General features: G+C 41.6%; 3 protein-coding genes and 1 pseudogene across 3 annotated transcripts; 2 read left to right on the forward strand and 2 right to left on the reverse strand.

Annotated features, from left to right (window-relative positions):
• Positions 1-3401: 3401 nt before the first annotated feature.
• Positions 3402-71613, reverse strand: nectin3a (nectin cell adhesion molecule 3a). Its single transcript, XM_020501967.2, has 7 exons — positions 71487-71613; positions 36108-36455; positions 29047-29231; positions 20884-20998; positions 17973-18090; positions 17448-17599; positions 3402-6870 (listed from the first exon to the last, which is right to left on the reverse strand). Exons 1-7 carry the CDS (start codon positions 71578-71580, stop codon positions 6206-6208), a joined length of 1677 nt encoding a protein of 558 aa, XP_020357556.2. The 5' UTR covers positions 71581-71613; the 3' UTR covers positions 3402-6205.
• Positions 71614-100161: 28548 nt separating this feature from the next.
• diabloa (diablo, IAP-binding mitochondrial protein a) lies at positions 100162-103039 on the reverse strand. Its single transcript, XM_020503217.2, has 6 exons — positions 102685-103039; positions 102397-102529; positions 102146-102271; positions 101862-101972; positions 101457-101553; positions 100162-100806 (listed from the first exon to the last, which is right to left on the reverse strand). Exons 1-6 carry the CDS (start codon positions 102810-102812, stop codon positions 100604-100606), a joined length of 798 nt encoding a protein of 265 aa, XP_020358806.1. The 5' UTR covers positions 102813-103039; the 3' UTR covers positions 100162-100603.
• Positions 103040-123469: 20430 nt separating this feature from the next.
• On the forward strand, positions 123470-123982 carry LOC116353710 (odorant receptor 131-2-like; annotated as a pseudogene).
• A 3861-nt stretch (positions 123983-127843) lies between these two features.
• Positions 127844-129620, forward strand: LOC109904844 (odorant receptor 131-2-like). Its single transcript, XM_020501968.2, has 2 exons — positions 127844-127924; positions 128178-129620. Exon 2 carries the CDS (start codon positions 128186-128188, stop codon positions 129206-129208), a length of 1023 nt encoding a protein of 340 aa, XP_020357557.1. The 5' UTR covers positions 127844-127924; positions 128178-128185; the 3' UTR covers positions 129209-129620.
• The last annotated feature ends 3885 nt before the right edge of the window (positions 129621-133505 follow it).

Consider the following 133505-nt stretch of genomic DNA (forward strand, 5'->3'; position numbering starts at 1 on the left):
ATGGCTGCCCACCCATTCTGATCACAGCCCCTTGCATGCCATGAGCCCAATTAGAAGTTGCTTAATCCCTCCTATGTGAAAGCATGCAGCTCTCTGCCCCTGCCTGCCTTCATTGTAGCATGTCAATGTTTTTGTGTTGAAGTAGATTTTTCATAGCCTGGTCCCAGATATTTTGTTCTCTTGCCAACTCCATTGTTGTCATTGGCATGACAATGAGTTGGCATGATAGCGCAAACAAACTGGTACTCAGGCTAGCTATTGCAGGCATGGGATGTAGAGATGCATAGTGGTGGATTTTATCAAAGGGGCATTTGGCCCATGGCTGTCATAAGACCCTAATCTACAGACCTATGGTTTCCAAAGACAGTTCTGACCATCCTGCACGTCCTCTGGACTCTGAGAATAGAGTAGACACAACATGCCTGAGGTAAATTATTGTAGTACTGTCCTCTGAGAGATACTGTAAGCTCCAATCACTCTCCACCATCTCTTTACAACTTTGTGACTCAGTGGGAAAGAGACAAACACAGCTTCTGATCCAGCAGAGAGCGAGAGCAGGCTGGGAACTGCACAGCTACGGTAGCGTATAATCTGTAAAAGGCCCTCAGTCTGAACTGATCTCAAGGAACAATGTAGTTCATCAATGAAACCTTCATTGTCCTTGCTCCCAGTCTCAGAGGAGGTGCTCAGTACAAAGGGGCTTTTGTTTTGCTGTCCTTACTCAGTCTTTTCCAAAATACAAGCCTTTATCCAAAAACAATTCATATCCACCAATTCATTTAAACAAAAAAGGCTACTTCCTTCTTTCCTAAATTGCCCTGTTCATTTCGCGGTAATTGTCAAATGAACGCAATGAGTTTCACTCATGCAAATTACTTAATGTACTCCACATCTAGCCACGTCTGATTTCAAAAGGTAAAAAGGAACTAAGGGAGGATAGAAACTTATGGGCAAAGAGTCATACAGTAGACTGCATGTTTCCAGGTTGACATAATGTCTGCCAAACACGTAAAGGAGAGATGTCAGTTTTATAGAGGAGAGGAAAATGGTGAAAAACAAACGCTTCAGAAGTATACCCTAAACCATCTTCATGGCCTTGCCTGCTTTATGGAATGCACTGAACCGAGTCGCCGTGGAGACAGCACTCCATTGCTGATGTAAGGAGAACCCCGTCTGTCGCCCCGCTTCTCTCAGAGGTGGAGTGTGTTAATCTGGGACTGTGAGGCTCCTCTTTCCAAACTGGGCAGTATGATCAGATCACGACACCCATCTGACAGACAGCAGAGTTGTTTCTTAGTCTGCCATGACATAGCATCTCTAATGTTGGTGTTCTGCAGTCCGCAGTTCACATTACAGCACACCAATGAGAGCTGGCCCGGCCGGCGATGGCCACGTGACAAAATGTTTGTTGTAACTGCACTCTCCCACCGTCTGCAGCATTTTCTTATTTCGGTATTTGTCAGCTTTGGCCTTTGATGTTCTCTCCTTTGTGCTCGGGTCGTGTTCATTAGCTAATAATTGTTGGGTTGTTTATTTGAAGGCAGGGGAGGGATAGACTCAGAGACTGGAAGTGGCCTTCTCTCTACTGTTATCTAAATGATTGGGAGCCAAATCCAGTCAAAAAAACCTGGAAACCTGGCCTTTGATCTGCTTTCATTATTGGCTACTGGTAAATTTCAAGATATCCTGCAGCATGACAAAATAACACACAGCACATCTAAGCAAACAAACAGCTTTTTTTCTACCAGCATAGTTGCAATGGACTATTAGATACCACCGCATGGCAAGACTCAAACATTGGGTGGGGTCTACCAAGAATGTTGAAAGTGTTGACTGCTGTTTTACAAGGTAACAAAAGCAAAACACATTTGCCGACACATTTGCCGATGATTCATTAAGTGTAAAAAAAACACAAACCAAGACAGCTGCGGAGATGCAAGAGAGAGAGAGAGACAAAGAGCAACTGAAGCCCACCAACAGAGCTATTTACTCCTGCAGCCTGCACAAACACGCAGATAGTAACAATGATGAATTAGGCCGAGGTTATCCCAGTTAGGCAATGTGACGGTAATAGAGAGTGGTACCGGGTGTGTTTGGGCCACTGTTGCCAGTCAAGTGATGAAAGCAGAGAAAGGCTGTGGACCAAATGGCTCCTTATTCCGTATGTAGTGGGCCCTGGTAAAAAGCAGTGTACTATATAGGGAATAGGGTGCCATTTGGGGGACACACCAAGACTGTAAGAGGGAAGATTTCAGCCTGACATGCCAGAGAAGATTAGGGATCTGGTTTCTCGCCTCTCTCTCTCTTTATCTGGGATGGAGGGAAGTGAGTGTCACTCTGGCTTCATTGAATAACAGACAATGATACTCTTCATGCCACCTCCAGAAGCAGGTTAACACAGAGGATTAGATACCAACACTTAGAGGAAGAAGAGGCCAAACTGGGGAGTATAGAAACTTATGGCCGATTAAGTAACAAAGGGGCCCTTTTGTGAACATCACGCAGTTTGATAGGATACATTTATTTTTTCAACTCAAGTCTAACCAGTCATTTAATATGGTAAATAAAAGTGGGATATAAACACATTATACAATTTCCTATTGGTGCAGAGGAAAAGCCCGCCCTGAAACATCATGCAATAAGACTTTATTTTTACACCAAATCAAGGCCAACAAAAGAATGCGACAGCAATCACTCAAGACCTCATTGGTGACAAATGGGCTTGGAGACAGGTTAATGTCAATAGATACAAGAGGAAAACCTGCTAGGACTGTGGGTGGTCAGCAAACAAACTCAACCACCTATCCCAGTACAGGTGTGATCCATTTGTCCATCACAAAGGCAGCGGGTGGGTCTATTCTCAATGTCAGTGATGGAGAGGGTGCTGACTGGGACAGGAGAGAGGTGATGGGTCAGTAACTGATCACCACAGGTGTGGAGGCTGCTGAGGGTGACAGAGATAGATGGGTTAAGGTCTGAGTGAGGGGAACACCTTTGTCCCTAGTTGTTTTCTTGGCCCATAAAGTGTCATCTGATTGCATTGGAAGAGGCTGAACTGTGTCCCCCAAATGGCACCCTATTCCCTATATAGTGCATTACTTTTGACCCGAGCCCATTGGGCCCTCCACCCTTATCTTCTGTCCCATAGGGCACTGGTCAAAAGTAGTGGACTATATAGGGATTAGGGTGCCATTTGGGACACAAAATTCAGCCTCTTCCAATGCAATCAGATGACACGTTATGGGCCAAGAAACAAAAAGATTAGTAGGAAAACAAAACACCTGTTCTTATACCCATAAAGCTTATTTGTTCCTGATATGTGATTTGAGGTTAAAGGAGATATTGCAGACTATCACTGCAAAAGAGTTATGGATATAAACCTATGGGACCACACAGTTCAGTATGATTCAGATAAGATGCTCTTTTATTACAAACAGAGAACAATTATCTATCCCTTGTTTCCAATGTGATTTTTGACAAACCAATTAATAGCACAATGGCAACAAAATAATTAGTCAAACCTTTGAGAACTAATATCTTGTAAAATGAAGTGAAAGAGGAAAACTCCCTAGTACTAACAGACTAGTGCTCGTATTTTAAATTATCTTCAAATAATCGAAATGCTCGGTGACAATTTCAGACAAAAAAACATAAAAAATAAAAAAAGACTAAAAAAAACAGCCAGCATATTTACAAAACAATAATATTGACTATGATTCTGGCCTGCTTAGTACTAACAAAGTACTACCCACATAATTTTCCAGTGAAATACAATTTTTAGGTACATTGCAACTTGAGCTGCTCCAAGAGCTGCTACAAGAGTCTGTGTGTATAAGGCTAAACAATTCACCTTAAGTCAACTACGCTGGTTTAAAAACAAGCAACAAAATCATAAATATTACAAAGAAAGACATAAGGCACCAACCTTTCTCTCCCAAGGCATTCAGTACTTAAAATCAACACATGAATCAAATGTCTTCCCGACAATCAGGCTGATATCATCACACATAAAAACCATGAACATATATACACACATATGTACATAAGCAGAAGAATAAACAATAAATGATTCAAACAAAAGGAAGGCAGTATAGGCACAACAATAACTTAATCTCTTTCCATTCCAAACATGGTCAACTTGAAAACAAAAGCTTTGCCAAAGAAAAAAAAAAGTGAAAAAGAGAATTTCAGTAAACATTCAATCACTTTCTTCTACTACAAATGAAATGACATGTCAAAGACCAGCCTGTATTTGAACAAATGTTCAAAACAGGGAGTAAGACCAAGCTAACCTCATATTGTGTGTACAGACAGACAGTAAAAGACATGAGAATGTATCCCTGCATTGTATTTAGCCTATGTGCCCACAACCCCTGGGTGGATGTCTGAGCAGTAGCCAAGCTAAGAAAAGTTTTCAGAGGGGCTCGGTCCATTTTAGTCAGGCACACGCTGGAAGCCTTGAAACATGAGTGTGCCTGCATACACAGATGCTCTACACATCCATCACTGAGGTCAAACATTTGCGATGTCCATCCAGGCAAGAGAAGTTAATTAAAAAGCTAAAACTTTGAGGTGAGGGCTTTGAACATGGCAGGGTTGGAGTGTTCTAGGCAGTAGGCAGCATGTGGAGTGTGTGTGTGTGATATCCAAGTGTTTTATAAACCACCAAAAAAATAATAAGGATCAAATGAAAAAGAGTGTGTCCTCAATCTGCAAACTCCCACAAGGAGAAACAAACCAAGCCCCACCAAGCCCCATCTGGAAATACCACAGGGAGATTACCACCTCTTTAACCCCCTCCTCCAACAGTCACGCTCCCCTCCCCCCGACCCGTTGACTGAAGAGATCGCTTTCCTTTAATGGCAAGGCTTTAGAGAGGCCACTTTGATCCTTTAGTTTCTCAGGTAGAATGAAGCAGCCGGCTAAGAAGGAACAGGAAATGCTAGGTCAATACAAGCTAATGGAGATGAGACCACTGGTGATGTCAACCCTTTAGTAGCATTAACATCCTGGTCAGTTTCCCAAATAGCACCATATTCCCTATATAGTGCACTACTTATGACCAGAGCTCATAGGGCTCTGTTCAAAAGTACTGCACTACGTAAGGAATAGGGTGCCATGTGGGACACAGACCATGTCATGGTGCCTGGTTGTGTACTGGAAAAACTCTATCACAGATCACACTGACACATACTGTACCAGGTTCCAGTCCTATCAGCTAAAAACAAGAAGAAGTGGTCACCAACATCTGGACAATTGAGGAGTAGAAAAACATTGCCTGGGCCGATGAATCCCAGGTTCCTATTGCGCCATGCTGATAGCGGAGTCAGGACTAGATGGGTGTACCTAATAAACTGGGTAGGGTGCCAGTTGGGACACAAATGCTAAAGAACATGTCCAATAAACTGTCCTAAATAGATGCTAAGCTTGAGATTTGTTCCTCCGATGTGCCTCATGGAGTCCTATCACGACTCATAGTCCTGACAACATCACTGTACAATCCTGCTCACATCAATGGATATGTGGATATGTTCTATCGTCATCTAGAACCATAAACTTGTCATATTGTTGAATCCTTTTTCCCTTTCACATAACAGTTTCAGCACTCAAATATAACAATCTGATTTAGGTGTTCTCAACAGCAAGAAGCAACCAGAATTGTACCTATATGAAAAAGTCATATGATTACAGGCAAGCAATAAAGAGTACATTTTGGGGGAAATGTCATTGAATATGAGGGGTTTGAATTGATGCAACATAGTTCAGAATGTTTAAAAGGGACAGAAATATTTCACTAATGAAGGCTAAAATGCCAGACTCATGAGTCATGTTTACATACATAAAAGCAGAAAGACACAATGTGAACCGCTCACATCTGTTGAAACAACCTAGTACAGAGAAACCCTTGCCAAATGAACCCTAGTTCTAAAGTTAAGCCGATAATGACAGCAGATTACTGCCATTCCCAGCCTGCGATCATCTGTTGAGATGCCACGACGTTATAACACACTCCATATGGAAGTCATATGGAAGTCCTTGGGGTCAGAGCACACAAATGAGCCGGGAATGTTCATTCTTGTCAAGAAGAGTCTGTTTATTGAACTGATATAAATTCTCTATAATATATCTATTTCAATGCTTGTTAAATTATTGTCTCACCAAGTCATTTTGAGCCAAAAGGTATTTTCCAGCTCCCCTGGAGCTCTCAGACATACCACTCCCTGCGTGAGATCACAGACCCATCCATGTGGGACACATATTCGCTGTCTGTGCCGTTGTCAAAGCAGTCCTCCGGCAGGTAGGGAGAGCCGTTGGTCACTGTGGGGGTGTGAACGGGCAGCCCTCTGGGGTGGTGGATGGTGTTTTGGTTCTCAGCAGGGAAGTAGCTGCCCTCCCGGAGGCCCCTGTGGCCGTCGCCCCAATCATCCCTGTCCTGGATGTCGTTGGGGTAAATTATGTCCCCTCCCAGTCCCGGCTTGGGTTTCAGCTCCTGGCTGCCCTTGTAGGTAGAGTTCGGCCCGTCCCCGTAGACCTCCTGCAGCTCGTGGGGCTGGAGCACGTCCAGCTGGGACTCCTTCTGCATGTCGGAGGGGCCCAGGTACTGCTTGGTGTAGTAGTCCCCCCTGAAGGTCCTCCGCTGGCGCATGAAGCAGGCTCCGCCCAGGATCAGCAGCAGCACCAGGAACAGAACCCCACCCACAGCCCCGCCCACTATGGTACCCAGGCTGCTGTCTGACAGGGAGGCCAGAGTGGGTGAGGTGGAGTGGCCGCTCGCTCCTCGACGCTTGTTGGGGGCCGTGCTGGTGTCACTAGTGTCCAGGAAGAGGGGAGTAGAGGTTGTGGGGACTGGTGCCGTTGTGGGGGGAGGATCTGATGGATGGATAGAGGATGGGTGTGTGAGGGGGTGGGGGGGGGCAGAGATGAGGGTTTATGGAGGGAGGGAATGGCATGACAGAGAAGAAAAAAACAATTGTCAGTTAATAATGTCTTTAGTATGAATCTGACTGGTGACACAGTATAATCATTGAATACAGAACAAGTAGAATACACAAATGTTTATATCCTGTGAAAATAACATTTAGAAAATTACAGTTCACAAAAAAGCTTTAGTCTTAATTGAAATTCTAACACGGAACCCAAACTGGCTGCGCGCGTGTGCCATTGTTTGCCATCATGCATAAATGTATTTTGTCCCCCCACACCAAACGCGATCACGACACGCAGGTTAAAATATCAAAACAAACTCTGAACCAATTATATTAATTTGGGGACAGGTCGAAAAGCATGAAACATTTATGGCAATTTAGCTAGTTAGCTTGCTGTTGCTAGCTAATTTGTCCAGGAATATAAACATTGAGTTGTTAGTTTACCTGAAATGCACAAGATCCTTTACTCCACCAATTAATCCACACATAAAACGGTAAACCGAGTTGTTTCTAGTCATCTCTCCTCCTTCCAGGCCCTTTCTTCTCTTGACTTTATATTGCGATTGGCAACTTTCATTGGCGCGCGTGAGCAGTGTGGGTGCAATAATTGAATAATATAGATTTCTACATTTATTTTGCAACTCTGTAACACTGTTGTTTTGAAAGAGCATATTAAATTAAATAAGTAAAGTGTCTGGACAAATACCAAAGGCTCTGTAAAGGAGTGAGAGGCTCTGGTAGAAAGTGAAGAGAAAAAGGAGATTTAAGAGGGTTAAATAAGGTTGTGTGTGTGCGTGTGTGTGCGTGTGTGTATGTGTGCGATTAGTTATTCCCCTCTCTCTGGGAAGTCATGTGAGAAGATGAAACAGTGTGTGATCGATGTGAGGTTCGGCCTCTGATTTGTCCTTCAGTGGTTAGTTACTGTGATGACACCCAGAGCTAGACAGGACAGACAGAGACAGAGAGAGAGAAACAAGGACAGAGACAGAGACATCATTACAACACTGTATATAGACATAATGACATTTGAAATGCCTTTATTGTTTTGGAACTTTTGTGAGTGTAATGTTTACTATTAATTTGTCATTGTTTATTTCATTTTTGTTTATTATCTATTTCACTTGCTTTGGCAATGTAAACATATGTTTCCCATGCCAATAAACCCCCTTGAATCGAAATGAGAGACAGAGAGAGAGAGGGGGGATTACTATGTCTGAATATTGACCTCTCTTCAGGACAAAAAGCAGCCTGACCCTGTTTCTCTAGAAACATCAAGAGCCTGACTACAAAGAAGCAATAAAAGCTGCACTAGGACTGCTTTGTAAATCCACTTAACACTGGAGTCTAAGCTGCACTAGGACTGCTTTGTAAATCCACTTAACACTGGAGTCTAAGCTGCACTAGGACTGCTTTGTAAATCCACTTAACACTGGAGTCTAAGCTGCACTAGGACTGCTTTGTATCTCCACTTAACACTGGAGTCTAAGCTGCACTAGGACTGCTTTGTAAATCCACTTAACCCTGGAGTCTAAGCTGCACTAGGACTGCTTTGTATCTCCACTTAACACTGGAGTCTAAGCTGCACTAGGACTGCTTTGTAAATCCACTTAACACTGGAGTCTAAGCTGCACTAGGACTGCTTTGTATCTCCACTTAACACTGGAGTCTAAGCTGCACTAGGACTGCTTTGTAAATCCACTTAACACTGGAGTCTAAGCTGCACTAGGACTGCTTTGTAAATCCACTTAACACTGGAGTCTAAGCTGCACTAGGACTGCTTTGTAAAACCACTTAACACTGGAGTCTAAGCTGCACCAGGACTGCTTTGTAAATCCACGTAACACTGGAGTCTAAGCTGCACTAGGACTGCTTTGTAAATCCACTTAACACTGGAGTCTAAGCTGCACTAGGACTGCTTTGTAAATCCACTTAACACTGGAGTCTAAGCTGCACTAGGACTGCTTTGTAAATCCACGTAACACTGGAGTCTAAGCTGCACTAGGACTGCTTTGTAAATCCACTTACCACTGGAGTCTAAGCTGCACTAGGACTGCTTTGTAAATCCACTTAACACTGGAGTCTAAGCTGCACTAGGACTGCTTTGTAAATCCACGTAACACTGGAGTCTAAGCTGCACTAGGACTGCTTTGTAAATCCACTTAACCCTGGAGTCTAAGCTGCACTAGGACTGCTTTGTAAATCCACTTAACACTGGAGTCTAAGCTGCACTAGGACTGCTTTGTAAATCCACTTAACACTGGAGTCTAAGCTGCACTAGGACTGCTTTGTATCTCCACTTAACACTGGAGTCTAAGCTGCACTAGGACTGCTTTGTATCTCCACTTAACACTGGAGTCTAAGCTGCACTAGGACTGCTTTGTAAATCCACTTAACACTGGAGTCTAAGCTGCACTAGGACTGCTTTGTATCTCCACTTAACACTGGAGTCTAAGCTGCACTAGGACTGCTTTGTAAATCCACTTAACACTGGAGTCTAAGCTGCACTAGGACTGGTTTGTAAATCCACTTAACACTGGAGTCTAAGCTGCACTAGGACTGCTTTGTATCTCCACTTAACACTGGAGTCTAAGCTGCACTAGGACTGCTTTGTATCTCCACTTAACACTGGAGTCTAAGCTGCACTAGGACTGCTTTGTATCTCCACTTAACACTGGAGTCTAAGCTGCACTAGGACTGCTTTGTATCTCCACTTAACACTTACACACTCCTTCCAGTTCTCTGCTGCCAATGACTGGAACGAACTGCAAAAATCTCTGAAGCTGGAGACTCTTACTTCCCTCACTAGCTTTAAGCACCAGCTGTCAGAGCAGCTCACAGATCACTGCACCTGTACATAGCTCATCTGTAAATAGCCCATCCAATCTACCTCATCCCCATACTGTATTTATTTACTTATCTTGCTCCTTTGCACCCCAGGATCTCAACTTGCACATTCATCTTTTGCACATCCTACCATTCCAGTGTTTAATTGCTATATTGTAATTACTTTGCCACCATGGCCTATTTATTGCCTTACCTCTCTTATCCTACCTCATTTGCACATGCTGTATATAGATATTTCTACTGTATTATTGATTGTATGTTTGTTTATTCCATGTGTAACTCTGTGTTGTTGTATGTGTCGAACTGCTTTGCTTTATCTTGGCCAGGTCGCAGTTGCAAATGAGAACTTGTTCTCAACTAGCCTACCTGGTTAAATAAAGGTGAAATAAAAAATAAATAAACTAGAGTCTAAGCTGCACTAGGACTGCTTTGTATCTCCACCTAACACTAGAGTCTAAGCTACAACTGATCAAATGCAACCAGGATGGCAGCAAGCATAGCCTTCAGCTAATTACATATTGGCTGCAATTTACCTGACTTAGCAAGAATCTAACTAACCTGCAATTGTAAAGCAGTGACTAAGAGACCAGTGATAATGTAAAGGGGGAGAAGGGGGAGGGGAGAGGCAGCTCAAGGTCAGTGAGCTGATCTATAACACCTCCTCCTTAGCCTTAAGACAACCACCTCCAAGCTCCCCAGCTAGATCTCCTCATATAAAATCACATTTTATTTGTCACATGCTTCATAAACAACAGATGTAGACTAACTGTGAAATGCCTACTTACGGGTTCTTCCCAACAATCCAAATAAAAAAATAGAAACACAAGGAATAAATACACAATGAGTAACGAGTACAGAGTCAATGTGCAGGGGTACGAAGTTATAGGAAATGATGGCGGAAATATTATGTACAAAAAATGGCTAAGCCATCTCATCCTGGTAGCTAGAGAGGGACATGGTGTATGATGGGGAGCACTGAGCACCAGGGGACAATATAGGCACAATATACACCCTCCATGGTCAAAGGTAATGCACTGTATAGGGGATAGGGTGCCATTTGGGACACATTTCCTGCAGCGCACCATGTAGGACACTGTGGAAACACCACTGTGTATCTGAGACAGCCACGAAGGAGAAGGGCGGGGATGAAACATGCTCTGCCTGCCTGCTACTGTGGCTTAGGTCTGGATACATCCAGGTCCACATGGGCTCAGAGTGAGAGAAGTGGCGGCATATGCCTGACTCCTCCATGTTGAGGCCAAATTGCTCAATGCAAGTCCTTCTTGGACAGGGTGTCAACCAAGCTTTAGACTTTGTCCCAAATGGCACTCTATTCCCTGGAGTCCTGCTTGCTGGAAAACTATGTGTGCGCCCCTATGGGCCTTGGTCAAAAGTAGTGCACTATATAGGGAACAGGGTATAATTTGGGGCGCACACATAGTTTTCGAACGAGTGAGACCCGTCTAAACCCGGCCTACTCACAGATGAAGACTGACCACCTGCTTTAGTTTGAGACTCCTCCAGTCTGTTCTCCCTCTCAGTGAGAAATCAGAGAGATTGTGTGCCAGGGGAGAATGTGTCCAAGAGTAGGAGTCCTTATGTTTGGATATAGATTAGAAGGAAAGGGGAAATTAAAATACAAGAGCAGCACATTTGTCATGCTCCATACATAAAGAATAATAGAGAAGCCAAACATGAAAAGAAAGGAGGGAGATGAGAGGAGGATCATTTTTATTTTTTTTACCTTTATTTAACTAGGCAAGTCAGTTTAGAACACATTCTAATTTACAATGACAGCCTACCAAAAGGCAGAAGGCATCCTGCGGGGATGGGGTGTCACGCTCGTCGTTGTAAGAATGGTCGGACCAAGATGCAGCGTGGGGTAGGTTAATCATATTTATTAATGATAACCAGCAACAAAACAAGAAAGAGAAAACCAACGAAACATACAGCCTTGTAGGGATCAACAGCAACAATACAAAAACAAGATCCTACACAAAACAGGTGGAAAAAGGCTGCCTAAAAATTATCCCCAATCAGAGACAACGATAGACAGCTGCCTCTGATTGGGAACCATACCAGGCCAACATAGAAATGCAAAAACTAGAGTACCCACCCTAGTCACACCTTGACCTAACCAAAATAGAGAATAAAAAGGATCTCTAAGGTCAGGGCGTGACATGGGGGCTGGGATTAAACATTTACAATAAATAAAATATAAATATAGGACAAAACACACATCATGACGAGACAACACAACAGTACATAAAGAGAGACCTAAGACAACACAGCAAGGCAGCAACACATGATAACACAACATGGTAGCAACACAACATGGTAGTAGCACAAAACACGCTACAAACATTATTGGGCACAGACAACAGCACAAAGGACAAGAAGGTAGAGACAACAATACATCACACAAAGCAGCCACAACTGTCAGTAAGAGTGTCCATGACTGAGTCTTTGAATGACGAGATTGAGATAAAACTGATAAACCCCCCCCCCCCCCCCCCCAAATTCAGTTTTTTCAATTTCCCTGAATTCTGTGTTTTACGATTTACGCTAATTTTATCATCAGATAATAATCTATCTAATAATAATGTGAATGAATAAAACGTCAACAATTTAATAAGATATAACAGTACATTTTTAATGATGCAACACAAAATTGCAATATTTTTTTATCAAGAAAAATGCTTCAATTTAGTGTTTCATTATAAATGAAAAGAGTAATGCAAGAATCTAGGCAACAATGCAGCAACCTTCTCCTCCATTTCCAGCTGGCTGAGGATGTTTGTGACTGCCTGGGATGATGACTTTTCTGCCAACAAAAACTCTGTACAGATGAACATGCTCTGCATGGTACTTCACTGCCTCAAACCAGCTATTCCATCTGGAGCTCACTGCTTCAGAAGGAGCCTTGACCTGCACAAACTCCTTCACAATGAGGAAGCTCACCTATTTTCTGACAGGCTTCTTGAAGAAGACAGATCTCATCCATGTCACAAGTGATGCAACTTCAGAGAACTATTTATAGCGCTGCCAGGTCTCATCCACTAGCTTGATAACATGGCAGAGACAGGTTACATGGACACTGTTGGGCAACACTCCTTTCAGAACCTCCTTATATGCCTTCAGGCAGTAGGAGGCATTATCTGTGACCACTGCCCAGGCATCATTCAGGATCAGATTGTTGCTGTGGAGGGAGGCTAGTGCCTTGCAAAAGTATTCATCCCCCTTGGCGCTTTTCCTATGTTGTTGCATTTACAACCTTTAATTTAAATGGATTTTATTTGGATTCTAAGTGTCACATGATCTGCCACATGATCTCAGTATATATATACACACCTGTTCTGAAAGGCCCCAGAGTCTGCAACACCACTAAGCAAGAGGCACCACCAAGCAAGCGGCACCATGAAGACCAAGGAGTTCTCCAAACAGGTCAGGGACGAAGTTGTGGAGAAGTACAGATCAGGGTTGGGTTATAAAAAAATATCTGAAACCTTGAACATCCCACGGAGTACTGTTAAATCCATTATTAAAACATGGAAAGAATACAATAAACCTGCCAAGAGAGGGCCTGGTCCAGGCAATGAGGGCATTAATCAGAGAGGCAACAAAGAGACCAAAGATAACCCTGAAGGAGCTACAAAGCTCCACAGCAGAGATTGGATTATTTGTCCATAGAACCACTTTAAGCCATACACTCCACAGAGCTGGGTTTTACAGAAGAGTGTCCAGAAAAAAGCCATTGCTAAAAGAAAAAAATAAGCAAACATTTGGTGTTTGCCAAAAGGCATGTGGGAGACTCCCCAAACATATAGAAGAAGGTCCTCTGGTCAGATGAAACTAAAATTGAGCATTTTGGCCATCAAGGAAAATGCTATGTCGGGCGCAAACCCAACACCTCTCATCACCTCCAAAAACACCATCGCCACTATGAAACATGGTTGTGGCAGCATCATGCTGTGGGGATGTTTTTCATCGGCAGGGACTGGTAAACTGGTCACAATTGAAGGAATGATGGATGGTGCTAAATACAGGGAAATTCTTGAGAGAAACCTGTTTCAGTCTTCCAGAGATATGAGACTGGGACGGAGGTTCACCTTCCAGCAGGACAACCCTAAGCATACTGCTATAGCAACACTCGAGTGGTTTAAGGGGAAACATTTAAATGTCTTGGAAGCCCAGACCAAAATCGAATTGAGAATCTGTGATATGACTTAAAGATTGCTGTACACCAGCGGAACCCATCCAACTTGAAGGAGCTGGAGCAGTTTTGCCTTGAAGAATGGGCAGAAATCCCAGTGGCTAGATGTGCCAAGCTTATAGAGACATACCCCAAGAAACTTGCAGCTGTAATTGCTGCATAAAGTGGCTCTACAAAGTATTGACTTAGGGAGGGGTGAATAGTTATGCACACTCAAGTTCTGTTTTTTTTGTCTTGTTTGTTTCACACCAAAAAATATTTTGCATCTTCAAAGTGGTAGGCATGTTGTTTAAATCAAATGATACAAACCCCCACAAAAGTTTAATTCCAGGTTGTAACAAAATAGGAAAAATTCCAAGGGGGGTGAATACTTTCGCAAGTCACTGTATAGCTTGGGAAAACGTTCAGTAGTTGCATCTGTCCATGAAAATGACATCCACCAGAAAGTACTGGTTTTCAGCGCCTGCAATGAAATATAAGGAACAACTTTAATTATGTTTTAACCTAAAATAATATTGTGACAAAATAAGTGTTATTTAAATTAAGTGTAAGCACAATATAGATACTGCGATAGTTAGCTAGATGGAGAGGCAGACGGCTGCTGACATTATGCATCGCTATATTTCACCACGATAGCTTGTGGTTTGGAATATCACAATTTGCATGTGGACAATTAACATTGCAGAATGTAAATGTAGTATATTGCAACGGTATATTAATAGACTGTCAAGTTAAGTTAACTCACCAATGACAATGTTAGAACACTGCAATCCCTTGTATCTGTTGTTTCGTCAACAACCACCGTAAACCTCTTCCCACGGATCTTCAGTAGAACGGCAGTCATATGTTGGTTGAACACACGGGGCAGGTGAGTTTGACGGAGGCTGCTCTCATTTTCTGGTAACTCCCCTCCCTGTTTGCAATGCTTCACTAGAAACGGCCATAGCTTTCTTAGCTTTTCTAAGGGGATGTCAGACTCGGCGCACACAGCCACAAAGTCCTGAATAAATTATCGTATTGAATCTGCTGATGCGCTTGCACAAGTAATTGTTGTTTGAAAAGGCATGCTGAAAAGGCAGGCTGACCACACCGCTTGCGTCACATGCGTTGCAAAATAAATGTAGAAATCTATGTTATTCAATTATTGCACCCACACTGCTCGCACGTTTCATCTTCTCACATGACTCCCCAGAGAATAACTCATCTCACACACACATACACACATATACACATATACACGCACACACACACACACACTGGTCTGACCCTCTTAAATCTCCTTTTTCTCTTGACTTTCTACCAGAGCCTCTCACTCCTTTACAGAGCCTTTGCTATTTGTCCAGACACTTTACTTATTTAATTCATTTAATTCTTATTTAATTCATATGCTCTTTCAAAACAACAGTGTTTCAGAGTTGCAAAATAAATGTAGAAATCTATATTATTCATTTATTGCACCCACACTACTCGTGCCCGCCAACGAGCGTCTGCGTTGCCAAGTCAGTTCTATTTCTGACGCAGATCGAGCTGCAAGTACTGCCTCTCCCATCTCCTCATTGGTTTATAGAAGCAGGTGCCATCTCCTCATTGGTTATACCCACGTGGGTGACTGAAAGACAAATGAGGTCAGTGGCGGTAATGCACCTAATTTATGAAAGTTGCCAATCGCAATATAAAGTCAAGAGAAGAAAAGGCCTGGAAGGAGGAGAGATGACTAGAAATGATTCGGTTGACTGTTTTATGTGTGGATTAATTGGAGGAGTAAAGGGCCTTGTGCATTCAGGTAAAATAATGGTTTGGTTCCGTGTAACACGGTGCTTTTCCCTGTTCTTCACATGGGCTTCAGACTTTAAAAGGCTGTCACACATATTTTTACGGGTCCAATCAATAGTATGTTGACAGAATTCGCAAAACAGCTTATCGCCTGACTCATAATAGTCCATTGGGTATTGCTCTGCTCTGAATTTAGGGGTTAGGGTCGAATTCTTTAGTTTTTTTTACGAATTGGCGCCTCTTCGACATGTGACAGCCAAGTTGTGAGGTGACGTAAGGTTCCTACGCATGATCGACCAACCCCCTCCCCCCCAAAACACCCCAATCGAAAATGGAATTATTTCTCTAGGCCTACTGGTCTGTAATTTTACAATTATGAAATAATTTAAGTTACTACAATAATCAGCCAAATTATGGAAAATTCTGCAATATACCAAGTTTTACAGTTGATTGCATTTTTATTACCAAATTCCGTGATTTCGTTCGCATTATCCTAATCGAGGAAATCATAGGGCCCTACAGTTTGAGTGTTTGTTGCAGCTCGTTCCAGTCGCTAGCTGCAGCGAACTGAAAAGAGGAGCGACCCATGGATGTGTGTGCTTTGGGGATCTATAACAGAATGTGACTGGCAGAACAGGTGTTATATGTGGAGGATGTGGGCTGCAGTAGATATCTCAGATAGGGGGAAGTGAGGCCTAAGAAGGTTTTATAAATAAGCATCAACCAGTGGGTCTTGCGACAGGTATACAGAGATGACCAGTTTACAGAGGAGTATAGAGTGCAGTGATGTGTCCTATAAGGATCATTGGTGGCAAATCTGATGGCCGAATGGTGAAGAACATCTAGCCGCTCGAGTGCACCCTTACATGCCAATCTATAAATTATGTCTCTGTAATCTAGCATGGGTAGGATGGTCATCTGAATCAGGGTTAGTTTGGCATCTGGGGTGAAAGAGGAGCGATTACGATAGAGGAAACCAAGTCTAGATTTAACCTTAGCCTGCAGCTTTGATATGTGCTGAGAGGTAGAGGAGGGAGACGAGAGGACAGGGAGCGGGGATGGGGAAGCTGCTGGCTGTGTGTTCTACAAGCAGTGCTCGCTTGCATCAGAACAGCCTGGTATTGTTGTGAGGACAAATTTAGAAAAACAATGTTTATAGAGCTTTTTGTGGGGGGGGGGTGTCCTCTGTCTGTTTTGCAAGTCAGTCATGAATTAATGTGTATTCAATTAAAGTAAATATCATTAGTCATCTCTTGATGAGTGAACGGAAACAACATGCAGCTCTTACAGCAGAGCATGGAGCACACATCCCCTTTTACGGGGAGCGTCTGTTACTGTATCTGTGTGTTATTCATCGTGTCCAACCCTGAAAAATTTCCGTTGACAACAAACAAGAGAAACAAAAAAGGGCAAATTGCTGCACACTGTGCTCCCATTGACAAGTAGGCATATAGTTGCATATTAGTGCACACTGTGTTCCTAAAAACAAACAGGGTGAAACACCCACTCTCTAATGATATCACAGATATCTAATGTTGCCAAAACCACAACAATTTTAACCTTTGGTGCCAATACTGTTTGTTTATGTTACTCTTTTCTCCTCTGGTGTCTGGAATGTGTGCAAATGGAGACAGGCCCTGTTTTATCTCATGGTGGGCCTGAAGGGTTTAACCAAGGCCGTACTTTCTCACCTTGTATCCAGACATGAACGTCCTGACCGCGTGGACCGATGTCATTGGACACCTCACACCTGTACAGTCCAGAGTCATTTCTCTCCAGAGGACGAGTGAAAGTAAAAGTGTTGTTCACTATATCCACCCCGTCAGGCATCGGCCCATCCAACCTGTTAAGAAAGGAGATCATATATAAACACAGGGATACACAAACATTGCTGGATATTACTAGCCAGCAATGATCACAGTAGTGGTACGTCCGAAATGACACCCTATTCTCATTATCAAATCAAATGTATTTATATAGCCCTTCGTACATCAGCTGATATCTCAAAGTGCTGTACAGAAACCCAGCCTAAAACCCCAAACAGCAAGCAATGCAGGTGTAGAAGCACGGCATTATAGCATTTTAGTGCACTACTATGTGCCCTGGTCAAAAGTAGCAAACTACATAGGGAATGGGGTGCTATTTGTGACGCGGACAGTGTATGGCATGTTGTGGGGTGTAGTGGGTGGGTAAGCTGCTAGCTAGAGGACCCTGACCTGGTCCAGGAGAAGTGGTGGGCAGGTGGGTTGGCTTTGGCTCCACAGTCCAGCTTCACATTGTCCTGACCAACAAACCAGTTCTGGTCATATCCTACCACCGTCACCTCAGGAGCAACTGGAAAAAGAAGCACAATCTTATTATAATTATTATTTGTTACTTAGCTACTTTGTAATAAAGTAGACTAGGGTACATACCATGTAGGCCTATTGTATAAGATACACTATGATCAGGATCCTTTAATAACACAACTGACCAAGAATATTTGTTCTATACAAAACAAGAGATTCATAAAAAATATAAAATAATAATAAAGCATTGTACACAATGGCCAATGTGCTCCCTTGTAGTACAGCGATGACAAATTAGCTTTCGCCCCAGGGGGAAAAAAGCAAGCAATATAAGAACAAAAAAACTGATAATCAAAATGAAAAAGCAGAGGCAAAGGATTCTACAGCACAGGGGTTGAGAGAAAGAGAGAGAGAGAGAGAGAGAGAGAGAGAGAGGGGAGATGTAGGGCTACATCAGACAGGTCAGAGTGAGGAGATGTAGGGGTAATAATCAATCCACTCTCTCCAGCAGCTCACCACCAGAAACAAACAGAACAGAGAGAAGCCTACCAGAGGTATTACAGATGCCACTGACTGTACTGTAATACATGTAGTAAACAATGACTCTGGTATCCAATTTCCCCCTTTTGACTTTTGAAGAGTGAGCAGGCAGAATGTATTACAGTACAAAGCCGGGCAGGGAACAAGACGTTATGAATGCGTCATGTTGACCTTTGCACTTTGTTTGTGGAGAAATTGTGCTTCTTTGGCACTTAAAATCCCCTGCCTCTGCATTTGACATGATTTATTGAGTTCCAAAGCCTTTCTCTTCCTGTATTAACCTCGCCTTTCTGCATCTCCCCCCTTCTGCACCCACCTCCCCCCACCTCTCTTCCCCCTGCTGCTGCTGCTGAGGCTTGATCAATATTTCATAAAACACCTTCATTAACCTGCACTCACATAGTCCAAACAGATACTATACACTATTCATCAGTTCAGGTTGCCAAGGAAGCATGCATCAATGATTATAAAATTAAGATTACTCTTTAATGGCCCTTTTATGAGGAAACGAGGGAAGATGGGGAGTCGGTCTGGTCTCTGAGCATACTGCACTGTAAAACAGGCTATCGACATGACAGATTATAGATCAGATACAGACAGCAGCCCTTCACTGATACATGTGGCAGTTGTCTAAATCTTTATGTAGTCAGAGAGCGCTTGCTGAAATATGAGCAGCAGCTGTATCTGAGACAAGACAAACCATCTACCATAAAGCCCACCTATCAGCACAGCAACCCCTCTCAAACAGAACAAGCTACCCCTCTCCTTGTCATAGTGGCACACAGCTCTATATACAGTGCATTCAGAAAGAATTCAGACCCCTTGACTTTTTCCACATTAAGATACGTTATAGCCTTGTATTAAAAATGTTTTTATTATTTTTTATCCTCATCGACACAAAATACCCCATAATGACAAGGGAAAAACACGTTCAGACATTTTTGTAAATGTATATAAAAAAAATAATAATGAAATAACACATTTACTTAAGCACCTTTGGCGGCGATTACAGACTTGAGTCTTCTTGGGTATGACGCTACAAGCTTGGCACACCTGTTATTTGGGGAGTTTCTCCCATTCTGCTCTGCAGATCCTCTCAAGAGTGTCGCTGCACAGTTATTTTCAGGTCTCTCCAGAGATGTGAGATCGGGTTCAAGTCCGGGCTCTGGCTGGGCCACTCAAGGACCTTCAGAGGCTTTTCCCGAAGCCACTCCTGCATTGTCTTGGCTGTGTGCTTAGGTTTGTTGTCCTGTTGGAAGGTGAACCTTCGCCACAGTCTGAGGTCCTGGAGCAGGTTTTCATCAAAGATCTCTCTGTACTTTACTCTGTTCATCTTTTCCTCAATCCTGACCAATCTCCCAGTCCCTGCCACTGAAAAGAGTTCAATCCTGGTTTCAACAGACCAGAGAATCTTGTTTCTCATAGTCTGAGTCCTTTAGGCGCCTTTTGGCAAACTGCAAGCTGGCTGTCATGTGCCTCATCTGTCAGAGTGACCATCGGGTTCTTGGTCACATCCCTGACCAAGGCCCTTCTCCCCCCGATTGCTCAGTTTGGCCAAGCAGCCAGCCCTAAGAAGAGTCTTGGTGGTTCCAAACTTCATCCATTTAAGAATGATGGAGGCCACTGTCTTCTTTGGGACCTTCAACACTGCAGAAATGTTTTGGTATACTACCCCAGATCTGTGCCTCGACACAATCTTGTCTCGGATCTACAGACAATTCCTTCGACCTCATGGCTTAGTTTTTGCTCTGACATGCACTATGAACTGTGGGACCTTATATAGACAGGTGTGTGCCTTTCCAAATCATGTCCAGTAAATTGAATTTAGCACAGGTGAACTCCAATTAAGTTGTAGAAACATATCAAGGATGATCAACGGAAACAAGATGCACCTGAGCTCACTTTCGAGTCTCATTGCAAAGGGTCTGATAATACTTATGTAAATAAGGTAGTTCTGTTTTTGATTTTTAATACATTTGCTAAAATTTCTAAAAACATGTTTTCACTTTGTCATTATGGGGTATTGTGTGTAGATTGATGAGGAACATTTTTTAATCAATTTTAGAATAAGGCTGTAACGGTAACAAAATGTGGAAAAAGTCAAGGGGTCTGAATACTTTCCGAATGCACTGTACTAATCACGTAAAAGATTATCTAATTGTTCCATTTCAATGACCCTACTGCTCTGCTGCCCTGTCCGCCTGGTCCCCCCAAACACTGTCATTGTAAATACAAATTTGTTCTCAACTGACTTGCCTAGTTAAATAAAGGTTAAATAAAAGAAATGTAAAACACTCACACTGCACATTGAGCACGTAGGGTATCCTGAACTCAGTCTGCAGGGCCGGGTGGCGCACCACGCAGGTGAGCGTGTGGCCCTGGGAGTGTCTCCGTGGCTCCAACACGTAGCGCACCTGGGTGGTGGAGGCGACATGTTGTTTGTTAGACGTGTAAATATTTAAGCATGTTTAAAGAGTGTTTGTGTGAGCTTTGCATGCCTGCTTCATGATCTATATACAGTACCAGTCAAAAGTTTGGACACACTTACTCATTCAAGGGTTTTTCTTTATTTTCACTATTTTCTACATTGTAGAATAATAGTGAAGACGTCAAAACTATGAAATAATACATATGGAATCATGTAGTAACCAAAAAAGTGTTAAACAAATCAAAATATATTTTAGATTCTTCAAAGTAGCCACCCTGTCACCAGGGAAGCAACATCACACCTCCTCCTCCATGTTCCATGGTGGGAATCACACAAGGGGAGATCATCCGTTCACCTACTCTGCGTCTCAGAAAGACATGGCGATTGGGACCAAAAATCTCAGATTTGGACTCTTCAGACCAATGGAAGGATTTCCACTGGTCTAATGTCCATTGTTGGTGTTTCTTGGCCCAAGCAAGTCTCCTCTTCATATTGGTGTCCTTTATTAGTTGTTTCTTTGTAGCAATTTGACCATGAAGCTCCTGACTTATGCAGTCTCCTCTGAACAGTTGATGTTGAGATGTGTATTTTACTTGAACTCTGTGAAGCATTTATTTTGACTGCAATTTCTGAGGCTGGTAACTCATGAACATATCCTCTGCAGCAGAGGTAACTCTGGATCTTCCTTTCCTGTGGCGGTCCTCATGAGAGCCAATTTCATCATAGAGCTTGATGATTTTTGCGACGGCACTTGAAACTTTTAAAGTTCTTGAAATGTTCCGCATTGACTGACCTTCATGTCTTAACCCTTGTGTTGTCTAAAGGGTCTTAAGAGAAAACCCCTTTTAAATGATAATTTTTCTACTTAAAAGTTGATGTTTCCTAGAGTGTTCATTTTTTTTTGTCCAGGTGGAACAAGAGAACAATGATTTAGAAGAGGAGGAGGTATCTAAAGAGGAAGATAAGGAAGAATACAACCCAGAGCACGATGCATTATCTTCAGAAGAAGAAAAATCCCCCAAGCTGAAAGAGAGACATTTTGTCAAAGAACAGCAAAATAACATGGTCCTTGTCATCATATGACAACTAGGGCAGGATGGCGGCACAACATGTCATAAGAATGACCCCAAGGCCCACAAGACATGCAGTTGCCCATGCCCAGGACATCGCCTCAACATTCTACATGTTCATCACACCAGCCATTGAAAAATTCATCCTGGAGACAACTGGAAAAGGATGGATGAGATTGACCTGCGTGCCTACATAGGGCTGCTAATCTTGGCGGGTGTGCATAGGTCCCGAGGTTACATGTAGCCTCTGGGATGCAGAGAGTGGAAGGGCAATTTTCCATTCCACGATGCCACTGAAAGTCTACCACACTTTCTCAAGAATGCTATGATTTGATACCCGTGAGTCAAGACCTGCAAGACATGTGAGAGACAAACTGGTGGCCATAAGAGAGGTCTGGGAGAAGTGGGTGGAGCATCGGCCATACCTCTACAACCCTGGGCCTGAAGTAACAGTGGATGAGCAACTGGTTCCATTCAGAGGTAAAACATTTTTTCATATCTGCTATGTAAGTGATTTTCACTGTTAATTGTATTATGTATTGCTGTAATATCATTTATTTATGTGATTGTTTTCTGTGACACTGACACTAATTACTGATAGTAATCTCTTTTGTCAAAAGGTCGCTGTCTTTTCCGGCAGTATATGCCCAGAAAGCCAGCAAAGTATGGCATCAAGATATGGGTGGCCTGTGATGCACAATCCAGCTACCCTTGGAAGATGCAAGTCTACACAGGGAAGCTGACCAGTGGAGGCCCGGAGAAGAACCAGGGGATGCGGGTTGTGCTTGATGTGACAGATGAACTGAGGGGGCACAATGTCACGTGTAACAATTTCTTCACCTCTTATGAGCTCAGCCAGCAGCTCCTGAAGGGGAAGATCACCATGGTTGGCACAGTTAGAAAGAACAATCCTGAGCTCCCCCCTGCACTCCTAGCAACAAGGGGGAGAGAGGCCTTCTCATCAAAGATTGCCTTCAACCCCACCACCACTCTAGTTTCTTACCTCCCAATGTGGTCCTCCTGAGCACACTGCACAAAACGGCTGAGATCAGTGATCGTGAGGAAAGGAAGCCAGCCATCATCCTGGACTACAACCACAACAAAGGAGGCGTGGACAATCTGGACAAGGTGATTGGAACTTACAGCTGCAGGAGGATGACTGCCATCATCTGACTGGTCATCTTCCATAACATCATTGATGTGTAAATACCTTCGTGATATTGAACAAGATTAACCCTACCTGGATGCCTGATAAGCGGAACAAGAGGAGAGTGTTCCTGGAGCAGCTGGGAAAGTCACTTGAAACCCCACACATTCAAAGGGAGCGCCTCCCCCGCACAGCAGCCTCTGCAGCGCTTGTGAAAGCTGTTCAGGGGGCTGACTCTTGTCCTGATCCACCTGAGGCTGCAGTTGGGGCAGGCAAGAGGAGGAGATGCCAATTCTTCCCCCCCAAAGAATGACGGTGTCATGACGTTGCCCTCTTTGGGTACAGCACGCCCCATCCCCCTCTCCCTGTCTCCTACACCCAGGCTGCTGTGGTCAGAGAGATGTCGTAAATTCCTGGAGGAGATGATATCTCCTCATGGCCACAGTATAGAGACAGAGTGAATTTTCAAAGAGAACAAAGGAATTTCTTCCACATCACAGAACTTGAGGTCCGAACAACATTTGTGTTCTGGAGAAGGTATAAAAGATTTGTGAAGAATCCAGCTACGAACTGGTCCGTTTGGTACAATTTTGTGACACTCATGGGAGACAATACGGCCACATTACCATAACACTGTTTATATAATAGCCTCAGATATGAGGTTTACATCTAATTGTTGTATAAGATGAATGAGTGAAGATGATACTGTTTGTAAAATTGTGTAATGTGATTTTGGACTGTTAAATGAAGGAAACTCCAATTCCCTTTTGAGTTTAACTAAATCAGAGGACCGCCCATGAGCCCAGTTCGGACCTGGCGTCATGAGACAGCCCTTTTCTGTTCTCCCGAATAAATCCCAGACTTTGAGAATTTCTCAACAGACCATGCTTCCCTCAATTACTAGAGGACAAAGGTTGCAGACCAGCTTACCTCGATAACGAGAGGGCCAATGTTTGAGTAGATGGCTGAATCTTTTAACCATACCACGCGGTTAAACTCTTAGACTATCGATACCGACAGAATAAGATCAAGTCTTTGATATGAATTACTAGTCTGCAGCTAGGAATTCGGTATCATTGAACGCGAAGACCGACAACCACTGAAACATCTATCCATAACGACATGAATGACTGTCACTCCATTCTAACCACGACAGTGAGGGCGGACAAACTCTCCAACAGAAACAAACTTTTCAACATCATTTCTTGTAACCATATTTACTTAGTTTGTTTGTGTGTGCACTTCTGTGATTGTTTAGTTAGTTAATAAATAAATTATTTAAGACAATTGATGTATGGATGACTCATAGTGAAGACTGGGTTCGTGCAGATAACCAACAATTTATGACGTTTGGAATGAGACTAACATGAGGTAAAGAATAATTAATTAATCAGAAGACTATTGATCAGATATGAAAATATCTGAAAAGTTATATTAGGAAAATTCTAACTTTGTAATCTGAATATTTTCCTTGATGCCCCAACTTCCGAGTCAATTACAGTTACATGATTAATCAGTTTAATCGCGTAATAATAATTACAGAGAGTCATTTGATAAAGATTCATCTTCAGTTTAATGATGCCAAAGACACGACAACTGTAAAACAAATACTATGTCCTGCACATGTGAGAAATACACCGGCAAAGTCCATGCACACACACTTGCATACTGTCCTACATGTGCTAATTAGAGTTTATTGATTTATGTTCTTCACGTTTTTGTTTTGTATCTATTATCTTATTTTATTCTTATTTATTGTTGTTGTTTATCCACTTTGTGGGTGGGGGTAATGGTTAAAAAAATGGGAGAAGACTAGTATTTTGTAGTTGAATTCCTCATTGTACAGTATAAGAATATATCACTATGTTGACAAAAAAAGTTCAAGACTGTTATTATTTCCCTTCAATAAAATGCATTCAAAACTACTTTCTGCACATTTCTGCTACTTTCTTAGGCTATACAAGTGCTATCTCTTGCTAAAAAAAAGAGTGTTTACACCTACGCAGTACCTTTAGCAATAATAATAATAAACCTCTACTTTAGTAAAGAAAACAATTATGACAGGTGTGTTGTAATAAAACGAGTGGCGTCCACTGATTAAATGCAGTCTTTCTGCCTTGTGGAGAGGGAAAACCCAGATATTCACAAAGTTTGTGATTAATGACAGGTTGTGTCTTCATGCAAAATAGATTTGGGGTTTAAAATTCAATTAAGCTGTTTTTCTTTGGTTGTAGGGGAGTATCCAGATTGTTAAGACTATACAATGTTAAAGTAATGATAGACTGTTGTTTTGCTTTGCTTATTTGAGCAGTTCTTGCCATAATATGGACTTGGTCTTTTACCAAATAGGGCTATCTTCTGTATACCACCCCTACCTTGTCACAAGTAGGGCTGCTGCGGTGACCGTATTACCGCCACACCGGCAGTCACAAGTCATGAAGGCAGTCAAATTCCACATGACCGTTTAGTCATAGTAATTAGGCTTCTCCAAGCTCTGATGCTGCTGCTGCTGGTCATTAGTAGTCTACCAAACGTACTAACTGCCTGGTACTCAGCACTCTTTTGTCCCTCGAATTACTCTGACATCAAATGTATTTGAAAATCTAATCAAACCCTTCATGAGAGCACATGAACTCATGTTGCTTAACAGTTCTTTAGGCTATGCAATTGCGGGAGATGGCCGCTATTAAAAAGAGGAGGATTCCCTCAGCTTTCTATAGGCTAGGCCTACTATATTTACTTCTCAACTTTCCTAATATTAAGCACATTGCTTATATTTACAACAGGAGTATAGACTACCTGTCTGGCAAGAAAATAAACCAAGGGGAAAAGTGTCCTCCATTCGCTATTTAGTGCATAAATTACATTTCTTTTTTCCTGGGTGCCCCTGTTTTGGTACAGGTGCATAATAATGGTCCATTCTAAATCAAAACAAATGTCACACGTATATTATTTAGTATATGTAAAGACAATAATAAATCAAGAATAGTCTGATATTAATATTAGCCTATCATTTGTGAATTATATATTATCACTTGTGAATGATGCCCAGCATAAGAAACAATGCCTTTTTTTGCAGACTTGTTCGAATGGTAGTCGCACACCTCATGTAGCCTAGCCCATAGGCCAATATGTTTTAATAAGGATTGTATCACAACTAAAGTGGCCAAATAACTTCTTAAAATTAAGCACATTAATCTGCTTTACAACTGGCATATATCCAGCGCGTGAGTTTCAAATTTGGGTAAGATCATTTTCACAATAAAGATTGCATAATACATAATTGCATTTGCGGTCACTTTTGATAATGGTGTTTTCCGCTAATGAAACATTTGCGCTTATAGCCTTCTATAATGTGCGCATTGCTGAGCTTATAATGTGAAGAAATAGCCTAATAGTTTATCAACATTTTAAGCTAAACATTCTGATCTGTTTTGCGTCAGCCACACTGCATAAAAAAGTTTTGGGGATGCTATTTGGAATCTATCGCATCCCACTGTCCCAGACTATGAATGGAATATTTATTTCTCGCACAGAATAGAATAGGTCGACTTTTGTATTATGGGGGAGAGTAGACTGACATAGGCTAGTGCTTTAGCTGTTCGTTAGGCCTACTCATCTTGTGGACACTTCTTCCAATATCTTCAATATGCACCTCGGAATTGGATAAGGAAGCAAGCAGATGCGTCCTACCTATGTGAGAGACGCAAACACGGTCTCAACCTTTAAGTATTTACTGAAGACTCATCTCTTCAGTGGGTCATATGATTGAGTGTAGTCTGGCCCAGGAGTGTGAAGGTGAACGGAAAGGCTCTGGAGCAACGAACCGCCCTTGCTGTCTCTGCCTGGCCGGTTCCCTCTTTCCACTGGGATTCTCTGCCTCTAATCCTATTACAGGGGCTGAGTCACTGGCTTACTGGTGCTCTTTCATGCCGTCCCTAGGAGGGGTGCGTCACTTGAGTGGGTTGAGTCACTGATGTGATCTTCCTGTCTGGGTTGGCGCCCCCCCTTGGGTTGTGCCGTGGTGGAGATCTTTGTGGGCTATATTCGGCCTTGTCTCAGGATGGTAAGTTGGTGGTTGAAGATATCCCTCTAGTGGTGTGGGGGCTGTGCTTTGGCAAAGTGGGTGGGGTTATATCCTTCCTGTTTGGCCCTGTCCGGGGGTGTCATCGGATGGGGCCACAGTGTCTCCTGACCCCTCTTGTCTCAGCCGCCAGTATTTATGCTGCAGTAGTTTATGTGTCGGGGGGCAAGGGTCAGTTTGTTATATCTGGAGTACGTCTCCTGTCCTATCCGGTGTCCTGTGTGAATTTAAGTATGTTCTCTCTAATTCTCTCTTTCTTTCTCAGGAGGACCTGAGCCCTAGGACCATGCCTCAGGACTACCTGACATGATGACTCCTTGCTGTCGCCAGTCCACCTGGCCGTGCTGCTGCTCCAGACCCAATCAAGTGATTGAGAGCTGTGTGAGTGATAGACGCTTTGGATTGCGCAGCACACTCAGGGAGAAAGGCACAACGCAGCACTCCGGGCCGCAAAAGGCATTAATTCTTTTAGGGTGCATTACGGCAACAAAGGGGATGCTGCCGTAAAATTCGAGGCATTATCAAGTGTTTGTCAAATTATTGGAGTGTGTACATTGGAGTGTGGAGTGTGTACAGCCTGCGCAAAAAAACAAAGTAGAGCTCATGCCTTTCAAGCAACGTTTTTCAAATCACCATTGGTCTCATCATGCAGCTTTACAATGTATAAAAAATCTACACATATAGCCCAACCTTCGTAGAATAACTAAAGTTACATGAATAACTCTAAATTAAGCATATAGGAGTGCCTTTGTTAACGGCTTAACACAGAATAGCCGCACGAGCACACTCCCTCAAATCACTTGGAAAAAATATTTCTTGCAATTGTATTCATACTATAAAATAATGCCACGGAATTATAAGCCAATCTTGTCTGCTAAATGAACTAGTGTAGCCCACAGCCATTTGGCATAGCCACATCAGGACCTAACATAAGGACAACTCAGAGTATGCTATCTTTTCTTCTGAAATATACTACATTTTCTTCATATCATGCTTCTTTAGACCTGTCTAAAATAAATCATGGATTTATTGTGAAGGTGTATGCTATACTACATGGATGTATTAGACTTTTAAAAATGGCTTGTAGGCGTGGAAGCCAGGAGAAGCTAAATGTGTTTATGTTAATTACGCTCAATTACAGTGAGGCCGACAGTTATTTGCTTGACAATCACCGACTGAGAATTTCGCGACCGTCACAGCCCTAGTCACAACACAACTGATTGGCTCAAACGCATTAAGAAGGAAAGAAATTCCACAAATGAACTTTTCACAAGGCACACCTGTTAATTGAAATGCATTCCAGATGACTACCTTGTGAATCTGGTTGAGAGAATGCCAAGAGTGTGCAAAGCTGTCATCAAGGCAAAGGGTTGCTACTTTGAATAATCTTAACACTTTTTTGATTACTACATGATTCCATAAGTGTTATTTCATAGTTATGATGTCTTCACTATTATTCTACAATGTAGCAAAAACTCTGGAAAGAGTAGGTTTGTCCAAACCTTTGACTGGTACTGTACATACACCCCATGAGGAGGTTGATTGTGTGTGAGACCATGCCTGTGTCCCAAATGGCACCCTATTCCCTTTATATTTTGCACTACTTTTGACCAGGGCAAAACTGACAAAAACTGGCCTTCGTCAAAAGTAGTGCACTATGTAGGGAATAAGTTGCCGTTTGAAACACGGTACTGTGGTGTAATGTCAAAGCAGTAGCTCTGTTCTGTTTGTACCTGCGTGGTGGAGGTGCCGTTGGGCTCATCCTGCGTCTGGACCTCAGAGCGGCCAAAGAGCTCAGTCTCCCAGGACACCTCGGCTGCAGGCCGGCCGCGCTCTGCTATGCAGGTGGCCGCCACTGATTCATTACCACCATCCACCAGGGCCGTAGAGCCGGCGGAGACATAGACCTTGGGCTCCACTAGGGGAGAGAGAGATAAGATTATAAAACTATAATGTTCCCAATGAGGCAATTCATTTAGCGGCATAGAAAATATACTGTACATACAGACAAAAAACATTGAGAGAGAGAGAAAGAGAGAGAGATGGAGTGGGAGAGAGAGGAAAAGGGGCTCGCGGAGAGATGACAAAACAGAATAGATTACAAAATGAGTATTGATATTTTGTATATGGAAGATGAATAAATAATGTGCATCATAAAACAGGGATGGGGATATGGACAGAGAGGAGGAAGTGGCCACGGGACACTCATACACTCTGCTGCCAGACACAGTAGATTGATTTCCTGCATTTCACAGATATCTATTAAAAATTGATGAGCCAAGCAATCTGATACTATAGGAGCACTTTGGAGGGAACTCAACTCTTTTTATTGTTATTTTGCTGGAGATGGAGACGTCTGTGAGACATGTTTCTGTGTTTATGAAAGGAAAATTACTGTGCAGCATCGACCAAGACATTTATATTAGAGTGACTTTTGGAGCATCTCCATGAAGCTGTTTGAACTCCATTCCCTTCCTCCTAAACCAAAACAATGGATTTTGTGTTGTAAATGCTGTACTTTCAAACTGCTCCTACTACTCATGGCTTGCTAATACGGTTCATAATGACTAAGAAAAACAGTTTAACACAGAGCAATGTCAGACATAATACTCTGTGCTGTTGTGTGTGTCTGTGTTTCATTGTGTGGTGTCCAGTCCTGAACTGGGGAGTTGGGTTGCTGTTAATGTGTGCTGCTATTCAGTGCTTTAGAGCTAGGGTTATGTTACACCGGCTTCCTGTGAGGATGCTGAGTTACTGTGGGTTGAGACATCAGTCGTGACACAGATTTCTCTCAATAGAGAAGCATAAACAGATCCATGTGAACGGACAGTGACCGCTGTAACATAACACTCTACCTGTTTCACAGACCACTACTCTCACTGTTCTAGTGCAACGACAGACATAATACTAAAGATAAGAATAATTCATATTTATCCCGAGAGTCCAAGGAAATACCGCAAAGAAATACCGCAAAAATCAGAAGTGCCCATTTATTAAAGGGTTTAAAACCAAGATATGGTCAGTACGCCCAGGTTCTCCTCAAATAAGAGAAAATGAAACTGATATTTAGTAACTGTCTTTGATCAGCAATGACATTGTTGTGAATTGCAAAACAGGCCGTCCATAAATTCAGAGCGTTTTCATGTTCCTCAATTAATTCAGCGCATTTCACAGAGCACACCCAGAGTATAGCGTTGTTGAATCATACAAACTTTGTGACAGTAGTCAAAAAAATGTAAAATGACCAAAGTTGCTAAACTTGCTAGATAACCTCCTTTTAACGAATGATGGAATATCTCCTATATTTGGCAAAATCTAGTTGATGATTATACAGATAGCAGATCAGCTCATGAATAACGGGGAGATGAAGAGTGGAAATATTTTCAATATCAAGGTACGTATCTTAACAGGGACCAACTCTTGTTCTAAAATATCGATATCTACTCTCATATCGTTTGTTGATAACACATTCTCTACCGAAGCGCTCACTTGGCTAGCAAGTACGAGACTGCGCAGAGAAGAGGGGGAAACATTATAGCGGTATTTTGACATGCATAGGAGAAAGAAGTGCTTTGATAATGCAACCTACAGAATAAAGTTATGAATTTTCATGCGAGACAGGAGTCAGGATTTCTCCGCAGGATTGGGACTGGATAGGAAAATAGCCTAGGCTCTAGGACAGGAGAAGATAGAAATTTCCCTCATGCCTCTGAATTGTTAACAGGCTTCATGTCTGTGACAGAGATGCCTATGTAGTGAATTGTGCCTAGGCCTACTAAATTTGTGACTGTCTGAAGAGTCACAATGACTGCTCAAAGAGACACAAATTATTTTATAGGATAATAAATAGGCGTATAATAATAGGCGTTCCCTATAGGGTTTATTAACTGCGTTCGCGTCTGCAGTCCAGCAATGCCAATTATGCGTGTGCTTTGAATTTATGGCAACTTTGTGTGAAGTAAACACGCTAGGCTAAAGACTTTCATGCGTCAACCTGTTTGGATAATGTGCAATTCAATTTTTTTGCTAATCTGATGCTGTGCATGTTGTGTATTTTGTGGAATTTCATTAGCACAATTCCACAGGTTCAGGAGAGGGAGAGAGGATAGAAAGCACTACTCCACTTCACAAATTGGCTCTAGTGTTTAGATCTATGATTCAAGGAGCTGTCAGGCTGCCTTTCTTTTCCATCATTACTCATCTGAATCTCTTGCCTGGCTACCCAGATTCCTTGCTCCGGCCAACCGCTACGCCACACCCAATGATGTTAGTTTGTTCTCTGCAAGGAGTCTGGATCTGAGCACCTCCCCGACCTTTCACCGAACGCAAACACGTTTGGGACAGTCTGATTGGTCCAGAAACCAATGGGTTGGGCCAGAGCCAGAACACACGTGGGTAAAGCAGTGGTTTGAAAATTTGGCATTGGCTTTGATACTCCGATTGGTTAGAGACAACTTTATTTTGTACAACGCCCCTTGTCACCACAAACAACTTCAATGACGGTAGTCTCAGACTAAAGTTTGCAGCGAATGACAGAGCAGCAGAAACATTTAGTGTCAGTTGTCAGGCTACTGAATCTCCCCTACCCTGCTCTCTCTCTCTTTGCCATGTCCATTTCTCCTTCCCCCTCTCTTTCTCTCTGTCCATGGTCTCCTTCTCTCCTTGCAGAGGGCACGGCACTAACAGCTGCTGGACTTCATTTCACAGTGACAGTGTGGCATGTGGGGCACACATACAGATCCTCCAGACAAGGCCATCGCCCCCAGACATCTGCCGTACCCCTCCTCGCAGTGGAACGACACCCCAGAGACTCCCTCTTCTAAAAATATACCTGTTTCCTACGCCCAAGCATCATGCAGCCATCTCAATCAACCTGCTCACATTGTGCCCCACACCCTCATCTAATTAACACTCCCCCCTCCCCACCCCACTGACTGTGCACAGTAGCTCTGTTGTGTTAAGGGGGCATCATGGCACCCCATAGCCCATAGCCCACCCCCTTATCCCCTTCCCGCCAGTGTAACCAAATCAGAGGTACGTGCTAATTTGGAGAGGCTGTCAGGAGGGGGTGGTTCAGATCTATCTTGTTGAGTGCAGAGGGTAATGATTTTCCGTCAGACAGGCAGAGAGTGGGCATTAGGAGCCGTGTTGGCCCTGTCTCACGCACTGCCCAGTACCGCTATGCTCCCATGAACGCGTAGGGCTGGGCGGTATACCTTATTTTACGATATACTGGCGTCACGACTTCGGCCGGAGTTGATGCCTCTCCTTGTTCGGGTGGTGTTCGGCGGTCGACGTCACCGGTCTTCTAGCCATCGCCGATCCATTTGTCATTTTTCCATTTGTTTTGTCTCGTTTTTCCACACACCTGGTTTTCATTTCCCAATTACTGGTCATGTATTTAACCCTCTGTTTCCCCCATGTCTTTGTGTGTGATTGTTATTTTGTTCAGGTCGGTATGTTCCGGCTGGTTTGTACCGGGTGCTGTTTATCACCCATGTTTTTGTGGTAACCGTTCTTTTAGCACTTTGTAAATGGTTTACTTTGTGCTGTTGAGTAAAGTGCGTTGTTTCACTCATCTCTGCTCTCCTGCGCCTGACTTTCTACACCAGTTACACCTACCAGCCTGACAACTGGTATTGATGCACGATCCAGTTTGGGTTTTTACTTTACCTTCTATAACGGTATTTGAATGTTTTGGTTTGTTAAATGTGATACAGTGTATAACATCGATTTTTATAGTTTACTTCGCTTCTTGAGTCATCTCTCTCCACTCTCTCTCCATGCCGCTTTTCACACAGACTTAGCCCCGCCCCGTCACTCAAGGAGCGCATTTGTTGTTCCTGGAACACGAGACAGATACTTGCATTCAGTCTGAATGGTCAATGCAGCACATGCAACAAAGTTGAAGAAAACATTGCAGTTTTCACTTTGCTTCTTAATATAAATCCACTAGCGTTATATAATTATACTATTCGTTTGTGTTTCTTACATATGCAAACAGCTAGATTGTAGTTGGGCCGAAATCTTGTTAGCCACTAATGCTAATCGCTAGTTAGTTGTTTAGCTAGCTAATAAATGTAATGAGTCAGAGCAAACATAAGTAGTGATACAGGCTGATAATACCAGTGATGGTGTAGACCTAAATCAGCTTGTTGTTTGTGCAGCAAATGGTCCACCAACACAGTGTGGTAAAGAAGGCTCCTTCTTCACCACCTGCTAACCATGTGTAACCATGTGTATGTGACCAATAACATTTGATTTGATTTTATAAATCAAAGAGGAATACGCAAAGCATGAATATTGTAATGAAACAGCAGGGAGCAGGTCTTGAACCCTTGACCTTCGAGCCCGAGATCGACTGTGCCGCAAAAGCATGCTCGTGTGGCAGCGTCGATTTCCGCGCTTATAAACACAGGTTCGTTACAATATGTTAGCTACATGAAGTTGCTGTAACCAAATCAGGGGGATGTGCAATTAAATTTTCTTTACATTGAGTTTACCACCCACTTTGGGCTGCATGGAGAAGCTAAGAGAAAACATTAAATGTAGGTTTCTACCCTGTCACAATAACTCCTCCCTGGCATTTTCGTTCATTATCATGTCAAACAACACTATTCAAAGTACTCACTAATATATTATAACTATAGAATTAGAATAATCCATTCTATTTTCATGATTTCAACAGTTCACTGAAAATTAAGGACTAGATTGTTTGCCCATATCGTGGAGCCCTACATGGAAGTGTGGAAATTATGTCAAATTAGTGCAGGAAATGCAGAAATTAAATGAAAATGCTGCTAATTATTTTTGGTTGAACTGAATAGTAAAGGCTGACAAAGCCAGCCAACCAGGACTACAGTTCAACTGTAAGGCCAGTGGTCAAACCATGCAGTATCTCCACAGTTTTGACATATCAATCAGTACACTTAAAAATAATTACAATTATCACCAATCTCTGCATTTATGGGGCTCATTGGATGATCAAGTAAATCATAGAGAATGGATATTTTGATTATCTAATGAAACAACTTCTAACAATAAAACATACAAATTTAATTTGACCCGCAACAATTGAACAAGTCTTGCCATGGCACTGTACTGCTGCGAGGTTATGTTCTTTTTAGTTTTTATGACTCAGCTGAAAAGAGAAGATGTTATTGCTCCACATCAAATGCATGTCATGGACAGTAAAACATGGCTATCAGTGAGTCATACAGAGAGATCTGTGCCTGAGTAGAAGACCGCTTATGGTTTGATGATACAATAACTCAGAAAGTTAAAGTGGGACTGGGCCAGACTGTGGAGTTTGCCGCAATGTCAGGCCTAGTATCATCACTTGACATCTTCGTTAATGCAGCTTTTTTAAGTGTTGTCTTGTTTTCTCTTTTAAGTCTTAGCAGAAACTCAGTCTCTTAGAAAACTGCATAAGGTTTCTCACTTCCTTGTCAGCAATAACAATCCCAAACAAAAGGTCATTCTAATTCTCAGAGTTTCGGTGGTGGTGTATTATTCCTTTGCCATTGTTTACAGGTGGGGGCTTGAGGCTCAAGTAGCAAAGCTCCTCCTACCATTAAAATGTAACCCTTTGCCTTTTGTAAGGTTAGGAGGAAGGGGGTGGGAGAGAGAGACAGAACGAGAAAGAGAGAATGGGGGGTGGGGGGGGGGGTTCATTACCTGAATGTACACTGCACTCCTCTTATAAGATTCAAATCTGTCCCAGACTATTACATTCTTACAACCGTTGTTGAAAGGGAAGCTATGAGCTTTTTGTTTTTATATCAGTGATTATTCTCAGAAGAGGAGTGTACCCACTCACAGTGGTAAGAAATAAAACACCCCCAATAAACAACAACACAGAGTAAAGGAAGGCAGGTGGAAGCCAAGGTTGCGTCCCAAATGACACTATTCCCCATGGCCCCTGGTCAAAAGCAGTGCACTAGAGAAGACCATGCCATTTGGGAGACAGAAAGACTAAAGGTAAATGTGGGCTAATGGAAGGCTGTGGAGGCCCAGACACTGAGTCGAGGCAGGCAGCATCCTGTCACAGCAGCACTTAATGTAGCCCTCATTAGTCATCAGAGCCTGCCTGAGGCTGAGTGTCAAATGGCACCCTATTCCCTATATTGTGCACTACTTTCACCAGTCAAAGGTAGTGCACTACATAGGGCATAGGGTGCTATTTGGGACTCCGTCTCAGGAGAGATACACATGAAGCCTGGCTGGCTGCAGCTTTCATCACCGTCCACAATCCAATCAACCATTATAGAGGTGGAAACACATGCTGACCGCACAACAATCCTTAAAGTTCACTCTCAGTAAGGTGCTACTTTATAATGTGTCCATACGAGTTGGAACCTTTACGTGTGGATTTGTTTATATTAAGTCAGTAAATCTATGTGGCATTTGGCTCCTACAGTAATAAGGCTAGCTGTATGAATATTTATCAAGTCTGAACTGACCTCCTATAATTCATGGGGACAATGAGAACATTTTCTGAGAAAGGACATCCAGGTAAAATGGAGCTGGTGCTATATGCTTCTACAGTACAAAAAGTAACTGTTTCTTTATGGCGGACGCCGAGTGTCTGTATCCCAAATGACAGCCTATTCCCCATTTAGAGCACTGCTTTTGACTAGGGCCCATTGGTGTAGCATCCAAAATGGCACCCTATTTCATCTATAGTGCACTACTTTTGACTAGAGCCCAATGCAGGTCCTGGTCAATAGTAGTGCACTATAAAGGGAATAAGGTCAATTGACCAGGTCTGAAGCAGTCTAAGAGTTCCACATACCTAGTATATTGACGGTGGTGGATGCCTGCGTGTTGCCCAGTGGGAACGTCGCCACTTTACACGTGTAAGACCCGATGTCCTGAAATCCCACGCCTTCCAGGACGATTGTGGCATCGTGTACGGAGGGGTTCAGGAAGGACAGGCGTCTGGCGTAGTCTGGGGAGATGGAGATGCCAAACTGGGGGTTGAAGACGGCCAGGGTGATAGTGCCTGAGGGCAGGCGACGCTCCCAGGAGCTCTGGGTGAGGCTGAGGTTGGTGCCCACCTCCACCCTGCAGCCCAGAGTAATGTTCTTCCCCAGCACAGCACTCACCCTCTCTGGGACCAGCACCTCATTACTGCACACACCTATAGACAGGGGGAAGGGGAGAGACAGTTACTTAGATATAGACATAGTTACAGGAGAGATCCATGTTGAGAACAGTCATAAAAAGAAAAACTGTAATCAGGACTGAACCTCAGTCAAAAAGGAGAACAACAAGGGCTTCTTTTCAACTTTTATTCAACTTTTTTTTTATTCCTCTTTCATACTTTTATTCAGAAACGACAGCCCCTTCCAAACCATAGAAACCAAACTGCCTTGACGAGGTAGGCCTACATTATGAAACCTACTATATCACGTCACTTCCCTCTCATGTTACTCTTCCCATGGGAATGGGCTGACCGGACTTCTTTCTGGAACAACTAGTCATGCCGTGTGTTTGTGATATTAAGGTGGTATTTCAACAGTGTAACAACGGATGGGCTTTTAGCTTTATGATGGGGTTTATCAGGGAAATGTGTCTGAGTCTGGAACCCCTCAATGTGTGTTCACTCCTAATGAGCAACACACTCCGCAACACACAGCAACAGACATTCAGCCTCCCTTTTCACCACAGGACGTCCTCACTGTCACTGCTGCTAATTGTTAGAGCCCCTTGCCATATAAAGTCAAAGCATTATAAAGGAAAAAAAACTTTCTGGAAGGAGATGAAATAAAAAGCAATTTTATGTTTTTTTTATACTGTTTTTAAAAGGCCCTTTCATGTCAATGCATGTTGGGAGTTATTTTCAGCTTGCTGTAACATGTAAAATGTGGGTTTTTCATGGGGGCTGGCTAGTTCAGATGCCATGATTGAGTAAAGGCGCAGAAAGCCAATGGGGAGAGAGGATGAGCAGTGAGCACATTATTAAGGCAGGCTGTATCACAACTGGCCGTGATTGGGAGTCCCATAGACCGGTGCACAATTGGCCCAGCGTCGTCCGGGTTTGGCCGGTGTAGGTCGTCATTGTTAATAAGAATTTGTTCTGAACTGACTTGCCTAGTCAAATAAAGGTTAAATACATATTTATTTTTCAAAACAGTGGGAATCAGCTGCTTCAATGGACGGAAAAGAGGCAATGAAGCCGAACATGATTCAGCAGTATTGTGTTCCTCTACTTTTTGTTTTCCTTTGCTTGGAAAGTAGAAGCTGCATGATACAAGCCTAGTAAGCTAATTTGATTTATAGTAGATAGGAAGCTAGTCTGTCTAGGGGTTGTACTTATACATCAAGCTGCCTCCCGCTACAGAAACAGGAGATACCGGTAGGCGCCTCCTGCCCTATGGACTATTCTGGCTCGGACGAGGCTTATACAGTGGACCTACTTCCTACTAGATAGTTCTAACACCTCGTGCTGGATGTTTGCAATAACTAGCTAGTCTAACCATTTAAGAAATTGAGCAATACATCTTAAATTACAGGTTAGTCCAATCCCTAGAATCATGGGCAAAATATATTCCAACCAAGAAAGACCAGAGTCAAATGTCTCTAAACATAATAACACAAATGAGTAATTGATACCCACATACTGTATACATTTAAACATTAAGTTCATATGAACTTTTACAACCCTGTCGTCTATATTGAATTGTTGGGGGCACACCTCATTGTAAATCTTGCACTAGCCTTCATGAATACCATTCAAAACATTCAGTGTAAGGTCTGAGTTTTCTTAACGCAATTTAAAGTTATATTTGGGAGATCTAAATTTCCACCTACTAATGTGTGTGGAGTAAGCTAATAAAAGCGGCCTCCTGGCTGGTGCTTGAATATGAGAGGGAAACCACAGCTACGCTATCCTGGCTAAGAGGGAATATAGGCTCTCCCTGCTCCCTTGCCTCCCCTGTAATTTCAGGGATCACATGTATACGTGCGCGCACACACACACACACACACCCATACTAGGGCTGTCCCAGACAAAAACAAATCTTGGTCAACCAAGAGTCGTCTGTTCTTTCGACCAATGTCGAAAGTGAACCAATGTTCGACCAATGTCGAAAGTAAAATGTTTATTTTTCCATGTATAGACAAATCCTATGTGTTTTAATCAAATCAATGAAATGCACTGAGATTGTCTGATGCTTTAAGCATACTGTTTGATGAAATAATTAAGACACACAAATGACTAGAGGGACTCAGACCGCAATTGATTTGAATGTGCCGGGCCCGACTCAGACCGACTCAGTGTTTAAAAAAAAAAATACAGCGAGTGACTGTGACTAGAACCCTTTGGCTCTCTCTCCACCCTTCTGCAATGACCACCACAGAACACCAACAGTGTGTATTGTGTGATATCCAACTGTGTTGCTGAAGCTGCAACACATAGTGCATTCAGAAAATATCAGACCCCTTCTCTTTTCCACACTTTGTTAGGTTACAGCCTTATTCTAAAATGGATCTCACACATTATTTTTCTCATAAATCTACACACAATTTACAAATTGAAATATCACACTTACATAAGTATTCAGGCCCTTTACTCAGTACTTTGTTGAAGCATCCTTTGCAAAGATTGCAGCATCAAGTCTTCTTTGGTACACCTGTATTTGGGGAGTTTCTCCCATTCTTCTCTGCACTTCCTTTCAAGCTCTGTCAGGTTAGACAGGGAGCATCGCTGCACAGCTATTTTCAGGTCTCTCCAGAGATGTTCGATCAGGTTCAAGTCCGGGCTCTGGCTGGGCCACTCAAGGACATTCAGAGACCTGTCCCTAAGCCAGTCATGCATTATATTGGCTGTGTGCTTAGGGTCATTGTCCTGTTGGAAGGTGAACTCTTGCCCTAGACTGAGGTCCTGAGCACTCTGGAGCAGGTTTTCATCACGGATCTCTCTGTACTTTGCTCCGTTCATATTTACCTCAATCCTGCCTAGTCTCCCAGTCCATGCCGCTGAAAAACATTCCCACAGCATGATGCTGCTACCACCATGCTTCAGGTTTCCTCCAGACGTGAGGCATGGCATTCAGGCTACAGAGTTCAATCTTGATTTCATCAGATCAGAGAATTTTGTTTCACATAGTCTGATAGTCTTTTAGGTGCCTTTTGCAAACTCTAAGCGGGCTGTCGTGTGCTTTTTACTGAGGAGTGGCTTCCGTCTGGCCACTCTACCACAATGGACTGGTTGGTGGAGTGCTGCAGAGATGGTTGTCCATCTCCACAGAGGTTCTCCCAACTCCACAGAGGAACTCTGGAGATATGTCAGAGCGACCATCGGGTTCTTGGTCACCTCCCTGACCAAGGCCCTTCTCCCCTGATGGCTCAGTTTGGCCAGGCAACCAGCTCCAGGAAAAGTCTTTGTGGTTCAAAACGCTTCCATTTAAGAATGATGGAGGCCAAAGTCTTCTTGGAGACCTTCAATGCTGCAGACATTTTTTGATACCCTTCCCCAGATCTGTCTCTGAGCCATATGGACAATTCCTTCGATCTCATGGCTTGGTTTTTGCCCTGAAATGCACTGTCAAACACCTCAAGGTTGATGAATGGAAACAGGATACACCTGAGCTCAATTGTTGAGTTTCACAACAAAGGGTCTGAATACTTCTTTACCATTTAAAAACAAAAATTACACTTTTTTTTACCACATTTTGTGATATCCAATTGGTAGTTACAGTCTTGTCCCATGACTGCAACTCCCGTACGGACTCAGGAGAGGCAAAGGTCGAGAGCCATGCATCCTCCGAAACAGGACCCCGCCAAGCTGCACTGCTTCTTGACACACTGCTTGCTTAATCCAGAAGCCAGCAGCACCAATGTGTCGGAGGAAACACTGTACAGCTGGCCACAAGGAGTCGCTAGAGCGCAATGGGACAAAGTTCTTTATAAATCTGCCAACATTTCTAAAACACTTTTTTTGCTTGGTCATTATGGGGTATTGTGTATAGATTGATGAAAAAATATGTAATTGTAGGATCCATTTTAGAATAAGGCTTCAACGTAACAAAATATGTAAAAAGTCAAGGGGTCTGAATACTTTCCCGAATGCACTGTATAGCATATCATAATCAAATCAATATATTGGTTATAACAAACTCTGAACACCGTAACACGTGACAGCAAAATGGATGCAGATGACGTGACAAATAAACTCGAAACGGGGGAATGTTTACTGGTTGCTCAGGAGGTAAAGGGGAAGTCAGATGTGTGGGAAAAATGTGACTAGTTATGGAAAATACTAAGAGATCAACAAAAAGATCAAAGAAGGCAAGGAGCAAGCTCTGCCTGCATATTATGTGTGCCAAATAGGTGCTGTACAGATAACAATATCATTTTTCTGACTGTTTGGAACAATGTAAACAACACTAAATAAATTATAAAACAACACTAAATACGTTTTTTTGTTGTACCGCCTTTATTACAGAAGAGACTAAAAACAGTCACATCCAATTGTGATTAACATTTCTGTATATGAACGTTTTAGGCATATTTACTGTTTACGCTAATATTTCAATGGTCTCCTTGTTATTTTATTTTAAATCTAAAATGCTTGATTGCATTTCAAATCATGAATGACTCTTATGTTATGTGATGACATTGAACAAATAAATTATTGATTGATACAGTGGCCTATAAACAGTTGAAGTCATTAAAATGTGTTTTTCAACTACTCCACAAATTTCTTGTTTACAAACTATAGTTTTGGCAAGACAGTTAGGACATCTACTTTGTGCATGACACAAGTAATTTTTCCAACAATTGTTTACAGACAGATTATTTCACTTATAATTCACTGTATCACAATTCCAGTCAGAACCTTACATACACTAAGTTGACTGTGCCCTTAAACAGCTTGGAAAATTCCAGAAAATGATGTCATGGCTTTAGAAGCTTCTGACAGGCTAAATGACATAATTTGAGTCAATTGGAGGTGTACCTGTGGATGTCTTTCAAGGCCTACCGTCAAACACTTGCCTCTTTGCTTGACATCATGGGAAAATCAAAAGAAATCAGCCAAGATCTCAGAAAAGAAATTGTAGGCCTCCAGAAATGTCCAAACACCTGAAGGTACCACATTCATCTGTACAAACAATAGTATGCAAGTATAAACACCATGGGACCACGCAGCCGTCATACCCCTCAGGAAGGAGACGCGTTCTGTCTCCTAGAGATTAACATACTGTGGTGCAAAAAGTGCAAATCAATCCCAGAACAACAGCAAAGGACCCCGTGAAGATGCTGGAGGAAACAGTTACAAAAGTATCTATATCCACAGTAAAACTAGTCCTATATCGACATAACCTGAAAGGCCGCTCAGCAAGGAAGAAGCCACTGCTCCAAAACCACCATAAAAAAGCCAGACTACGGTTTGCCACTGCACATGGGCACAAAGATAGTACTTTTTGTAGCAATGTCCTCTGGTCTGATGAAACAAAAATAGAACTGTTTGGCCATAATAATCATCGTTATGTTTGGAGGAAAAAGGGGAGGCTTGCAAGCCGAAGAACACCATCCCAACCGTGAAGAACGGGGGTGGCAGCATCATATTGAGGGGGTGCTTTGCTGCAGGAGGGACTGGTGCACTTCACAAACTAGATGGCATCATGAGGAGGTAAATTCATGTAAATATATTGAAGCAACATCTCAAGATATCAGTCAGGAAGTTAAAGCTTGGTCGCAAATGGGTCTTCCAAATGGACAATGACCCCAAGCATACTTCCAAAGTTGTGGCAAAATGGCTTCAGGACAACAAAGTCAAGGTATTGGAGTGGCCATCACAAAGCCCTGACCTCAATCCTATAGAAAATTCGGGCAGAACTGAAAAAGCATGTTCGAGCAAGGAGGCCTACAAAACCTGACTAAGTTACACCAGCTCTGTCAGGAGGAATGGGCCAAAATTCACCCAACTTATTGTGGGAAGCTTGTGGAAGGCTACCCGAAACGTTTGACCCAAGTTAAACAATTTAAAGGCAATGCTACCAAATACTTATTGAGTGTATGTAAACGTCTAACCCACTGGGAACTTGATGAAAGGAATAAAAGCTGAAATAAATCATTCTCTCTACTTATTATTGACATTTCACATTCTTAAAATAAAGTGGTGATCCTAACTGACCTAAGACAGGGAATTTTTACTAGGATTAAATGTCAGGAACTGTTAAAAACTGAGTTTAAATGTATTTGGCTAAGGTGTATGTAAACTTCTGACTTCCAACTGTAGGTATGGAAATATAGGCCTAAGTAAGTTACGTATTAAGACTAAAAAAGATGCGGTCTTAGGCCTAGAGATCGATGGTGGTAATGCAAGGCTGCTATACTAAGGCTACTAATGACAATGACATTAAAAATTATTATAATGATGATCATAATAATAATAATAACCAGAAGAAGATCAAGGAAAAAGGAGGGTTATTATTATTATAAATATAATTTCTGACAATTTGGAACAGTGTAAACACTAAATTAATTATAAATAATACCAGAGGCTCATCTAACGGAAAAAAGTGTGAAGTCTTTATTACAGCATAGCAAAGATTAAAAACAGCCGAATTTGTGAAATCGTTTATCCGACATGTGGTTGCGTGAGGCTTGGTGCTCACGGAATCAGTAGGCTATTAAACAAACACTCAAACAGGCAACAGAAGCAGGATCTGTCTTGTTTCTGTAGATATACTGTACCAGTCAAAGGTTTGGACACACCTACTCATTCAATGGTTTTTCTTTATTTTTACTATTTTCTACATTATAGAATAATAGTGAAGACATCAAAACTATAAAATAACACATCTGTAATCATGTACTAACCAAAAAAGTTAATTCAATATATATTTTAGATTCTTCAAAGTAGCCGCCACCTTGTTCACCGTGATTTTTTTTTTTTCTACTGCTTGACGAAAGAAATCTCTTTGCTACTGCTCGACGAAAGAAATCTCAGTCGACCAACAGCCTATTGACCAAACAATCAACCAGTCGACTAAATGGGGTCAGCCCTAGTACACGTACACGCACGCACACACACACTCTTTCCACTATAAAAACTGGGGGTGAGTGTGTGAGCAATCTGAGAATGTGTGTATGATTCAGGGATTTTGTTTAGGTAGAAGATATGTGAATCATATAGCAAGCCTAGCTGGTGAGGGGTTTGTAAGCCTAGCTGGTGAGGGGTTTCCATGGCCGAATAGTTGTGTGTGTATTGAACCGCATTGAGTTGTGTTGTGCTTTGTTTGTTTAGCGTCAGCGTGCCGTGCTGTCACAGTATCCTCTGTGTGTATTGGTGTGGTTGAGTGTCAGGGTCAGTGTATGCTATGCAGCCAGTCTCCACTCCACTCAGAACACTGAGCCGGGACAACAGCTGCTCCTGCACTCTGACTATCCCTGGGACCAACACACCCGGAACACCATGTGCTTCTACTGGCCTACCTAACATAACAACGTCGCGCGCGCACACACACACACACACACACACACACACACACACACACACACACACACACACACACACACACACACACACACACACACACACACACACACACACACACACACACACACACAGACACACACACACACACACAGACACACACACAGACACACACACACACACACACACACACACACACACACACACACACACACACACACACACACACGACACACACGAGCAGGAGCTATACATAGCCATGCAAACACAAGCTACTGTAACATGGGAATACATCAGTCAACACAGACAGGAGGACAGGAGGGTAATAATAAAAAGAAACTCATCCAAAAATACAGCTTTTTCTGTGCAGCAGTAGTAGGAGAGTGAATACACTGACATGCTTGGCATGTGTGACAAGCATGTTGATCCAGGCACAGGCATGACACACGTCTCAGACTGACTGAGACTGGGCCACTACGCTCCGCTAGGCTAGCAGCATGCCCCACATACTGTACCTGCCACACAGTGCCACCATTCCTACATACATAGCTAGGCAACTACAACAAGCAATCAGCAAGACAGTCAGTGTGTCTGTCTGCCTCTGGGACTGCCTCTGAAATAGGACCCAATTCAATTCCCTATATAGTGCACTACTTTTGACCAGAGCCCTATATAGGGAAATGGTGACATTTGGGACATCCACCTAGTCCAAGCAAACATCAAGGCAGTGTGTCTGTTGTTTTCAGCCTCTGGGTCTAGGCCTGTCAAAGCACACGGGGAAACTAGACTCCATCCATGTTTGTTTTACAGAACAGCATTTAGCATTTAGTGCTGTGCCCACCACCCTACTCCACCCCCACCCCCACAGGAGAGGAGTGAGACAGATGGCTTCTGCCTGGGACACCTATACTACAGCCAGGAGAGCGTGGCCGGCTAGGTTGTCTCCCATTTATAGTGCACTACTTTCATTGACAAGAGCCTTATGGGCACTGCACTATATAAGAAATAGGGTGCCATTTGGGACACAACGGGAGTGTGGCAGGCAACTTGGAGTCCCTGGCTCAGAACGCACTGTAGATGAAGGCCTGCAATCAAAACAAATAATACAACTATGAAATGGAATCTGAAAAAACTGGAGGTAAGAAAATGGGAACAGGGCGTTAAACAAAACAAGACATGCTGTTCCACCAGGGAGGGAGAGAACCTTTAAAAACAATGAGGCAGCCCTCTGGACCGGACTGGAGTCACTGTAGGCTACACTATGTCCCAAATGGCACCCTCTGCCCTATGTAGTTCACTACTTTTGACCAGGACCCATAGGGGCACTATATAGGTATTTGGGGACGCATCCATTGTCTCAGTCCAATCCACTGCCTCTCTATAAAGACACAATCTGTTCACTGTTCTATTCTAGGAGAAGTAAGCTACTTTTTATTTCAGATCTCACTCAAAACAAAGCCATGCTCTTCATTCCTAGGCCTATGTTGTTATGCCTTACGTACAGTTGATATTTTACTGCATTCTGCACCTCACCAATTTTTTTCTAGTTTTTGATTATCCTCTGTTCCTTAACGTAGGAAGAGACTAAACCTAGCTCTGTTGCTGCCCTCCTAAATTATGTGGTTTCTATTGGTTTGAATGGAATGTTTTGGAGTTTACAGCCCTGAATTTGCCCGACCAAGGAAAAAGACTAGGGGAAACACTGAAGCCTTCATGCATGGTAGTAGTCCTGGAATCAAATGAACAATATGACTAAGGGAAAGAGGCCCAAACAATCAATTGATGATTGTTATGACAACTAACATATTATGAGGACTCTCTCAGAGAATAGCCTAAGCCTACTAAAGACAGGAGATTACAAAGACAGAGGAAGCAGAACTAAAATTGATATTAGGTCCCTATATGGATGGAAACCCTGAGAACCCATCAGGCAGGGCAGCAATGAACTCATGAAAAGGATATGCTATGCTGGCCCTTTGAAGCACGCTTTCTGCTTGTTTCTCTCCCTCCTGGCGCCATTAATTGTGACAAGCTGCTCTGAACGAAGACGCTATAATGGTAAATCAAAACCTTCCAGTTTGCTTGGCAACCAACTCAAACATTGCACACTGGCCACTTGATGAGCCAAAATCCCCCACCCATCCACCCAGAGTTGACATGGCCTCGATCTTCCCCAAAGAACCTGCATATTCCCTGGGTTGTAGTCTTCTCCTCTCCACAGTCTGGTCTGGAGGAAGCAAGAGACTGCACAGAGATAGAGACACAAAGCTACAGTACAAACATGAGCAATGGGATAAACACACCACGTACACGTGGGCAAACTCCATGAATCAATTAGCATGTCAATTAACACTCACGCAGGACAAAACTAGATCTAAAGACCTTACAGTTGAGGAATGCAGACAAATGAGATCTGTGCAGAAGAGAGTGTTGTTAGTACAAAAACTAAACAGAACTAATGTGTAATGTGAGGAGACAGAACGAAAGAAAGAAAGGCTATACAAAGGAAATTATGGAGAGGCAACAGAGACGTTGTCAGGCAGTGAGTCAGAGTGGTGGAGAGGAGAACAAGGTCATGGCTGCAGTCAGGTAGTGAGGTAGAGTGGAGAAGAGGAGAACAAGGTCATGGCTGCAGTCAGGCAGTGAGGTATAGTGGAGAAGAGGAGAACAAGGTCATGGCTGCAGTCAGGTAGTGAGGTAGAGTGGAGGAGAACAAGGTCATGGCTGCAGTTAGGCAGTGAGGTAGAGTGGAGGAGAGGAGAACAAGGTCATGGCTGCAGTCAGGCAGTGAGTCAGAGTGGAGGAGAGGTGAACAAGGTCATGGCTGTGCATGGAGTAACAGGCAGTGTAGACAATGACAGTGAGGGCTTGGCCCAACACATAATTGAGTCAGCATTAGAGCTGGGGTCAAATACAGTCACCCCAAATAAAACCACTCAGACACAGACAGACGCACACACGCACACACACACGCAAACGCGCACACACACACACACACACACACACACACACACACACACACACACACACACACACACACACACACACACACACACACACACACACACACACACACACACACACACACACACACACACACACACAGGCTAGGCTAAACGGCAATGTCAGAATTACAACTCATGTCGTTAAATCATCCAATAGGATTTGCATTTAGAACACATTGTGATGATGAGTACACCAGTACAGGAAGATGTTAAAAGTTTGATGTTAGAACATGCTGTAGGCCTGCATACATTTTATGATGCATTAACAGGTTTTGTTCAAGCTGGTGGTACAAGCTCTACAAGAGAATGGAGAGAGTGGAGGAGTAAACAAACACAAGTTGAGCCCTTGGAAGATAGTGATGTGCCTGATTCTCCTTTTAAGTGTAACCTGGTTGCCATCATGCAAGCCGGGACAAAGGTAGGCCAGTTCTGCTGGGACAAAGACATGCCAACTCCCTGACCAAAATGGCTGACATTTATCCGATCATAAGAAGGTTACTGTCCATTCTAGTATTCTAATTCCTAATTCTATGCCTACCCCCACATTGTGAGAGGTGTCCTCACACTACTGATGAATAACCCATGAAAATATAGACTGACAATTTAAGTTCTTAAATCAATTGAATAGATTTAAGAACAACAATTAGCAGCCATTGAGCTGAGCTGCTCTACGGTCCTGATTGAATTTGTCCTCCCAATAATATGTACACACACACACACACACACACACACACACACACACACACACACACACACACACACACACACACACACACACACACACACACACACACACACACACACACACACACACACACACACACACCCTGAGAGATGACTAGAGAATGAAAAGGAGAGCAGGGTAGGGGAGTACTCAAGTTGGGTGCTCCCTCCCTCACGTATGATGAAACGCAAGACAGTTTAGTGAAGGCCCAGTAGTAACAAAAAACCTTGTTTTTTTTCCAATAGGTTTGTCACGTTCTGACCTTAGTTCCTTTTTTATGTCTTTGTGTTAGTTTGGTCAGGGCGTGAGTTGGGGTGAGTAGTCTATGTTCTTTTTTCTATGTTTATGTTCTATGTTCTATGTATTTCTGTGTTTGGCCTGGTATGGTTCTCAATCAGAGGCAGCTGTCAATCGTTGTCTCTGATTGAGAATCATACTTAGGTAGCCTGTTTTCCCCATTTTGGTTGTGGGTGATTGCTTTCTGTTTTGTGCGTATTCCTTACAGAACTGTTTCGTTTTCGTTCTCGCTCTTTATTATTTTTGTCATTTCAGTGTTCAGTTGATTTTGTTTATTAAAATGAACACTTACCACGCTGCACCCTGGTCCTCTTCTCCTTCACCAGATGAAAACCGTTACAAGGTTAGCTCAAATGACAGATTCATTTATGAATTCAGACAACGAATGTGAGAACTGAGAATGCTCTACTGGCAAATAAATAACTTCCACAACCGGATACCCTCTGTCTGGCAGTGAGTTATTAACCAAGGCACAGAGCTTTCACGATTAATCACTAGCTTTGAGAAGCTTTCCAGTATACTCACTCAATTCTTAGAGTACAGAATTGGCAGACAGTTGTCTAACATTTACCACAGCTTTTTCAAACATCATCCAATTCACCCTTTATCTTGTTTCCGTCATTCTATAATTTTCCTATAATTTTTCATGTCCCTCGGACATAGGCCCTACACTAGGCCTAGTGCTGGAACACCAGGTGGTCAAAAACATTCCCGATTTTTTATTGCTGTGAAGGTAAAAAATGTGGTACCACAAACATGGGAAAGGCAGTAAATGGGACAATACAGGACAACATTTGTTTAAAACAAACAATTTGCTTACTGTTTAAAAGATAAGATAGAACGATGCACGTTCTAAAATGGCTATGCCAGATTAAGTGATATGACATGCTATTTTATCAAATAATCTCTCCGTAATTAATATTACCTGATTGAGCTAATTATGTAAATGTAATTAACTAGAGAGTCGGGGCACCACGAAATAATATTTATAGAGCTGTTATTTTCCGAATAACCTCTTAAAGACCTAGTAATATTTTACATAAATAGCAGTTCATCTTAATCGTCACGTTAATTCAGTCTCATCTGAAAGTTGTAAATTCTTGGTTATCTTCATGGAACCTGGCTAACAAGTTGAATCAGCAATACAAAATTGGGTTTAATTATTTATTTACTAAATACCTAACTAATCACACAGAATTACACATACACATAATTAATCATAACTTGATTACAAATTACGTCATAAAGGAAAACGTCCCTAGCGGGCGTAACAGATATGACAGCTTGTTACACAAAAGAAAAGGGTCTGGGTTTGAGTGAAAGAGCGGAAAGACTGAGGAACAAAGGGCGAAGCTGTGCTATCGTAAATACAGTATCTTATGCATTCTAAATTACCGCCCATTTGGAAAAGGAAAATGCAATAAATATTTACTCTGAGCTGCGCTTCGGTAGGTTGGTGGTAGATGGAAGGCCGTGTTGCCAAACCGAGTCCTTTGTCCTTTGAAGAATGTCTCTGGTGGTCAGTTGGATACGTTGTAGTAACATCGTTGTGTGATAGACGGGATACTCTGTTTGTTCCTTTCTAACCCTAGTTTGCAGCTGCTGTTGCTAACTCAACAGCTAGGAGGTATCACTTCTGTAGTGAATAAGAGTTCAAAGTTCATACCATTCACAACCAAAGCTCACGCTGATGTTGGCTTCGTTCTGTAGTTATTATCTGAACCATTCTGACATCGGACCGTCATCCTCACATCCTCGGAACCGGAGGTTATATTGTCATCAAGGCTTTACATAGGAAGGGAGAAACGGGGTGTGTTTCATAGTTTACAACCTGTCTCTTCACGTGGGCGGGCCACTGAGTCGGGCATAATTCACTCATGAAAACCCAATTCTCACATTTTAGAAGCTAAAATCACATTTCATCCATTCACGAATAATTTCATATTCAAACATTTAAATATAACAACAATTCCATGTGAATCTGATAACTCTGATGTGTAGACTTTCCACTGTAGAGTTTATGTCATCTTATCATTGATGAGAATGTCTCAGATGACAACCGAACTGACATTACCACTGCATATGTTCAATTGGTCGGATTACCAGAATATAGTACATTTCCCCCCACCTTCTGATGTTCCCAGAATCTCTATGTTAACCAAGGGGTTTGCAAATGTAACATCAGTAGGGGAGAGAGAGGAAAAAGGGGGGAAGAGGTATTTATGACTGTCATAAACCTACCCCCAGGCCAACGTCATGACAACTGTCAGGGTATGAGTGTGAAGCAAACTGTTCCCACTGCTCATCTACACGACTCAAGAGGTAGAAAGACGTTTACACTTAGAATCTGCCTAAATGTCTGACATGCTTTTGGGAAAACTTTTACCTGAAGTTTCCAGATTCCACCACCCTCAAGTCTCTCCATGGAATGAGAGGTAGAAAAGTGGGAGATAATCACTTATCTCTAATGGTGATTTACTGCCGTCGGCTTTCTTTCTAATCCGCGCCTGTTAAAATATTGCACACTCATGAGATTAAATGGCTATTGAGTAGGCTTGGTCGGTATACTGTATATCCTGTATCCCTGGGTATTTTCACAACAGTATCTCGGACCTGCCTGGTGTGTTCCTTGTTCTTCATGATGCTCTCTGCGCTTTTAACGGACCTCTGAGACTATCACAGTGCAGGTGCATTTATACGGAGACTTGATTACACACAGGTGGATTGTATTTATCATCATTAGTCATTTAGGTCAACATTGGATCATTCAGAGATCCTCACTGAACTTCTGGAGAGAGTTTGCTGCACTGAAAGTAAAGGGGCTGAATAATTTTGCACGCCCAATTCTTCAGTTTTTGATTTGTTAAAAAAGTTTGAAATATCCAATAAATGTCGTTCCACTTCATGATTGTGTCCCACTTGTTGATGATTGTTCACAAAAAAATACAGTTTTATATCTTTATGTTTGAAGCCTGAAATGTGGCAAAAGGTCGCAAAGTTCAAGGGGGCCGAATACTTTCACAAGGCACTGTATCTATATTTCCATGTCTAACACTTGAATTTTCATCGACATGTTTTTGGAACTAGTGAACGTAACGTGCCGATGTAAACTCAGATTTTATGATATAAATATGAACTTTATCAAACAAAACATACATGTATTGTGTAACATGAAGTCCTATGAGGTGTCATCTGATGAAGATCATCAAAGGTTAGTGATGAATTTTATCTCTATTTGTGCTTTTTGTGACTCCTCTCTTTGGCTGGAAAAATGGCTTGGTGGTGACCTAACATAATCGTTTGTGGTGCTTTCGCTGTAAAGCCTATTTGAAATCGGACACTGTGGTGGGATTAACAACAAGATTACCTTTACAACGGTTTAAGATACATATATGTTTGAGGAATTTTAATTATGAGATTTCTGTTGTTTTGAATTTGGCGCCCTGCACTTTCACTGGCTGTTGTCATATCGATCCCATTAACGGGATTGCAGCCCTAAGAAGTTTAAACAACCTCTCCCGTGGTGCCCCAAATTCCAAATGAGTTAATTGTTACATGATTAATTTAAATTGGGTAACAATTAAACATAGTTAGTGGATTAAATAAATAACAGTCATCACATTAATGAAAGTAAAGTCACGACAGTTGTATTGCTGCTTTTATGGCGATGTCTTTATCCAAGGTCATATTTGTGCAGTGTGAAAAATAAATTCGGCCCAACACTAACTGTAATCTGCATGCTTCCTTCCTTGCATTGTAACTTGGAGAGGGTGTTTTTCAGCCAGTTAACTTCTTATGGCTTGGGGGCAGTATTTCGACGCCTGGATGAGAAGCGTGCCCAAAGTAAACCACCTGTTACTCAGGCCCAGAAGCTAGGATATAGAAAACACTCTAAATTTTCCAAAACTGTTAAAATAATGTCTGTGAGTATAACAGAACTGATATGGCAGGCGAAAATCTAAGAAATATCCATCCAGGAAGTGGGATTTTTTTGATGTGGGTATTTTCAATTGCATGCCTATAGAGTATCTAATGGGTTAGGACTCAGATTGCAGTTTCTATGGCTAGATGCCAACAGTCTTTAGACATTGTTTCAGGGTTGTTTTCTGAAAAATTAAGAAGAATGAGACCTCTCTGTCAGTGGACTGTAGAATCATGCAGTGCTGGTTTGCACGCGTGACCGATTGCGCACCCGTCGTCGTTTTTCCTTTCTATTGAATACGCTATTGTCCGGTAGAAATATTATAGATTATTTAGACAATTGACAACCCGAGGATTAATTATAAACATTGTTTGACATGTTTCAATGAACTTTACCGGTACTATTAGGATGTATTCGTCTGCATGTTCTGACCGCCTTTGAGCCAGTGGATTACTGAACAAAACACGCCAACACAACAGAGTTTTTGGGATATAAAGAGGGACTTTATCGAACAAAACAAACATTTATTGTGTAGCTGGGACTCTTTGTGACTGCAACCATATGCAGATCTTCAAAGGTAAGTGATTAATTTTATCACTATTTCTGACTTTTGTAATTCCTTTACTTGGTAGTAAAATGTTTGTATGCTTTTGTAAGCGAGGCGCTGTCTTCAGATAATCGCATGGTATGCTTTCTCCGTAAAGCCTTTTTGAAATCACACAAAGCGGCTGGATTAACAAGAAGGTAATCTTCAAGCCGATGTTTAACACTTGTATTTTTTATGAATGTTTATTATGACTATTTCTGTATTTTCAATTTGGCACTCTGCAATTTCGGATGTTGTCGAGGTGGGTCGCTAGCGGAACGCCTACGCCAGAAAGGTTCATTCATGGCAGAAATATCACACTCTGGCAGGCAAGCCTTTCATAGGGGCAGGCTGACTCTTTTAGAACCACATTCCCAGTTGGTCCTCTCCAGGATCCTTGGATGGGTCACAAATGTCACCCTATTCCCTTCACTACTATTGACCAGGGCCGTAGGGTGCTGATCAGAAGTAGTGCTCTAAGGGAATAGGGTGCCATTTTAACAGTATCTGGACACTGTCCTTTTCTCCTTGCTCCCCCAGAGCACCCCGCCTGACTGCAACCCCTCTCAGACTGTCACATTTAATTAAAGATCAGCTCTTAAACAGAAAAACGAAATCAATAGTGTTAGCTTTAGTACATAGTGTCAGGATGGGTTGCAACCTCTCGACACAGTGGACAATAACTATACTCTCTAGGATCTGTGAAGGACGATGTCTGCCAGTGTCCTTAAGAAAACCAATACATCCCTGCAGTACTCAGCAGTCTGGGTCGTGTGTTGTGGTTGGCTGCAGGGAGAATGTGGGACATGTTGATGAAAATATGCAGTCACAGGGATATGAGTATTAGCCTAATTCAATTCCTCAAAGAAAACTCTAGCACAACACAAAATATAATATATATAGTAAAGAAACACTTAGCATCTTGGCAGCTCCAAATTAGGACTAAAGGGATGGCAGTTGGGGGGAGTGAAAGGAAGGGAAGAACTGAAGAAGGACGACTCATGGTCTAGGGGTTCACACTCCGGTGTTTCTCAACCTGTTGTGTGAATAATATGGGCTAATTTGGTAGCTGCAGTGTCAGAGGGTCAGGCTATGTTATCACTCCAAAGGGTGTTGAGCTGTCCCCGTTACAGGCCTTTCGTACATTGGTGGTAGGCCTACATCTTCCAGTAAATGCACAACTAGTTTCAACACAAGGCATGAGTTGTAAGCCTAATATGCCAAGCTTAGCTGACACACAGACTGACTATTTGTGGAAGTTGTGTTTTCCTTTTCAGAATCTGAAACTCAGGAGCTGACATTACTAAGGCCTGAAAACATTCTCTCTCCACCCAGACTCAGTCAGACAACCATGAAATTCTTGGGCTAATACATTGTAACGACGAATGCGACAACCAGAAAATGGAATTGCGTCTATTCAATCAGTTCTTTTCAATTCAGTCTTTGGAGACAAGTGCTTTATGATTTGTTTTTGATACATTTAACTGAATCTATTACTGAATCAATTCCCAAACATCACTTACAGAGTCATGACAAGACAAAGGTGTGGTAAACTAAGCTATTTTTGGGCTGTAATTCACATATGTTGTCAAACTCATTACAATCCAGCCAATCATGTAGGCTTCCATACCACAGACTGAACACTATACCAAACAAGCATCTCCCACCCCACTATGCGCTGTGTCAACAGTTGGGTGAAGGAATAGAGCCGAGTCGTATGCTGTTCATTCCAGCAGTCGCTCTGGATGCATCGCAAATGGCAAACAATTTTTCCTATGTAGTGCACTACTTTTGAGCAGAGCCACATGGGGCGGCAGGATAGCCTAGTGGTTAGAGCGTTGGACTAGTTACCAGAAGGTTGCAAGTTCAAACCCCTGAGCTGACAAGGTACAAATCTGTCGTTCTGCCCCTGAACAGGCAGTTAACCCACTGTTCCTAGGCTGTCATTGAAAATAAGAATTTGTTCTTAACTGACTTGCCTAGTAAAATAAATAAAATAGCAGGGAAAGCTGAACCTAGCAGAGTTGTGAAGCTTGCGGTGAAAGTTAAGGTAGCGGAGTGTTGAAGCTAGCAGTAAAAGTTGAAGCTAGCAGAGAAGTGAAGCTAGCAGAGTTGTGCTGGACAGAGAGCATGGGGATCTTTAAAAGGGTGTGACTGCCCACTAGGTAGGGAGAGGGACTGGCTAAGTCTGTAATAAATGTTTTTTTTAAATATATATATATAAATGGTCCTGGTCAAAAGTAATGCACTATAGGGTTAGTGAACTGTTTTGGATACAGTCTCTCTGACAATGCTCAAGTGTAAATCCAGCAGTGAGCCGTGCCTAGAAACACACACAGATACAGATGGATGACACTCCAGGCGACAGTATACTATCTGAGCTAACGAGGACTGGGCACTGGACTTCCTTCCAAAACTCACAACACACAAGATTCTCTTTTGAAGGACTAGGTACTTTGTCTGGTTCACAAACTACGTTTAAAAATCACAACCTCAACTCCACTAACAATTACACACAGACTGAAATACATCAAGCCAGAGTCGTAGGGGGATAGGTGGGGTCTCATTGTCTGGGAGACTGAGGCCTATACAAATCCCAGCTGATAGTAATTAGTTAATGTGAAAAAACAAAAACTCATCCACATCCTCAACTAAATACTGTTACTGTAGTTTCATTAATTTCTCACAGTTTCCTACATGCCACAGAGACCCTGGAGCAAATGGGATTGTTTTTCTTCTGGCTTTAAATTGATTCCCAGGGATTTTTCTTGCCCTTTTCAGACTTCTTAAACTGTTTGCCTGTATTTTTAGTTAGCAGTAGCTAACAAACTCCTTCAAAAATCTGTGATCTAGCAGTCCTGACATTACTTCAGTCTAAACTGCTACATGATGATGATGGAGTCAGTCATATTTCAGACAACATCAGAACGGAAACATGTGTATCACGCCCTGGTCTTAGTATTTTGTGTTTTCTTTATTATTTTGGTCAGGCCAGGGTGTGACATGGGTTATTTATGTGGTGTGTTTTGTCTTGTTTTTTTTTGTAGGTTATGGGATTGTGGTGTAGTATAGTAGTCTATGAAAGTCTATGGTTGCCTGGAGTGGCTCACAATCAGAGGAAGGTGTTTATCGTTGTCTCTGATTGGGAACCATATTTAGGCAGCCATTCTTTGAGTGTTTTGTGGGTGATTGTTCCTGTCTCTGTGTTTGTTTGCACCAGATAGGGCTGTTTTAGTTTTTCACGTTACGGTTAGTATTTTATATTGTTCGTTATTATCTTAATTAAAGATTTATCGAAATAACCACGTTGCAGTTTGGTCCTCCTCTCCTTCACCGGAAGAAAACCTTAACAACGTGGGAGATTTGTAGAGATGGAAGACATGCGATGGGGACACAGAAGGGAAAGAGATCTCAAATAGAATGAAAGCATTATGTTTCAATCTTATGGGGATGCAAACACTTTGGATACTGAGCGTGGCCTTTGTATTTGAGCGAGACAATTCCTGTGATGCTGTGAATACTGATTTTGTTTAAAATATTTATGAGCCAGGGGGTTTCCTTTATTTGGACGAGGGATACCCATGTGACAATGGATACCCATGTTCATTATGCTACGTACATACTCAGATCCCACCTTCCTTCTCATCTCCATCTCCATGGGTGTGTTCCAAGTGGTAACATACAGTCCATTCACTATACTCCCTCCAGAGGGTTCTGGTCAAAAGTAGTGCACTGTAGGGAACAGGGTGTCATTTGGGGGACACACCATCTCTATCTTTACTACATTATGTGCCTTCTCCCAGCAACTTTATGCTAAACTGAACTCTGAGAGCTGTGTCATCTGTCTGTGTGACATCTATATAAAAAAAACCCACAAAGGACAGATTCTAGTCGTTTTATCCATCTCAAAGTAATACAAACATCAAGGCTACACAAGTGCCTCACCAATTACTTGAATCAGTGGTACGTAGGCTAGATACAGGATGTATTGCATTTATATAGGATATGCTTAGACCTCAAACGGGTTACTTTGTTATACAAGAAATTACCAAATTATTAAAAAACAGAATACAGGGTTTGGAGCTAGAAAGATTTGCTTTTGCTCTTTCCTAATTGAAGCCTTTCAGCATGGTGATTTCAGCAGAGGAATGGGTGCAGAGAGATTGGATCTGTATTTGTGACAAGCTATAGGCTAATTTGTTTTTAAATGATCGTTTAAATTCACAGGCCTATTAACGATGTCTGCCTTTGCAGTGCCTGGCTATAATTAGAAAATGGTCTTTAAGAATCTTGGCAATGGGGAGGGATTAGTTAGCGAGCACAATGTTGCAATCGTTCCCATGCCCCAGTCTTCTTTTGGTCAGTCAGCTTGAGGAAGAGCAGGAAAACAAGTCCATCTGATTTGTGTCTATAACCAAAATACAATCTGTTTAAATGTACTAGTTCAATATCAAAAAGGATGTAATTAAACCATGTCCACGCTTGTGTAGAGCCTAAAGTAGCCTATTATATCAGGTAATAAGCTACTTTATTTCTCTTCAGGTCCTACAGTAAATCCATTATCTTGACAACTATCGTAAGGGGCAACAGGAGCATTTCTCTTGTGTGAAGGGAGGCAGGGAGCAGTCTTTTCCCTCATTGTAGTTGACAAGCATCCTCTAACTGAGACACAGATCACAAAATATATTGTTTCCTAACAGTCCAAGAAAATAGTTCATCTGTATATTTCCTTGAGAATGACTTGATCATTTAGGCTAGAAATATAGGATATAATACCAGGCTTGATGGGCTGCATGCAGGCCATTGCTTTAGAGAAATTATTCTTAATAAGGGGATGCTTCTAGTGAAGCTATGAACTTGTTTAAACTTAGAAAGTAAATGGTTGATATAGATCAGAATTTTACTTAAGCATAAGTTCCTAGCTAGCCAAGTGAACTGGACAAAAACTGCTGAGCAAGGCTGTCTATTCTTCCTTTCAATACTCACTTGTAAATCTCCATGCTATCACCAGTAACGATGATAAGATGCTTCACCATCCAATTTGTCGAATAACCAGACCATATTCAGCCACTTAAACTATATGATTTACAGTGCCTTCGGGAAGTATTCAGGCCCCTTGACGTTTATCCCATTTTGTTACGTTACATACTTATTCTAAAATGGATCAAATAAATAAAAAATCATCAGCAATCTACACACAATGCCCCATAATGACAAAGCGAAAACTGATCTTAAGAATTTTTTGTAAATCTATAAAAATAAAAAAACGGATACCTTATTGAAATAAGTATTCAGACCCTTTGCTATGAGACTTGAAATTGAGCTCAGGTACATCCTGTTTCCATTGATCATCCTTGCGATGTTTCAAAAAATTTGATTGGAGACCACCTGTGGTAAATTCAATTGATTAGACATGATTTGGAAGGTACACGTGTCTATATAAGGTCCCACAGTTGACAGTGCATGTTAGAGCAAAAACAAAGTCATGAGGTCGAAGCAATAGTCCGTAGAGCTCCGAGACTGGATTGTGTCAAGGCACAGATCTGGGGAAGGCTACTAAAACATGTCTGCAGTGTTGAAAGTCCCCAAGAACACAGTGGCCTCCATCATTCTTAAATGGAAGAAGGCTGGAACCACCAAGACTCTTTCTAGTGCTGAGCAATCAGGGGAGAAGGGCCTTGGTCAGGGAGGTGACCAAGAACCCGATGGTCAGTCTGACAGAGCTTTAGAGTTCCTATGTGGAGATGGGAGAACCTTCCAGAAGGACAACCATCTCTGCAGCACTCCACCAAGCAGGCCTTTATGGTAGAGTGACCAGACAGAAGCCACTCCTCAGTAAAAGGCACATGACAGCCCGCTTGGAGTTTGCCAAAAGGCACCTAAAGACTCTCAGATGATGAGAAACAAGATTCTCTGGTCTGATGAAACCAAGACTGAACTCTTTGGCCTGAATACCAAGCGTCATGCCTGGAGGAAACCTGGCACCATCCCTACAGTGAAGCATGGTGGTGGCAGCATCATGCTGTGGGAATGTTTTTCAGCAGCGGGGACTGGGAGACTAGTCAGGATCAAAGCAAATATGAACAGAGCAAAGTACAGAGGACCTCAGACTGGGAGCAAGGTTCACCTTGCAGGAGTGGCTTCGGTGAAAAGTCTCAGTGGCCCAGCCAGAGCCCCGACTTGAACCTTATCGAACATCTTTGGAGAGACCTGAAAATAGCTGTGCAACAACGCTTCCCATTCAACCTGACATAGCTTGAGAGGATCTGCAGAAAAGAATGGGAGAAACTCCCCAAATATAGGTGCGCCAAGCTTGTAGCGTCATACCCAATAAAACTCAAGGTTGCAATTGCTGCCAAAGGTGCTTCAACAAAGTACTGAGTACTTATGAAAATGTGATATCCGTTTTATTTGTAATAACCTGTTTTTGCTTTGTCATTATTGGGTATTGTGTGTAGATTAATGAGGGAAAAAACGATTCAATCCATTTTAGAATAAGGCTGTGTAACGGCAAATCTCCTCTTCGTCTGAAGAGGAGTACGGATTGGACTAAGATGCAGCGTGGTAAGTGTTCATGACGATTTATTAAAAACGAACTCAACACTGAAATACAAAACAATAAACGAAGTGATGAAAACGAAAACCGAAACAGTACCGTGTGGCGACAAACACTCACACGGAAACAAACACCCACCCACCAACAGTGAAACCCAGGCTACCTAAGTATGATTCTCAACCAGAGACAACTAACGACACCTGCCTCTGATTGAGAACCATACTAGGCTGAACACAAAAACCAACATAGAAAAACAAACAGACTACCCACCCCAACTCACGTCCTGACCATACTAAATAAAGACAAAACAAAGGAAATAAAGGTCAGAACGTGACAGGCTGTAACCTAACAAAATGCAGAAAAAGTCAAGGGGTCTGAATACATCCTGAAGGCACTGTATATAATGTATTTTTAGTGGTTATTGAGAAGACATTTCACAGCGGTTTAGATGGTACAATGATTCTGTAAACCATTGGGTATTCAACTCCTACCCTACAGGTCTGGAGCCTACGGGTTTTCTGTTGTAGCTGAATTAATTGCACCCACCTGGTGTCCCAGGTCTAAATCAGTCCTCGATTAGAAGGGCAAATGAAAAATATGCATTGGAACTGGCTTCGAGGTCCAGAGTTGAGTTTAAGGGCTCTACACTATACATTGCTTGTTTTGTCACAAACTGAAATTAGATTAACTATTCGAATTTTAGCAACCAGGAAATGGCGGAGCGATTCGATACTGTGATAAATTGCCTGAATTGATGCGATAATGATAAATAGAATAATAAGTTTATAACAATGTGCACCACAATTGTTTAAATATCCTTTAAACTACTACTAGTTTGATGGTTGTAGCCATCAATTGTCCCATTAACAATCACTCTTATTAGCAAAACTATTTCATTTCAAAATTCACATTTCTCTAGTATAAGCTACTCATCGTAATGAACAATATCAGCTGAATGCCTGCAATAAGTGATTGATATGGTCGGTGTCAACTTTCGGTTTATCGTCCCAGCTCCATTTGCACTGCACAGTACTGTGCCAATAATTTGACGAAGACCCAGTTTGGGGTTGAAACATTGTCCAATTAAACACGTTGGGAGCATTACACCAGTATACAGATTTACTTTTTGTTCTGCGTCAATCATTCCTGGTGCTCTGGCTGCTCTCAAACAGTCTACATCACTGCCCATGTCAGCAATCAGCACAAACAATTGAGGAGGAAGGGAAACCAAACACAACAAAAACAAATCCAGTGAACTGTGTGTGCTCCAGTGCCCCGTAAAAGCACTGGCTTGGTCAGCGTGGCATCCTACCAGAAGGCGTGTACTTGCTAGCCACTCCAACTCTCTCCCTCATGCTCTCTTCGTCTCACCCTTTTCCTCCTCCAGATTATTGCAGTAATCTGTCTTGATACACTGAACCACCCACTTAGAACAGTTAGGATTGCTATGATTTGCTTATTCTGCATTTTTTTTTTAAGGAGAGATGTGTAACCACCATCGCTCAGGACACATATTAAACAATCAAAACTGTCTGGACTAAAACACGCCCAGAATGACAAGTGTCTATTTATTGTCCTAATCCTTCCCAGCCAAATGCTTACTACTCCTCCCATTCACAGATGGTACTATTGTCTTATCTTCCCTTTAGTTCTCCTTGTCTCCTTGACTTTGTTTAGGGTGATTCGTGGATAAGCCTAATTAGAAATATAACAGCATTCCTTTTTAAACTTTAAATAGAACTGGCCAGTTGTTTTGTTCCCTTGCTTTCACAATTCAAAGTAAAGTCACAATAAAAACCACAGCTAACTGACAATCATGTCGTAAGAAAGCAGAGCAATCATCTATCATCCATCTCCCCAACTGTTTGTAAAGAGTAGCCTAGTTGGGTTGTTGACATGTGGACCAATTTCATCAACACAATGACAGTCACAGAAGCCTCAGTCTGCACCCCATGTCACCATCAAAGCCTGTCAGATTATATTCAAACTCAAAGCAGCACGAAGATCCATACAGCTTTTTCATCGCATAAGCCTCACTGTGAGCTGGGAATGAACACAGAAAAGGAGACCAGGTTTGCGCTGGTCAAAAGTAGTGCACTTTATAGGGAATAGGGTGCCATTTGGGATGCAATGCAGTCTAGAGATGTCTGGTGAGTGGTGAGTTGAAAGTACCTACAGAGCCAAAGAGGGATGTGAATAGACAGCTAGCCTAGCTGGGATAGCCTAGCTGGGATTGCCTAGCTAGGATTGCCTAGCTTGGAGAAGTAAACTAGGAAAGTAAAAGTTGGCAGAGCCACAGTTGGGACATGGTGGTCTGAAATCCCATTAAAGACATAGCTGCTGTATATCTTAAACAAGCGGCTGGGTCGCTCCGAAAGCCAAATCAATTACTCCATGTTAGTGGACAAGGTCTTTTGGCTGCCTCACAGTGCCTGGGTTTGGGTGTCTGACATCATTTGAGACACGTAGGCTTCTGGCTTGTGATCTAGGGCACGGAGGGAGGATTTAAGCCTTGTGCCATTCTTATGATCTACCTCGCTTTTCATCACTGGTGGTCAACGACCAGGCAGAAAGTAGTCCTATAAGTCAGGCTACTTGAAAGGTATTCAGCTGAGAAATTCCTCAGTGGTAGTGATGGGTGGCGAAAATGCTTTTTGTCAAATTCAGCAGTGGTGACAGGACTTGAAGAGCGAATGTCCATCACATGCACAGCATAGCTTGACCATCTGGCTAATTTTGCACTAATTACAACCAAATGTACACTAGAATCCAAAGGTTCACACAAGGCCAGATTTCCTTGTAATTGTGATCCAAGCTCAGAAAGTCAGAGAAGGGCAATAGTAAATAGCATGTGAATAGGTATTTCCTAAGTAAGACATTCTGACAGGCCTCATTCACCATGTAGGCCTAGCCTCAAGGATGGATTGTAAAAGTAATGGGTCAGACTAACCTCACAAGTAGTCCTAGGATAAAGCACTTAGTAACAGTGCCTCCATGATCAGCCTCAGTCCAATATACTTTTCACCATGATAGTGCAGCAACAGTGAACATGACCATGCAACTCAGTCTGCACCAGGGATTCCGTTATGAAAATGTGGCGCCGGACATTTGACCGGCAGCATTTTTTATTTACCGGACCCATATGCTGTTACATTCCCCAGCAAGAAAAACAAAAATGTCAATCAAAAACGAGAGAACTAACAAAAAGTCACTGGACAACAACCAAAATGAAACAGATGGATTTTAGGAGGGGTTCTGAAAGACACTTGGCATCCACTGAAAGTTGACCAGCAGCAACAACTGGAACCTAAAAGATGCCCACAATGAGTGTCCACTAAATTTGCCCAAGAGTCAAAAAAGAAAAACCCACACCAAACATAAAAGATAGGAAGCAAACCAAAAAGATGGAGCAAAATGAAATTAGGGAAATTAGAAAAAGGAATGTTTTTCTAGAAATCAAATAGGGAGCGCTACTCTTAAATAGCTCCTGGGCCAGCACAGGTGAAACACCTTCCCACTAACGAGATGGCAACCAGCACAGGTGGTACATACTGATTAACGAGTTGACAAATATATGTGCGCCCTACGGGCTAACAAGCTATACGTGCTAAGGTCCAACCTCAAAACATATATGGAAAAACCAAAACCTGTAACAATGCATTGGGTGTGTAACCTGATTAGGGCATCCACCCATGGTGCTCAGAATGACAGTAATCACATTTAGATTATGGTAATTCATCTTAACAGAACACGCAAGTCGAGGATGCAATGACATGTGTCCTTACCGCACATTTTGAAGATGTTAGAATAACTGTTCACATTTACTTTTCCTCAGCTAACAAGACGAGTAAAGAACAGCAAAATCACTAGCCTATGCATAAGCGGCGCTTCAGTTTTAAGTTTGGGGAAGAACATTTTAACCATAAAAATGCACCTTTATAATAAGCATTCCATGCATCATCGCATTTGCAGACTTACTATTCGCAATGTGATGAGTAGATTGGATAGTCATAATTTAGGCTAAATTACAGCGAAGCCTATGCTGCCGACCATGATCGATAAAAACGACATTGTCCATATAATAGGCCTACGTTAAGGGGAGACAAATAGAATATGACATCGATCTAAACTGGAGGAGGAAATGATTGTCCAAAAACAAACTTTTAAGTGGCACTGACCCAACAATGATAAAGAGTGAATATGCGCAGTGCGCACTCACCGGGGATATGGCCGATGCTCTCCTCTGGTGCCAATAAGATAGGAATAGGGTGCCATTTGGGGGAGAATGAAATTGTACTCTGTACCCTGCTACTCCGACAGCTCTGCTCCCCAGATAGCTCCCTCCACGTGGCAGTCCCTTGTTAAAACATTCCAGTGTAACTACAAAGAGAGAGAGGAACGCTGCAAACAAACAAGCTCTTTGTGTAATGTCCTTGGTGACAGGGACGAGGACACAGTAGCTCCCTGTTTGATTCACATAGCCCCCCCGAGGCTCCAGGACCTACCTGTGAGCTATAAGATGGCGCCAAAAGGGATGGCTGCCATTGTACGGACTCCTGCTACTCTGTGTGTTTTTTTCGCGTTGTTTGTAACTTTTTTTGTACATAATGTTTCTGCCTCCATCTCCTATGACCGAAAAGAGCTTCTGGGCATCAGAACAGCGATTACTCACCTTGGACTGGAGAAATATTTTTTCTTTAATGAATCGGAGGCGAAATATTTACAGCTCCTCCCGCACCAGGCTCAAATCCCCGTCATACGCATGAAGAAGAGACACCGACACAGGGTGCACAGATTTGGGTGCTTGATGAGAATTCATTGGTGAGTGGATAATCCGCCTATACCATCCATCCTACTGGCGAACGAGCAATCACTGGAGAATAAACTGGATGAGCTCCAATCGAGACTATCCTACCAACGGGACATTAAAAACTGTAATATCTTATGTTTCACCAAGTCATGGCTGAACGAGGACATGGATAATATGCAGGTGGCTGGGGGATTCGTGCATCGGCAAGACAGAACAGCAACCACCGGTAAGACGAGGGGTGGTGGTCTGTGTCTATTTGTCAACAACAGCTGGTGCGCAATCTATAATATTAATAACCTCTTGGTGTTAGGGGGCAGTATTTTCCTTTTTGAAAAAAAAACGTTCCCGTTTTCAATTTCTCAGCCAAACGTGAAGAACAAACGGAGCTATTTCGCCTACAAAAATAATATTTTGGGAAAAAATTAACTTTGGCTGTCTATCTGGGAGTCTCGTGAGTGAAAATATCCGAAGTTCATCAAAGGTAAACTATTTAATTTGATTGCTTTTCTGATTTCGTGACAAGTTTGCCTGCTGCTAGCAAGGCATAATGCTATGCTAGGCTATGATAAACTTACACAAATGTTTGTCTAGCGTTGGCTGTACAGCATATTTTGAAAATCTGAGATGGCAGAGTGATTAACAAAAGGCTAAGCTGTGTTCCAATATATTTCACTTGTGATTTTCATGAATAGGAAGATTTTCTAGGAAGATTTATGTCCGTTGCGTTATGCTAATTAGAGTCAGATGATGATAACGGTCCCGTTCACGGGTTGGGCGTCACTACAGGTTAAGGAAGTCTTAAGGTTTTGCTCACCAGAGTACCTTGTGATAAGCTGTAGACCACACCATTACCAAGAGAGTTTTCATCTATATTTTTAATAGCTGTCTATTTACCACCACAAACCGATACAGACACTCAAAGATCTGTATAAGGCCAAAAGCAAACAAGAAAATACTCACCCAGAAGCGGCACTCCTAGTGGCCGGAGATTTTAATGCAGGAAAACTTAAATCCGTTGTACCTCATTTCTATCAGCATGTCACTCTTGCAACCAAAGCAAAAACATTTTTGACCACCTTCACTCCACACAAAGCTTTCCTTCACCCTCCATTTGGCAAATCTGACCATAATTATATCCTCCTGATTCCTGCTTAAAAGCAAAAACAGGAAGTACCAGTGACTCGCTCAATATGGAAGTGGTCTGATGATGCGGATGCTAAGCTACAGATCTGTTTTGCTAGCACAGACTGGAATATGTTTTGGGATTCATCCAATGGCATTGAGGAGTATACCACATAGTCACCGGCTTCATCAATAAGTGTATCGATGACTTTGTCTCCATAGTGACCATATGTACATATCCCAACCAGAAGCCAATGATTACATGCAACATCTGCACTGAGCTAAAGACTAGAGCTGCCGCTTTCAAGGAGCAGGACACTAATCTGGATGCTTATAAGAAATCCCGCTATGCCCTCCGACGAACCCTTAAACAGGCAAAGTGTCAATACGGGGCTACGATTGAATCCTACTGCACTGGCTCTGACGACTATGTGATCACGCTCTCCGTAGCCGATGTGAGTAAGACCTATAAACAGGTCAACATTCACAAGGCCGCAGGGCCAGACGGATTACCAGGGTGCGTACTCCAACTGGCAAGTCCAACTGGCAAGTGGCTTCAGACATTTTCAACCTCTCCCTGACCGAGTCTGTAATACTTACAATACTACATGTTTCAAGCAGACCACCATAGTCTCTGTGCCCAAGAACGCCAAGGTAACCTGCGTAAATGATTATCGCCCTCTAGCACCCAAGTCTGTAGCCATGAAGTGCTTTAAAAGGCTGGTTATGGACTGAGGCTGATCATGGAGGCACTGTTACTAAGTGCTTTATCCTAGGACTACTTTTGAGCTTAGTCTGACCCATTACTTTTACAGAAACCCTAGACCCACTACAATTTGCATACCACCCCAACAGAACCACAGATGACGCAATCTCCATTGCACTCCATACTGCCATTTCCCATCTGGACAAAAGGAACACCTACGTGAGAATGCTGTTTATTGACTGCAGCTCAGAAATCAACACCATAGTGCCCACAAAGATCATTGCTAAGCTAAGGACCCTGAGACTAAACACCTCCCTCTGCAACTGGATCCTGGACTTCCTGGTGGGCCGCCCACAGGTGGTAAGGGTAGGCAACAACACATCTGTCACACGTTGATTCTCAACACGGGGGCCCTCAGGGGTACATGCTTAGTCCCCTTCTGTACTCCCTGTTCACCCACGACTGTGTGGCCATGCACGACTCCTATAACATCATTAGGTTTGCCAACGACACAACGGTGGTAGGCCTGATCACCGACAATGATGAGACAGCCTACACGAGGAGGCAAGAGACACTGCCAGGACAACAACCTCTCCATCAAAAGAGCTGATCGTGGACTACAGGAAAGAGGGGTCCGAACACATCCCCATTCACATCGACAGGGCTGTAGTGGAGTGGGTCGAGAGCTTTAAGTTCCTTGGCAGTCCACATCACTAACAAATATCATGGTCCAAACACACCAAGACAGTCGTGAAGAGGGCACGACAATACCTATTCCCCCTCAGGAGACTGAAATGATTTGTTATGGGCCTTCAGATCCTCATAAAGTTATACAGCTGCACCACTGAAAGCATCCTGACTGGTTGCATCACCGCTTGGTATGGCAACTACTCTGCATCCGCCCGCAAGGTTCTACAAAGGGTTGTGCGTATGGCCCAGTACATCACTGGGGCCAAGCTTCCTGCCATCCAGGACCTCTATACCAGGCGATGTCAGAGGAAGGCCCTAAAAAAATTGTCAAAGACTCCAGCCATCCTAGTCATAAACTGTTCTCTTTGCTACCGCACGGCAAGTGGTACCAGAGCACCAAGTCTAGATCCAAAAGGCTCCTTAACAGCTTCTAACCCCAAGCCATTAGACTGCTAAACAGTTCATCTAATGGCTACCCAGACTATTTGCATTGACCCCCTTTTTTACGATGCTGTTATTCACTGTTTATTATCTATACATAGACACTTTACCCCTACCTACATCTACATATTACCTCAATTTACCTCGACTAACCTTTATGCCTGCAGATTGACTCGGTACCAGTGCCTCCTGTATATAGCCTCGTTATTGTTATTTTATTGTGTTACTTATTTAGATTTTTCTTATTTTAGTTTATTTCATGAATATTTTAGAAAATATTTTCTCACTTTGTTTTTTCAATTCTGCATTGTTGGTAAAGGGCTTGTAGTTAAGCAATTCACAGTAACGTCTACATGTTGTATTTGGCGCATGTGACAAATAAAATGTGATTTGATTTGTTTTAGCTAGGACTATAGGGGAGATAAGCGTATGATTCAAATTGTCATTTATTCGCTTAACTGTCACTCTAGGAGCTGATTACTTGCGAAAATCAGGAAGAAGCTAGCTTACTTTTTGTTGATTGAACTTTGATGGTCTCCCAGCTGATGTGCTTATGATGTTTGAAAAGTGTAGCTTTTTATCCCAGAATATTTTTTTTTTACTTTTGGCATTTAGGCTAGCCTTTGTCATAAGTGTGAGGGTTATTAGCATGTGGAAATCAAAAAAAGCTTAAAAAGCTTCTCCTTAAATCACATACATCAACAGATCATGTCTGCAGGAGGTACCAAGGTATACGTGACAGAGTTAACTGCATGTGTGTGGGTTCATTACAACTGGCAGTTGAGTGAGTGAAAGGTAGAGTGAGTGGTGAAAAAGGAGCCGCACTAGTTTCCCATAACACATGAGCTCCTTTCCTAGAGGGACGACTCTGCTGACTGTGCACATCCTGCCTACCCTGCTCCACTCTTTAATACCTCACTGTTATACCACAATGCCCCATTTGCATCAGGTGCGTGCTGTGATCTGCTCTCCAGGTGGAAAAACGAAATTCCTGACAGCGGTAGGCAAAATAGTTTTTAAAGGTTGCCTCTATTTATTCACAGTATGGTCATTAACTGTGACGAATATCTGGAAGCCATTTATGCCACCCACTTATAGCTATGGAAGACTCAAAGAAGAAATGGCAACACATAGGTTGCCCGTGTGCCATCATGTTGCCTAGTTACTTTGCATGAAACTACAGGTAAATAAGACCTACATGAAATAGCCTAATGGTTGAATTGTAAGTTAAAAACTTAGCCTCGTTACTGTGCAGTTACATGTAAATAGCCTAGTGCACACCACAAAATGAAGATGTAGGTCAACTAGTTTAATGGAATCTTTACAACTTTATAGTGATTGAAGCATTCAGATTGATTTCGATCATTCCAGAACAACAGTGTTTCGAATCAGTATAACAGTATAGCCTACTTCCTAAAACTATATTAAACAGCAGCATGTTATGAAATAAATTAATCAAACATGTCACTGAAACGGATACCGATTCCTTTCTAAAAGGAAAATAGAGCTCTGGAAGAAGTGCTGTGTCACAGCCTAACAGGCAGCAGCATTGCTTACCGGTAGAGCCATGTTCACGAGCAGACGTCCCATGATGCCAGGGCTGGAGGTCACTCTGTTACATTCGCTAATGGACTACTACTCTAGTACTTGCCAGGGTGCTGCTGTACAGCCTGCATGGCTACGACTGTGTCCCAAATGGTGCCCATAGGGCTGGTCTAAGGTAGTGCACTATAGGAAATAGGGTGCCATTTGGGAAGTATGGCTACCTCTGTTCTGACAGTCTGTCAGGGGTGGAGGGTGGGAGCTCAGTAGCCTCAGTGGCCACAGCCAGCCTGCTCCCAACACAGCTAGCCTGCTCCCCCCACAGCCAGCCTGTTCCCCACACAGCCAGCCTGCTCCCCACACAGCCAGCCTGCTCCATACACAGCCAGCCTACTCCACACAGCCAGCCTGCTCCACACAGCCAGCCTGCTCTCCAAACAGCAAGCCGAAAGCCGCCACTTCCCACAATAAAGCACAACAGTCATCTGCTGATGGGCCTTACTTCAAAAGAGCCTTTTAATGTGACTGGGTGATTTCAGACCGAATTTGCTACTGCCTCACAAGTGAGATTAAGAGAGGATCAGATGGGATACAACAGCTGCTCATCATAGATGTGCACCCCAAACACACCTTCTTTTGAAGCCTTGTATAGCTAAGCTTACCAATAGCAATTATAATGTCTTGCTTTTCCAAAATATAGCATGGCCAGAGTTGATGTGTCGTGTGCAGACTTATTGAAATTGTTTCAAAATAGTTTGGCTGGCTCTGAAGACTTTGTCCAATAAGAGGAAGAAAAATTATGGTAATTTATTAGTAACATAGAGACTAATACAGAACATCAGTAATGGTGCCTTTTTGTAGGCACTAAAGGAGGCTAACTCTGCCATGGCTCGTTGGCCAAAGCCTATGGGGAAATTAATGGGGTTGTTGTGGGGTTTTTGGTTAAAAAATTTAAATAAGGTATTCGGTAACACAGGCTTAGGATATCTTATACAGTACTTGTTGTTCTATTAAATAATCTTCATCAGCTAACATCACTGTGAATTTTGAAGCATTTACGTAATCAAAACAAGCACATGAAGCACATAAAGGCTTCATAATTCATAAAGGTCATGTTACCTGACTGATATTATCACATAGAACAAAAACGTATAAGATCTCCTAAGCCTGTGTTAACCTCAGACCTTATTTTAATATATCCCAGAACCTCATTCTTTCCCCATTAATGGCCAACGAACCAGAGCTAGAAAATGCTAACTCATTTCTGGTTTTTAGGACTACAAACTGGCGAGCTCGATAGTGTGATGTCCTCCAACTTCAAAGTCACAACAAGCTAAAAAGCCAAACTGATGCTGTAGTATGGTACATTAGACCTGTTCTTTTTTTCAAATCTATTTTCATCTTGAGCCTGTAATTTAGGTGGCTCCATTACTACATTATTTATTTATATTGTGAAGGAACCACACAGCCCTGAAAAAAAGAAATCACCAAACTATGGTCTTCAATTACAGACCTCACAGTTTGGTGGAACCACGCCTGTGACTGTCCCCTCCCCTCCTCAGTCGACATCAGTCTTTCTACACTGGGTGCACTGAAAATGACACATTCAGGGAATTTCGCCCTACCCTCCATCTCAATCAAATCTGCCCTTCTTAAAATCCCCCACAGTCCATAGAAGAATCCCTAGCACACTGTCCAACACTAGTCTACACACTATATCATGTTTTACAACAAAAATATAGCTCCTAAGCATCTACTGTCTGACCGGCAAGATTTATGAACCCCATAAATAATGTGGTCGTAAAGAGAGTGAGAAAGATGGCATACATGCAGGTGTGTGTGTGTGTGTGTGTGTGTGTGTGGGGAAGGGGAGTTATTTCCAATCTCGGCTATAATGGGGTCATATCAGATTTCTTCAGACTACAACAACAATAATACAGATCAGTGATTTACTGTTATTTGCTCTGGTTAATGATCTGCCCTTGTTCATCTTTTACTATAATAAAATAGTACAGTATGTGTTGTGTCCTGCTATGAGTATGGGGTATAGTATAGGTTCTGTCCCAAATTACACCCTATTCCCTATATTGTGCATTATCTTTGATCAGAGCTCTATGGGCCCTGGTCAAAGAAGTGCACTATAAATGGAATAGTGTGCAATCTGGGACATATCCATAGAGTGGGGTATAGTATGCCTCCCTCCCCAGCTGCTCTGTTTGTGACAGCGAGACTGGAAGGTGCTTTGGAATGGAGCCCAACTGCAGGCCAATACTTCCAGACTCTGCGGCTGCAGTGCTTTTCCTCGTTCCTCTCTCAGTCACTGAAATGTCTTCCTTTCTCTTGCCACTACACACACCCAGCCTTAAGGGGCTCCTCTTCTCTCCCCTGCTTGCCTCTCCTCTGCTTGCCTCTCTTCTACCTTACACGTTCTGTTCTATTCCATTTATTTACACATTTTTCAAACTTTGCAACCTTTGTAGTGGAACTACCTCATTTTCCTCAAGCAGCTGCATATGCACTGACAGGTGGCATGGGACTTAGGAAATGAAAGTCTGTATTATTAGGAGATGAATGTGAGGTTAAATTGATAAAAGTCATTTAGGATTTCATGATTCCAATAATTTGCTAAATCACTGTCAACCTCGATATCAATGAAATATGATACCGTGGCTAAATCTTCAGTGGGAAATATCCCTCTCTCTCTCTCTCAGACATTTTTCTTAAAACTTTGTTGCTATTCAAATCACTGCTTGGTCTGTCATTCCACTCATGAAAGAATAGAAACATCAAAACCCATTAAAGCCCACAACAAAATAAATGGTCTGACACCTAGTAAGTTTTTAGCACACTATATCAGATAGTTTCCCTTTGTTGGAGCAAGCTAAGAAACGTTAGTTACGGTCAAAGCCACATAATAGATCTCAAGCAACATTTATGTAGTTTCAATGGTACATCTCGATTCGAAAGATGCCGGGGGAAAAGTGAACTTCATTGCATTTGTTAGAAATAATGTACCTAATGGAGAGAATACTAGAACGTTAACTAGCCTTAGTTTCATACTCTAACTGAGGGAATATTAGCTAACTTACCAGAGACAATTCAGGCCAAAAACCTATTCGTCCCAACAAAACCGCTAACTCGCGAGTATGCACAGCACAGCACAGCACCGCACTCAGGTCGCTCCCATTCTATGGACCATAGAATTAGCATTCCCGTTAGCATAGCCAGCTACTTTACCACGTACAGTAGCTACAGTACAACTTCAATATCCAGAATTCTAAAATACATTCGTAAATAGATAAATTAAATGAAACTGATAACTTACAGGTAAACCCATAAATGAGAAGCAAAACTGTAGAAGCTTGCAGTCCATTGAGCGGCAGACTCTTGTGATAATCGAGTAGCAATCTTTTCGCCATGATCTCCCCGTGTACTTTCTCGCTCCGCTTCTACGTCTGTTCTACCGCAGATTGCTTGCTTGCTTCTCTAGCAACTCCTCTCTATAGCGAATGCCCGGGCAGATGAGCTGTACCACTTTTGGGACTGACAGGGGCTCTCACACACCTTAATCAGTAAACGAATTCCTTTTTTTATGCAACTTGTAAATACATGCATTAATTGTACAGTGTATAGCTAAGTAGTTAATGTGTTAAGACTTTATAGGGCCTTATTAGACTTAAACCCCCTATTATCGACTAATGAGTACATTAAATTGAAATGGTGCACTGCAAATTATGTTATCAGTTTTCCATTCAGGAATATCCCTCATATTATTTCACAATTAGGCATATTTCTGTGGTGATGCATTCCTAGGGCATTTAATTTCTATCAGTTGTGTAATGGAGTCGATCCTATGTCAGTGATCACTTTGAGAATGATTCCTTGTCTGACAGACATGAACAGAGGTCAAGACCTGAGTCAATATCCTTTAAAAAGTGTTAATTAAGTCTAAACACCGGTGTTGGGATGGTTTACAGCCCCTTTGAAGAATAAACAGTAGGTTTGGACTTAACGTTCCCTCCAACCAAATAACATAGCACCTCTGCCAGGTTACCACAACATTAACACAAAAGTCTCCATTTGAATGGGGTCTGATGATCTTCAAATCAATGAGAATGATGGTTATATGACATATACCCCACTTGTCCTGAAAATTAATGTTGAGCTACCACCCACCTTTACTACCTCCATATTTCAGGAGGTGTTGCTGCAAAGAACGTTTCTGTGGCATTTCCTTGTCTGTTTTCCTGTGTGCATTCCTATGTTGTTAAAAGACCAATACCTAGAAAGTGGCAAATCCAAATGTTTGTCAGTGAACACCAGTTGTTTGGCTAATAAAGAACAAGCAAACCCTAATGATTCCTAGTCATACAAGCAAAATAGTTTGGATACTTATATTGAGAGAACAACATCAGCATGTCATTGCTTCTTAGCTGTGGGTTACAGTTATAAACAATTACATAATTATTTCAGACCGACATACAGCCAGACAGCTGTAACTGAAAAATATCTGTTCTCTTAGATTTTCTCTTAAGATATGATATTTAAACAGATAAACAAACAGAAAGCACAGACCTTTCCAATATGTGTGTCATGAAATAGGTGACTTCATTCCTTTCTTATTTACCTTTCTATTTCAGTGTGGAGGAACATCCTCGTTAATTCCCTCAGGGAGACAGACTCTAACCCTGCAGGTTCCCCTCATCTACTGCAATATTTAACCCAGTCCCACAGCATCTCTCCACCATAGTGCCACCACAACCCATCCAAGCTGTGATTAAAGCCTGACTCACACTGTGTCTGCGTCTTGAATGGCAACCTATTCCCGATACAGTGCACTACTTTTGACCAGAGCCCTATAGGCCCTGGTCAAAAGTAGTGCACTATGTAGGGGACGCAGCTTGTGTGGGACGAAGTCTGTGTCTCTCTCCTCTATGCACCCTTGGCTGTGTTATTTATATCTTCAAAGAGTGATACATCCCCAGGTGAAAGTGGTGCTATTTACCCTAATCAATCACCTCACCAGACCACTTCAGAAATGAATTGTATCTTGTGTTAATGTTGCTCAGTGCAATGGAAAGACTTAAAAATAAGCTTGTTGATGGGATTATTTATCAAATAATTTATTTCTGTTTCATTTTATACTAAGGCTATAGGATCTGGTAGTGGTTTAGCACAGATCTGGTCAGAATATGGGACCATTGGTAGCATAGTACTTACCATAATAATAAGGAATTCCTGTGCTAGAATCAAAAGGTTTATTGAGCCTTTATGTTGTGTGACCTTGGTAACAGTGGTGACTCACTGAGAGATCTTTAGAACCCTCTAAACATTTAGTCTGATTGTGTTATTACAATTCCTCCCTGGCAGACAGGGCTGTATTGGCACCCCCTCCCCCTGTGACCAGTAGGTGCACATCCACAGGCTGTTGTCTGGGGCATTTGGTTTTACAGTCTGTGAAAACAGCCTTTGTTAAACTTGACATTCCTCCCCAGTCAGTCACACTAGAGACTGCTAGAGAGCCAGCCCCACGTTGTCCCTTCTCCTGCCAAGGTTTGGCCATCTAAGAGCAGCCTGGGGAGGATGGAGGTCATCCCAGTGCTGACGTGACACAATCCTGTTTACAGCTTGAGTGGGGCCTCCCCTATAATGAACTCTCTCTGCGGCTTAACTTGACCTTAGGGGACGTGAGAGAACACAATTAGACTAATATACCTCAGTCACTTACGGATGTGCATTCTCACAGATTATCACTAAAAGCATCTCTTAATGTACAGTTGAAGTCGGAAGTTTACATACACCTTAGCCAAATACATTTAAACTCAGTTTTTAACAATTCCTGACATTTAATCCTAGTAAAAATTCTCTGTCTTAGGTCAGTTAGGATCACCACTTTATTTTATGAATGTGAAATGTCAGAATAATAGCAGAGAGAATGATTTATTTCAGCTTTTATTCCTTTCATCAAGTTCCCAGTGGGTCAGACGTTTACATACACTCAATTAGTATTTGGTAGCATTGCCTTTAAATTGTTTAACTTGGGTCAAACATTTCGGGTAGCCTTCCACAAGCTTCCAACAATAAGTTGGGTGAATTTTGGCCCATTCCTCCTGACAGAACTGGTGTAACTGAGTCAGGTTTGTAGGTCTCCTTGCTCGCACACACTTTTTCAGGTCTGGCCACAAATTGTCTATGGGATTGAGGTCAGAGCTTTGTGATGGCATTGTCATTTGCCATTGTCCATTTGGAAGACCCATTTGCGACCAAGCTTTAACTTCCTGACTAATGTATTGAGATGTTGCTTCAATATATCCACATAATTTTCCTCCTCATGATGCCATCTATTTTGTGAAGTGCACCAGTCCCCCCTGCGGCAAAGCACCCCCACAACATGATGCTTCCAACACCGTACTTCACAGTTGGGATGGTGTTCTTTGGCTTGCAAGCCTCCCACTTTTCCCTCCAAACATAACGATGGTCATTATGGCCAAACAGTTCTATTTTTGTTTCATCAGAACAGAGGACATTTCTCCAAAAAGTACGATCTTTGTCTCCATGTGTAGTTGCAAACCGTAGTCAGGCTTTTTTTTATGGCGGTTTTGGAGCAGTGGCTTCTACCTTGCTGAGCGGACTTTCAGGTTATGTCGATATAGGACTCATTTTACTGTGGATACAGATACTTTTGAACTTGTTTCAATTTTTGCACCAAAGTATGTTCATCTTTAGGAGACAGAGCGCGTCTCCTTCCTGAGCGGTATGACGGCTGCGTGGTCCCATGCTGTTTATACTTGCGTACTATTGTTTGTACAGATGAACGTGGTACCTTCAGGCGTTTGGAAATTGCTCCCAAGGATGAACCAGACTTGTGGAGGTCTACCATTTCTTTCCTGAGGTCTTGGCTGATTTATTTAGATTTTCCCATGAGGCACTGAATTTGAAGGTAGGCCTTGAAATACATCCACAGGTCCAACTCCAATTGACTCAAATGATGCATCTATTTTGTGAAGTGCACCAGTCCCCCCTGCGGCAAAGCACCCCCACAACATGATGCTTCCAACACCGTACTTCACAGTTGGGATGGTGTTCTTTGGCTTGCAAGCCTCCCACTTTTCCCTCCAAACATAACGATGGTCATTATGGCCAAACAGTTCTATTTTTGTTTCATCAGAACAGAGGACATTTCTCCAAAAAGTACGATCTTTGTCTCCATGTGTAGTTGCAAACCGTAGTCAGGCTTTTTTTTATGGCGGTTTTGGAGCAGTGGCTTCTACCTTGCTGAGCGGACTTTCAGGTTATGTCGATATAGGACTCATTTTACTGTGGATACAGATACTTTTGAACTTGTTTCAATTTTTGCACCAAAGTATGTTCATCTTTAGGAGACAGAGCGCGTCTCCTTCCTGAGCGGTATGACGGCTGCGTGGTCCCATGCTGTTTATACTTGCGTACTATTGTTTGTACAGATGAACGTGGTACCTTCAGGCGTTTGGAAATTGCTCCCAAGGATGAACCAGACTTGTGGAGGTCTACCATTTCTTTCCTGAGGTCTTGGCTGATTTATTTAGATTTTCCCATGAGGCACTGAATTTGAAGGTAGGCCTTGAAATACATCCACAGGTCCAACTCCAATTGACTCAAATGATGTCAATTAGCCTATCGGAATTCTCTAAAGCCATGACATAATTGTCTGGAATTTTACAAGCTGTTTAAAGGCACAGTCAACTTAGTGTATGTAAACTTCTGACCCACTGGAATTGTGATACAGTGAATTATAAGTGAAATAATCTGTCTGTAAACAGTTGTTGGAAAAATTACTTGTGTCATGCACAAAGATGATGTCCTAACCGACTTGCCAAAACTATAGTTTGTTAACAAGAAATTTGTGGAGTGGTTGAAAAACGAGTTTCAATGACTCCAACCTAAGTGTATGTAAATTTCCGACTTCAACTATATGTGTAAACTGTACTCTACGGTATCTTAGTCACTTTAATTGGGTGTAAATATTGCATCACACATCTCATATTTATATACTGTACTCTATACTATGCCACTATCTTTGTCTAATGCCGCTCTGACATATATATTCTCAATCTATTCCTTACCTAGATGTACAGTGCCTTGCGAAAGTATTCGGCCCCCTTGAACTTTGCGACCTTTTGCCACATTTCAGGCTTCAAACATAAAGATATAAAACTGTATTTTTTTGTGAAGAATCAACAACAAGTGGGACACAATCATGAAGTGGAACGACATTTATTGGATATTTCAAACTTTTTTAACAAATCAAAAACTGAAAAATTGGGCGTGCAAAATTATTCAGCCCCCTTAAGTTAATACTTTGTAGCGCCACCTTTTGCTACGATTACAGCTGTAAGTCGGGGTATGTCTCTATCAGTTTTGCACATCGAGAGATTTAAATTTTTTCCCATTCCTCCTTGCAAAACAGCTCGAGCTCAGTGAGGTTGGATGGAGAGCATTTGTGAAAGCAGTTTTCAGTTCTTTCCACAGATTCTCGATTGGATTCAGGTCTGGACTTTGACTTGGCCATTTTAACACCTGGATATGTTTATTTTTGAACCATTCCATTGTAGATTTTGCTTTATGTTTTGGATCATTGTCTTGTTGGAAGACAAATCTCCGTCCCAGTCTCAGGTCTTTTGCAGACTCCATCAGGTTTTCTTCCAGAATGGTCCTGTATTTGGCTCCATCCATCTTCCCATCAATTTTAACCATCTTCCCTGTCCCTGCTGAAGAAAAGCAGGCCCAAACCATGATGCTGCCACCACCATGTTTGACAGTGGGGATGGTGTGTTCAGGGTGATGACCTGTGTTGCTTTTACGCCAAACATAACGTTTTGCATTGTTGCCAAAAAGTTCAATTTTGGTTTCATCTGACCAGAGCACCTTCTTCCACATGTTTGGTGTGTCTCCCAGGTGGCTTGTGGCAAACTTTAAACGACACTTTTTATGGATATCTTTAAGAAATGGCTTTCTTCTTGCCACTCTTCCATAAAGGCCAGATTTGTGCAATATACGACTGATTGTTGTCCTATGGACAGAGTCTCCCACCTCAGCTGTAGATCTCTGCAGTTCATCCAGAGTGATCATTGGCCTCTTGGCTGCATCTCTGATCAGTCTTCTCCTTGTATGAGCTGAAAGTTTAGTGGGACGGCCAGGTCTTGGTAGATTTGCAGTGGTCTGATACTCCTTCCATTTCAATATTATCGCTTGCACAGTGCTCCTTGGGATGTTTAAAGCTTGGGAAATCTTTTTGTATCCAAATCCGGCTTTAAACTTCTTCACAACAGTATCTCGGACCTGCCTGGTGTGTTCCTTGTTCTTCATGATGCTCTCTGCGCTTTTAACGGACCTCTGAGACTATCACAGTGCAGGTGCATTTATACGGAGATTTGATTACACACAGGTGGATTGTATTTATCATCATTAGTCATTTAGGTCAACATTGGATCATTCAGAGATCCTCACTGAACTTCTGGAGAGAGTTTGCTGCACTGAAAGTAAAGGGGCTGAATAATTTTGCACGCCCAATTTTTCAGTTTTGGATTTGTTAAAAAAGTTTGAAATATCCAATAAATGTCGTTCCACTTCATGATTGTGTCCCACTTGTTGATTCTTCACAAAAAAATACAGTTTTATATCTTTATGTTTGATGCCTGAAATGTGGCAAAAGGTCGCAAAGTTCAAGGGGGCCGAATACTTTCGCAAGGCACTGTATGTGTATTTTGGGTATATGTTGTGAAACTGCTAGAGATGACTTGTTAAATATTACTGCACTGTCGGAGCTAGAACCACAAGCATTTCCCTACACCAGCAATAACATCTGCTAAACACGTGTATGTGACCAATAAAATTTGATTTGATTTGACACTTGGAAGATCTCTGCTAAGAACTGCGGTCCATTGTCTCAAACTACCGCCTCCGCGACTCCATTGCGGGCAAAGGCCTCTTTTACAGCTCTGATGGTGGCCTCCACCGAAGTCACTCTCATTTCAGCTAACTCAATGTATTTGGAAAAGTAGTCAACCATTTGCAGGTACATTTTCTTGTTCCACTCAAACAGGTCAATTCCCACCTTTTAGAAGAAAAAGAAATGCACACCTATTAAGACGAGGTGCTGGCTAGCGGAATAGAAAACTTGAAAATAAAAGAGAGCACACTCTAGGAGCTCAGATGCAAAAATGTAATTACTAACGTTTTGACAACCAAGCTGTCTTCATCAGGGTATAATCACAAACACTGCGGGATGACTCGTTTATGTAGTGTCAAAAGACACAGGTGTCTGTAATCATGGCCAAGAGTGGCCTAATATCATTGGTTAATTATCAAATATTAAAATGTCATACAAAGAACAGCATACAAACAACAAATGGATAGCATACAATCGTAAATTCAATTTCGACTACACAAGCTTACAAACAATTCCAATGGCAAAGTTACAATAATCACCAGAATGGCTTCAGATCAAAGTCTGTTGTGACCGAAGGGCACAAGGGTCTTTAAGTTAAAGATCCAGGCAGCCTCTCGTTTTAACAATAAATTATCAAGGTCACCCCGTCTCTTAGGGAGGGTGACATGTTCGATGCCAATATAACGCAGAGACGAAATCGAGTGGCCTGCCTCCAAGAAGTGGGCCGCAACTGGGTAAGTAAAGTTTTTACACCTGATGATGCTACGATGCTCTGAGATACGTACTTTTAATTCGCGCTTTGTTTTACCTACATCATTTTTACCACAAGGACAAGTTATAGGATAAATAACTGCCTTAGTGGAGCACGTAATAACACCTTTGATTGGGATCGATTTCCCTGTTTGTGGGTGTTTGAAGGATCTACATTTATAAGTGCCATTGCATTGAGCACAGCCATTACATTTGTAATTTCCATCCAGTAGGGGCGCAAATAGACGTTGTTCAGGAATATCTTGGGGTGGTAAATCAGAGTGTACCAATTGGTACACTCCTTTTGCCACGGTCGTTCAGCAGCTGAGATAAGTTTGAGCGGCTGTACTGTGTTCTGTGTTTTTGACAGGTTTCACACTTGTCGGATCTGGGCTGATATACTGTATCTGGCCACCACACTGATTGCTTGGCCCTTGCTTGGCACTTTAAGATTCCTTGATGTCCTTCATGGATCTTTTGAAGTATTTCACCTCTGAGGTATTACGAGTATTTTTCCTTTCAGAAAAAGGTCACCTGCCATGTGAAGCTCCGCACTGACATGTCAGAAATGTGCCACGTCTGTTTGCAGCTTGGGTTTGTCCGGCCATTTGGTAAGGCAGTATTGTTGTACTTTTTTGCAGGTTTTGTTGACTTGTTGTGCTTCTGTGATGTGTTTCACTTGAGCCTCTGTAGCAGCTAGTGAGAAAACAATGGCATCCACGTACACTTGGACTTCTTTTTCCAGTTCTTTTTCTGTATATGGTGCATCACGCAGCGGTGCCCTCGACAGCACATCTGCAGTGATGAGATTCTTCCCTGGTACATGGACGATGTTGTATGTGAGTCTCAGAAGTCGCAGTCGAAATCGGAGGACCCTGGGAAGCAGTTGATCTAGGGCTCTGGAACCTAGCAACGGTACCAGGGGTTTGTGGTCTGTTTCTCATGTGAACTGCAGGCCATGAAGTTAAGTGGTCAGTCTTTCACACGCTCATGTGGCTGCTAAGGCCTCTTTCTCAATCTGTGCATAGCGTTTCTGTGTGTCAGTCATTCCTCTTGAGATGTATGTAACAGGTCTCCAAGTGTTGTCAGTCTGTTTCTGAGTCAGCACCGCATCTATGCCGTATGGCGATGAGTCTGCTGCAACCATTGCACGAGTACTGAGCAAGCGCTTTTGGAGAACTCAGTTCCTCATTGAGCTTTTGAAAAGCAATCTTTTGGGGATGCCCCCAGCACCGCTCGATCTTCTCTCGCCTCAGCTCATTCAATGGCATGCTGTATGTAACCAGAAAATTAGTAAGGTAGTTTGCCATGCCCATTAGTCGGCGAACATCCGCTGCACCAGCATTGGCTCCAGCATTTCCCTGATTGCCTTGACTTTGTTGGGATCTGGCTCCAGTCCTGAGGCAGAAACCCTGTAATCCAAATTTACACTTTTCATTGAGTGTGAGACCAGAAGTACTTTGTGAAGATTCTTGTCGTGTTCTTGTCTGTCACATTCAAACACCCGAATGTCGTCAGCGTGGCACCCAACACCCTTGAAGTTATCAAACATTTGAAATGCCAAATGGCAATCTGTTGAAGTGGTACCTCCCAAACTGTGTGATGAAGGTAATGAGTGGGTGAGACTCTGGTGCGAGCGAGATTTGCCAAAATCCAGAATGAACATCCAGCATCCAGAAGACTTTTGCATTTGTCAACATAGTGAGTGTCTCATCTACCGCTGGAAGAATGAGACACTCTTTTATCACTGATTTCATTCAGTGGTGTGAGGTCAACACACACTCTGTCTCCATTCGCTTTTGGGAAGACCACCATTCTGAGCACCATTCTGTGGGCTCTGTCACTTTGCTGATGACATCAATGTTCTCCATCCTGACTAGCTCTCCAGATACAGTCGTGGCCAAAAGTTTTGAGAATGACACAAATATTAATTTCCACAAAGTTTGCTGCTTCAGTGTCTTTAGATATTTTTGTCAGAAGTTACTATGGAATACTGAAGTATAATTACAAGCATTTCATAAGTGTCAAAGGCTTTTATTGACAATTACATGAAGTTGATGCAAAGAGTCAATATTTACTGTGTTTACCCTTCTTTTTCAAGACCTCTGCAATCCGCCCTGGCATGCTGGCAATTAACTTCTGAGCCACATCCTGACTGATGTCAGCCCATTCTTACATAATCAATGCTTGGAGTTTGTCAGAATTTGTGGGTTTTTGTTTTTCCACCTGCCTCTTGAGGATTTACCACAAGTTCTCAATGGGATTAAGGACTTAGGAGTTTCCTGGCCATGGACCCAAAATATTGATGTTTTGTTCCCCGAGCCACTTAGTTATCACTTTTGCCTTATGGCAAGGTGCTACATCATGCTGGAAAAGGCATTGTTTGTCACCAAATTGTTCCTGGATGGTTGGGAGAAGTTGCTTTCGGAGGATGTGTTGGTACCATTCTTTATTGATGGCTGTCTTCTTAGGCAAAATTGTAAGTGAGCCCACTCCCTTGGCTGAGAAGCAACCCCACACATGAATGGTCTCAGGATGTTTTACTGTTGGCATGACACAGGACTGATGGTAGCGCTCATCTCGTCTTCTCCGGACAAGCTTTTTATCCAGATTCCCCAAACAATCTGAAAGGGGATTCATCAGAGAAAATGACTTTACCCCAGTCCCCAGCAGTCCAATCCCTGTATCTTTTGCATAATATCAGTCTGTCCCTGATGTTTTTCCTGGAGAGAAGTGGCTTCTTTCCTGCCATTCTTGACACCAGGCCATCCTCCAAAAGTCTTTGCCTCACTGTGCCTGCAGATGCACTCACACCTGCCTGCTGCCATTCCTGAGCAGGCTCTGTACTGGTGGTGCCCCGATCCTGCAGCTGAATCAACTTTAGGAGACAGTCCTGGCACTTGCTGGACTTTCTTTGGCGCCCTGAAGCCTTCTTCACAGCAATTGAACCGCTCTCCTTGAAGTTCTTGATGAGCCGATAAATGGTTGATTTAGGTGCAATCTTACTGGTAGCAATATCCTTGCCCTTGAAGCCATTTTTGTGCAAAGCAATGGTGACGGCATGTGTTTCCTTGCAGGTAACCATGGTTGACAGAGGAATGTCGTAACGTTGTATTAGTTAATGTGACGACTGTTGCTCATCAAATGATTAAGGTTTCTAGTTGCGTGATTAAATTAATCAAGCAATTATTAACTCATTAACTTGGGGCACCATGGGAAAATTAGTTTTATTGAGTTTCTATTTCCCAAATTAACTCAAAGAATATCAGAATATTTATTTTACAACATCCGCTAATTAATCAGTTACCTCTACAGTCCTGTTCTGAACGTTGCATAATCCGGGAATCTGCACAGACCCGGGTCTAACCAATGAGTTCGTACCACACCAATCTTAGTTGAGTATTTATTTACTAGAAAGCTAAAATGATGATAAAAGATATACATACACAAAAACACATTCTAGGCTATTGAATAGAACTTAGTATAACGGGCCAACACACTATAGCGCGTGTTACCCAAAATGGAGATTTAAAAGAGAGAGAAAAAGAGAAAGTACACGAGAGAAATGCACACGAGAGATAAGCTATGCTTATTCTAACCCTAGCCTTGCCCCAAACTGCCACTCTTATGGGTCAGAATATAATGATGTAATTACGCGGGGGAGGTCTCAGTGGATTCTCCGCGTGGACCGTTCAAGCTGCTCAATGACGCACTTCTCCGGCGCAACTCTTTGGTTGTCCTCACAATGTCAGTGTCCTTTTGGCTTAGGAGTCTGTTCCCTCTCCCTTGCTCTGGAAGGGCTCTTCTGAGGACAGACAGCTCTGTAGCTCAGAGCTCACAGTGTAGGAATGAAACAGTGTAGATACCACAATTCGATGGGGAGTGGAGGCTAGGTGGTTCGACTTGAATTCACCCACTTAGACACAGCTACTCATGCGTAGCTTGGGTAAAAAGATTTCTTTGTCTTCAAACTTGTGTTGCGTTTTGGGTTCGTTGACTTTTTAGACCTCGGCTGCAGCTTGGGTCACTTAGTCTGATCTGTTAATTATTCACTCACAGGTTTTATACCCTCGGGTCAGAAGTGGACGTAAACGCCTTTAGGGCAATTCTCTGGGCGTACCAAGTTAAGGGCAAGGTCTAGATTTGACTCAAATCCAAGTTTAGACAACTAACTTCACATTTCATCTTTACCAAAACATTCTCTTTGATTTGGACATTTTCCACACAACATACAATGTATAAACATCAAACATATACTAGGAAAACTCTTAACGTTACAAGGTTTTCGTAATAACGTCATCTATTAACCTTTAATAACAAAACAAAAAGGACATACATTTTGATATTCCATCTATCGTCATGACCACCATTGTGGCTGATGGAAACCATTGTTCCAAAGTCCCTTTATTGCATGTTTAATGTTCTGAGGGTGGTTCTCCATATTGAGGGGACACAGGAATGTTGTGTGGCCTAAGATTTACCAGGGGCGTGAGGGGTCATAAAACCCCCACATCTTCAGACCCCTAGATCTCTCTTCCTCTGTTGGGGTTGAGAAATAATCTGTAGGGTTGTGGTCTCCTGACCTGACCTGATCAGGACAGTCATGACAGGAAGAACAATGATTCTAAGCAGCACCCTCCTTTTGAAGCTTCCAGACTGTTATTCGAACTCAATCAGCATGACAGGGTGATCTCCAGCTCTGTCCTCGTCAACACTCACACCTGTGTTAACGAGAGAATCATTGACATGATGTCAGCTGGTCCTTTTGTGGCAGGGCTGAAATGCAGTGGAAATGTTTTTTGGGGATTCAGTTCATTTGCATGGCAAAGAGGGACTTTGCAATGAATTGCAATTCATCTGATCACTCTTCATAACATTCTGGAGTGTATGCAAATTGCCATCATACAAACTGAGGCAGCAGACTTTGTGAAAATTTATATTTGTGTCATTCTCAAAACAATTGGCCGCGACTGTACTTTTTCTCTTATGGGGAGCGGAGCACATTGTGGTGTTGAAAGAGCACATGGTGTGGTTCCATCTTTGAGCTTTATCTTGTATGACTCTTGGAGTTTTCCCAGTCCATGAAGATGGACGGATAGACGATTGTGAAGTCTGTCTCTGGCTGTGTCAATTCTTCGATTCTGTGCACTAACTGTAGGGCCTCTATGGCTGGTAGGCCTAAGAATGATTGTCAGTCCTGCTACAATGTACACCAGTCCTTCCATCCATGTTCTCGTCCTCCTCCACATCTTTTGCATCCCTTTTCACTTGGATTGTCATATGTTTCATTATTTACCTTTTGTATGTTGTTTGTGCACTTTGTTGGAATTTTCTCCCTTTATTCTATTTTGCTTTGATGGCATCCACATTTCTAGTGGTTTCTCCTCCTATTGCATTGCTGTGCAGTAATGTTTGTAACTTCTTTACAGTTTCACTTTGTCTGACTCTTTGAGTAGCTTTTGCCAGTGTCAAGTCTGAGTCCAACTGAAGCTGTTCTGACAGCCTCCTGTCTTTTATTCCAACCACAATTTTGTCTCTTATAAGTTATTCTTTGAGCACTCCAAAGTTACAATGCTCAGCTGCTTGTGTACATCTGTGATGAATGCCTCTGCACTCTCTACCTCATATTGACATCTCATGTTGAATTGTGCGGTCTCAAAAATAACATATTTTCCTACACAGTGCTGCTCAAATGCTCCTGTTACAGCATTATATTCCTTTTTTTCTGCATCAGTCAATGGCAATACTTCCAAAATATAATCAGCAGCATCCCCCATAGCATATAAAAGAGTTCACCTGACATTCCCCTGGTTTTGTATTCAGCCCTGATGCCAGAGGAAACTTGTCCAATCTGCTTTGTTTGAGAAGTCAAAGGGCTCTGGATGAGTTATATGTACAGCTTTATTTTATTATTATTTTGCTTTATTACTTTTTTTAAATGTATTATTATTGCTTGCAAAAAAACTTTTCCTCCTTGAGGTTTTTTCATTTCTGTCTGTCCCTCTGTGCTGCTCCATGAGGGCCCGGCGTTGCCTAGCAACTAAGAACCCACACCTCCTCCACACACACACGGTAGGCTGATGGACAGACGCTGCTGCTGGGCTTCCCCGACCTTAGCTAGCCAGCGTCACAACGTCATTCATTTGCACAATGTGTCTGGTTTACTTTTGGCTTAACTGCGTTGGGAAAAAGAAATACGCGCTTGTGACAGTGTCTAAGGTTCAGGGCAGCGTATTTTATTTATTTTACCTTTATTTAACTAGGCAAGTCAGTTAAGAACAAATTCTTATTTACAATGACGCCCTAGCAAAAGGCCTCCTGCGGGGACGGGGGCTGGGATTTAATATATATATATATATAAATATATATATAAATATATATAGACACACAGACAACAGCACAAAGGACAAAAAGGTAGAGACACCAATACATCACACAAAGCAGCCACAACTGTCAGTAAGAGTGTCCATGACTGAGTATTTGAATGAAGAGATTGAGATAAAACTGTCCAGTTTGAGTGTTTGTTGCAGCTCGTTCCAGTCGCTAGCTGCAGCGAACTGAAAAGAGGAGTGACCCAGGGAAGTGCATGCTTTGGGGACCTTAAACAGAATGTGACTGGCAGAACATGACTTTTGTTTTGGAGGTGTTCAGAACAAGGTTAAGGGTAGAGAAAGCTTGTTGGACACTAAGAAATCTTTGTTGTAGAGCATTTAACACAAAATCTGGGGAGGGGCCAGCTGATTATAAGACCGTATTATCTGCATATGAATGGATCAGAGAGCTTCCTACTGCCTGAGCTATGTTGTTGATGTAAATTGAGAAGAGTGTGGTGCCTAGGATCAAGCCTTGGGGTACTCCCTTGGTGACAGGCAGTGAGACAGCAGACTGACTTTATTCACTACACTCTTTTGAGAGAGGTAGTTAGCTAACCAGGCCAAAGACTCCTCAGAGACACCAATACTCCTTAGCTGGCCCACAAGAATGGAATGGTCTACCGTATCAAAAGCTTTGGCCAAGTCAATAAAAATAGCAGCACAATATTGTTTAGAATCAAGGGCAATGGTGACATCATTGAGGACATTTAAGGTTGCAGTGACACATCCATAACCTGAGCGGAAACCAGATTGCATACCCGAGAGAATACTATAGACATCAAGAAATCCAATCAGTTGATTATTGACAAGTTTTTCCAACACAGAAAGGAGAGACAGGTTTAAAGGGTTGGAGATAGGCTTGGCGATGATAGGGTTAGCAACCTTAAAGAAGAAAGGGTCTAAACCATCTGACCCATATATTTTTGGGAGGTCAAGTTTAAGGAGCTCCTTTAGCAACTCGGACTCAGTGACTGCCTGCAGGGAGAAACTTTGTAGCTGGGGAAAAAGAGGGAGAAGCATCAGGGATAGTCACATTAGGAGGGGTGGGAGATGAGGAAATGTTGGACGGGCAAGGAGGCATGGCTGAGTCAAAGAGGAATCCTGACTTAAATGGTGAATAAAGAGCTCAGCCATGTGCTTCTTGTCAGTAACAACCACATCATCAACATTAAGGGACATGGGCAACTGTGAGGAAGAGGGTTTATTCTCCAGGTCTTTAACCGTTTTACAGAACTTCTTGGGGTTAGACCCACAGAGAGAGAACTGCTCCTTAAAGTAACTAACTTTGGTCTTCCGGATAGCCTGAGTGCACTTATTTCTCATTTGCTTGAACGAGAGCCAGTCAGCCTGAGTATGCATGTGCCGAGTGTCGTGTCTTTGGCTATGCCAGATTAAATTATATGACATGCTATTCTATAAAATCCTTTCTCCGTAATTAATATTACCTGATAGAGCTAATCATGTAAATGTAATTAACTAGAGAGTCGGAGCACCACAAAATAATATTTATAGAGCTGTTATCTTCCGAATAAACTCTTAAAGACCTAGTAATATTTTTACATCAATAGCAGTCAATATTAATCGTCACCTTAATTTAGTCTCATCTGAAAGTTGTAATTTCTTGGTAATCTTCATGAACCCTGGCTAACAAGTTGAATCAGCAATACAAAATTGGGTTTAATTATTTATTTACTAAATACCTAACTAATTACACAGAATTACATATACACAGAATGAATTATACCTTGATTACAAATTACGTCATGAAGGAAAACGTCCCTAGCGTGCGGAACAGATATGACAGCTGGTTACACAAAAGAAAAGGGCTGGGTTTGAGTGAAAGAGCGGGAAGACTGAGGACCAAAGGAAGAAGCTGTGCTATCGTAAATACATAATTTTATGCATTCTAAATTACTGCCCATTTGGAAAAGGAAAATGCAATAAATATTTACTCTGAGCTGCGCTTCGGTAGGTTGGTGGTAGATGGAAAGCCATGTTGCCAAACCGAGTCCTTTGTCCTTTGAAGAATGTCTCTGGTGGTCAATTGGATACGTTGTAGTAACGTCGTTGTGTGATAGATGGGATACTCTGTCTGTTCCTTCCTAACCCTCGTTTGCAGCTGCTGTTGCCATCACTTCTGTAGTGAATAAGAGTTCAAAGTTCATACCATTCGCAACCAAAGCTCACGCTGATGTTGGCTTCGTTCTGTAGTTATTATCTGAACCATTCTGACATCGGACCTTCGTCCTCACATCCTCGGAACAGGAGGTTACATTTTCGTCAAGGCTTTATATAGTGGAGCGAGAAGGGTGTGTCTGAAAAGTTTTATAACCCATGTCTCTTCACAGGGGCGGGCCACTGATTGAGCAGAGCCCTAACCTTAAGAAAACCCAATTCTCACATTTTAGAAGCTAAAATCACATTTCATCCCATCACAAATAATTTCATATTCAAACATTTAAATTGAACAACAATTCCATGTGAATCCGATAACTCTAATGTATAGACTTTCCGCTGTAGAGTTTGTCATCCTATCATTGATGAGAATGTATCAGATGACAACCGAACTGACATCATATTCATTAAGTACCACCGCATAAGTTCAATTGATCGGATTACCAGACTATAGTTAATTTCCCCCCACCTTCTGACGTTCCCAGAATCTCTATGTTAACCAAGGGGTTTTCTAATGTCACATCAGTAGGGTAGAGAGAGGAAAAAGGGGGGAAAGAGGTATTTATGACTGTCATAAACCTACCCCCAGGCCAACGTCATGACATGAGCCTGCAATTCTTGAAAGGTCCAAGCATCTCCAACAGAGGGGATCAAGCTGATTCTATACCATTTTACAGAGGCCAGTTCATGAAGGAAGGCTTGATCATTAAAAATGTTTTAGCAAGCGTCTAAGACAAATCAGGACAGGTCTTTTCACTGAGCAGCCATTACGAACACAGGCTGTAAAACAGTGATCACTGAGGTCATTACAGAAAACACCAGACTGATACCTATCAGGATTATTTGTGAGGATAACTGTAACGGTCTTCTTCCTCCTCTGACGAGGAGTAGTAGGAAGGATCGGATGACCAATGCGCAGCGTGGTAAGTGTCCATATTTTTAATAAAGTAAATGAACACTGAACAAAAACAACAAAGTGAACGAACTAAACCAAAACAGTTCTGTCTGGTGCAGAATACAAAGACTCAACAGAAAACAATCACCCACAAATCAAATCAAATGTATTTATATAGCCCTTCGTATATCAGCTGATATCTCAAAGTGCTGTACAGAAACCCAGCCTAAAACCCCATACAGCAAGCAATGCAGGTGTAGAAGCACGGTGTCTAGGAAAAACTCCCTAGAAAGGCCAGAACCTAAGAAGAAACCGAGAGAGGAACCAGGCTGAGGGGTGGCTAGTCTTCTTCTGGCTGTGCCGGGTGGAGATTATAACAGAACATGGCCAAGATGTTGACATGTTCATAGATGACCAGCAGGGTCAAATAATAATAATCACAGTGGTTGTAGAGGGTGCATTAGGTCAGCACCTCAGGAGTAAATGTCAGTTGGCTTTTCATAGCCGATCATTCAGAGTATACCGCTCCTGCTGTCTCTAGAGAGTTGAAAACAGCAGGTCTGTGACCTGCCCTCCAGGACACCTACACCACCAGTCTATGACTAGGTAGCAGCCCGGTGAACAGGTCAGGGTTCCATCTTCCATAGGAAGAACAGTTGAAACTGGAGCAGCAGCAAAACAAGGTGGACTTATTGATGAGCTTTGAGGGCACTATGGTGTTGAACGCTGAGCTGTAGTCAATGAATAGCATTCTCACATAGGTGTTCCTTTTGTCCAGGTGGGAAAGGGCAGTGTGGAGTGCAATAGAGATTGCATCATCTGTGAATCTGTTGAGGTGGTATGCAAATTGGAGTGGGTCTAGGGTTTTTGGGATTTAAATTGTGTCCTCGTAATCCGTCTGGCCCTGCGGCTTGTGAATATTGACCTTACTCACATTGGCTGCGGAGAGTGTGATCACACAGTCTTTCCGGAACAGCTGGTGCTCTCATGCATGTTTCAGTGTTATTTGCCTCGAAGCAAGCATAGAAGTAGTTTAGCTTGTCTGGTAGGCTCGTGTCACTGGGCAGCTCTCGGCTGTGCTTTCCTTTGTAGTCTGTAATGGTTTGCAAGTCCTGCCACATCCGACGAGCGTTAGAGCCGGTGTAGTACGATTCGATCTTAGTCCTGTATTGATGCTTCGCCTGTTTGATGGCTCGTCGGAGGGCATAGCGGGATTTCTTATAAGCTTCCGGGTTAGAGTCCCGCTCCTTGAAAGCAGCAGTTCTAGCCTTTAGCTCATGCTGGCTGTAATCCATGACTTCTGGTTGAGGTATGTACGTACGGTCATTGTGGGGATGACGTCATCGATGCACTTATTGATGAAGCCAATGACATGTGGTGTACTCCTCAATGCCATCGGAGGAATCCCGGAACAAATTCCAGTCTGTGCTAACAAAACAGTCCTGTAGCTTAGCATCTGCTTCCTCTGACCACTTTTTTATTGATCTAGTCACTGGTGCGTCCTTCTTTAATTTTGTCTTGTAAGCAGGAATCAGGAGGATATAATTATTGTCAGATTTGCTTAATGGAGGGTGAGGGAGAGATTTGTATGTGTCTCTGTGTGTTGAGTATAGGTGGTCCAGAGTTCTTTTTCCTCTGGTTGCACGTTTAACATGCTGATAGAAATTTGGTAAAACGTATTTAAGTTTGCCTGCATTTAAGTCCCTGACTACTTGGAGTGCCACCTCTGGGTGGGCGTTTTCTTGTTTGCTTATGGTGGAATACAGCTCATTCAATGCTGTCTTAGTGCCAGCCTCTGACTGTGGTGGTATGTAAACAGCTACAAAGAATACAGATGAAAATTCTCTTGGTGGGTAGTGTGTCTACAGCTTTTCATTAGATACTCTACCTCAGGCGAACAATAGCTCAAGACTTTCCTAGATATTGTGCACCAGCTGTTGTTTACAAAAATACATTGCCCGCCGCCCCTTGTCTTACCAGACACCGCTGCTCTATTCTGCCGGTACATCGTTTAACCAGCCAGCTGTATGTTGATGTTGTCGTCGTTCAGCCACTACTCCGCGAAGCATAAGATGTTACAGTTTTTAATGTCCCGTTGGTAATTTAATCTTTCGTGAACTCGTCGATTTTATTGTCCAAAGATTGCACGTTTGCTAGCAGAATGAAGGGAAGTGGGGGGTTTATTCGATCGCCTACGACTTCTCAGAAGTCATCTCGACCTTCGGCCCCTCTTTCTCCGCCTCCTCTTCACGCAGATCACCTGGATCGGGCCTGTTCTCGAGGAAACAGTGTATCCTCTGGGCTTGTCAGAGTAGTGAAATGGAAAAAACAGGATTCTGCTAGTCCGTGGTGAGTAATCACAGTTCTGATGTCTTGAAGTTATTTTCGGTCATAAAAGACGGTAGCAGCAACATCATGTACAAAATAAGTAAGAAAATAATTTACAAACAGCGCAAATAACCAAACAAAAACACAATTGGCTGGAGGAACGTAAAATGTCTGCCATCTTCTCCTGCGCCGATTCAAATGATTAGCTAGGGTTCGTGCAAATAACCACAAGTACTTGCGACAATCAGAATGAGACCAGTCGAGGTGACGATTAATAATTTACTGCTATTGATATAAAAGATCTTCAGATCTTTAAGAGAGTGGATTCGGAAGATAACCGCTCTATATAAATGAATGCTTCCGTGGTGCCCCAGGTTATTAATGGTTTAATTGTTGCATGGTTTAATTCAATCACGTAATCGATTAAATGTTAGGTAATGAAATTGATAAAATAGCATGTCATATAACTTAATCAGTCAGAGAGACACGACATAATGATGCCCTGTGTGAGGAATCTAAAATAGAATGGTGCTTTTATTTTATTTTCAACTTTTCCGTATTAACCTATATGAAGAAACACTCTCAGGTTAATTAAAGTGTAATTCCCAAATAGCCTATACAGGCAGGATTAATCATTATCATTGATTAATCAATTTGCTTTTGCAAAATTCATTCACGTCAGTCTCCCACATTACTGATGCAGTGCTGATTGTTCTTTAACGTCTATAAAAACATAAAAATCGTCTTTGCAGCTTCCAACCAATTCCAAACCCAAACTTAAAAAAATAAAAAAAATGGAAAAATGTTTTTTTCGTACATTTTTCAAATAATGTGCAAGCTATCAGAGGAGGTGGTCCCTACTCCTACGCTAGTTAGTGAATCTCCACACATAAAAGGATTGATCTCTGACCTCAGCAGCGATACCAACCATTAGTGGAAAAACGGTTATAACGGTTTTGTATCTGTTCTCTCCACTGTAGCCCTTATGTATTGCCATCAATATTTGGCATCAGTCCAATACCGCAGTGCACAGCTGAAGCACGTGCAAGACATGACTGACATGAAGGGACAGGTGGGAGAACCAAGCAACTATTGACAAAAGCAGGAAAATGAAAAGATTCTGCTAGCCGAAGAACTGCATTTGAAATTTGAACAATTAAAAGTAATGGCAAATACTTATGATGATGAATGAACGCAAACTCTTCAACGAAATCATTGTCTCCAGAAACAACTAAATTGAACCAAAACTAAATACGATGTAGTCCATTCCAAACTAAATAAATCTACAAACAGGAGCGCACAATTTGATAACATGCAGACCAGTTTTGTTGAACGTTACTCAAAGTAACAATGTTCTACTACAAATGCTGCAGACCAAAGACGATCAGTTAATGAACACAATGTCTAAATTGGATGACAAATCAGCAGAACTCATTGAAGTCGCTGACCAAATGAATGATGAGAGAACTCAGGTGATGAAGATGGAAATATTGATTTCTAAGCAAGCGGAGAAAATCTCATCACTGAATCTCTTGCTCTGTACTCAAGACATGTATCTGCAAACAATGACAAATAAGTTTGAGACCAAAAGGAGTAAGTGCAAAACTCACGTGTCCAAAATCAATACTCTAAGCGCTCAGTGGAATGAGTGACTACCCAACCAAGTCCGATACTCAAAGGAATGAAGACATAGAAGGTTCCAGACTTTGCCTTCCTCATGTGTCCCTCAGTCTTCTCCTCTTGGCCATTCAGCACTGAGTAATATGGCTCCTGTTCGCCAACAAAGCCAAAGCTTGGCTTCTCCTCTTGGCCTTCCGGACCCAATTTCCCCACAGTATGAAGCCAACCCTCTCCACTCGCTTGGCGCGGAATGCCTTGACAAACTCATCAAGAATTTCACCACCTTTGACCCCGTTCCAGGTCAGCCAAAGGATACTGAGACGTTTCTAGCTGACAAATGGCTTGAATGGCTACCCGCATTGAATGGCTACCCGAACGCTACGGGTTCTGACAGGGTTTACCTGTTGAAGCGAAAGTCAAATAGACACGTGACGAGGTTCATTCATCTTCAACATCAACACGTGCTAAACAACTACACTAAACTTGCCACAGCTTTGAATTCTGTGGTTCTGCAACTTGCAAATACGATAGCTCACTGGCTAACACTGTCAAACAAGCTTAGAATGAACAATCACAAGCTTACTGTCATAGGCTTCGTTCAGCTTACTTTGGCCTACTCACTGAAACAGGAATGGAAGAGCTGTTACCATTCAAACAAATGTTTCTGTCAAACATGTATCCCACCTTCATTACCTACAGCCCACATTGGCTTGCCTATTTTACAACTCAGAGAGCTTGCAAGCACAGCTTTTGAGGCATCAAAAGCTCGCAACGCTAAGAGCCCTGACCACTCGGTTTTGAAGTTTGACCAGGAGCACTCACTCCAGTTAGAGGGTGCATTATTAGGTATTGGAGCGTTGAAAGATGATGCACAACAATGGTTTCTACCATGAAACCACGAATCCAACAACCACCGAGGTCGAAATAATTGTACGTCGCCAAAGTATGTCGCCATCAAAACGACTACCGCTACAATCGACCTGTTCGCTTCGTTCCTGCACCCAACCCAAACAAAGTGTCAGAGCACAAGAGTAACAAAGGGTTAAAGGACGATCAAAATGTAGACCAATGTTCTCTAGAAGTTCCACTACGTGAAGAACTAAAGCGAGAATATTTTGAGAAAAGGGTAAAAGATAAGTCACAAGGCTTAGACGGGGAATTGCCGGCCACCAGGTCCACAAGAATTAACACCCGTTAAAAATCGAATTTCTCACTCGAGACCCTATCCAGGGCCCGCTTGATCAAAAAACAAGCCCACAGTCTTTGTCTATAGACTCTGATACAAAGGTTAAAAAGAAAAAGGTCAAAAGCTTTGTTAAAGCCAAGCCCACTCAAAATCCGAAAAGTCGATCTGCTTTCACCTTGAACAGAAATGGCACATCACGTTGCTGCAAATGACCACTCCACCTTGTGGGGAATATGTCCACTAAACGCGAATCTAAACGGCCATACCTGGAAACAGTCCTGGAGGACTGCTTAACTTGTCTTGTGCTAATTGATTCAGGCGCGACAATATTGCTCATCTCTCAAACATTGTTTGATGATCTCAAAAGATCTGTGAAGCCAACTAAAAATTGGTTAAAAGAGGAAGATACAACACTTCAAGGTTTCACTCTCACATTGAGAGTAATGCTGAAACTACACTTCCAGGACGTATCACTCGTTCACCCTGTGTATGTTACCAGCCTCGAATCTGAACCCCTGCCACTCGGAGCAGACTTGATGGATCGGTTACTCCCACTGATGGATTGGAAAACCAACCATGTATGGTCACAGGTCACGTTGCCTTCTCCACTGACTATACTGTCTTCCCCTAACACTAACAGCAACGCAGTCATCGACGAGGGGTATCTGTCGAAAGCACCCCTTGGGAAAAACATATTTCGAAACCTCTTGGTGCAGAATCCAATCCAAGGAGATATATATATACACATATTTTTTTAATATAACCTTTATTTAACTAGGCAAGTCAGTTAAGAACAAATTCTTACTTACAATGATGGTCTAGGAACAGTGGGTTAACTGCCTTGTTCAGGGACAGAACAACAGATTTTTACCTTGTCGGTTTGGGGATTTGATCTAGCAACCTTTTGGTTAGAGGCCCAACACTCTAACCACTGGGCTACCTGCAGCCCCAAAACTATATTACGATATCTCAACACAGTCCATCAGCAAACCTGATTGGCCATTATTTTCATAATTTCGAGCCAGCAGTCTCTGTGAATGAGCAACTGTGAATATGTTCCTGTAGGATATCATTTCATAATAAATTGGTAGGACAACTGGTCCCCTTGAGTACCAGTACCAATACTACAGTCAGTCCAGCATCAATCAGTAAGAGGATTAGAGACCTCACAAGTCAAATTGCTATTGATAATAGTGACAGAGGAGTTAGTAGTCACTCAGATTGCAACACGTGTAAGGGAATCTCCAGAACACTCTTCTGATGGTCAACACGCATGCCACTAATAAATAGAACCCTCCATTCAGGAGGAACGTTATTAGAAGTCATGAACCATGATCACACCGCGTACGACGGTTAGCTCCTCCGTGGATAGTATAGCTATGAAATAGACTTCTTCATACCTATCGCCACTACAATAGTGGAAGACGCAGTGAAGACGCAGACTCCCTCGACACCAATTCTGACTGACTTCCAGGCATTGACCTGAAAATTTCCTGATTACGTCAGACTCATTCTGAACAAGTTGTAGTCTACCAGGATACTTGGTTTTCTTCCTTTGTGTAAGCTTAAACACACATGTACAACTGAATATCCAATTAGGATTTATGCCAGCATCACTTAAGGAGCCGAGCAAAATGCCAGCCTGGGTAAAACTCACCAATTTATCCCCAGAAGTTCATAGGTCATTCCTGTAGACTGCCCAAAACTAATGCCTTACAGCTGTAGACTTATCATGTACTGTAGTTATCAATTTAGGATAGTGCACTAAGCAAAACACTGCAAATTAGGAACGCCCTAGACATGACATTAGAGAAATGCCATAATAGCCATGTTTCCAAGACCTTGGACGTATATAGAATACAGTCCAATTAGATGATTAAGGTGTGATAACTATATTTTGTATTTATCTTTTGTTTATGCTTTTTAAATTAATTTTCAACATTTTCAACCATCAGTTAGTTCAACAACGCCGCTCATTTGGGAGGAAATGTAATTATATATTTCATGAGCATGTGTGTGTTGTTAACATCTGCCCAGATCTTCCAGTCTGGATGACCAGACAACAGGTCCATTCTTATGATGCTTTGCAGCTTCCAGAAAACCTACCAAGGTGGACCACCACAGGGGGACCGCAACAGCGATCAGTAACTGGACATCCTCTTCCCATCCTTGGAGCGGCCTGCTTCATTCGCATAAACCCTACCCGTGTCAACCACCAGAGGGGGACCACAATGATGGTCCACAACCAGGACAACCCACTGTCATTTTTATGTTGGTATGCAACTTGCAGGATAATCGCAGGATTGAAACCAACAAAGAGGGACTGTCATGACGTTGCCCTGTTGGGTGAGGTTTATGACCCCCCATAAATACCTTTCCCCCTTTTCTCTCCACTCTACAGAATGGACTCTTGGAAAGCCCTTTGTTAACATAGAGAGAGTATGGTAACATCAAAAGGTTGGGGAATGAAACAATATTTTCCTTTCTCAACCAGTTGAAAGTGTACTTAAAGAATATGATGTCAGATCAGTTGTTGTCTGGGACATTATATCTGATGATAGGATGACAAATTGTATCTTGGAAAGTCTACACATTCTGGTTATCAGATTCACATGGAATTGTTGTGCAATTTAAATGTTTAAATATGGAACTATTTGTGAAAAGATTAAATGTAATTTTTCCTCCTAAATAAGAGAATTGTTTCATAGTAAAACATCAGCCCACTCAGTGGCCACACCCAAGTGAACAGACATTGGTTGAGAACTATGAAACACGCCCTTCTCTCCCACAATACAAAAGCCCGTTGACGGAAGTCAAACTCAGTTCCCGATGACGTGAAGACTGGTGTCCATATGTTTAAATGTCACGTTCTGACCTTAGTTATTTTGTTATGTCTTTGTTTTAGTATGGTCAGGGTGTGAGTTGGGTGGGTTGTCTATGTTTGATTTTCTATGATTTGGGATTTCTGTGTTTGGCCTGGTATGGTTCTCAATCAGAGGCAGCTGTCAATCATTGTCCCTGACTGAGAACCATACTTAGGTAGCCTGGTTTCACCTTTGAGTTGTGGGTGATTGTTTTCTGTTTTGTGTCTGCACCAGGCAGAACTGTTTCATTTCGTTCTCTTTGTTGGTTTATTCTTTAGTGTTCTGAGTTATAATAAATATCATGAACACTTACCATGCTGTGCATTGGTCCTCCGATCCTTCCTACTACGAGGAGGAAGACAACCGTTACATTAAAAGTGCTAATTTCAACTACAACCTAACAAAATTAACATTTAGTTCCAGAAATGTCAGGACTGCTGTCCTAACGTTTAAAAGGGCAAATTTCAAAGTGGAGGTGAAGATCACCATGCTGGAATGGTGAATTTTGACAAGACCAGACAGAATACAGCGTGAGCTGATTATGGCAAATTGCTATGAACTTTGAACGATTATTCACTTAAGAAGAAGTGATACCACCTAGACATTGAGTTATTAGCTGCAGCTGTAAACATACGTGACCTAGGAAAGGACAGACAATCTCAGAAGAACGACAGGGTACTTTAACGTATCCGTTCTACAACACTACGACCAGAAAGATTCTTCAAAGGACAATGGCGTTCTCTGCTGGGTAAACCAGTCTTCCATCTTCGACCCATCTATCGAAGCACAGCTCAGAGTAAATATAGATATCTTGCATTTTCCTCTCCTGAATATGCGGTTATTAGAATGCATAAGATTCTGTATTTCCTGTAGCATAGCTTCTCAAGGTCCGATAGAGATTCAATTATTTTGTCCCTCAGTCTTCCCGCTCTTTCATTCAAACCCAACCCTCTTCCTTTGTGTAACCAGCCGTCATATCAGGTTAGCCCACTAGGGGCTTTAGGTGACATGATTAGTAATCCATGTGTGATCTATTCTGTGTATATATATATATGTCATTCTGTGTGATTATTTAGTATATAAATAATGAAGCCAATTCGTGTATTGCTGAGCTAGGGTTTGTGCAGATAACAAAGTACTTATGACAATCCGAATGAGACCGGTCGAGGTGGCGATTAATAATTGATTGCTATTGATATAAAAGATCTTCAGATCCTTAAGAGTTGATTCGGGAGATAACCGCTCTATATAAATGAATGCTTCCGTGGTGCCCCAGGTTATTAATGGTTTAATTATTGCATGGTTTAATTCAATCACGTAATCAATTAAACGTTAGATAATGTCACAGCCTGATCTGTATCACCTGTGTTTGTGATTGTCTACACACACCTCCAGGTATCACCTGCTTTCCCCATTAGTCCCTTGGTACTTATTCCTGTGTTCCCTGTTTGTCTGTTGCCAGTTCGTCTTGTCTTGTCAAGTCAACCAGCGTGCTTTTCCATGCTCCTGTTTATTCTTATCTCTGTTTTTCTAGTCCTCCTGTTTTTTACCCTTGACTGCCTTTACTCTGAACTTGCTTGCCACGCTGTCCCTCCTTGACTCTGACCTGGTTTATGATCTTTTGCCTGTCCACGAACTTTCTCTTGCCTGCCCCTTGGATTATAATAAATATCAGAGACTCGAACCATCTACCTCCCGTGTCTGCATCTGGGTCTCGCCCTGTGCCTTTATAGGTAATCGATTTGATAAAATATCATGTCATATAACTTAATCAGTCAGAGACACTACACAGTACTACCCTCTGGAGAGTCCTGAGGTTGTGGACGTTGCAGTTGCCATACATTGCGGCAATACAGCCGGACAAGATGCTCTCGATGGTGCATCTGAGGTCGTAGGGGTCTTAGGAGCCAAGACGGATTTCTTCAGCCTTCTGAGGCGCTGTTGCACCTTCTTTACCTTGCTGTTGGTGTGAAGTGGCTGCAAAGAAAATATATTGACTTACTAGGATTTTTAAAAGACAAACTAAGTTTCTGTCTTGTCTGCTTGGACTCGAGATAAGTATACTGTAGTTGCGTTAATATTTTTGCAGGCAGTCATGTTCCTTTGATGAAAGTATTTGCAATTTTGACAGTATAATATAGTTTTGATGAACGTATTTAGTGTTTTGTAAAAGGCCACAGAGTTCTGTGTCTTTTGGACTCTGTTTTGAAAATTGAAAAATGCTCATATCCGATTGAGCAAAACTGTGATACTGGAATTCCAGGTTTGATTGAATTGGGCCTTTTTATTGTATTTTATAATGGATTTAGATCGCCATCTACATTTACAACACAATATTACACATGGAGGTCAAACAGTAATAAACACACAGAGCATGTTGTACAATTATCTATTGTTGGGGAATTTCTGTTTCAGTTCCATTTGATTCCATAAAACCTCATACAGATTAAAAAATCCATACAATGAGAGACAAAAACACAGTCTATACAAATATATGTAATAAAAATTCACAAAGCAATCCGTAAAGCTGTTCAAATGTTTCCTGAAGTCCGAAGTGTTTTTTCAAAGTCCAGTGAGTTTTGCTTTGAACTCCTTCCCACATCTTGAACTTTGACAGATGACATTTGTCTTCAGCTCATTCACATGTCCCCCCAAACCTTCTGAGTCTAATGGACAACAAATTCCTCTCATAGATTGAGACATTTCCTTTCTCTTCTGTTCTTTCACAAAAAAAAACAGCACCAGACACATGATCACCGGTTTGCCTTATTTTCAATGTAATATTAAAAACTAAATGAACATGTTAACTTAACAAACGGACCTAAAAGAGAAGCCAATACAAGTATCAACTTGTTTTCTAAACCCATTGACCTCGTAGCTTAATGTTGTTTTGCGTTGTCAAGAGCCCCTGGTTTAGGTGACATGGTGGATTGGGTGATGACAGGAGTTAACAAAATAGACTAAAAGCTGTGAGGAGGAAATGTGTGCAGATTATTAGCAAAGAAAAAGTATAGAGTGAAAGGGCAGATATAAATAACAAAGACATGGTACTTGGATCTGCCCCTCTAAGACAAATTTAGATTTTCTCTTTTAGTCAACCTGAGAGATTAGGGAGGAAGAAAACTGCACTTTGTCATCAACTACTAGATGTGTATATAAAAAAACTTTTACAACACACAATATGAACTTCTTGGCATAAAAAGTACTTGAAACTCTGAAAACATTTGGCACCTCATTTAGATTGGTCAATGAATGTCTCAAGACGTAATAGACTGGCGTCACTGGTTTTATGCAGAGTTTACAGAGGGACAAACAGCCCACTTTTGTAAACAGAATATCCCCAAGAGGACCACAGTAAACAGAATATCCCCAAGAGGACCACAGTAAACAGAATATCCCCAAGAGGACCACAGTAAACAGAATATCCCCAAGAGGACCACAGTAAACAGAATATCCCCAAGAGGACCACAGTAAACAGAATATCCCCAAGAGGACCACAGTAAACAGAATATCCCCAAGAGGACCACAGTAAACAGAATATCCCCAAGAGGACCACAGTAAACAGAATATCCCCAAGAGGACCACAGTGGTATTTCTCTCTCCAGGTTGGCACAGACACAGTATGACATCTAGTCTCACCCACAATTAACAGTAAAGAAGAAAAATCCTTACTGCCAAAGACCACATTTTTACAGATCTCACACTGACTCAATCAACCCCATAGCACACAAATATAAACTTCCTTCTCATTAAAAGTTAAACAAATGTATTTTTTATTCTTCAGCTAAATTGTTTCAAACTATTCAAATCTATAATGACAAGTATATTAATTCTGAGAATTTCCTATTACCCAAAAGAAACAGAATACAATCCAAACAGCTATGAAAAATATAATTTTTTATTATAAAGTTAGTTCATTTACATATCATAAAATACAAATAAACAAATGCAACCACACCTGTACTGCTATGTTGACCATAGTCCATACATTTCACTTAGGACACCCTGATTGTCAATTATTATTTTCAGTTTAAAGACTTGAAGTTGACATTCAAAGCTGTATTCAAATAAATATTTTTTTTTTTGTGTTAGAGAGTGGATTATAGTAAGTGCATGAAACTAATCGAATCAAATGTAAGTCACAAAGTCATGACATTCCATCCACAAAAAGAATCACTTGTCATTCAATTCACCACTAAATTCTCTACATGTTTTTTTGTTTATCATAATTTAATATAAAACAACTCCTGAACTTCCCAAATGGTGGACTTGAGGATCTAAACCACAAACTACTCAAACTTGTTTTACTCTCAGGATTATTCTTAGTCTTCTCTGAGGTACGCCTCATGCACGTCATCACCACCCCTCTCTATGAAAGAGGCATACTCCGCCATCCTCTGGATATCCTCGGCCTGGGTCTCAGCCAGCTTTCTCTCAGCATCCACAGATATCTGCCGGACCTCCTCCACCTGAACCTTGGCCACCTGCAAATTGGTCTTGGCTGTGACGGATGCATGCTCAGCTCCTGGGGAAAAAAACAAGATGGTGGTATTTTAGTCATTTCACCATTACAGAGAAAATGGGCCAAAGATTAAACCTTCAATCCATGGTAATACTGGGTGACATTGAGCAGGTACCCCTGTCCATCATCTCTATTGTGCTGCATCATGGGAATTAGAGTACATGGTGACCTGGAGTTTTAGTTCTTTACCATCAAAGCCCTATTGACTAACAGCTACTGATCCATACATTCGCCAAAGTGTGAGACTGACAGCTCTTGACAGAGGGTGCACAAACAGCAAACTACAAAGTAGTGAAACAGAGATACACAAAACAAACAATGGGGGACTTTCTCAGAGCTAGCAGGTTTATTACGGCACTGACAGGTTAATGTCTGTATGAGAATCACAGTGCTGACTGATGAAAGTCATGGGGAGCAGGGAGCATCAGGTACTACACTAACACTAGCTTGTGTATGTATGTATCATTGTTGTGCAATTCAAGGTTGTGGTTCAGTTCTTTTTAGTGAAACAGGTTGTATTGGTTTATTCGGATCCCATTAGCTTTTGCCAAAGCAGCAGCTATTCTTCCTGGGGTCCACACAAAAACACGACAAGTAACAAAACACTGACAGACAACAGTCGCACACATTTTTAACACAACCTTTTCACATACCAGTGTTGTACGCTTCCTCAGCTGCCATTTCACACAGGTTGACAGCATTCATCCAGTTTGACTCAAAGCGGTTGCATTCATCTAGTCTGCCACCAACCTGCCAGAACAGACAGAGAGAAACCCATCAGAACATTTTATTACTTTCTTGAGAGTTTTATAGAGCTCAAACCGTATTTACTTTTAGAACATAAATGATCAACTTTGGTGAAAGGCAAACAGGAGTGACTAAAGCATTTACTATGTGAGATTGTGAGAAGGTATATCAACATTTATTTGTAAATAAACAAGACACCCTAAAGACAGCTTTTCCAGATGAATGGATACAAATATTAATATTTTCTGAAAGAGTACTTTGCAAGACAAGTGTATTTTTGGTGTATTTGATTACACATTTCATTCACCTACCTCAACACGCTGACCAACGATCACTTGCCAAATGGCATCCTGCTCAACAGAGGAGAGTTTTCCCAGTGAAGCCAGATATCTCCTCTGGAGGGCGATGAGAGTATGGAGAGCCTGAGTACAACGCAAACACATGGTCAAAAACATGAAGGGTCATTTAGGTAACATGATGCCATTGGCTTACTGGTTAAATTAGTATTTGATATTTAAAATGGCTAGAATTATCACACTGTACAACTTAGCATGAATGATAACAAAAATCCACTATGATTGCTTCAGGTACTTACTTTGGCATATTGTGTGATGGAGTCTACGAGAGCCTGGGTGGTCTGGGAGAGGTAAGTGTTTGCACTGTCTGTAACCATAGAGGATGCTCTTCGGATCAGGGATTCATGAGAGAGGTTCTCCACTTGCTGGATAGAGAGAAACAAAAGTTTAATACAAGAGCTGAAAGGGGGGATTTTTATGTTTCATGCATGTATATGATGTCAGCCAATTTCAAGTTGTTCAGCACAGAGAAAGAGAAAAGGTCCTGTACCAGCATGAAGGGGACAGCTCTCAGCCCACTCCCAACACTCAAAGAGGCCAAGCTCGTTCTGGTAACATCCGTGAAACGCACAAGCCTCTTACGCGAGGGCTTCCTACAGTTGAGGACACTCGCTGCTGTGCTCCTGCAAGGTAATGAAAGAAAACAACAGCGCTGACATTAGCAAGCTACAGTAGTTCATGCAAATCGATATTTATCTTAGACGAAACTGTTGCTGTTTTCATACGAATATAATTCATTAGGGTGCAATGATGCAGTTGCTATTATAAAGTTATTTACCTGAAGAAATTGAGACAAGCAACGCTTCTTCTGAGCGCCGTCATATTGGTCCGGAGCAAAAGGAAGTCCGTCCGACTTTGTAGAAGTGCCCCAGTAGCACAAGCAGAGCATTGTCTAATAGCTTGCATTTTACTTGTAATGTGGTTGATTACTATTCAACTTAAATATAAGATATATAAGGTTACTTTTGTGATGTATTAATGTCTCAAATAATTTTTAAACCAAAATTCCTTTACCAGAATGATTTACGTTAGAAAGTAAGTATATGTCGCCACCTAGTGGTAAAAAAAATAGTCAACCGCGTATGCTGTATTCCTGCTGTAGTCTTGTATTCTTTTGCACAACTGTGCTTTCTGAATCCTGTAGACTCCCAGGGGTATTTATACGACCACAGAACAAGCAGCCTCCCACCACACAGATGTATTGATTCCTGAAATGTGCCAACTAGACATTGCCTGAAGGTCCAGGAGGGGACCTATTACGCACATACTACGTAAGCATAAGGTTATGTAAATTGAACTCATCGGTCCCCTTAGAGTTTTTTTTCTGGAAAACAGATATTTCAATATCAGCTTCAATAGTCACTTTATTGATTAATTTACTGATGAATCAGTGTCCCTCCAATTAAACTTAATGACAGACAGTTCACCCCAAAATTAGTCAGACATTCACATCAAAAGTGATCTAATGTTGAGAAGAGTCCATGTTCCCCCACTACATCTGTTATGTAGATCTAGCTATACAGTATGTCAGACCCAAATAAATGGTAAAGTTATAGGCACCATATAATTGAATGGTAGTTTGAGCTACACATATCCACAAGATGGTGCTTCCAACTACAGGCTGATCTTGACTTCAACCATTATGTGTGGCCAAAGGATTTGGTATGTAGTGACAATGAATATTATACTGGTTTTCAAAAGCCAGAGACAACGGAAAACCTTAGAGGCTGGAATACTATAAGGAGAGTGATCTTGTTTGTGTTTGTGATATTTTCTAATTTGGTCAATTAAATCGGAGTTCCTCTTTGGTCTTATTCTGGCCAATAGTTTGATCTATGATGTGTGTAGACCAAACTATTGAGAAATGATGTGACTAAACTCAACAATAATAGTAAGATATTGTATTATGATGCCAAGATCAATGATATAAAGAATGATGGGAAAAAACTTTGGAGTACTTTAAATGAAGTTATGGACAGAAAGGGACAGACGCAATCCGAAGCGTGCAGCCAGCGGGTTTCTCCACGCATCGCGCGGACAGAAACGAACATCTTTCTGGTAAGAAGAGGGGCGGGGGCGTATGCCTTATGGCCAACGTGACATGGTGTGATGAAAGAAACATACAGGAACTCAAATCCTTCTGTTCACCTGATTTAGAATTCCTCACAATCAAATGTAGACCGCATTATCTACCAAGAGAATTCTCTTCGATTATAATCACAGCCGTATATATCCCCCCCCAAGCAGACACATCGATGGCTCTGAACGAACTTTATTTAACTCTCTGCAAACTGGAAACGATTTATCCGGAGGCTGCATTCATTGTAGCTGGGGATTTTAACAAGGCTAATCTGAAAACAAGACTCCCTAAATTTTATCAGCATATCGATTGCGCAACCAGGGGTGGAAAGACCCTGGATCATTGTTACTCTAACTTCCGCGACGCATATAAGGCCCTGCCCCGCCCCCCTTTCGGAAAAGCTGACCACGACTCCATTTTGTTGATCCCTGCCTACAGACAGAAACTAAAACAAGAAGCTCCCACGCTGAGGTCTGTCCAACGCTGGTCCGACCAAGCTGACTCCACACTCCAAGACTGCTTCCATCACGTGGACTGGGAGATGTTTCGTATTGCGTCAGCCAACAACATTGACGAATACGCTGATTCGGTGTGCGAGTTCATTAGAACGTGCGTTGAAGATGTCGTTCCCATAGCAACGATTAAAACATTCCCCAACCAGAAACCGTGGATTGATGGCAGCATTCGTGTGGAACTGAAGGCGCGAACCACTGCTTTTAATCAGGGCAAGGTGTCTGGTAACATGACTGAATACAAACAGTGCAGCTATTCCCTCCGCAAGGCTATCAAACAAGCTAAGCGCCAGTACAGAGACAAAGTAGAATCTCAATTCAACGGCTCAGACACAAGAGGCATGTGGCAGGGTCTACAGTCAATCACGGACTACAGGAAGAAACCCAGCCCAGTCACGGACCAGGATGTCTTGCTCCCAGGCAGACTAAACAACTTTTTTGCCCGCTTTGAGGACAATACAGTGCCACTGACACGGCCTGCAACGAAAACATGCGGTCTCTCCTTCACTGCAGCCGAAGTGAGTAAGACATTTAAACGTGTTAACCCTCGCAAGGCTGCAGGCCCAGACGGCATCCCCAGCCGCGCCCTCAGAGCATGCGCAGACCAGCTGGCCGGTGTGTTTACGGACATATTCAAACAATCCCTATACCAGTCTGCTGTTCCCACATGCTTCAAGAGGGCCACCATTGTTCCTGTTCCCAAGAAAGCTAAGGTAACTGAGCTAAACGACTACCGCCCCGTAGCACTCACATCCGTCATCATGAAGTGCTTTGAGAGACTAGTCAAGGACCATATCACCTCCACCCTACCTGACACCCTTGACCCACTCCAATTTGCTTACCGCCCAAATAGGTCCACAGACGATGCAATCTCAACCACACTGCACACTGCCCTAACCCATCTGGACAAGAGGAATACCTATGTGAGAATGCTGTTCATCGACTACAGCTCGGCATTCAACACCATAGTACCCTCCAAGCTCGTCATCAAGCTCGAGACCCTGGGCCTCGACCCCGCCCTGTGCAACTGGGTACTGGACTTCCTGACGGGCCGCCCCCAGGTGGTGAGGGTAGGCAACAACATCTCCTCCCCGCTGATCCTCAACACTGGGGCCCCACAAGGGTGCGTTCTGAGCCCTCTCCTGTACTCCCTGTTCACCCACGACTGCGTGGCCACGCACGCCTCCAACTCAATCATCAAGTTTGCGGACGACACAACAGTGGTAGGCTTGATTACCAACAACGACGAGACGGCCTACAGGGAGGAGGTGAGGGCCCTCGGAGTGTGGTGTCAGGAAAATAACCTCACACTCAACGTCAACAAAACTAAGGAGATGATTGTGGACTTCAGGAAACAGCAGAGGGAACACCCCCCCATCCACATCGATGGAACAGTAGTGGAGAGGGTAGCAAGTTTTAAGTTCCTCGGCATACACATCACAGACAAACTGAATTGGTCCACTCACACAGACAGCATCGTGAAGAAGGCGCAGCAGCGCCTCTTCAACCTCAGGAGGCTGAAGAAATTCGGCTTGTCACCAAAAGCACTCACAAACTTCTACAGATGCACAATCGAGAGCATCCTGGCGGGCTGTATCACCGCCTGGTATGGCAACTGCACCGCCCTCAACCGTAAGGCTCTCCAGAGGGTAGTGAGGTCTGCACAACGCATCACCGGGGGCAAACTACCTGCCCTCCAGGACACCTACACCACCCGATGCTACAGGAAGGCCATAAAGATCATCAAGGACATCAACCACCCGAGCCACTGCCTGTTCACCCCGCTGTCATCCAGAAGGCGAGGTCAGTACAGGTGCATCAAAGCTGGGACCGAGAGACTGAAAAACAGCTTCTATCTCAAGGCCATCAGACTGTTAAACAGCCACCACTAACATTGAGTGGCTACTGCCAACACACTGTCAATGCCACTGACTCTACTCCAGCCACTTTAATCATGGGAATTGATGGGGAATGATGTAAATATATCACTAGCCACTTTAAACAATGCTACCTTATATAATGTTACTTACCCTACATTATTCATCTCATATGCATACGTAGATACTGTACTCTATATCATCGACTGCATCCTTATGTAATACATGTATCACTAGCCACTTTAACTATGCCACTTGGTTTACATACTCATCTCATATGTATATACTGTACTCGATATCATCTACTGTATCTTGCCTATGCTGCTCTGTACCATCACTCATTCATATATCCTTATGTACATATTCTTTATCCCCTTACACTGCGTATAAGACAGTAGTTTTTTTTGGAATTGTTAGTTAGATTACTTGTTCGTTATTACTGCATTGTCGGAACTAGAAGCACAAGCATTTCGCTACGCTCGCATTAACATCTGCTAACCATGTGTATGTGACAAATAAATTTGATTTGATTTGATTTGAAAGACAAACTTAACTCTCTTTCATCGAATCAGATGACCTATTCATCATAAAACCATTTGATGTTGCCAATTATTTTAATCAATCAATAATGACAAACCTCTTGGTATTGACAACTTAAATGAAATGCTACTGCGGATGGTATCTGACTCTATAGCCACTCCTATCTGTCATATCTTTAATCTGAGCATAGAGAAAAGTATCTGTCCTCAGGTCTGGAGGGAAGCTAAAGTCATTCTAGTAAAGAAGCCTTTAATGGTTCTAACAGCCAACCTATCTGTTTGCTGCCAGCTCTTACAAAACTAGAAAAAATGTTGTTTGAGCAAATACAATTCTATTTCTTTGTAAACAAATTAACAACAGACTTTCAGCATGCTTATGGAGAAGGGAAATGAACAAATGACTTATGATTGGTTGAAATACATAATTTTAGATGTCAGTGCAGCCTTTGATATTATTTACCGTGACCTTTGTTGAACAAACATATGTGTTATGGCTTTTCAGCATCTGCCACGTTGTGGATTCAGATAGTATTCACACCCCTTTACTTTTTCCACATGTTGTTGTGTTACAGCCGGAATTTATAATTGATTCAATTGAGATGTTCTGTCACTGGCCTACACACAATACCTCATAAAAAATAGTTTTTTAAACAAATTAATTAAAACTGAAAAGCTGAAATGTCTTGAGTCAATAAGTATTCAACCTCTTTGTTATGGCAAGCCTAAATAAGTTCAGGAGTAAACATTTGTTTAACAAGTCACATAAGTTGCATGGTCTCCCTCTGTGTGCGATAATATTGTTAAATATGATTTTGGAATGACTACGCTATCTCTGTACCAAACACATACAATTATCTGTAAGGTCCCTCAGGTGAGCAGTGAATTTCAAACAGATTCAACATATTGTACTCTACTGTACTCTACAGAATAACATTTTACAGTGCTCTACTGTACTGAACTGTGCCATACTGTACTGTGCTGTTCAATCTTGTGAAACAGCCTAGACATCTATGACTCGTTCAGATTTGGTCTGGTCTGGACCGACCAAATGTGTACTTATTTGGGGGCGGATCTCATTAGAATAATACCCAGCATGCTTTGCATGTATTTGTTTTTACATTTACATTTTGGTCATGTAGCATACACTCTTATTCAGAACAACTAATAGTCTAGGGTAGATAAACAACAACATATCACAGTCACAGCAAGAAAAAAATATTTCTGTAACTGTTACTGAGAATGTTATTGTAGTTGATCTGTTGGTTTATTCTGTAAATTGTACTGCTTTGAACATCATCACTGTCAGTTTTAAAAGGGGACAATCTTCAGTTTCTTCATCCATTTGAAGACTTTTAAATTAGTGATACATATTAGGTGGTTTTTCTAGAAGAATATAACTTATAGATTTCCATGAGCTTGGTTCAACTTTTGTTCATTTTTATACGGATGGTTAGTCCTTGTATCAATAGCTCTGTCTGTGAGTTTGAGAGTGGTTACATTTCCAGCCCCATCCCTCAGCTGTTTACCAAATCAGTGGCAGGGAAATGCTTTATTATAGTTCAAACATGCAGATTGCCCCTTTAAAGCTTTTGAAAAATCTAACATAAGTGCCTCTGTCATTGGGTACACTAGTAAATATTCTAAATCAAATCAAATCAAACTTTATTTGCCACATGCGCCAAATACAACAAGTGTAGACTTTACCGTGAAATGCTTACTTACAAGCACTTAACCAACAGTGCAGTTCAAGAAGAAGTAAGTAGGCTAAAAGCAAGTAGGCTAAAATAAAAAGTAATAATAAATAGTAACACAATAAGAATAACAATTGCAAGGCTATATACAGGGGGCACAGGGTCAGTGTGCAGGGGTACAATCTAGTCGAGGTAATATCAACATATAGGTGGGGGCGAAGTGACTATGCATAGGTAACAAACAAACAGCGAGTAGTAGCAGTGTACAGGGGGGGGGGGGGGGGGGGGGTTGGCTCCTCTTTCGTATATAAAATCCATTTAAAAATAATTATTGTGATATGGTGCTTACTTCATTGAGAATGTATATGACAAAAAAGGACAAAAAAAATATGTATTTTGAACGTCTGTGAATGACGTCTTTTCAACTTTCATGAGGAACCGAAAATGAGCCTGATTTCAATGTCTGGAAAATACGTATTTTCAAAGTCCGGAAAATACGTCTTGTCACCTTTCATTCAGAAACAAAAATTATCCTGATTTTAATGTCTGGAAAATATTTATTTTCAATACTTGGAAAATATGTATTTTCAATACTTGGAAAATATGTATTTTCAAGGTCCCAAAAATACGTATTTTAAACATCCGGAAAATTGGCCATATGACCAGAAGAAATGACAAAAAAAGTGTATTTTGAACGTCTGTAAATGACTTCTTTTCACCTCTCATTCAGAACCTAAAATGAACCTAACTTAAATGTTTGGAGAAGACGTCTTTTCAACATCATTTTGCTTACCATACATGGGTGATATATAAAAGAACAATGCAATATTCATTACCAGGTATGACTATAACAACCTTATTTAGTATAACAACAAAAAAATATTATTAGCATTTTGATCAGGCAACAAATAACACTAGCCTTTAGATGACAGAAAGGTGCATTATTTTTAGGTGACTGACAATTAAGTTCAGCCGCATGTTCCCTGTTCTGAAATTAAAATATTAATTTGTTTTTAATTGAGTATTTCATGATGATATCACCTTGTTTGTTCATATTTACTCTTACCTTGTCTATCTTCTGATGATGTAGTCTTTTGGGAACATTGAAGAACTTGACCTCTTATGGTATGAGGTCATATTATGGGACTTACATTAGTGTAGCTGTTGATACATTGTTTTGTAGAGATATACAGTATATCATTATGAGACTGGTTGTCTGAGAATGAGTGTCAGACGTTTTGCCATTGAGCAGCATCACAACCAGCTGCTGGGGGCTGAGGGGCTCATTAGGACAACTCAGATCTCTCTTTTACTTTAGCCTAATTAAGCTTGATATTAGAGAGTAAATACTGAGACCGGGCTCTCTCTGTACAGCAACAAATTGTTGTTGCTTTTCAAAACAAATGCACATTAGGCACTGCAAAATGATGAATAATTAATGACAAATGTTTATGACGTTCAAAAGCCTTAATAAGCCACACAGGAGTTCTAGCAAGTCTTTCATCACCATTCTCATGAGGGACCAACACAGAGAAAAACAGATGAACATTGAAGAGAACTAAGTCAGGCCCAGAGAGGATATGTTTTGGTCAGTCGCAGTATGATGTCTGGCTACTACTTCCACCCACAGTATGATGTCTGCCCATTGGCTACTAACAGTCAGGTACAGCAGGCTGTGTTTTGGTCAGACGTACAGTACCAGTCAAAAGTTTGGACACAGCTAATCATTCAAGGGTTTTTCTTTATTTTGACTATTTTCTCCATTGTAGAATAATAGTGAAGACATAAACTAACACATGGAATCATGTAGTAACCAAAAGAGTGTTCAACTGTCACTACTTCTGCCGAAGTCATTGCCTCTCCTTGTTCAGACGGTGCTCGGCGTTCCCCGTCACCGGTCTTCTAGCCATCATTGATCCTTTTTTCATTTTCCATTGGTTTTGTCTTCTCTTCCCACACAACTGTTTTCAATCCCATTCATTACCTGTTATGTATTTAACCCTCTGTTTCCCCTCATGTCTTTGTCAGAGATTGTTTTATTGTCAGTGTAGTGTGATTGTTGTATAGGTGCGCGTCGGGTCCTCGTACCCATGTTTGTTTATGTACATTTAGTGTTATGGAGCATACTCCATGGACTTTATTAAAAGACTCAATTTTTCACTCCATTTGACTCTCCTGCACCTGACTTCCCTGCCACCTATGCATGACAAACAAATCAACAGATATTTTATATTTGAGATTCAATGTAGCCATCCTTTGCCTTGATGACAACTTCGCACACTCTTGGCATTTGCTCAACCAGCTTCATGAGGTAGTCACCTGGAATGCATTTCAATTAACAGGTGTGCCTTAAGTTAATTAGTGGAATTTCTTTCCTTTCTACATTTATTAATTTTTTTATTGAATATTCTAAACATACAATATACTTGCAGTGAAGCCGCTCAACTACTACATCTTACCAGTCATCCAACAGTTTCCCATTCAGAGCGACACACAGAAGCATCCAGGGTCAATGCCCTGCTCAAGAGCATGTTGACCGATCTACCACCAGGCCAAAAAACGTGAACCCGAACCCTCCAAGATCCCCCCCACAGTTCCCCAATAGCTGTCCCTCAACCATTAGAGACCCCTCCAACAGTCCCCCCCCAGGAATAAAAATACAATTAATTCCATAATCATAACAGCAATGCCAACTGTATATGTTTGTGTGCATGTCTGGCACTATTACATGTGTGCGTTCGTGCATGTGTTTATTTGAATGAGAGTGTGTGTGTATATGCATGTGTACAAACTAGAGGTCGACCGATTATGATTTTTCAACACCGATAACGATTATTGGAGGACCAAAAAAAGTCAATAACGATTAATCGGCCGTTTTATTTTTATGTATTTATTTGTAATAATGACAATTACAACAATAGTGAATGAACACTAACTTAATATAATACATCAATAATATCAATTTAGCCTCAAATACATAATGAAACATGTTCATTTTGTTTTAAATAATGCAAAAACAAAGTGTTGGAGAACGAAAAGTGCAATATGTGCCATGTAAAAAAAGCTAACGTTTAAGTTCCTTGCTCAGAACATGAGAACATATGAAAACTGGTGGTCCCTTTTAACATGAGTCTTCAATATTCCCAGGTAAGAAGTTTTAGGTTGTAGTTATTATAGGAATTATAGGACTATTTCTCTCCATACCATTTGTATTTCATATACCTTTGACTATTGGATGTTCTTATAGTCCTCTTGACAATTCAAAACTCTGAGAAGTAGCTGTTATTTATTATTTTACACCTGGGGTTGCTATACTTTATTTTTACCCATTTTACAAGAGAATTACCGAAATTGAAAAAAATCCAAGCATTTATAAATAAATTCCAGTCTTACGGTATCAAATGCCTCTTCAAAATCCACTATAAATACCATTCCTGTAACGGTTTTCTTGACTTGAAGGAGAGGCGGACCAAAATGCAGCGTGATTTCTATTCATGGTTCTTTAATAAAGACTCTACACATGAACAGACTAACAAACCAAGAACCATGAAAACCTAAACCAGCCCTATCTGGTGCAAACACAGAGACAGGAACAATCACCCACAAAACCCAACATCAAACAGGCTACCTAAATATGGTTCCCAATCAGAGACAATGACTAACACCTGCCTCTGATTGAGAACCATATCAGGCCAAACATAGAAATAGACAAACTAGACATGTAACATAGAATGCCCACCCTGACCAAACAAAACATAGAAACATACAAAGCAAACTATGGTCAGGGTGTGACAATTCCTGGCTTCTTATATGTTTCATGATGTTCTATTATTTCTAGTAGTTGTTGTATTTTATCTCCTATGTATCAAACCTGTCTGATCAGCATGAACAATACCTGGTAAAACCCTTTTAATTCTGAGTGCTATGCATTTTGCTAGTATTTTTGCATTACAACATTGAAGTGTAAGGGGCCTCCAGTTTTTTTTTAGATAGACTGGGTCTTGTTTTAATAGAGAAATCAGACCTTCCTGCTAAGTACCTGACAGACTACCATTTCTATAGGAGTAGTTAAAACTAACAATGGAGCTTTTAGTATATCAAAAAATACCGGTATGCCATCAAGCCCTGGGGTTTTTCCAGACTGAAAGGATTTAATAGCCTCAAAGTTCTTCCTCTGTAAGTTGCCCTTCGCACTGATCTTTCTGTACATTTGTTAATTTTCCATTTATATTATTTGGAAAGAATTCCTTACCATAATCTTCATTCAGTGGGAAAGAATGAGATGGAGAAGAGAACATCTGCCTAAAATAATTAGCTTCCTTTTTTAAAATATAATTCGTAGAATCATAGATGACTCTGTCTTCAGTAACGAGTTTCTGCAAATACTTTTTGTTCCTGTATTGGAGAGTCAGGAACAATTTTGTGCATTTTTCTCCATATTCCATCCAGTTTGCTTTATTTTTATAATAGATTACATCATTCTTGAATAAGTTCCTCAGGTTCTTTGTTTGTCCTCTAACTTATTTTGTATATCTGTAGTATCACTTTTATTGCCATCTACCTGTACTATTAGTTCATATATTTCCCTTGTTAGTCTTGTCTCTTTAGCCAGAAACTGCTTTTTTATTATTGATGAATATTGAATTGACTGACCCCTGAAGGTACATTTTGTTAAGGGATTCTTCCTGGGAAGGAGAGGAGGACCAAAATGCAGCGTGGTTATTTAGATTCATCTTTAATAAAGATAATGACAAACAATACAAAACCAATCAACTTAACAAACCGAAACAGCCCTCTCTGGTGCAAACAAACACAGGAACAATCACCCACAACACCCAACACCAAACAGGCTACCTAAATATGGTTCCCAATCAGAGACAATGACTAACACCTGCCTCTGATTGAGAACCATATCAGGCCAAACACAGAAACAGACAAACTAGACACACAACATAGAATGCCCACTCAGATCACACCCTGACCAAACAAAACATAGAAACATACAAAGCAAACTATGGTCAGGGTGTGACACATTTAAAGGTATCCCAAACGATAAGGGGATTTGCTGAACCTATATTACACTGGAAAGATTAAGTTATAAATAATTTTGTCTTAGTTAAAAATAAGTTGTTCCCCAATAAACTTTGATTAAATTTCCATATCCCCGTCCACGTGGAAAATCTATGGGAGTTATGTAAAGGCCAATTAGATGATGATCCGATCGCATTCTGTCTCCTATTAAAACTTTTTAAACCTTTGATGCAAGACAGAAAGAGACAAGAAAGTAGTCAAGACGACTAGCTTGATTAAATCTCCTCCATGTATTTCTCACTAGGTCGGGGTATTTTAGTCTCCAAATATCCACTATTTCTAATGTGTCCATAATATTTGTGATTTGTCTCCTTCACTGCAGCCGAGGTGAGTAAAACATTTAAACGTGTTAACCCTCGCAAGGCTGCAGGCCCAGACGGCATCCCCAGCCGCGCCCTCAGAGCATGCGCAGACCAGCTGGCTGGTGTGTTTACGGACATATTCAATCGATCCCTATCCCTATCCCAGTCTGCTGTTCCCACATGCTTCAAGAGGGCCACCATTGTTCCTGTTCCCAAGAAAGCTAAGGTAACTGAGCTAAACGACTACCGCCCCGTAGCACTCACCTCCGTCATCATGAAGTGCTTTGAGAGACTAGTCAAGGACCATATCACCTCCACCCTACCTGACACCCTAGACCCACTCCAATTTGCTTACCGCCCAAATAGGTCCACAGACGATGCAATCTCAACCACACTGCACACTGCCCTAACCCATCTGGACAAGAGGAATACCTATGTGAGAATGCTGTTCATCGACTACAGCTCAGCATTTAACACCATAGTACCCTCCAAACTTGTCATCAAGCTCGAGACCCTGGGTCTCGACCCCGCCCTGTGCAACTGGGTACTGGACTTCCTGACGGGCCGCCCCAAGGTGGTGAGGGTAGGTAACAACATCTCCACCCCGCTGATCCTCAACACTGGGGCCCCACAAGGGTGCGTTCTGAGCCCCCTCCTGTACTCACTGTTCACCCACGACTACGTGGACACGCACGCCTCCTACTCAATCATCAAGTTTGCGGACGACACAGTGGTAGGCTTGATTACCAACAACGACGAGACGGCCTACAGGGAGGAGGTGGGGCCCTCGGAGTGTGGTGTCAAGAAAATAACCTCACACTCAACGTCAACAAAACTAAGGAGATGATTGTGGACTTCAGGAAACAGCAGAGGGAACACCCCCCTATCCACATCGATGGAACAGTACTGGAGAGGGTAGTAAGTTTTAAGTTCCTCGGCGTACACATCACAGACAAACTGAATTGGTCCACCCACACAGACAGCATCGTGAAGAAGGCGCAGCAGTGTCTCTTCAACCTCAGGAGGCTGAAGAAATTCGGCTTGTCACCAAAAGCACTCACAAACTTCTACAGATGCACAATCGAGAGCATCCTGTCGGGCTGTATCACCGCCTGGTACGGCAACTGCTCCGCCCACAACCGTAAGGCTCTCCAGAGGGTAGTGAGGTCTGCACAACGCATCACCTGGGGCACCGAGCCACTGCCTGTTCACCCCACTATCATCCAGAAGGCGAGGTCAGTACAGGTGCATCAAAGCTGGGACCGAGAGACTGAAAAACAGCTTCTATCTCAAGGCCATCAGACTGTTAAACAGCCACCACTAACATTGAGTGGCTGCTGCCAACACACTGACTCAACTCCAGCCACTTTAATAATGGGAATTGATGGGAATTGATGGAAAATATATCACTAGCCACTTTAAACAATGCTACTTAATATAATGTTTACATACCCTACATTATTTATCTCATATGTATACGTATATACTGTACTCTATATCATCTACTGCATCTTTATGTAATACATGTATCACTAGCCACTTTGAACTATGCCACTTTGTTTACATACTCATCTCATATGTATATACTGTACTCGATACCATCTACTGCATCTTGCCTATGCCGCTCTGTACCATCACTCATTCATATATCTTTATGCACATATTCTTTATCCCTTTACACTTGTGTGTATAAGGTAGTAATTTTGGAATTGTTAGCTAGATTACTCGTTGGTTATTACTGCATTGTCGGAACTAGAAGCACAAGCATTTCACTACACTCGCATTAACATCTGCTAACCATGTGTATGTGACAAATAAAATTTGATTTGATTTTTTTATTTGATTTCCTTAAGGGCACGGTGATGATAGTTTGTAGAGTGATTACCTTTACTGTCCATTGAGGTACTTAACACTGTGTTATAGTCTCCTACCATAATGATTAGATAATTTGTTGCCTGTAAGTTCAATAAATTGGTATACATGTTTTTGAAGAAGTGTGGATCATCCTGATTTGGACCATATAGATTGATGAGCCAAATCTCTTTTTCGTCCACTTTAATAGTCAAAAGGATCCACCTTCCTTACGAATCATTCCTGACTATTTGCACATTCAGATCGACATTTTTGTTCATTAATGTCATCACACCCTTTGAGTTCCTTTGTCCATGACAGAACATTATTTCACCACCCCATTCCCGTTTCCACCCAACTTCATCTAAGTATGTAGAGTGAGTTTCCTGTAAAAAGTATATGTTATATTCCTTTTCCTTTAGTCATGTAAAGACTGATGCTCTTTTTTTATAATCTGCTAAACCGTTACAATTATAACTGGCTATACTTATTTCATCCCTTACCATAACTAGATACTATTCTCAGTCTAAATTGACCATAATTAGTGTTTGTAAGTTACTGCCATCAGAGGTATTATGATGGTCAAAACTCGAGCTTTCAAATGTCTGATATTTAGAATTCAAGAAATACGTTCTAGAAATATTAGTTTTATTCCCTTGCCTGTTTGCCTGTGGGCCAATGCCACAGATGTTAGAAAATTGAGACAAGATATTATGTGTGTAGCAAATCTGAGTAGGTTGATGTGTATGATATTGGATGTGATATAGTGAGAGTGTGTACAATGTCTGTATAAGAGTAGGACTATAATGTGTGATGTCCAAATAAATAATAACTCTGCCAATTTGCATGGTTGAGTGTCTATGCGTGTAACATGTAGTGCGTATAGCCTTAATATTCATGATGATAATTGTAACCCATATCATATCACCATCATAGGTGCATCACCATTACCTTTAACATAATTGAAATCACATCCCAGCATTTCCATAGCAATTGACGTTTCACATGATCATGAAAGAGACCTTGCATTACTCTAGAGACGGCTTTACTACAGTACAAATATATTCCGGACAATATGTTATTATTCCCCAATGCCTCTATTCTGATATATTGCTTGTTGTAAACATATATAAACTTGTAGACAAATACATAAAAAATATAGACAAACAATAAACACTTTAAATTATAAAACAGTTCTCGACAATAGAGAGAGAGGGAGGTCAGGTATGTGTGTGTGTGTGTGTGTGTGTGTGTGTGTGTGTGTGTGTGTGTGTGTGTGTGTGTGTGTGTGTGTGTGTGTGTGTGTGTGTGTGTGTGTGTGTGTGTGTGTGTGTGTGTGTGTGTGTGTGTGTGTGTGTGTAATTGAGTAAGTGTGTAATTGAGTAAGTGTGTGTTCATATCCACTTCGTAATGTTCAGATATTTTTACAGTTCCCATACCTTCTTTTTTTTGTAACCCGAAGTCCCCGTAGAATTTAGTACAGCCACAGTGTTATGGAGCTGTCTCGGAATAGCTGTCCATCTATAAAGAGTTTGTCCACAATGATAAAGACACACTTACCATTCTGCCTTTGTTGTCTTTGTACCATATACAGTCTCTTACGGCGTTCGTTTATCTCCCTTGGAAATTGGTCATTGAGACCGAATTTGGTCCCTTTAAGCTCCCTTCCCCTGCTTTTGATCAGCTCCTTTTGTTGGTAGTGTACAAATTTTGCGATGATCGGTTAGGGACCCTTGGTTTTTTCGCCCCAAACTCCAAGTCTGTGTACTCGGTGGAAAGCCACCTTGTTTACAGTCTCTATAGGAAGTTTCAAGGCGGATTGCATGAATTCTCTGATCGCACCCTCTGGATTATTGGATGTGTCCTCGGGAATCCCAGATAAAAATGAGATTTTCACGCATGCTACGACTTTGTATGTCTAGTAGCGACTCCTTCATCCCCCTGTTTTCCTTGAGTAGACAATCCATGTTGGAATCGTGGATTTTTACCTTGGCCGTGAGTGTCTTGTTTTCACTTTGGAGTATGAGAATTTCTTTCCTTCTTAATGCGTTTGAGCCAATCAGTTGTGTTGTGACAAGGTAGGGGTGGTATACAGAACATAGCCCTATTTGGTAAAAGACCAAGTCCATATTATGGCAAGAACAGCTCAAATAAGCAAAGAGAAATGACAGTCCATGATTACTTTAAGACATGAAGGTCAGTCAATAAGGAACATTTCAAGAACTTTGAAAGTTTCTTCAAGTGCAGTTGCAAAAACCATCAAGAGCGGTGATGAAACTGGCTCTCATGAGGACCACCACAGGAAAGGTTCAAGTAACAGGCATATCTCAAAATCAACTGTTCAGAGGAGACTGCGTGAATCTGGCCTTCATGGTCGAATTGCTGCAAAGAAACCTTACTAAACACCAATAATAAGAAGAGAATTTATTGTGCCAAGAAACACGAGCAATGGCCATTAGACAGGTGGAAATCTGTCCTTTGGTCTGATGAGTCCAAATTTGAGATTTTTGGTTCCAACCGCTGTGTCTTTGTGAGACACAGAGTAGGTGAACAATGATCTCCGTATGTGTGATTCCAACCGTGAAGCATGGAGGAGGAGGTGTGATGGTGTGGGGATGCTTTGCTTGTGACAAGGTCGGGGATTTATTTAAAATTCAAGGCGCACTTAACTAGCATGGCTACCACAGTATTGTGCAGCGATACGCAATCCCATCTGGTTTGTGCTTAGTGGAACTATCATTTGTTTTTCAACCGGGACAATGACTCAAAACACACCTCCATGCTGTGTAAGGGCTAATTGACCAAGGAAAGGATGGAGTGCTGCATCAGATGACCTGGCCTCCACAATCACCCAACCTCAACCCAATTGAGATGGTTTGGGATGAGTTGGACCGCAGAGTGAAGGAAAAGCAGCCAACAAGTGCTCAGCATGTGTGGGAACTCCTTCAAGACTGTTGGAAAAGCCTTCCTCGTGAAGCTGGTTGAGAGAATGCCAATAGTGTACAAAGCTGTCATTAAGGCAAAGGGTAGCTACTTTGAAGAATCTCAAACATTTGTTTAACACTTTTTTGGTTACTACATGATTATATATGTGTTATTTCATAGTTTTGATGTCTTCACTATTATTCTACAATGTAGAAAATAGGACAAATAAAGAAACTCTTGAATGAGTAGGTGTGTCCAAACTTTTGACTGGTACTGTAGTTTTGACGGTATTCTTCTCAGCTGGCTGATAGGTAGATGGATGGGAAGCCTTCTAGTTGTGTATTAGAAATGATCCTCTACAGCATATGCATAGTAGTGGTCACCAAACTTGGTCCCGCAGAGCAGCATGGTACAGACATTGTGTTGCAGCAGCCAAAGAACAAAACAAATAATAAACCCATGGTCAAAGCTATATGACCAGCCTAAGGTGTTTTATTGCTGGGTTGGAAAAAAACATGCACACCCTGTTGCTATCCAGGACTAGGTTTGGTGACTTCTGTTGTGTACAATTGAAACAGTTTTTCTGGGGAAGTGAACACAAGTCAAGAGTCCTCTGCCTTTTGAATCTGTACTGCAGGTCATCACACAGCTATACTCGTTTTGACCTCGACAAACTGTGCAGGTTCAGTTCCTGAGGATGACATCATACACCTCCAAATAGCATTCCCTCAAGGCTGTCATATAGCAGTCCATTCAAAAGTGGAGTAGGCCTCACAGCAAGAAACAAAACAAAGTTTGAGTAGCATTCAGAATGTAGTGTTTATTTTCATATGTTTGACTATTACATAGCATGATAGTTTGCACCATGCAGTGGTGTAAAGTATTTAAGTAAAAATACTTTAAAAATACTACCTAAGTAGTTTTTTTGGGTATCTGTACTTTACTTTATTATTTATGTTTTTTTTACAACTTTTACTATTACTCCACTACATTCCTAAAGAAAATAATGTACTTTATACTCCATACATTTTCTGACACCCAAAAGTACTTGTTATATTTTGAATGCTTAGCAGGACAGGAAAATTGTCCTATTCACGCCCTTATCAAGAGAAAATCCCTGGTCATCCCTATTGCGTCTGATCTGGCGGACTCACTAAACACAAATGCTTCATTTGAAAATGATTTCTGAGTGTTGGGGTGTGTCCCATGGCTATCCATAAATTTTAAAAACAAGAAAATGGTGCTGTCTGGATTGATTTAATATAAGGAATTTGACTTGAGGTTTTAACTCAAGTAGTATTTGTGAGAGAAAAATGACATATTTACCTGATTTATTTAATATTAATGGTTAACAATCAATTAAACTAATAGTAAGACATTTCTGTCCTACTAGTGTCTGTGTTTTTATGGTCTCCACTCTAGTTCCCTGCAGCTAATCTGGGCGTATGGTCGCCAGGGATGGCTTGAGCTGACAAATGAGTTAAAGACTGCATTACATAGACAAGAATGTGTTTTACTAGGGATAGCTTAGGAGAAGAACAATCCCTCATTGTCTCAAAATCATCCTTGCGTCTGGAAAATTTATCCAGGGTGGGGTTAACACAACAACCCCGTGCAGATAATGACAGGATGAACCCAGAGTGACTTATGATGCCTCAATCTGCATGGGATGGGTGGAACCAATCATGACTAAGCATTTTTAGTGTCAGCTATATATAGTACTCTGCATTTGTTTAAAGATTATGTTTCTTGGTCCAACACTCAAGTGTGCGGGTTCGACCCGCCTTATTATTGCAATAATTAATCAATATTAAATAAAGATGATTGTTTGAAGAAATGTCAAAGTCTCTCTCAGTACTGAATTTCCACAACATTTATTACTGGGTGACATTCACTTTTACTAATAGGTCAGTTTTTAATAAGGTATATTTACTTTTACTCAAGTATGACAATTGGGTACTTTTTCTCCCACTGGCACCATAAATCCAGAACATACTGCATGTGAGTGAAGAGAACTTGCCTCTGTGTTTGTATGTGTCTGAGGAATAAGAACCTCAAAGGGCTATAGACCCAAAGGGCTATCTACTAGTGATGCCCGGGTCAGCTGTTTGTTCACCCGCACCCGCCCGCAATTTTTAATAACCCATCCGCAACTGCCCAGCTATATGTGGTAAAACGGGTGCAACTCAATATTAGGAAGTTGTTCCTAATGTTTGGTATACTCAGTCTATATCAGTCCACATATTTTTGTTAACCAAAATCGGCACTCTCATACATCAAACAACGAGTAAAACCTCCCGCTTTGCCTCTTCCTCTCTGTCTATAATTATATAAATGCAGCTTGTCTTCTGTCATTACTTGTCATTGCCCTAAAATAATAAATAAACTCTTGCTCACCAGAATAATCTTAGGAATCGATAGAATTAAGGCTTTAATCTAGTTGACATCAGTAAAGTTATTTTTCATCTCTCATGCAACAAAGACATTTAGGGACTGGGGAGAAAATAAAATAACTCCAAATGACATTTTAAGGAAATGAAAACCTGTTAAAACGACTCAACATGTTTCTGATAATATTTCAGTTCAGCTTGTATGCATATTTTATGTGGTTGAAATACTGTCAGCTTTTATGATGCTGAAAAAGATAGCACCTTTACTGATGTCACTAACCGTGCATTCATTCTCTCAAGATGCTAAAAAAAAAGAACAAATATTTCTCCACCCTGGTTCCGAGTCCAAATTTACATTTGGTCATATTACTGCAAGAAATGCTTAATTCTGCAGGTGTTAATGTTAAATTAGGCTATATATTAGGCTATGTGAGCGGTTATAGACCTACAGTCCAGTTTTCAGGCTACTATTCCATTTAACCCATCTGAACAGTAGCAACAGTAGCCTACAGTTCCCTTGACGTGCCATTTTGAAGTCGCTATCTTGTGACTGACAAATTTGTGTAGCGCCTCACACTCATCACATATAACATAGCCTCTGCACTAATATCATCCTGTTTTACCATTTCACCAAATATTTAGCAAACATTAGGCTACTGTTCTGGGCCTCCCTTATATTTATTTTCAACCCTCTCATATTTTCTCTGATTGAATTAAACTCCGACATTGTTATTTTTGGATCATCAGTGGATCAACGTTAACTTTTTCTGCCCAATATCCCAAAAGCATTTGGCAGTTGGCGTGTATTTGGCAAGCGTAGCTTACCTACAGTTAGGGCCTAAAGTTTTGATTTAGGCTACACACTAATACGAGATAAAAAATTATGGAAAAAAAGCCTCAATGTAGCCTATAGATATGAATTGCGCAAGAATGATACATTTATGGAATTTTAATGCATTGCTTTCTCTTTTTTCAACAAGCCAGCCACCTGCCCTTCATCCACACAATATTTCATGACCCTATACCGGCCTGACCTGTGGATATAATTGCGGGTACTGCACGCATCACTACTATCACTACTATCACTACTATCTACAATACAACTGCACTCGTACTCCTACACAACAAACAATGCTCACACTCACATGTAGGCCTATTTACACATCTCAGTCAGAAATATCATTATATTTGATGGAACATTTACAGAATATTTACTGTAATCTGTGTGTTACTCCTAGTGAATGCACTATCCTGAAAACATGTTGAAATGTTATAATCCTATGAGATTACTGTGCATTACATAGTTATATGTAACTATGGAGGGGCAGGTAGCCTAGTGGTTAGAGTGTTGGGCCAGGAACCGAAAGGTTGCTGGATCGAGTCCCCAAGCTGACAAGGTAAACATATGTCATTCTGCCCCTGTTCCCCGGGTGCCAAAGACGTGGATGTCGATTAAGGCAGACCCCTGCACCTCTCTGATTCAAAGGGGTTGGGTTAAATGTGGAAGACACATTTCAGTTGAAGGCATTCAGTTGTACAACTGACTAGGTATCCCCCTTTCCCTTCCCTTTCCCTCTATGGTTAGTCTAAACATAGGAATGAGGTGCATCTGAAGATTCATGACAACATTCCTTTGAAAAATGCAGAGCACTCAGTTGATCTTTGCCTGAGGGCTCAAGAGGAGACTGAGAGAATATCACTTTGTACTGTGCTGCTGCTATGATATGGTTCCTTTCTAAGGAAACCTGCCATATTTAAACCTGTATCCTGATTGGAAATGTGTTTATGCTTTTTTTTCCACTGGAACAAAGGTTTTTGATTGTATCTAAGCTTTTAAATATATTTAAATATGTTATCTATTGCAAGAAAGTTAACATGATTTCATGTTTCAATGTCATCCTTTGTAACATGTTTATGAAATGCAATTACTGTACATAACTTCTTGTTATTGGCTATTTCATTGTGTGATATGGCTGACAACAATACAACAGCTGCAGATGGTGGTAGCAGCTTCTCTCTGCAACAGGTTATTGACAGGATCGTAATAGTCCAGCCGATGAATGCAATCTTCATTTACATCATCTGCCTGCTCATCTTCACCTTCTTCAAAAAGGACACCTTTCGCTCAAACACACGTTACATTTTCTTTGCTCACACACTGCTGTCTAACTGTTTGTACCTAATCATGACTAATAACTTGCTCCTCCTGACTTACTTTAGAGTCACCATTCCAGCTGCTGTGTGTGTTGTCTTCTGTGTGTTGCTGAGTGAGTTGACCTTTGCCACCTCGCTAACACTGACAGCCATGAGCCTGGAGAGCTATGTTTCCATCTGCATGCCTCTGCGCCATGGAGAGCTCTGTACACAGAGCCATTCACTGCATCTTCTTAATCCACAGCATCAGCGCCATACAGCCCATCATAATTGTCTCCATCTTCTTTACCTCAGCCCCTCTGGACTTCTACACGTAGTATAAGCTGTGTTCAGCAGATATGTTTATTTCACACAAGTGGCAGAGACACCTTAGATCAGTTATAGGTCAGTTCTACTTTCTGGTCATATCCATCACCATTGTGTTCACTCATGTTAGAATAATTGCAGTGGCCAAAGATGCATCATCAGACAGTAAAATCTTCATAAAATGGTGATTCTCCACGCCATCCAGTTGTTCCTGTGTCTGATCCAGCTGTGGTGCCTGTTCATGGAGGCTCCCATCCTGTCAATTCATTTGAAATTGTACAATAATGTGAGATTCTTTGATTACATTGTTTTTTTTCTGGCCCCGCGAGTCCACTTGTCTATTTTTTGGGTTGAATAAGAACATTTCCCCAATACTTGTTTATAACTGAATTGCTGGTCATATGAAAACATAACACTTGCTTAACAGACAAGGCCATTGGTATTGCTATTATTTATCACATGATTTTGCGGTATTGAAATGACCTCTGCTTTTCAAAGACCTCAGACAATTATATATTGTGTTAATCTTAAGGTATACCGTATTTGAATGAACAGCTATGTTACATTTGCTTGAATGTATTTAGATTAATTATATGCATTGCAAAAAAATACAAATGTCTTAAACAACATTAACCATGTGTGTAATTTCAAAAATGACTTGATTGAGAGAAATAAAACTTGACTTCCTCCTCCCAAGCAAAGTTGCAACAAAAAAAATGTATTCTATGAATGTATTAGATGAACTGTATCAATAACATAAATCTGGACTTGTCACGTCCTGACCTTAGTTCCTTTTTTATGTCTCTATTTTAGTTTGGTCAGGGCGTGAGTTGGGGTGGGCATTCTATGTGTTGTTCTATGTTTTTGTATTTCTGTGTTTGGCCTGGTATGGTTCCCAATCAGAGGCAGCTGTTTATCGTTGTCTCTGATTGAGAACCATACTTAGGCAGCCTGTTTTCCCACCATGATTTGTGGGTAGTTGTTTTCTGTTGTGTGTCTGCACCAGCCAGAACTGTTTCGGTCGTTCTCTTTGTTATTTCAGTGTTCATTAAATAATTATGGACACATACCACTCTGCACCTTGGTCCTCTCCTTCCAACAGTCGTTACATGACTGCTGTGTGCCAGTAGATACATCTAAACAGACCTGTGAAAACCTGCAGTGAGGAGCTATAGACCGACTTGAAAGAGTACAGTAACAAAGTATGAGCTGATTCTCAACTCTGCTGATTCTCAAATTCACTCAGCAATTATTGTGACAAACTCTTGGGGTTCTCTTACTCACTGGGTCGTCTTCCACAGCAAGAAACATACCAGCATGTTTGAATAACCTATAAAACATTTGATAGAATAATAGCTATAGTTAGCACTTTTCTCATTAACCTTAAATCACACCTTAAGAATGATGGAGGCCACTGGGTTCTTGGGGACCTTCAATACTGCAGAAATGTTTTTCTACCCGTACCCAGATCTGTGCCTCGACACAATCCTGTCTCGGAGCTCTACGGTCAATTCCATCGACCTCATGGCTTGGTTTTTGCTCTGACATGCACTGTCGACTGTGGGACCCACAGGTGTGTGCCTTTCCAAATCGTGTCCAATCAATTGAATTTACCACAAGTGGACTCCAAACAAGTTGTAGAAACATCTCAAGGTTGATCAATGGAAAAACAGGAGGCACATGAGCTCAATTTAGAGTCTCATTGCAAAGGGTCTGAATACTTATGTAAATAAGGTATTTCAGTTTTATATTTCTAATACATTTGCAAAAAAAAAAATCTAACCTGTTTTCACTTTGTTGAAATTGATCAGGAGAATAATAAAGCAGCCCAGGTCCTCATCAAGAAAACGAGCAAGGAAATAAATGATTTACTGTAGTGGCATCTGATAAAGTGCACTTGATTTGATCTTTAGACCAGTAACCCCAACAGGCCTCTACAGTGGAAGGGGTTACACTAACATGTCTTTATTAACCTGCTTCCCGGTTAGTGGCCCAATGCGGCACAACTGTGTAATAAGTGAAGAGTATCACACGAACACGAACCAGTGGTGTAACTGTTATTGGAATGTTTTCATGTCTATTGTGCTACAATGTTACGAAGCATATCATTTCCTCATTCTTTAATCATTTGAGGTGTGTTCATTTTTGATATTGATACGTTTTTATTGATTAACAAGGCAAGGCCAACATTTTTCAGATATGGTTCTTCACCAAAAAGCATATGTGAACTTTTGTAATATTCACATTTTTCCTTGATGTGATTATATAAAAAAAGTATCAATATCAAAAATATATATAATCACATCAGAGAAAAATTTAGATTTTATATATATATATATAGATATTTGACATGTTTATTTTTCTCCATGTCCAGCTACATCTGCTATCCCATCCAGGGACTGTCCAGAACTGACCCTGCTTAGCTTCAGAGGAAAACCAGCAGTGGGATGGATGCAGGTTGTTATGTGGCTGGAATGAATGTGCCAAGACCTGCAACTGAGAAAAAGGCAGCAAAAGCAAAGGCCAGGGTAACATAACCAAAGATAGGGAAAAATGCAGGAAAGAGGGACACGTTTTATTTAATTGCGTAAAAAAAAATCACGGACGTCATTCATTTATTCTCACATTTAAAAAACGATTTCCTTGCAATCGGGTTTATGTTTTGTTTTAAATTGAACTATTCTTGTTAGCAATATTAAGAATGTTATTCTTGACATCAGAAGTTTTGCTTTATATTAATGGCACAAAAGTAACTCACTCACTGAAGGATTGCACCATATAATAACACTATTACTCCATTAAAGGTGTTTAAAGCAGGAACCCTTCATTTAAACATTAACAAAGTGTTTTTCCTACAACAGTTTCAGTAAAAAGCTGAGGGATGGGGCTGGAGAAATGCTTTCAAATCCATAGACTACAATATGGATGCAAGGACTGATCATCCTTGATTAAAACATTTTTGTTTTACAATGTTTTTAGGCTATACAGTGGTTGTCTACATTTACTTTGGCGTAAAACAAGCAAATATTCTGGGTTTTGATGGGGTACGACAGTTGAACTAAGCTCATGAGGCTTTTATACGTTATATTCTTAAAAATCAATGGGTACATATAATTAATTTATGCTTCCAAAAATGGATGTAGCAATTCACATGTGAGGTGAAAATATGTTATTCTCCTCACGTGAAAATGTGGTGTTAACAGGTGGACTCAATGTATTACATGTGAAAATATGGTTTCCGTGTGAAATTTAAGATCACAATGTGAAAAACAATTTTCACATATGAAACTGCACATTTGTCATGTATTTTTTTGTAAGGGTTGCACATGTGTATGTCAATACTGGAACTTATGTTGATCATGGCTGCTGTGTGCCTGTAGATGCACGTAGCAGAGGTCATTAGTAATTCAAGCACACACCTGAGTAGTACACACTACATCTACTTTGTCATTGTACAGTCAGGAACTACACTTGACACAGATTAACAGATTAACTACACTTGCCACAGATCCTGTTGGTTCACACAGCTATCATGTGTCAATCTCTCACGCCCTGACCATAGAGAGCCCTTGGTTCTCTATCGTGTAGTAGGTCAGAGCGTGACCAGGGGGTGTTCTAGCTCAATATTTCTATGTTGGTGTTTTGAATGGTTCCCAATTAGAGGCAGCTGGTAATCGTTGCCTCTAATTGGGGATCATATTTAGGTAGCCATTTTTCCCACCTGTGTTTGTGGGATATTGTTTTGTGTTTCTGCATGTGCACCATTACTTTCACGGTTCTTTATTGGTTTTGTTTAAAGTTTCACCGTAATAAAGATGTGGAACTTCAATCACGCTGGTCTGTCTTTAATCACGAGTGTGACACAATCAAGCAATACTGTGTGTAAAATAATCATAAAACAGTTGAAGGTGAACTGCCTTTAAAACACAGTGAATAGCATATAATTATTTTAATAAACATCATATTACAGTCCATCTTAGATTTTGTTTTTGTATTCCAGACAACATGACAACATTTTCTCTGACAAAAGCAGTCTTTATCCTTCATGACACTTGATATATGACTGTTTACAACTACCAGAAAAATCTGTTACCATAGCTCTTGTTTATCAACACAATAGTTGCTAGATGACTTAACTTCAACCCCCATCCCTGGAGAACTCGGCCAGTGTGGATTTTTACAATAAAGGTTTGGCACTCAGTGCTGTTGTCCTAGCTAGGAACAGGAGGAGGAGACTGGGAAAGGATCGTGTTCGACATTTATGAACCTTTTGGAGACAAACATATTGATACCATAATAGGTTATAGTTATTTTACAATAGTTATTGCTGAGTAATTGTTATTAAAGGATTACAGTAAAACCACCTTCTCACGTTTATTTCAGATTCTGCTGACATTCTTTAAGTTCTAGTAAAAAGATTTGTGTCTTATGATGGTCAATGTTGGTACTGACAAATTACTATATGGCTTTTTTTGATGTTTGTGTTGACAACTTTCCTGACATGGTTACATTGTCATTGACATTGTTTACATTTTTATCCTCTTTCTAAACAGGAAATACAATGCCGAATACAAGCCAGGGCAGTGAGGGCAGTCTTGTTCTACCGACTGTGCAATACCAAAGACCTCTGAATGATAAAGTGGTGATAGTCCAAGTGTTTATTGGCATCTTCCTCTGCATCAACTCCCTCATGATAGTGACCTTCTTTAAAAAAGGGGCCTTCTTCACCAACACACGATACATATTCTTTGCTCACTCGCTGATTTGTGACAGTATGTTTCTGGCTCTGACTGATGTATTGCTGCTGATGAGCTACTCCAGGGTACCAATGCCAGGTGGGCTATGTATATTTCTGATTGTGATCTTAGAAACGCTGACCATTGCCACACCGCTGACACTGACAGCCATGAGCCTGGAGCGCTATATAGCAATCTGCATGCCCCTGCACCACAGTGAACTCTCCACCCCGGTGAGGGCCATGCGCTGCATCCTACTCATCCAGGCTCTCAGCTCTGTTAAATGGATCATTGTGATCTCCATCCTCTTCTCGGCTGTACCTCTGAGCTTCTACACCTCTCTTCTAGTCTGCAGTTTTGAGCAGATGATTGTGTTCTCCTGGCAGGGCTACCTCAACTCGGCTCTGTGTCAGTTCTACTTCCTGGTCATGTCCGTAGTCATAGCTTTCACCTATGTGAAGATCATGGTGGCTGCCCGAGGTGCCTCATCAAACAGTAGGAAGTCCACCAATAAGGGCCTGAGGACAGTTATTCTCCATGGCTTCCAGTTACTCCTTAGTTTGATTCAGTTCTGGTGTCCTGTGATAGAATCGGCTATAATGAAGATCAATTTGAATGTGTTTATTGAGGTTAGGTATATTGACTATATTCTTTTTATTCTTACCCCTCGATGTCTGATTCCACTTGTGTATGGATTAAGGGATAAGGATTTTGTGGTGGTTATGAAATATTATGCCCTGTTTGGATATTCTAAAAAAGTATTTATATTTAATATGGACAGGTCTAATGTTGTAAAGGGGAAAAAAACTCCCATGCACACTTGTAAGGTAAATGCGGGCCATGTGTAATACTGAATTTGGTTTATTGAATCAATTTTCTGTCATCTGCAAATGAGAGGATGTAAATGAGAGGATCAAAAGGTATCATATATTTCAGGTGTTTATGACCCAGTTTTGTTATGTTTATCTTATGTTATTTTAGGGGTGTCAAACATTTACAGCCTGCAGATTGATTTCACACGTGTAAAATCAAAGTAACTTTGTGTTAATTTCGTTTTTTTTAAACAGATATTTGGCCGTCCTGATCTCTGCAGTAACAGAAATGGTATTTGACACCTCTATTTGACGCCCCTTTGCTGAGTGACAGTTAGACATTTCTATTAAACTTCAGTAATTTCTGTACTACATTTGTCAATGTTCTTTGATTCTATAAAATATAAACTGTAAAATGTCAATAAAATGAATAATGTTTCAAACCATATATGTTTTCTCTGAAGTTGATGTTAGTGGCCATTTTTTAATGATTGAGACCCAGGTAGAAGACACAGTTTGAACTTGGCTCCAGCTATCTTCATTACTGATGCATGACTACTGTCAAGAGCAGACCAAGCCCTGGTGTGCTGCTCTCAACAGAGTCATCTTGTTTGCCAAACAAAAGAAAACATAAGGTTGCACAATAAGGCTCAACTCCGTTAATGATAAACCAGTCTGTTAATTACTAATCAGGGAACAGGGGACACGCTCTCTCTCTAACTGTACTCTGGAGATATCCATCTGGCAACACAGTAAACACGCCTCCCTGTTCATCAAATGCAGTCCATGCAAGTCCCCTCAAAAACAACCCCAAACTATGTTTCCTTTACGGTTTCATCATTTTCTCTGAAAACAAAAACAACGCTGGTAGACGGACATCTCTTTTTCTCTAGGCCCTGGTCTGCATGCATTTCACCCAAGGTTGATAGAACACTGTTTAAAAATAGAACAAGGTTTTAAACATCTAGTTGATACTTTATTACAAATTCTGACATCACAGTACTGAGGACAATAAACACATTTGAAGAAATATTTATTCAAATTCATAAATAACAGGCCTCCTGTTCAGTTTTAAACACCCACATCAGTAGAAATCCACTTTTCGAGATGAAAGAAGATGGCCAGAGCTTACCCATGATGTTGCACATCGATTTAAGTCATCATTTTAGTCAAAGTATGATACGGTTGAAGTCGGAAGTTTACATACACCTTAACCAAATACATTTAAACTTAGTTTTTCAGAATCCCTGACATTTAATCAGAGTAAAAAATCCCTGTTTTAGGTCAGTTAGGATCACCACTTTATTTTAAGAATGTGAAATGTCAGAATAATAGTAGAGAGAATGATTTATTTCAGCTTTTATTTCTTTCATCACATTCCCAATGGGTCAGACGTTTACATATACTCAATTAGTATTTGGTAGCATTGCCTTTAATTGTTTAACTTGGGTCAAAAGTTTTGGGTAGCCTTCCCCAAGATTCCCACAATAAGTTGGGTGAATTTTGGCCCATTCCTCTTGACAGAGCTGGTGTAACTGAGTCAGGTTTGTCGGCCTCCTTGCTCGCACATGCTTTTTCAGTTCTGCCAAAAATATTCTATAGGATTGTGGTCAGGGCTTTGTGATGGCCATTCCAATACCTTGACTTTGTTGTCCTTAAGTCATTTTGCTACAACTTTGGAAGTTAAGGTCATTGTCCATTTGGAAGACCCATTTGTGACCAAGCTTTAACTTCCTGACTGATGTCTTGAGATGTTGCTTCGATATATCCACATAATTTTCCTCCCGCATGAAGCCATCTATTTTGTGAAGTGCACTAGTCCCTCCTGCAGCAAAGCACCCCCACAACATGATGCTGCCACCCCCGTGCTTTACGGTTGGGATGGTGTTCTTCATCTTGAAAGCCTCCCCCTTTTTCCTCCAAACATAATGATGTTCATAATGGCCAAACAGTTCTATTTTTGTTTCATCAGACCAGACCTTTTTTCTCCAGAAAGTATCATCTTTGTCCCCATGTTCAGTTGCAAACCGTAGTCTGGCTTTTTTTTATGGAGGTTTAGGAGCACTGGCTTCTTCCTTGCTGAGCGGTCTTTCAGGTTATGTTGATATAGAACTTGTTTTACTGTGGATACAGATACGTTTGTACCTGTTTCCTCCAGCACCTTCACAAGGTCCTTTGCTGTTGTTCTGGGATTGATTTGCACTTTTCGCACCAAAGTGCGTTCATCTCTTGGAGACAGAACGCATCTACTTCCTGAGCAGTATGACGGCTGTGTGGTCCAATGGGGTTCATACTTGTGTACTATTGTTTGTACATGTGAATGTGGTACCTTCAGGCATAACTAAAATTATGTCAATTAGCCTATCAGAAGCTTCTAAAGCCATGACATAATTTTCTGGAATTTTCCAAGCTGTCAACTTAATGTATGTAAACTTCTGACCCACTGGAATTGTGATACAGTGAATTATAAGTGAAATAATCTGAAATAAAAATGACTTGTGTCATGCACAAAGATGATGTCCTAACTGACTTGACCAAACAACAGTTTCCTAACAAGAAATGTGTGGATTGGTTGAAAAAACGGTTTTAATGACTCCAACCTAAGTGTACGTAAACTTCCGACTTCAACTGTATATTTGGCCATGAAGTGACAAATCAGAACTGCCCACATCATGCAAATCCATGTGAATGCGATATGACATACAATTCATTTTCAGCCAACATTTTGTTTCATGCGCTGGGTTTTATTTGAATTGTACAACATATTAGACCAGCATGACTTTGTTAATCAATTAGAAACAGTTATTCCTCTTCGTGACTGGGATGAGCCAAACAGCCTTATGTCCAGTTGGCCACCTGAGTAAATTAAAATAGGGGGTGCAAACTTATGTTTTTCACCTCCACTTTTTGGGGGCTGGGGGGGGGGGGGGGGGGGGGGGGGTTATTATCATAATCTATTGGATAATTTGTCAATTTTCACTTATTTTTTAGCTAGTCTAAAATTCACAAAAGCTTCAAGGCCTCAAGGCCGATACGTGAAGCTTATTAAAGAGCAGTGATACTATCTTCTCAGTTAGTCTGTATACAACATTTATTAAGCAATAAGGCATGAGGGGATAGGGTATATGGCCAATATACCACGGCTAAGGGCTGTTCTTAAGCATGACGCAACGCAGAGTGCCTGGATACAGCGCTTAGCCATGGTATATTGTCCATATAACACAAACCCCCGAGGTGCCTTATTGCTACTATAAACTGATTACCAATGTAATTAGAGCAGTAAAAATGAATGTTTTGTCATACCCGTGGTATACGTTCTGATATACCTCATCTGTCAGCCAAACAGCATTCAGGGCTCGAACCACCCAGTTTTTAAATTACCATTTTATAAATGGTATAATTGTGTGATATGATAACATTTAGCAAACCTGTTGCTCCAAGATTAATGGTTTTGACCGGGGGCGCAACTTTGTTTTTAGAAGTGGGGGGGGACATACTTTATTATTATTATAATATATTTTTTATCTGTCAGATAAACACTCCAAACAGCCTACCCAACCGCTCGTAGGCGTCCGCAAGGTCCTAAAGTACACCGTTACTGTAATGCTCCGGGTGTCGTGGGTGTGGAGTCAAACGCAGGAGACAGAGAGTGCAATGCTGTGCTCTTTAATTTCACCAACGCACCACAGGGTGCTCACAATAATAACGGCCCCAAACACGGGGAATGAAAAATTTACAACTGAAAAATGCACGACCCGGGAACTAACACGTTCCTCTACTACAGAGCCGAAGGTTACAATGATTAATCCCGCACAACAAACAGGCGGGGCCGGCTGTCTAAAGAAGCACAACTATTCATCACAAACAGGTGCTACCAATAAACATACAAGGAGGGGGAGGAAAGACAATCAGTGGCAGCTAATAGGCCGGTGACAACGACCGCCGAGCGCCACCCGACCGGGAAGGGAAGCCACCCTCGGTCGGACTCGTGACAGTTACCTCGTTTTATGTCACATTCCAATGATAAAACTGGGTGGGGCAATTATAACATTTCAGAATGTGGGGGGACATGTCCCCCCTGTCCTTAGTAAAAGTCGTGCCCCTGATTTTGACCATTAAAACTTTTGCTTCCATGTTGCAAAGTTTTCCCTAAATCAATGCTAATGACAAATCAAGCTCCAGAACCAATCAAATCAAATCAAATGTATTTATATAGCCCTTCGTACATCAGCTGATATCTCAAAGTGCTGTACAGAAACCCAGCCTAAAACCCCAAACAGCAAGCAATGCAGGTGTAGAAGCACGGTGGCTAGGAAAAACTCCCTAGAAAGGC

The sequence above is a fragment of the Oncorhynchus kisutch genome, linkage group LG15, assembly GCF_002021735.2.
Source record: "Oncorhynchus kisutch isolate 150728-3 linkage group LG15, Okis_V2, whole genome shotgun sequence".
Lineage (NCBI taxonomy): Eukaryota > Metazoa > Chordata > Actinopteri > Salmoniformes > Salmonidae > Oncorhynchus > Oncorhynchus kisutch.

Bases quoted from the DNA above. Each gene is read 5' to 3' on its own strand.
- nectin3a (XM_020501967.2), bottom strand. From the start codon at position 71,580: ATGGCGAAAAGATTGCTACTCGATTATCACAAGAGTCTGCCGCTCAAT. The intron at 18,091-20,883 runs GTGAGTGTTTTA...TTCTTTTTCCAG, and splicing joins CTACGTGCTCAATGTGCAGT to TTGCTCCTGAGGTGACGGTG. The intron at 6,871-17,447 runs GTGAGAAAGTAC...TCCATCCATCAG, and splicing joins CGTTCATGTCTGGATACAAG to ATCCTCCCCCCACAACGGCA.
- diabloa (XM_020503217.2), bottom strand. From the start codon at position 102,812: ATGCAAGCTATTAGACAATGCTCTGCTTGTGCTACTGGGGCACTTCTA. The intron at 101,973-102,145 runs GTAAGTACCTGA...CGTTGTACTCAG, and splicing joins CCATCACACAATATGCCAAA to GCTCTCCATACTCTCATCGC. The intron at 101,554-101,861 runs GTAGGTGAATGA...CTGTTCTGGCAG, and splicing joins TCGTTGGTCAGCGTGTTGAG to GTTGGTGGCAGACTAGATGA.
- LOC109904844 (XM_020501968.2), top strand. From the start codon at position 128,186: ATGCCGAATACAAGCCAGGGCAGTGAGGGCAGTCTTGTTCTACCGACT.